The sequence below is a fragment of the Acomys minous genome, assembly GCF_964271855.1.
Source record: "Acomys minous genome assembly, chromosome: 3".
NCBI classification, from domain to species: domain Eukaryota; kingdom Metazoa; phylum Chordata; class Mammalia; order Rodentia; family Muridae; genus Acomys; species Acomys minous.
This window is the reverse complement of record NC_140485.1, coordinates 56354088-56493468: the sequence shown is the minus strand read 5'-3', so window position 1 is coordinate 56493468 and position 139381 is coordinate 56354088. Positions and strand designations below refer to the sequence as shown.

The 139381-nt window shown below is 48.2% G+C and overlaps 5 protein-coding genes and 2 long non-coding RNA genes across 20 annotated transcripts; 4 read left to right on the top strand and 3 right to left on the bottom strand.

Annotated features, from left to right (window-relative positions):
• Positions 1 to 23699: 23699 nt before the first annotated feature.
• Positions 23700 to 87528, top strand: MYT1 (myelin transcription factor 1). Of its 5 annotated transcripts, none has more exons than XM_084774360.1 (23): positions 23700 to 23910; positions 40512 to 40612; positions 50111 to 50165; positions 51160 to 51190; positions 54951 to 55013; positions 55711 to 55958; positions 57189 to 58100; positions 60584 to 60718; positions 61191 to 61281; positions 62724 to 62837; positions 64525 to 64739; positions 66283 to 66407; positions 67117 to 67386; positions 69076 to 69230; positions 69997 to 70059; positions 70217 to 70285; positions 73950 to 74012; positions 74435 to 74518; positions 79806 to 80027; positions 81699 to 81790; positions 82524 to 82627; positions 85199 to 85342; positions 85707 to 87528. In XM_084774360.1, exons 3-23 carry the CDS (start codon positions 50111 to 50113, stop codon positions 85845 to 85847), a joined length of 3396 nt encoding a protein of 1131 aa, XP_084630486.1. In that variant the 5' UTR covers positions 23700 to 23910; positions 40512 to 40612; the 3' UTR covers positions 85848 to 87528. The 5 variants fall into 5 exon arrangements, with proteins under 5 accessions (XP_084630486.1, XP_084630489.1, XP_084630488.1 ...); XM_084774361.1 differs by lacking the exon at positions 23700 to 23910 and adding an exon at positions 24106 to 24374; XM_084774363.1 differs by lacking the exon at positions 60584 to 60718.
• An 8092-nt stretch (positions 87529 to 95620) lies between these two features.
• PCMTD2 (protein-L-isoaspartate (D-aspartate) O-methyltransferase domain containing 2) lies at positions 95621 to 112149 on the top strand. Of its 5 annotated transcripts, XM_084774996.1 has the most exons (9): positions 95641 to 95757; positions 96206 to 96353; positions 97743 to 97821; positions 99138 to 99324; positions 100410 to 100724; positions 102636 to 102738; positions 104207 to 104378; positions 107944 to 108067; positions 109606 to 112149. In XM_084774996.1, exons 5-9 carry the CDS (start codon positions 100418 to 100420, stop codon positions 109974 to 109976), a joined length of 1077 nt encoding a protein of 358 aa, XP_084631122.1. In that variant the 5' UTR covers positions 95641 to 95757; positions 96206 to 96353; positions 97743 to 97821; positions 99138 to 99324; positions 100410 to 100417; the 3' UTR covers positions 109977 to 112149. The 5 variants fall into 5 exon arrangements, with proteins under 5 accessions (XP_084631120.1, XP_084631124.1, XP_084631122.1 ...); XM_084774995.1 differs by lacking the exon at positions 96206 to 96353; XM_084774997.1 differs by lacking the exon at positions 97743 to 97821.
• On the bottom strand, positions 111247 to 121394 carry LOC311593637. Its single transcript, XR_014777792.1, has 2 exons — positions 121048 to 121394; positions 111247 to 113162 (listed from the first exon to the last, which is right to left on the bottom strand). It is a non-coding gene; the product is annotated as an uncharacterized lncRNA (long non-coding RNA).
• A 376-nt stretch (positions 121395 to 121770) lies between these two features.
• On the top strand, positions 121771 to 127596 carry LOC311593636 (DNA-directed RNA polymerase III subunit RPC10). 3 transcript variants are annotated; one of them, XM_084775001.1, is made up of 4 exons: positions 121771 to 122504; positions 123371 to 123458; positions 125438 to 125596; positions 127476 to 127596. In XM_084775001.1, the coding sequence occupies exons 1-3, from the start codon at positions 122394 to 122396 to the stop codon at positions 125563 to 125565; spliced, it is 327 nt and encodes a 108-aa protein (XP_084631127.1). In that variant the 5' UTR covers positions 121771 to 122393; the 3' UTR covers positions 125566 to 125596; positions 127476 to 127596. The 3 variants fall into 3 exon arrangements, with proteins under 3 accessions (XP_084631127.1, XP_084631126.1, XP_084631125.1); XM_084775000.1 differs by having other exon boundaries at positions 121772 to 122504; positions 127434 to 127596; XM_084774999.1 differs by having other exon boundaries at positions 121774 to 122504; positions 125438 to 127596.
• Positions 127597 to 128636: 1040 nt separating this feature from the next.
• On the bottom strand, positions 128637 to 129546 carry LOC311595204. Its single transcript, XR_014778360.1, has 2 exons — positions 129408 to 129546; positions 128637 to 129096 (listed from the first exon to the last, which is right to left on the bottom strand). It is a non-coding gene; the product is annotated as an uncharacterized lncRNA (long non-coding RNA).
• Positions 129547 to 129783: 237 nt separating this feature from the next.
• On the top strand, positions 129784 to 133142 carry GTPBP6 (GTP binding protein 6 (putative)). The gene is made up of 10 exons (XM_084777670.1): positions 129784 to 130255; positions 130945 to 131082; positions 131239 to 131309; positions 131391 to 131521; positions 131598 to 131659; positions 131759 to 131917; positions 131997 to 132205; positions 132292 to 132440; positions 132511 to 132663; positions 132749 to 133142. The coding sequence occupies exons 1-10, from the start codon at positions 129919 to 129921 to the stop codon at positions 132870 to 132872; spliced, it is 1533 nt and encodes a 510-aa protein (XP_084633796.1). The 5' UTR covers positions 129784 to 129918; the 3' UTR covers positions 132873 to 133142.
• PLCXD1 (phosphatidylinositol specific phospholipase C X domain containing 1) lies at positions 133077 to 136284 on the bottom strand. Of its 4 annotated transcripts, none has more exons than XM_084777673.1 (7): positions 135956 to 136284; positions 135291 to 135698; positions 134989 to 135125; positions 134210 to 134338; positions 133958 to 134113; positions 133618 to 133804; positions 133077 to 133436 (listed from the first exon to the last, which is right to left on the bottom strand). In XM_084777673.1, the coding sequence occupies exons 2-7, from the start codon at positions 135370 to 135372 to the stop codon at positions 133195 to 133197; spliced, it is 933 nt and encodes a 310-aa protein (XP_084633799.1). In that variant the 5' UTR covers positions 135373 to 135698; positions 135956 to 136284; the 3' UTR covers positions 133077 to 133194. The 4 variants fall into 4 exon arrangements, with proteins under 4 accessions (XP_084633799.1, XP_084633800.1, XP_084633797.1 ...); XM_084777674.1 differs by having other exon boundaries at positions 135291 to 135422; XM_084777671.1 differs by having other exon boundaries at positions 135291 to 135376; positions 135956 to 136283.
• Positions 136285 to 139381: the final 3097 nt, after the last annotated feature.

The following is a 139381-nucleotide window of genomic DNA, read 5'->3' as shown; positions in this document are numbered from 1 at the left end:
CAACGGACACAGAAAAAGACACTTAACTCATACGTCAGAGATGCTTCTTAAGTAAGCAACATCAGAGACTGCTCAGTCATAGAGAAACCATTTCCTCTGGCTCAACCAGTTCACAATAAACACAGTTAAACTTTTATTTATGGAACAGCTGCTAATTGCACTGCAAACATTTTTCATCAGGCAATTGCTGTTTACTAGTTTGCCAATCAGCTCATTACCCAGCTACCTCTCCTGTTCCCGCTTTCCTGCTGTGTTGATCCCCGCCCCCCTGCAGCTGTCCTCCAGGCTTAGCCCAGGATATCCTGCCCCACCCCCGCAGCTGTCCTCCAGGCTTAGCCCAGGATACCCTGCCCCCCACCCCCTGCAGCTGTCCTCCAGGCTTAGCCCAGGATACCCTGCCCCCTCCCCTGCAGCTGTCCTCCAGGCTTAGCCCAGGATACCCTGCCCCCCTGCAGCTGTCCTCCAGGCTTAGCCCAGGATACCCTGCCCCCTCCCCTGCAGCTGTCCTCCAGGCTTAGCCCAGGATACCCTGCCCCCCTGCAGCTGTCCTCCAGGCTTAGCCCAGGATACCCTGCCCCCCCCCCGCAGCTGTCCTCCAGGCTTAGCCCAGGATACCCCGCCCCCCTGCAGCTGTCCTCCAGGCTTAGCCCAGGATACCCTGCCCCCCCCGCAGCTGTCCTCCAGGCTTAGCCCAGGATACCCTGCTCCCCCCCGCAGCTGTCCTCCAGGCTTAGCCCAGGATACCCTGCCCCAACCCCTGCAGCTGTCCTCCAGGCTTAGCCCAGGATACACTGCCCCCCCCCCCCCGCAGCTGTCCTCCAGGCTTAGCCCAGGATGCCCTGCCCCCCCCCCCTGCAGCTGTCCTCCAGGCTTAGCCCAGGATACCCTGCTGGGCTCTCCTGACCATGGCAGTCAAGCCGGTAGAGCCCTGGGTAACCCTGCCTCCTTTCTCCTGCACTTCCTGTCCTAAGCCCCACCCCCACCCCACCCCCAGTTTGTTTGTTGTTTCCCACCCATTGCTGCTCTACAAGAAGGAGATGTCATGAAAGAAGCCTGTGACCTTCACACCTTTGCTCACTGTGCACTTCCCTGCAGCAGACTGGCTTCAGGGAATGCTGCTGGTCACCGTTTTTTTGTGGAGCTTCCTCAGGTTTCTTTCTTTTTTTTTTTTTTTTTTCGAGACAAGGTTTCTCTGTGTAGCCTTGGCTGTCCTGGACTCCCTTTGTAGACCAGGCTGGCCTGGAACTCACAGCGATCCATCTGCCTCTGCCTCCCGAGTGCTGGGATTAAAGGCGTGCGCCACCACGCCCAGCTAAACTTTTATTTATTTATTGTATATGAATGCTCTAGCTGCAGAAGAGGGCATCAGATCACATTATAGATGGTTGGGAGCCACCATGTGGTTGCTGGGGATTGAACTCATGACCTTTGGAAGAGCAGGCGGCGCTCTTAACCACTGAGCCATCTCTCCAGCCCCCTCGGGTTTCTTAAAGAATGATAATTGCTGGAACTAGAGTGATTTGCTTTCTAGAAATAAAGTAGCTCATTTTAAAAATATCCTTGCCTTCCTGCCCTCCTGACTCCCAGGAACAGCTCATCATGAAAGGTGCTTAGTCATCACCTGCTGGTCTTTCAGTCACTGTTCATCTTATTTCCCTAATCACCTCTAACAAAAAAAATCAGTTTCCTTCCAGTTCCCTCTCTCTGTAATCTAACTACCCAACCTGTACGCAGACAGCGAGGGTCTTCCCTCCAGAGGTCCTTCCTCTAATAAAGCCTGTTCTCACGGCATCACTTCTTCTTTTGTCTTTCCTTTTCATTTGATCTTATATCTGCTCCTGTGAAACAACAATCTTTAGGTAGGCAGTGTTTAAATTAGTACACATGTGTGTGCATGCGTGAGTTCAGGTTAGTGTACAGGCACACTCATGTGTATTAGCAGTGAATGTATGTATGTATGCATGCAAATAAATGGTACCCAAAGATATGAACAGGCAGAACATGTATTAGTATGTGTTTATTCGTGTACCCATGTGCATGTGCATTGAACAGTGTTACATTCATGTGTGTATATGCACTCATGGAGATAAGTTATATATATGCACACATGTATACTAAAGCTATACTTGTACATTAATTGTGCACAGGTATGCATGAGTGGTGTGCTTTGTTCACCTACATGTGTGTATATGTATGATATGTTTGCATGTATAAATGCATACATGCAAATTTTTACAAAATGTTATTTATTTATTATTTATACAGTATTCTGCCCCCATGTGTGTCTGTGTGCCAGAAGAGGACACAAGATCTCATTACAGATGGTTGTGAGCTACCATGTGGTTGCTGGGAATTGAACTCAGGACCTTTGGGAGAACAGACAGTGCTCTTAATCTCTGAGCCATCTCTCCAGCCCTCATCCATGCAAATTTACACACATGCAGACCTGATTGTATGTTGTGGTGGTGGTTTGAGAAGGAATGGCTCCCATAGATTCACGTGTTTGAATGCTTGACCCTAGGGAGTGGCACTATTAGGAGGTGTGGCCTTGCTGGAGGAAGTGTGTCACTGTGGGGGTGGCCTTTGAGGTCTCCGCACAGTATGACACACAATCTCCTCATGCTGCCTTTGGATCAAAATATGGCACTCTCAGCTCCTTCTCCAGCACCGTGTCTACCTGCATGCTGCCATGTTTCCCACCATGAAAATAATGGACTAAAGCTCTGAACTGTAAGCCAGCTCCAATGAAATGTTTTCCTTTATAATGGTCATTGTGTCTTTTTATAGCAATAAAACCCAAACTAAGACATATGTGAGCATATACATGTGCCTACAAATATTTGAATGTCTATATGTAGGTGTGTTTGGGAGTGGTAATCTACATGCATGCATACATTTATGCATATATATATATATATATATATATATATATATATATATATTTGTCTGTACATTTGTATGATATGTTAGTGGAATAGATGTGCATGTGATACGTGTACCATGAGTATGTGCATACAATAGATATGCACAGATTGTGTCCTGGGATTTTCCTGCTACCTCTGGTGGAGGGCTGCTGGGAGACATATTGAGAGCCTGCTGCCTGAGGCTTCCCTTCAGGTGAAAGGGTTAGCCTGGTGTGAGCTTTGGTCATATAACTGGACGCGTGACTTGGAGAGACATTGGGTTGTAGTTGGCTACGTATGTTTATGTATGTGTGTGCCGATGCATATATGTACATGCACTGAATATGTGCAGCCTGCTCTGTGGGTGATTGTGGGCAGTGGTTTGGGGGTATATTTGGGTGTTAAGACAATAGAGCATTGAAGTATTGGTGACAAAGCAAGTGGCCAGGAGACTGTTTTTTATTTGTGAGGAAGGGAAGGTAAGAACCATTCTGTGTCCTGTAGGTCCCTTAGGGATGATGAAGGCCCTGGACCTTGGCTCCTGAGCTCTCACGACTATGTAGTTCTCTAGAGTTTTGTATAGATATCCTTAGCACTTGCTGTAGGCAGAGTCTCTCAAAATATTTCCTGGAGGCTGAGAATCCAGCCACATTGCAGTGTGAGCTTGGGTAGGGGATGGCCCCCCTATTACCTCCTCACCTTTAAAGTCGTGTGTTTGTTAGATCCGTTCTGATAGACTGAAACTGTCCCACATCATGCCTGGGGGCTTGTGGGTGGGTTTCAGGGAATTAATGCAAAAAGCCCCAAATCTTTGGACCTATGGCAGATTGGAGCTGATCAGTTCTGTTTCCTGAGGCCCTGGGGCAGCCTAAAGGTCCTGAGAGCAACGGTGCTCATCATAGGACTGTGGAAGGCCAGTGTCCAAAGGTCCTGAGAGCAACGGTGCTCAGCATAGGACTGTGGAAGGCCAGTGTCCAAAGGTCCTGAGAGCAACGGTGCTTAGCATAGGACTGTGGAAGGCCAGTGTCCAAAGGTCCTGAGAGCAACGGTGCTTAGCATAGGACTGTGGAAGGCCGGTGTCCAGCACAGACCCTATGTTGGTGGTGGCTCACCAGGAGCTGGCTCCTGTGGACTATGTAAGCAGGTTGGACTGTCTTAGTGTTCTGGACAATTGGCATGTGGAAGAGAAGGGGACCCCACAGGATCTATATTAAGAGAGGGTTTGGAGGTTTGTCTACTGAATGGACGGCCAAAGCTCCAAGACACACTCCTGTGTGCAGCTGACTCATACCTGTCCCTTCTCACAAGGTCCAGGGGGAGGATCTGGCCTCGGCCTCCTTTGTAGATCTCCTGGTTGTGGGAAACAGACAAGTTTTAATTACACTGAAATCTGCCAGGTCTACAAGGACTGTGGCATCTGTATTACTTCTTGATCCCTGGGTCTGGTACAACGGGCTGAGTTTGTAGGAGGATGTATTTGAGACCAGAACACTGGCAGCTTGTAGCCAAAGAGCCCAGTGAGGGGACGTGCAGGGCCTGGTGTGAACTCCATTTGTGCAAGAGAGGCTGAGGGTACCGTCCCACACCACGCGTAAGTTTTATGGTGTCTCAGCCTGTGTTTGGATACACCATGCTTCTAGTCTCGTTGTGCCCTTTTTCTGTGTCCATCAGCAGCCTCGATCCTAACCCGGCGGGGCCAGGGCTGGCTCAGGGTCAGGGCATAGCTACTCAAGCTGAGTCCTAGGTGGCTGAGAGATTCCACTCTGCTTTGCTTTCTGATTGGGCTGGCAAGGGCAGCTGAAATCCTCCCTTCCTGTCATTCAGTTCAACTTATATGATTTTTTTTAAAGCAATTAAAGAGGCCAGGACACTCATGTCCCCTCCTCCTCACGTCTATCTCTCCCAGGCTGGGTTCCCCTCCTCAGTCCTGGAATCTGCTGTGGGGGATTTCTCACGTGTGCAGCCCATTTCTCACTTTGTTCTCCGCCCTTCAGGTACTTCCAAGGCCTCATCTTCTCTAAGGGTTTGTCATAGTCCAGGTTTTATTGCTGTGAAGAGAAGACACCATGACCAAGGCAACTCTTATGAAGGAAAACATTTAGTTGGGGCTGGCTTACAGCTTCATAGGTTTAGTCCATTATCATCATGGTGGGGAACATGGCGGCATCCAGGCAGACACGGTGCTGGAGAAGGAGCTGAGAGTTTTGCATCTGGATCCATAGGCACCAAGATGGAGACCGCCTGTGTTTCACATCGAATGTTTAAGACCTCAAAGGCCACAAGGCCACACCTCCTCCAACAAGGCCACACCTCCTCCGACAAGGCCACACCTCCTCCAACAAGGCCACACCTCCTCCAACAAGGCCACACCTCCTCCAATAAGGCCGCACCTCCTCCAACAAGGCCACACCTCCTCCAACAAGGCCACTCCCTATGGCCAGTCAACCAAACACACAAACCAATGGTGGCCAGACCTATTCAAAGCACCACATTTCACTCCTGGCCCTCCATAGGCTTGTAGACATAACATAACGCAAAAATGCATTTAGTCCAACTTCAAAAGTCCCCATAGCCTATCACAGTCTCAACAATGTTTAAAAGTCCAAAGTTCAACGTCTTCGCTGAGATTCATTCATGCAATCTCTTAATTGTTATCCCCTATAATATCAAAATAAAAAACAGATCACACACTTCCAACATATCATGGCACAAGATATACATTGTCCTTCCAAAATATTGGGAGTACGGTGAGGAACTACTGGACCAAAGCAAGACCAAAAACTTGTAGGCATAGCGGGGCATGGTGGCGCGCGCCTTTAATCCCAGCACTTGGGAGGCAGAGGCAGGCGGATTGCTGTGAGTTCGAGGCCAAACTGGTCTACAAAGGGAGTCCAGGACAGCCAAGGCTACACAGAGAAACCCCGTCTCAAAAAACCAAAAAAACAAGACAAAAACAAAAACCTTGTAGGCATAAGGTTATTGTATAATTTAAATGCTGATTTCTGTATACCCCCCCATATCTGGCTGCAATCTGAGAAATCTCCGGTTTCAATGTTGTGTAAACACTGCTTCCCAATTGACCCCTGATATGCCAATAAAACAGTTTACAGCCAATCGCTGAGCAGGTAGAGAATAGGGCTGGACTTCCTGCCTGCCAGTGGAGGAGGAGTTAGAGGAGGAAGAGGGAATTCAGCTTTGGGGGCGATCGAAGAGGAGGAGGAGCTGGAACAGGAAAGCTCGGCAGTGCAAGTATCTCTGAGATGTATGCTGGGAGGAAACCAAATTAGCTTAGAAGGGTTAAGAATACAGTAATAACGGCTCAATTATTGTGCTGTGAAACTTGTTAAAACAATTTAATAGCGTCTCAGTTATTTATGTGATAGCCAAGTTAAGAGAGAAAATGAAAAACAGACACAGTTACATAAAAATAACATTAACATTTTAGTACCCAACATGGGGCTGAACTTACACAGAAAGTAAAACTACAGAGCAGTTTCTTAGTTCTGCTCGTTAAGAGACCAACCGCACTTCCTAAGGCTGGAGCTCGCTGCCTCCTGATTAGACCCCTTGCAGAGCAGCAAGGCCTCCAGCCGGCTGCCGAAAAAACAAAACTGATACAAACCCTAGAGAGACAGTTCTTTAGGAAGCCCGCTCTGAGGGAAAAAAAAAAAAAAAAAGAAATGGCTCTTTAACACAAGCAAGCTTCTCAAAGCCAGACTTTCCTAGCCAAGGCAGGAAGTTAAATCTCTTTAAGAAGAGGCTCTTGCAGGTCTGAGGAGCAAACACTTGTGGACCCAGTAACTTAACAGAATAGGGGAGGGGTCAGGATCCCATGAGGGAGGCAGACGACAGAGACGGAGAAGCCTGAAGCGTCTGAACTGGTGAAGTCTTAGAAGGGACGCTGGGTCTAAGAAAGTAAAGTCCTTAGTGAGCGGTGTTGAGATTAAAGAAGGTGATTATTTTCTGTGTTGAAAATGGAGGAAGAGACAGTGACACGGTGCTTCTAGATTCCATTTGCTTCTCGGCATACAAATATTTTTTTATTTCAGTTTTGTGTATCTTCCTTGGGAGAGATCAGACTAAGACATAATTTGGAGAACGAAGAGACGGAGAAAGTAAATGCTAAATTAAAGGCCGTAGAACAGAGGTTGGAGGGATCTTTGAATCAAAATAGGGAACCTTCAGGGAAATCCAATATGGAACTTCCACCACCACCAAAAGAGCTAGTTCCAGATGAGGAAATCCACAAAGGCTTGAGAAAATTGCAGTGTGGCATCCCATTGAGATGCTGGATGGAAAGGCTTCAGCTCTAGCCAACATGGTCAGACTGGATATTGTGTGTGTGTTGTCAGGGTTCAGTTACTAAATGAAGGTCTATATGCTATACTAGAAATGAGATTCTATTTGGTGTTGCCTTCGAACAAGGTCATACAATGGCTTATATGATCCGTTTTGCAGAGTTTAGAGAGCTGAAATGTATGCACCATGCCATAGGTTCATATTCAGAATCCCAATGGACTTTTGCCTTTAATTCTGGACAGCATGACTCTAAAGTTACCCATTTGTTAGTGATGGGGACTATCTTGGAGATGCCTTTGCAAACGGGCTGATGGTGCTTCAGCGTGTGTATCCATTGGGATACAACAGTTTTTAGACATTGTGACATAAAACCTGCACAGGTATAGCTTACAGTCCTGCAGGTCAAACAATTATGAATAGGTCTAACAATTTTTAAAAGGTGGTCATGAAGCAGAAAAGAAATATAATATATCACCAGAGTAGATTAAATAATGACTTATTGATTTCAAAATTATTAAATGAGGCAAGTAGCACCCCTGCTAAGATACACTGGATTTTAGAAAGGACTGCTGAGTTAGATCAGCATACAAAGGCCCTAATCCCCAAATGAAAGCCAGGGAATGTGTTAGGGGGGAGAAAATGCTCTTGTCTCAACAGGAAACAAGAGGCTATGTATTCCACCCAAACTGATGGAAATCAGATTTGATGGGGCATGGGGGAGACCTCCTGAAGATCTTGGCTCCAGACAGAAGGAAAGAAATCAAGAGGCCCAAACAAGACAGGTAACTTAATTTTCTGATCCTTCCACATGGGAACAGCTCTGAGACTGACTGTGACATGAAAATGTCAGCCAGGGATGAACTATGGATGGCCAATAAATCTTGGGCTACAAATTCCTCAGGACTTACCATGTCACTCTTTTAAATGACATAGGTAAGATTTTATTTTAAAGTTTGGTTATACAGTCTAAACTAACGTACATGGAAAAACAGATTCCTTACCTGCTCAAACAGAGAGTCATCTTTAACTGAACTATGCTCAGTACACAGTCCTTACATATATTAATAGACAAATGTATAATACCTTTGAAAAGTAATGTTTTGCAGAACAAGAGGACCAGACACTAAAAAAGAAAAGTATCCTAGGTGATCCAACCTCACAGACTACTACCTCAATAACTGTTTTCTCAGGAATCTGCATCTGGGACAGTTTCAAAATGGCTAGCTGGATTGTTCATATATTGTTCCAGTCAGGACTTAGTTAAGCTCTGAACTTTCTCAGCATTCAGAGACAGCAAAAGTTACAACTACCTTTCTTGTTTGTTTGTTTGGTTTTTTGGTTTTTTGAGACAGAGTTTCTCTATGTAATCAATTGCCCTGGCTGTCCTGGACTCGCTTTGTAGACCAGGCTGGCCTTGAACTCAGAGATCCGCCTGTCTCTGCTTCCCAAGTGCTGGGATTAAAAGCGTGTGCCACCACGCCCGGCTACAACTAGCTTTCTTAAGACTGGACAATATCCCAATTTTCTTGTCCCCCCACCACCAAAAAAAACCCACCAAAAAACAAAGCACCACCACACTACCAACAAAAACTTCAACCCAAATCAGCAGGAAGAAATTAAAAAAAAAAAAAAATCAAAACACTACATCCTATTTCCAAGAGACGGTGGATGGTTTTTGATCATCCTATGGATGATAGATATTTATTGTTTTAAAAGGGTTGCTTATAAAATTGGTAAGTAAAATAATAGATTATTGAATCTACTTTTAGACCAAAGAATATAAATAAGCTAAAAATCTTACATTGGCTTATATTTTGCTACCACATGCTAAGATACCTAAATAATTATTAAAACCACGGTGTTAAATTTTATTCCTTTTGAAAGCTACTATTGCCAACTGTTTAAGATCATTAAGAAATACATATTAGTCGTCAGATAAGCAAACTCATAGCCATGTTAGATACTAGTTTAGTTATTTACAAAAATGTTTCCTATGTTGACAGATTAAAAAAAATAGCTAAAAACAAGTAATTCAGATAAGATAGATAGTTTTCAAAACCCCTAGAGATCTACAGGTTATGAAATTTAAGGATTTTATTAACTTAAGGCTTTTTTTTTTTTTTGACCATGAGGCAGGTCTGATCCTGGCAGCATCCCATTCTACTTCAAAGGTCATCAAAGGTGTCATATGTGGCTTCTCAGTGAGTGAGAAAATGCCCTTGCATCAATTATAGACTGAATGCTATCCGAAACTGGACAGACTGGATGCAGAAAAGTCAACTGCTGAGCTTTGCAAAGACAAGGTAGGCAAGTCCTTTATAATTTCTGCTTCACAGAAAACATGTCCAATATTCTGAGCCAAAAGGCTAAGGATGATGCTCCAAGGTTGTAGAAGAGTTTTGGAGGACTGTCCAGGCAGGAAAATACCTCTGTCATTTCTATACTTTTGGAAGCTGCTTGCCTGCACTTCCTATATGTTTGGGTAATATTTATTCCTTCTTAAGTCTTTGGTGGGGTTGAAGACTAGATAGTTATAATCTCACAGTTAAATTTAAACTGTTTATTTTTATTTTTTTAAATATTTATTTATTATGTATATAGTATTCTGCCTGCATGTGTGTTTGCACTCTGGAAGAAGGCACCAGGTCTCATTATAGATGGATGCGAGCCACCATGTGGTTGTTGGGAATTGAACTCAGGACCTTTGGAGGACTAGCCAGTGCTCATAACTTCTGAGCCATCTCTCCAGCCCAAATTTAAACTGTTTAGTATGATAAAAATTAATAGATAGTGGAATACTTTATCCAAGGGTACAAAATATACAAATGTAAATTTTATGTAATAATTTTCGTAATTGTTATTATTATATATCATTATTATAATAAAAAGAACTTTTTATTAGACTAAAAGCAGGAGATGTAGGCATGAGCTTATTTTATAATTCAAATGCTGATTTCTGTATCCCCCATATATAGTTGCAGTCCTTGTTCTGAGAATCTGTCTCAATGTTGTGTAAACACTGATTCCCAATTGTCCCCTAGTATGCCAATAAAACACCTTACAGCCAATTGCTGAGCAGGGAGAGAGTAGGGCTGGACTTCCTGCCTGCCAGTGGAAGAGGAGTTAGAGGAGGAAGAGGGAATTCAGCCATGGGGGTGATCCAAGAGACATCAGGAGAAGGAGCTGAAACAGGAAAGCTCCACAGTGCACATATCTCTGGGATGTATGCTGGGAGGAAACCAAATTAGCTTAGAAGGCTAAGAATACAGTAATAACTGCTCAGTTATTGTGCTGTGAAGCTTGTTAAAACAATATAATAGCGTCTCAGTTATTTATGTGATAGCTGGGTCAAGAGAGAAAATGGAAAAAAAACAGACAGTTATATAACATTAACAAAAACCAGCTGGGCAAACTCCAAATTCTGCATCTCTATGCCTGATGTCAAAATGCTGTTCAGATCTCCAACTCCTTTCAGCTTTGTTGACTGCAACACATTTCTTTCTCTTGGGCAGGTTCCACTCCCAGTCATTAGCTTCCTTGACAGGTAACCCATGACTCTGGCATCTCCAGCATCTTGGGGTCTCCAGGGCAATCCAGCTTCTAACGTAGCAGCTTCACACAATAATCTTTCACAGCTTTACACAATGGCCTCTCTGAGCCTCCATGCAGGGATACCCCTGCCACATGCCTGGGCTCAGCACCTTTCCTTAGTTGGGGAGGGAGATTCCATCTTTTGTCCTTGACTTTAAATCCTGAAATAATGTGGCTGAAGCTTTCAAGTTCCGCAGCTTGCCGGGCCTGCAACATGGCCCCCTTGTTCAATGACATCTTTACCAGCTTTCTGTTTTGACTGCCTCAGCTTGTCTGTTCTGCACCTTGCCCTCTAGAGCAGGCTAGTCTTGAACTCATAGATCTGCATGCCTCTGTTTCCTGAGTTCTTGGGTTAAAGGCATGTACCGTTACATCTGGACCTAAGCTTTTCTTGAATTATTTTTCATTATTGATCTTTATAGGCATGGACGCTATGCCTCAAGATCTGGATCAAAAGCCTGTGTCTTCCAGGCTCAAGATCTGGATCAGGTGTGCCCTCCATTTCAAGGCTGTGGTTCCTTCTAGATACAGCCAAATTGAAAACCAAGAACAGCCATCACAATCCACCCCTTGTCAACTTGACACACAATTTCTTCTTATGTGCAATGAAAATAATAACCAGGTCATAATCACGCCTCACGTGATGTAACTATCCCTCATGCAGCCACAGACTTGCACATTTAGGATGGATGGCCGTGCTGCTTGGAGAGCATCCTTTTTAAAAGGTGGAAGCTTAGCTGGGCGGCGTCTTGTCCCGAGGTCACCACCCCCTTAATTCCATTTAATATCTTTAATCTGTTTATCTCTTGGAACACTTGCGGGATTTACCTCCTCCATTCCACTTCCCTGGTGCCCCTTTAATGCCCAAACCGTCAACAAGAGGGTACCACTTGATGTTCTTCTTAGTCTCCTCCCACAAGCACAGGTCCCTGGGAGCTCCTGAAACACTTGCTGGATGAGCGCAGCGTGGCCTGCTGTCTCCTAACACCAAATCTCAGGCTAGTCTATCTTGCCCGCAGGGCCTTGACTTCACACTCTCCAGAGCCTGACACCCAGTCTGCTCTCCTCCGTGTACTCCAGACCGCGGCTCCGTTCTTCAATCTTTTCCACAAATCAGACCCACAGCAGCGTGTGGGTCTGCCTCACAATGAGACAGAGGCCCCTCCTTCCGTGGAGTTCTCACTCATGTTTGTTATGTGAGTCCCTGGCATCCCAGTGCCGTTGGAAAGGACACACACGATGAAACACAGGGTCCCCCTCACTCTTTGTTGATGCTGTGAACTATGGAAAGAGGGCTGGGTCTGATGGCCCAGGAACAAGTGGAACTTGGAACAGGTCAATGAGAGCCCCACCTTGTCTGTGGGAGTGTCACGTGACTGGTCAGATGTGGCTGATGGCAGCTGGCCTGGCAGAGCGTGACGGATTGTGAGGTGGAGAAAAGAGTCTTGTCCTGCTCTTCATCTTCCTAACTCCAGCCGGAGGTACTGAAATTTCAATCTGAAAGCTCAGACCATAGGTAGCAGAGTGCTAGAGGTTTGTAAACTACTTCCTTAATTTGGAGCCCACTGCAGCTTCTGGCCTGGCTTGTGATTTAGAAGCAAGGCAGGTTATCCCTTGAGTTTCCGTCTGGATCGTGTAGGCTGGAGGAAGCTCAGAGCAAGAGCCTGGCCATAGGCGTGTACAGCTCAGGTCCTGCTGTCTGACCTGGGGGCTGTATGGCTTCAGGCCTGTATGTGTAACTGGTGTGCCACGGTATCCTATGGGTCTGTGCCCGGGTTCTACTGGAGGCTTGGGCCGTTGTGTGCTTGGTGTAAAGGTTCAGGACATTAGTTGTCTTTGATCCTGAGGTGTGCCTTGGCTGAGGTGGAGCAAAGCCTGGGGCTTTATGCACCAGTGAGAGGTCTCCAGTGGGACCTGATTCTGGTAATGACTCAGTCATATGACCAGGAGGTCTCAGAAAGCCCGCTCACCTGACTCCATACACCAGATCAAGTCACCACACTGAAACACACTGATGATTTGTTGGGACACTGGCTGGTTACTGCCTGCTAGCGGCTAGGAAATAGCCAAAGCACTTCATTTTGCCACTATACTACTGCGTGTCACACTGCTTCCTGCAAACCCGCAGGCAACGACCTGTTTCTGAGTAGACATTGCATCTGTGTGGACGCAGGGTTGGTCAAGAGCTCCATGGTGGTTTGGGGGCCCCACTTCACGTCCACATTCAGGGCATTCTGTTTTCTGAAAGCAGAAGTTCCTTCCTTAGAGTAAGGAGTTCCTTCCTTAGAGTAAGGAGTTTTGAGATGTCTGGTGATAGGACGGAGTCATTACTAGAAGGTTGAGAGGAAGTTTGCCCATCCTTTCTTCCGTGGTCCTGTGTGTTCCCTCTGTTGTCTTCTTGAAGTTATAGTTTTGGACCTTTTCTTTAGCAACCTCCTCTGCTCTGCTCAGCCCTGCACTAGTGGGATTTGCATGGAGGGGCTGGTGGGGCCAGCTGCCCACTCCTGTGATGACCAGCAGTTTAGTTGAGGAGTCACAGACGGTAAAACAGTGGATCCTCCAAATGTGGACGTCACGACATACTACCTCTTTGAGGCTTCTGCTTAACTTCCGCACCAGTGACAGAACATGGGTGGTAATGTTGGAGTCTCTCTTTTGCTGTCACCTCAGTCCTCAGTTTAGTCACTGCCTGAGCCTTCCTGCTTGTAACTAGGGCTCTGGAAGAGGAACCAAGGCCCTGAATAGACCAGTAGATGGACAGAGTAGGAAACCTCTGGGAGTCTGTTGATGTGGGGCACCAAGCAGGTCTTCACCTCAGGGGAGAAGCCCTAGGCCCAGCCTCTGTGGGCTACCTCCGAGCGGCGTGTGCAGAGACAGGCAGTATGTGAAGTTTACGAGGGTACCACCCGACTACACCAGTAGTCACCAACAGACTCTGGAGACTACCATGGTTTTATTAACCTGGCAGCTGTCTAACGAGTACCCAGCCATACACTGTGGTTCTCTTCTTCCCTGGGGCCGGGGAGTGGGGTGGGGGAGGGGGAGGGAGGGCTGATGGCCATCAGCCCACTGAGGCAGGAGAAGCAGAAGATGGGACGCAGAGCATGGCAGGCCCGGGGCACAGCGGAGATCGGAGATTGAACACTCCGGGAACCATTTCAGGAGATAGTTCAAATGTAATCAGGGAGAACAAAGGCTATATAGCCCTTGGGGAGTGGGTGGGAGGGGCTTCCAGGATAAGCATTCAAATTCATTGGACCAGGCACTTTGAGGATGCTTGTTTTACATTTGGCAGCACGCTCCTATCATATGAGCGGGAACAAGGTGGGGGGGGGGGAGCTAGCAGGGAGCTGTGCCAAGGACCGTGTCAAGGGCCGTAGATGAAGTGTGGTTAGGGGCATCTATGTCTAAACACACTCTCCAGATGGAGTCAGGCAGAGAGGCAGAGGACCTGCTGGGGAGAGGCAGTCCTGCACTTAACGCTGAGCTCAGATTGGCTATATGGGAGGACTGTGACCTCAAACAGCAGGGTCCTTCCAGCAACAGTACACAGTTTAAATGTCAAGTGGTCTTTGTGGAGCAGATTTACCACTACTGTTTTGAGGGCTCAGATCCTGGGTGAAGCCTCCTGGTGATCCCTCACGGTCAACTCTAGACCTTTTAGCAGCTTCTCCCAGTCTGTTCTGGGGCTGGGGTGGCCCTGCTTGCTCAATGTTGCCTCTAGACTCAGAGAGGCTCTGTGTGTGTGTGTGTGGTGGGACCTGGGAGTAAACACTACTCAGGGCTCTGGGTGTATGAGTGGTGCAGTCAGGTAGTGAGGGTCACACAGGATTCTTGGCTTGAAGATGGTAATGATCCGCATTCCATCATGGCTCCTTCAGTTAGCCTCCAGCATATCTAATGTACTGTTTTATTACTGTATGCACTTGTCAGGCTCAGCCTCCTGTAGCAAGCCCTGGGCTCTGGTGTGTGTGTGTGTGTGTGTATGTGTGTGTGTTTTTGGACATGACCATTACTGTCTTGATCCATAGCAATTGAGATCACCCACATGAGACCCTCACAGGGATCGTCAATGATGTAGCTGTCTTTGAGTCACTCCATAAACTGTGGAGTTTACTATAAGTAAACCCCCCATAGACTCATTGCTTCGCCAGGTTGGACTGGTATGGAGCCATTTCTTTGGTCTGTTAGTAACCTCTCCCGTTTGGGGTGAATAAATGTTTCCTTGTTTCCCCAGGAAAACTAATGATGTGTAGATATGTATATATGTTTATTATGTATATGCATGTGTTTATATCATATATGTGTATATATGACATGTATATGCACATGGATATACTTATGTGGGTGTGTATATGTATGCAAGAATATTTATGTCTATGTTGAGTATGTAGTATGCGTGTGTGGTGGTTTGAGTAAAAATGGTCCCCATGCACAGAGGTGATGCCCTATGCCCCCTTGCCCCTCACCACCTGAGGACTTACAAGAGCCAGTGAGCTGGCCCTGCCCTTTGCCTGCTGCAGCACTTGGGACCTGCACCTCACCTGGGCAGCACAGTGGAGCTGGCCCTGGTGGAGGGGGCAAGGGTGAGCTGGCCCAAGGGCGTGAGAGCCAGAGAGTTGACCCTCTCCGATGTCATCATTGGGTGGCCTGGCCAGAGCAGTGCAGTGCTAGAGAGCTCGCCCTGGTGGTGGGGACAAGGGAGCAGCAGTGGGCTGTCCAGCTCAGCCACCACCCAGGCCCAGATCCAGGGCTTTGAGTTGACTTACCCCCAAATCTACACCATTTGTGAACTGTTGGGACATGTGAAAGGGCCGGTCTTGCTGATCCAAAGCTGCAGGGTCTCCACGACACAGGGCAACCACAGGTTAACCAGGAGTAAGGAGTCCTGATGAGGATCCAATATGGATGGTGTCACAGAAGCCAGAGACCTTGAACCAGGCTGGTGACTCACTGCAATGAACATTTGCAAGTGAAGATGTGTGGACAGATATACCGTGAGACACGCACGGTGTGACGTAAGACAGCTCCCATGATGAGATGCTTTCTAAGCTTCTGTTTTGTTTATTTTTTGTTTGTGTGTATTTTTTTATTTTGGGGGGGAGGTTGCAAGGGCAGATAGGAGGAGATGAGAAGATGAGTGAGACCGAGGCGCATGATGAGAAACTCACAAAGAATCAATAAAAAGTCAGGGAAAACCAAGCGTGACCCCCATATACTCAAATATATTTGAATGTTTGGTCACCAGGGAGTGGCCTCAGTCGCACTATGTAGTTGAGGATGAACTTGAATTTCTGATCCTTCGGCTTCTACCCCCCTAGTTCTTGGGTTACAAGTGTGTCCCACCACACCCAGTTTTATGAGATGGCTGAGAATCGAACCCAAAAGTGTGTGCTCGTTAGGCCGGTACTTTGCCAGCTGAGCTGCACCCCAGCCCGTCTCCTGACATGGCCAGGGTGCTTGCTGCTGCTCTTCTACCTTAAGAGCCTGCCACTGCCAAGATCTCAGACTTCAGGGCTATTGAGGTACTCCTCTGCTTCTTGGCCTCCATTTGTCTTTCCTTCTACGGGACTCACTCACTCTCCGCTAACAAGGAGACTTAGCCAGCCCCAGCTTGCCATGGCAACCGCCCACAGCTTGCTCTCTGTCCGGCTGCCTGGCTGCTTTATCTCTGAGGCCATCTGTTCTGGCAACACAATTCCAAAGCCACTTAAACAGAGCCTGGAGCAGGGCAGCTCTAAGCTCACATGAGTGTGCACGCACAAGCACGGGCACATAGATGCGGTGTGACCCCCCTGCAGGGCGGAAGGTAGTGTCAGTGGGGATCCCAGCAGCTGCTCACTTTTCTTGCCTGTTCTTGAGTAGGTTTCTGACACGTCCTTATGAATGCACGGCAGTCTACACGTCTGCTTCAGGGCTTCACCCCGTCTTCCCTGTCTTTATATGAGTCCACCTAGTTCTGACCTTTGACCCAGGTCGTCTTCTGCCCTTCCTTCCTTTGTCCTTGTCGTCTGTTTGCTCATTCCTTTCGCAGCCTTGCCTGCGACTCTGGCTCTCTTGTCTCCGCTCACCTCTCATCTTTCCGGCGATTTCAGCTGCTCTTTGCTTTTTATTCTCCTTATGCCCTGGTAAGGTGGGACTTAAGGGGCTGCTTCCGGGACAAGGAGTCACGGGGCTGTCCCTTAATGCTCCGTAGTATAATTTTGAGTGTATCAGTCTCTTTCTCTTCAGTCTCAGTGTGGTTAGTCGTGAGGATTTAAAGAGCACTGTTTGGCTTCCTTGAGTCTGCTTATACCCAGGTCGGGTCTTCTTAGCTCATACCTAGGCACGCTCCCCGCCCCCCCCCTCCGACTCTCTGGGTTTAATTAATAAATATCCCTCCCTTCCCCTAGGACAATGTGGATAAGCACAGTATCCCAGCTGCCTGAAATCAGCTGAACTGGACACCTTGCTAAGTTGCATCTACCTGCAGGTCACTCTGAGCTCTGGGACACCCTGTTCTTGCTTGGCACATAGGCCATAGACAGCAAGGAAGTCTCTCTCTGAAACTGATTCCAGTCCTTCCTGAGGTGTGACTTAGACAGTTCATGCGACCAGGAAGTGCTTTCTCCCTGCTGTGGCATCAAGGGTAGCTCCTCTCCCCGCCCTCCCAGCGTGCTTCCTACTGGCAAGCCGGAGGCCTGCGCTGCTATAAAAGCTGCTGCTAGTTGCTCATAGGGGACCCTGAATTTGGGTTCCTTGGAAGCTGAGAGCTACTGAGTGGCATCTGCACCACAGACCAATATGCTCAGAGCCCTGGCTGGCAGCCTCTCAGCTGACCTTCCTTGCCTCTGTCAGTCCTGCGGGCTAGCTTTCCTCAGGCCCTCTATTCTGCCTGTGTCAGAGCGGCAGGCCAGCTGGCTTGTGGATGGAGTTCTGGCTCTGGAAGACTGAGACCTTAGGCAGATCAAGCAGACATCCTGGCTCCTGGGCCATGGCTCTGTAGAGGATCTGGGAGCCCTAAGGTTCTGGATCATGGTGATGAGTCCAGGGGACAGAGCAGAGGGACTCTGGAGTATGTGCTCAGGGTACCTCATTAGAGACTCTTAGAACACTTTCAGAGCTTGGGATAGGCCAGCAGAGACAGTGGGTGATGCTGCATGCTAGTCAGACACAGCTATTACAGGTGATATGAGGGACCTCTCCGTTGGTCAATTGCAGCTCCTTAGTATGGTTGAGAGTCCAGGGAAGGCTGACAGTGCAGCCGGCCAGAGCCCAGAATAAAACTGGGTTAACAGCTGTTGTCAACAGCTAGAGCTGTGTTTTAAACATAGGGCTGTGACCTGAACAAATACACAACTCCCAAACTCTCCCAGGCACACACATGCTGTCTAGTGGGATCTGACGCGGTGTTGGCAAGTAATGCTTGCCTTCAGCACCCAGCTGCTGGGGCTCAAGAGCCTCCTAAGTCAGCCACCTTTCAGAGTTAGGGTCGATTTGTCTTGCCAATTCAAAATGCACCCCAGTTTTCAGCCTGGGGGGGTCTATTAAAGGGGAGGGGTGGAACTCCAGAAGCATTTCCCCAATTTCTACTAATGTCCTTCAGGGTGGGTGCTCCAGTCAGGTGCAACAAATGGGCCTCGGTTACTCAGGCGTGGGGGGATCATGGTGCAGCAGGGGTGTGGGGGGGCTCTTGGGTTAGGGAAGGGGGAGGGGAAGGGACCGTGGCTGTTGGCAATGAAGCACTGCCAACAGGCTCTGGCCCTGTATGGTGCTCCTGGGCCTTCCTTTGATTCCTGAGGGAACAGAGCCACAGAGACATTGGTGACCTGTTCAAGATCGCTTCCTCTAAGAAGATACACAGCCACAGTTAGGGACCGAGAGAATGAGGAGACGCCTGCAGCTATCTGTTCCCACTTTCTCTACTCTCGCAGTTTCACTTCTGCTCCGGTTCCTTACTGTCCCCCAGTTTACCTTTGCTCTCCACTTCCCCCTCCACTTTCACTCTTTTTCCTACTTTTTATCGCCCCCTGTTTCACCTCAGCTCTCAGTTTTCTCTGTTCTCCCTGGCCCTGCCCCCACGGTTCCCAACCCTCACGTTTCTCTCTTGCTCGCATACCCATTACCTCAATTTTCTTCCTCCTCCCCCCCTCTGCTCACCTCGTCCCCCATTTCTTCCCTGCCCTCTCTTTCTCCATGCTCTCTCTCCTGGCACATCAACACTCCCCCTCACTCACTCTGTTTTCTGAGTGACTCCAGAGTCACCCTTGCAGCCCAGGCCTATGTTGGCATCATCCTTCTGTGACTAACAGGCATCCAGACGGCCATAGAAAGCCATAGATTTCTGCCATGTCTAACTTATGGCGCCACTCAGAAACCCTAGGATCCCCCGTGGGCCCTCTCTTAAACTTAGTGCCCTAGATCACCTGTCAGCCTGGCCCTTCCCTTAGAGCATTTGCCACCTTGAGTGAGATCATCACCTCCTGCCTCCCTGGACCACCCCTGATTGTCCACTGCCTGCCCATTTCCCCTCACTTTGAATGTGGGCATTAAGTCTGCTAGTGGTGCCAGGATGTGAGGGGCAGGCTCAGTCTGCGTATGCTTCCTCCAGAGCTATGAATACCTTGCTGGTCTCTGTTATTACAGACACTGTCCCTGAATTGAAGGCACCAGATTGGTCTTAGCTGTCAGCTGGGAGAGAAAAGTTTAGGGGTGTCACCCTGGTATCTATCGGATTGTTGCTTCCTCAGTATTGGAGAGCCTAGATAGTACCTGTTGAATCCAAGTTGATTATTCCAAAGGGCCTCAGAGAGGTACCCTGTACATAAGAGGACTCATCCGTGAAAAGGTCTGTTCCCCCTCCCACTTGCCGACCTGTTCCCACCAGGCTGCAGGCTTGATCTAGCCTGACAGCCCAGTTCTAGCCTCGTCTCCTTTACTGTTGGTCTGTAGGGTAGGGAGGGGCTGCCTTTGCCTCGCCTACTCCCCTGCTCTGGCCCTGCAGGCGGGGGCCCATTGTCTGTGCCCGAGACCATTGTGTGTGGAAGGGCGCCTCATTGGCAGGCAGCCGGCATCAATTTGTGATTATGTGTTCTCTGTCGTGATTGGCTGGTTGTGGTCTGTGCTCCCGGGGTCCTGGGACATAGAAGTTTGTACAGCAACTTTTTTTTCCAGCATGAAGTGACTTGTATCCAGGCTCCAGAGAAGAGGTTCATCCATCTGGCCAGGATGACGCTCTGCGGGAGCTTCCTGGGTGCGTACCATCCCCAGTCCCTTGCACCCCCTTCCCAGGCTGTTCAGAGTTCTGCCAGGATGCCCTGTCAGTGCTCAGTGCTCTTTCCTGGGCAGCTGAGAAAGTGATAGACATGCACTCCTCTTGAATGCCAGCCAGGGACCCTGGGGACATCTTGGGTCCCTTTCGGCAGAAGTGCTGACAGCACAGAACCCTGTGAAAGCCATACGGTTTACCCACTGTTGGAAATGGGCTGGATGGTAGTAGCGGGTCTGCTGGTGTTTTGGTTTCTCTTTAGGTCTCCTGGCTGGTCAAATGAGGGATGGATTTTAGCAGCCCCTGACCCAGGAGGCTGGGAAAGTGGTGGTGAACTGTGACTTCTCACGTCTTTGTGTGAGTGGGGACGTCTATATCCGTCTTCTTGTGTCTTCTTCTGTTACATACGTCCTAATCATACTCACAGTTGCAGGACATGAGTGTGCGTGTGTGTGTGTGTGTGTGTGTGTGTGTGTGTGAGAGAGAGTGTCATAAACTAGTTGCCAAATGTTTGTGAGTGTGAGACAAGCACACAAAGTCAGCCTGGAGTGTGGGTAAAGTGGCTCCTGGTTTTGTTTGCTCCATCTGCCAGGGCCTGCCTGGGGCAGCACCCCCCAGCCCTCAGCTGTTCTATACAATATTAATGCTGACCATCTCCGCTGCGCACACAACGCCCTAATTGTCGCCGGCAGCATTAAGGCAGGCGCCCATCTGCGGGAAGCTTTCAGAAGGAAACAAGAAAACCTCACCCCCAGCTGGTCACTGGAGAAGGTGGTGCCAATTACAGATGCAGAAAGTTTAGAACAAAATTACTTGAAAGAGTTTTTATGAAGCAAATGAACTGACACTTGGAATGCCTGTGTGTGGATTTGCACAAGTAATTACACCTTATTTGAAATGATCCTACCAGTTAAGCAACAATTAAGTCTGCTCTCCCAGTGCACAACAAAGCACTTTCCGAGGGAGCCGGCAGCAGTCACAGTTTTAGCTTTTCAAATCTCTCCTTCCCTCCCAGGAGAAGTCTGTGGACCCACCAACCCAACAGAAATTTGTTTACCTGTAGAACTTCCCAAACTTAAAATGGCACGTGAAACCTGCCTTCAGATTTTTACGAAATAAAGCTTAAAGGAACAGTGTACTGTTGGGGGGGGGGGAAGTCTGATTCTTTAAAATACTGACAAAATTTTATCTCATGTAAGGGGGAAAAAAAGGTTTTAGGTTTGTACCTTGCTGTTGTCACAAGCAGGGGTTTTTGAGTTGGCAGTACACTTTTGGGATTGCTTTGCTTTGCTAGGATTACTGCCGACTGAGGACCTAGTGCTTACGGGAGGCTTTGGTGAGCGGAGAACAAAGGCCAGCTACGTGGGTTGGGGGGAGGGGAGGCGCTGTCCAGAGTGCTGATCAGCCTGCGGCGCGCCTCCACTCTCGCTCGGCTCCTTTCAGGGCCGAAGGGAGGTTGATGAAACCCAAGACTTGCTGGAGAAATTCTCCACTCTGCTTCTTTTTCTGGGGACTCCTGCTTTGTTCTCCCAACATTGTCAGACAAAGATCTTGAACCTTTACTCCTGAAGTCAACTTGAAAACCCTCGACGCCTCTTAACTTACCAATTTGGGCTGCCAGTCCTGGGCTCTGCCTGGCTGCTGATTTGCGAGTTCCTTGCATATTCAAAGTGCAGCCCCAGGCAGGGTCTGGAGCATAGTCTAGTCCACCGAGCTAAAACTCCTTGAAGCCTATGGCTGCTTAAAGGGATAGGAGATGCTGACAAACTGGGGTTTGTGCAAAGACACTTTCCATTCCCTCAGAAAATAATGACGGCCCACAAGGACTTTTTGGTCGCACAAATTGGCTTCTCCTTTTTGTCTTCTCTGTTTTGTGTTATTTCTTGAGTTTGATTATCATGTATCTGGATAAAATGGCTTTGCCGGCGCCTGAATACTCCTGGGTAGGAGGGTTAATTCAACACAGGCTTTCCCTTGTACCCCACCTTCTTATTGTAACAATGGCACACAGTGCCGTCCTGCGCCTGCATTCTGCCGATAAGACTTTAATAGAATTTCTGAATGCCAAAGATTTGGGGTGTAAAATATCCAGCCCAGGCAGCTTGTTCAGAGGAGATAGAGGTGGATTTTCAGGAGTGCTCTCAGCTGAATGTGTCCTTTTATGCTAATGGATATGAGTTCATGAAAGAATAGGAAAATGGTGGGCAATCACTGTAGGAGTCTCAAATGTTCTCCCTGGGCTAATTAATATTTCATCTTATTTGACCACTGCAGGCTTGCATTTGTGTCATTTCTGCTTGATCTAAATAAATGAATGCCCTGTATGCATTTTGTATTTCACTTGTATGTGTAAGAAATGGCATACCTACTTGCTTATTGGGACAAGGCTTCTTGGTTTATGTATAATAAATAGAGAACGAACTGTGTTTTAGAAATAATTGCTCATGAAAGAGAGGCTTCTGCTAACATTCCCCAAGGTCCTTTACAACCGTCTTTCCTTGAAGAAGCTAACACACCCCGCTCCATCTTGTCCAGACTTCTGGTGGCCCAAGCCTATCTCTGATAACTGTGCAGGGCATTGTGATAAACCTGAAGTCACTTTTGAGCTGTGCACGTCCTGTTTCCTAGCTGTGGCAGTGCTGTCTTCTCAGGGTCTTGATTCCGTTTTCACTTTTGTGTTTCCCAGTGAAATGTCCAATTCCAATTCGTCAGTGTGAGGAATAGTTTTGGGGAACAGACAAGAGCACCCTGGTTTCTCTTGAGGTTGTTCCTATGTTCAGCCCTGTAAATGCGAGAAAAATCAAGAATTGGCAGGTTAGGATGTTTACGGGATGTTTATTCCAGAGACTTCTCTTCTTGGTGTTTTTGGGATAGCTCCTTGCAGACAGTGAATTTATGTTTTTAGGGTTAGGATAACAGTACTTAAGGTTTTCTTAGTACTCTTTAGGAGACCTTTCGCACTGAAACAGTAAAACAAAAATGGAAAGTCTAACAATAGAAAAATATCTTTCCTGCTCTGTTCCTTGTGAGTATACTTTACTGTTTTAATCTTTGGCCTTAAGTATCATTCATGAAAAAAAAAATCCACCTAAATTCCTGGTACTTCCATATGCAGATGAACGCATCTAACACTCTAAGTTCATTTGAGAAATAAATTCTGCAGTCTGTTCTTTATGATGGGAGGTTGTATTCCTAACCACCAATAAATATTGTAAAGCACTTTCGCCAGAGCCATGCTAACCCAGGGCATCTGTCATTCCGGTAGCCGCTATTAGGAATTATTGGACTGAACCACTGGCAGGGAACGAAGAGGGGAGTAAGCGTGGCTGGCATAATGCTTCTTGCTCTTTTGTGTGTTTCACATTTGAGGAAGCCCAACGATGCTGTATATTGATTGTAGCTCTATTTAGGCAGATATGGGCACGTTCTGTTGCGGAGGCTAAAAACAGTAAACAGGAAATCTACTGGTCTGGGGCACCTCTCACCTTCAGTTTGGCAGATCCATCTTTCTGATGTTATACTGTAAATTTATTTCACCTCAGAGAGTAAACAGATATATTGGAGCCCCAAGGGTTCATGGGTAGCGTATTTACAAAGGAGCCTCCTCCGCCAGCCCCGTGCCACCGCTGCTAATGAGAGCGGTCATTAAGTAAATGAGACATCGCCTTTAGCTGGCTTAGGAGTTCGCACACTGAGGGGAGAAGATATTTAATTGAAACCCACACACAGGCTTCCCCACACGTGACTGCAGTGAGGGAGGCAGCTGCCTTCCCCTCCCCCGTCCTCCCCCCCATACCCCCCCCATGTAAATTTCATGATTGCTTTCCGTGATGTCATTTTGAAAGAGGACAGACAATAGCTGTGGGAAAGGTAAGTCAATGTTATGTTCTTTTGCTGACAAAGGCAGATACCCAGGGCTTAGCTTTTCCCCTTGGACAGAGAGGGAAGGGCTAGAGCAGAGAGGATTTCTAAGAAGGCTCTCTTTGCAGAAAAAGCAGGTTGGGGGGGGGGTGTCTTTTTAAACTGTTCTGAAGGACAAGGGCTTTCTTCTCCCCGTCTGCCTGGGCTCCGTGTTCCTCCTCTTTCTCTGCCCTTCCCGTATTTCTGAGATTCTCATGGGCATGTTGTGCGTCAGACAGCAAAGGCGTTAGGGGAGAAGGAGACTGTGGATTAAGGCAAGAAACTTTATCTGTATTCCTGGAAAAGGAACACAGATGTGCCTGGGCCACGGGACTCAGAAGCTCTGTGTCCAGGAAGGATGCTGACCCTATAAGCAGATCTATCTGGAGCAGGGACTTGGAGCTCCGCTGTTTCTTGTGGGACACACACCCCAGGTACCCAGCAGAGACGATCTAGGAGTATTTTGTCTTCCTGTCACATACTTCTCCCAAACTTCAGGAGCAGTACCCAGGGTGCATGTGCCTATGGGTTCCATGGGTAGCATATGGTGTGGCTGTTTTCAGTTCCTCCTTGTGTGCGTTTGTGTGGTTGTTTGTGGTGCCAGTGTAACTGGATTTTTATCTTTAAAACCATGAAGTCAGTTTGAGCTTTGGACGCCGTGATGCCATTGCACACAAGTGTGCTCTGGAGGACTTTGGCTCTCTGTTCATGGAGACTTATATATTTTTTTAATAAATCAGGAAAATAAACAAGTATAGAGAAGTTTGCATGTCAGTGCTATAGCTGCTCCTTGCCTGCTCCTTTGAGTGACTGAGGCTTTCTTGTCTCGATATCACCTTTGAATCAATGGACGTCATTGGCTGGTAAAGTTGGTTGTTTAATTTCTGAAATAAAGCTTCTAAGAAGTGGCTTGAAGATTACGTGCATTTGGTTTTAAGGCATCAGACTGTGTAGCTGTAATGATGATAATAATAATAATAATAATAATAATAATAATAATAATAATAATAATAATAATAATAATAATGCTGTGACTGTTTAAATTGTTCTTTTGGGAGAGAAAGAGGATGAATTTTATCCCAATGGACTAAAAAAAAAAATCTTAGTCCTGAGGATATCTCTAAGGCTAATGGCCAAGTGAACAAAAATTGGACGGTGCTGAGGCAAACTTGGGAGGGGAGCATCTACTTGGCAGTTAAGGATGTGTTAGTTTCTGAGGTGACAACAGTGGGGGGTGTTGGGCTCCTACCTGGCAAATTGTGGGGTTCCCTTCAGCCCTAGGCTCTTGGCCGCCGGGACTCCTTACCTCAGTCCATATGGTTATGTTAGCTAACAAGAAACAAAAGAGTGGGAAGCAAAGTTAGTCTTATGTACCCAGTGGGATGCTTTTGTCAACTGAGGCATGGTCCTACCCCTCCCTAAGTCGTGTCCCTTGTACAGAAGAAGGCAGCTGAGTCAGTTTACTTTCAGAAAGAAAGAAGCAGCTTCGCGGGCTCTTTTGTAGGAAGGGCACCTGACTTCCAGATACTTTGGTGATGCTGGACTTCAAGGGATTTGCTGAGCAATAAAAGCCTTCAGGAGTTCAAGGCTCCGTAAGCTTTTCCATTCTGAATCAACCTGCTTTTCATGCCCTTTGGAGTGTAGAGCCCAGATATAGTCCTGGGAGTTCCTCCAGCTTCTGTCTGAAGAGCGGCTGAGGGTGTTGCCTGCAGGCCTGGGCAACCCCCAGATGTACAGATCCTGCATTATTGCCTTAAAACCCTCAGGGCTTAGATGATGGAAGCCTGTTTTGAGAAGACCTTTCTCACTTTTGGAACTGCAAAGTTGTTCTGTGCTGGTGTTCTAGAAGTTTCTGCTTAAATACTTGTGAGTGTTCAGAGATGTCAGGAAGGATTGTCAGGGTGTGCTGGCATGAAAGTCCAGGCTTGACTGCTGTGAGCCACTGACTTCCACACATGACTTCCACAGGCTTGAGCTCTCACTGCCTTTCTTCGGTCCTCTCTTGGTCCTGACTATCAAGTGTGCAGGTGATGATATGGGTGATATTGTGTGTGAGCATGGGGCACGGAGTGGAGGAAGCCAGTGCTAGCCATGTAGAAAGACGGGCTCAGACCCTGCAGGCCGCCTCTGCGTGGCTAGGCCCAGCAGTAGCTGGACTGTTTGGAATGCTGGTTTGCATGACCCAGCCCTGGGTGATCACAATAGGCAAGGAGCCTGCAGACTGACAGAGTGCCAAGAACCGATTAGGCCTCCGATAGCTGCTCCCTGGGAGCAAGCACATTGTTAAGGACTGAGCCTTTCCTAGATAAGCCCGTGTGAAGGGCACTTCTGCTTTGGAAAAAGAGGTTCTGCGGGGCAGAATGATACTACTGCCTGGGCTGGAGGTATAGGTGGGTTCGGGAGCAGTCAGAATACCTTGGTCAGCACTGGGTCCAGAGTGTCATGAGACAGGGCGTAGAGAGATGGCAGAGGAGGCTGCTTCTGGTGGTCCTGGCTCACGGGTATTCTGAGAATGGGACGCACTCAGGTCCCTTGTGCTCTGCTATCCTAACCCTAGAAAACCAGTGTAGGGCTAGGGTTCATTGGCTTTTCTCTATGGGGCCCTGAGCAGATAGATGCTCTTTCCTTCCCTCTAGCCCTGGAAGCCTTCCTGTCTTAGGACTGGCTTTCTGCTTTTCTTGTGAACTTATTCATGAGTCATTAAAAAGTTCATTGGTTACAGATGTAGTTTTAACTAGAAATTTGAGGTCTGAGTTTATAGGGGAAAAAAATCTGGGGATGGACAGCATTAAAAGGTTTTTGAGGGGGAAGATGAAGCTCAGTGGAAGAGCCCTTGCCTAGCAAGCACGATGTCCTGGGTTTGGTGCCCAGCTCAGGGGCTGAGGGAAAGCTAGGACTCTGGAGGGCTATGGGTGTGGCTCGATTGTCAGAATGCCTGCCTAGCATGAATGAAGGCCGCGGTTGATCCTCGGTACTGCGTAAGCTGGGTATGGGGCCATGCACCTGTAACCCCAGCCCTTGGGAACCAGAGACAGGATGATTGAAAGTTCGCCATCATCCTTGACTATATAGTAAATTTGCGTATAGGATATACGAAACACAAGAAAAAGAAAAATGCTACCTTTCTCTGAAAGGAAGAGAGTAGCCGCTGTTGCTGTGCCCTTGGACTTCCTGCCTTCTGAAGACGCCACAGATTGTCCACTGATTAGCTGAGAGCAAGTTCTAGAGACCCAGGTGGACGGTGCTCTCAACAGTCGTTTTAGGTTCATGCATATTCTGTGTTCTCTATAGACGCCCAATTTCCCCAAATGCCACTTAAAAACAAAAGCAAAACTGTGTGAGAGGTGTTTTCACTTGCATTAAAATGTTTGGTGTAAAAAAATAAATAAATAAAATGTTTGGTGTTCTTAGAACCCATCCAGTGCGGTTTCACTTACCTCTCCTCATGGTTAATGCCTTTGGGAGTGGGTGCGCTTTTCTCGTAAGAAGACTAACTTCATTTATTGCTTAATCTTTTTTGTTTAATTTCCAAAAGACTCAATGCTATTTTAATAAGAAGTAATGACTGTAGCTCGCAAGACATTTTATTATTATTTTTTGAATGCTGTTTTATGTGTGTGGGTGTTTTGCGTAGACCACATGTAGAGGCCGTAAGAAGGCATCAGATCATCTTGCCTTGAAGCTACAGACAGGTGCGAACTGCCAGGTGGATGCTGGGAACCAAACCCCTGTCCTGTGGAAGAGCAGCACATGCTCTTAACTGCTGAGCTATCTCTCCACCTCCTTGTTTTTGCCTTTGTGAGACATGGTCTTTCTGTGTAGCCCTAGCTGACCTGGATATTGCCATGTAGACCAGGGTAGCCTTGAACTCACTGAGATATGTCTACCTCTGTCTCCTAAGTGCTGGTATTAAAGGCATGTGCCACCATGCCTGGCTCCAAAGACATTTTAATTTGCTCAGCCAGAACATCTGTTTGGCCCACCTTTAGAAGGAGGACAGTTTGTCAGATACAGTGTTGGGGTTTTATGACACCCCTCGCCTTTGCCTCGTCTTCAGGAGTATGGTTTTTGTGTACAGGCGGTGACGGACTGAGTTTGGGTTTGTATAGATGTATTTAGGGAGAGTTGGGTCTGTATGGGACTGTGGCCTGGAAACATTGCCTGTGCCAGGAGAGTGCAGGTAGACAGATTTTTGGAGGGCTAGTGTGCATATGCAGAGGCCACCTGGGGTCACGCTGAACAAGATGGCTGGCCAAAGTGGGAATTATGTCCTATGACCCAAATGTGAGGAGGAGGAGAGGGAGAAGCAGGAGGAGGAGGAGGAGGAAGAGGAGGAGGAGGAGAAGTTGGAATGGGGGTACTTTGTGATCTAAGCTATTGGCAGGTGCTCTATGTGCCCAGCCTCAACCTGGTGACAGTCAGTAAGTACTATGTGGAATGAGTGTGAATCCAAGTTGGCATGGATCAAGAGTTAGAGCTCAACTTTTCCTACAGAACCCCTGAAGGCTCTGTGAGCTGTGAGTTAGTGCAGGGGGCTGTGCTCTGGGGACCTGCTAGACTCACTGCTAACCCCTCACGCCGGACGCCCTTTTCTTTGTCAGCCAGTCACTCACGAAACAAGGTTTGGCACATTCGTGTCTTCTCTCCAAAACCTTCTGTTGGCACCTGCAGTGAGTACTGTGTATCCATTTTGGAAGAGTTCACACCCGCTTTCCATAGTGCTAAGTCTGAAAGTCTGCAGTGGGCTGTTGCTGAGCAGAGGCGTCGCTTTAGAGCACGGTGGTAAGGCGGTAGGCAGGATGCAGCTGCCTGGGCTTGCTCTTATTTAGCCAAATTTGATTTTGAGCGGGGTGTGTGTGTGTGTGTGTGTGTGTGTGTGTGTGTGTGTGTGTGTGTATCTTAGAATTAGAGGAAAATGGAGCTATTTTTAAAACTAGCACCTCTGAGTTGTCAAGGAAGGAGGAAAAAGAGAGGGCCTGCTCCTGTCTGAGATACACTACTTGGCCAGGACAGTTTCTGGTACTTGTGGGTGAGAGCACCAGTCTAGATACAGCTGCCTTATTTGGTCTTAGAGCTAGGCTGTCTGAGTAATTCCCAGACTACAATGGGTAGTTCTGAACTCAGCGTGCCTCTTACGCCCTGAGGAGAAGAGCAGAGCCTGTGTTGGCCTTGGCGAGTCATTCTGTGCTTGGTCTAAGCCTGACTCGGTAAGGCCAGATATCAGCCTGGCCACCTCCTGCCTGCTTTCCTAGCCCAGCCAGCTCTCCAGGGGAAGCTGCAGGGGAAGCTGCAGGCTGGCCTAATCAAGGTGTCAGTCAGGAACAAGCCCTACCGTGTCCCTGAACAGGCTGATTGCGTCTGTTTCTTCCTCTGAGCTGTTTCCTTGGCACACTTCCCGCTGCCCTAAGTGGCTTTTGGAGCCTCTTCTGTATAGAGTGTCCACCTTTTACTGTTCTGCGTGGGTTTTGCATGGTGACTCTTGAGGCTCCAAGAGCATCTTGCGTTCTCTCCAGCCCAGTGCAGGTCAGGGCTGCACGTCGTAGAGCTCTGCTTGGGCCAGAGTGGGTGGGTCAGAGTGGTCCTACTGGTGTCTGGGCACTTTGTCGGGGCTGAGACCTGGCCCCATGGCAGCGCCTCTATCACAGGCACTGCTGGGCAGAAGCAGTGTAAACGCTGTCTACTGGGGTCACCGCTGCCTGGCTTGGACATCCTCCTCCTCTGCTGGCAGCCTCCAGTGACAGTCCTGTGATTTGGTTTGAAAAGTCATTATTACTGCGGAGCAGTTTAGCTGTTGTTTTTGCGGCACTGGTAAGGTTAAAAGGAATAATGATAATAATATAAGAAAGACTCAGCCGTGGTAACTGCCTGCAACATGCTATTTGCATTTTTAAGGAAACATTTCTTTGAGACAGCCTGGGTGAAAGGTCACTATTTGCATATAAATGAAAAAGAAAGTGTGTGATGTTGGAAGTTACATGTGTGTTATTTTCTCAGCGGTGAGCTGCTGTTGGCGAGATTAGGGGACATGGCTTGCTTGCATTTGGCTTTTACTGAATAGAGAAAAGTACTAGCGAGGCTGATTTAGAAGCAAAATAATGAGAGAAATGTGCAAAGCTATAGAATTCTTGACTCCCCTGCCTCCAGCTCTCTTCTCTCCTCTCATTTTCACCTAAACTCAGCAAAAGCAGGTCCGTCTGCTCCACTCAGCAAGTATCCTGCTCTTTGGATCCAGCTTTATTTATTTTTATTTATTTATTTTTGTGTGTGTGATTTTTTTCAAGACAGGGTTTCTTCTCTGTGTAGCCTTTGCTGTAGACCAGGCTGGCCTCGAACTCACAGCGATTCACCTGCCTCTGCCTCCTGAGTGCTGGAATTAAAGGTGTGAGCCACCCCCCCCCCCACCCCACCAGCGCTCCATCACCCTAGCCCCCACCCCTGCTTGAAACCCTTTTTTTTTTTTAAGACAGGGTTTCTCTGTGTAGCCTTGGATGTCCTAGACTCACTTTGTAGACCAGGTTGGCCTTGAACTCACAGCGATCCACCTGCCTCCCGAGTGCTGGGACTAAAGATGTACACCACCACACCTGGCCCAGTTTTATTTAAAAAAAAAAAAAGACAGGAAAAGCCGGGCGTGGTGGTGCACGCCTTTAATCCCAGCACTCGGGAGGCAGAGGCAGGTGGATAGCTGTGAGTTCGAGGCCAGCCTGGACTACAAAAGCGAGTCTAGGTCATTCAAGGCTACACAGAGAAACCCTGTCTCGAAAAACAAAACAAAACAAAAAAAGACAGGAAAGAAAAAGAGTAGCAAAACTTGCCCCTGGTCTCCCTTTCAGCCCTGTTTGTTTCCTGCTAAAAGCTATTTTGTCCCTGGAATTGTCTACGCCTACCCACCAAGGCCAGGGCCAGAACCAGCTAGTGCAACTGTATTCTTCCAAGACTGGCATGGTTGGGGCAGAAGGGGGTTGCAGTTTGGGAGCTTCAAGGACTCCAGAAGGCAGAGCAAGAAGGCAAGGGTGCAAAAGAGTTCTGTGTGGGTGGAGGCAGCCACGCCATCTCCACCAAACCTTCAGTGTCTGTCTTCCTCTTATATGTCCAGGCTGCCAGACTTTCTGGTCTAGAGGTGATTTCTGGCTTTTTACTAGGCCAGAAGCAAAGTTCCAAGTAGCAGTTCAGAAAGGATGAGAGGGGCTGGGCCTGTGCAGAAGAGTTGTGATTTGGAGGCGCAGAGGGCCCCCCACAGAGGGCAGGCACTTAGGCTGCCGTGCCTGACCCTCCCCTCTTGTCCTGCTGCAAGCTTGCTTCTTCACAGAGAGCTCTCTACTGATCACTGATAACTTAAATTATTTTCCTGACCTGTGCTGTTTACAATTTTGACAATTTCAAACTCACAGAAATATTTCAAGTATAGAACAAAACCATTTCTTCTGAACCCAGTGAGATTGTGATGCTGGGGTCCTGGCAGGCATATCTCGCAGGGAAGAACCTTTCTTGCCTTTGCTAGCTTAGACCATCGGTGTGTGTGTGTGTGTGTGTGTGTGTGTGTGTGTGCGCGCGCGCGCGCGTGCTGGATCCTGGCGTCTTACCTTGGCCAATTTGAAGTAGGAATGACTTCCATGATACGTCTGTCACGATGGTGAGCCGTTTGAAGAGCGCTGGAACAGTGCCCTTCAGTTTGGGTTTGTCTGACGTTGCCTGGGATTGAACTTAGGTTATACATAGAAACACCCAAGTGACATTCCTCTCTCCTTGCCTGAGCCCATGTCCTTGCTAACTTTACACTCATTCAGATGGGCCATCCCAGTATGTCCCCAAGGCCAATCTTTTCCATCTGCAATTAATTAGAATTTAGAAGGAAACATTTAGACACCGTGGAGGCATCCTCTTCCCTTAGACTCTCAGCTCGTTCATTTTTGTTGTTGTTGTTTTGTTTTTAAAGACTTATTTATTTATGTGTTTTACGCATGGGGGTGTTTTATATGCATGTACATCTGCATCAGATCCCCTGGGGATACAGTTATAGACAATTGTGAACCACCATCCGGGGTGCTGGGAATTGAACTCAGGACTTGTGGACGAGCAGCCAGTGCTCTTAGCCACTAATCCATCTCTTCAGCCGTCTGTCCAGATCCCTTGGTTTGTTAAGTTTTAAGGACATCTGTGTAGTCTCATGATCTAGTATTTTGACCAATGAGTCACCAGCCTTACTTTGATGCACAGATCATTCCTGATTGGCCAGTGAAGGCGCCTTACCTTCCCACAGATTTCCTTGTTCTGTCTTCTTCCTCTGTGCCCAGTGTATTGTACTGGAGAACAGACGGTAGCCCATGGCCCCAGTGCTGGGTTCATTTAGTAAAATGTCAGGGTTAGGTCATTGTCTCTCAGGACCCTCTAGGGGGTAGCATCCCAAAGTCTACAGCAAGCTGTGGCTGGCTTTGTGGCCTTTATGTTATTTATTATTTTGCTTGACTTTTCCTTCTTGACTTTCTCAGCTTTGCCTCAAACCTGGACAGTAGCAAGGAAAGGAAGATGAGGGACTGAGATAAAAAGGAAGGAAATTTTACCTTTGGAGCTGCACAGCCTTGCTCTGCAGAGCAACCGCATAGGCAGCTACAGGGAGGCTGTTGTGTGGCTGTTGGTCATCAGGCAGGACCGTCCAACCTTATGCTCAGATGCAGATTAACCACTGATGTACCCTGACACTGCTCTGGCATAAGCAGAAGAGCATCTGTAACTATCTGGGTCATGGGACTTCCTGGCTTGCAGACACAGCTGTCTCCTTTGGCTCACGTTGCTTGCATGGAGCTATAACTGTCCCTGGGCAAGGAACAGGATAGGCAGGTCTTACCTGCTCTCTGTGGTGAGCAGGTTTTGTGGAATCATCTTTCTCCTGCATCCCTAGTCCAGCGTTCCCTGGGCCATTACGGACTAAGCTGAATGTGGGCATCAGTTCTGAGGCCTGGGATAGGAAAAAAACAAAGGTGGCATGCTGGGACTTGTGCACTGTACAACAGTCCCCAGAGGTAGCCCACAAATTGTTGTCATGTTTTAAAGACCTGAGACTCACATACTTATTGGAGGAAGTTTATCTCTTCTGGGAAGTTCTTATGGTCACAATGTTATTTTTTTTTTAATTAATTAAATTTTATGTTATGTGTACACTTGTATGTGTGTGCCTCATGTGTATGCCTGCTGCCTGTAGATGCTGGAAGAGGATTTTGGATCCACACGGAACAGGGTTAGGGATGATTATGAGCAGCCATGTGTGCGTTGGGAACTGAGCCTAGGTCCTTTGCAAGAGCATCAAGTTATCTTAACCACTGAACTCTCTCTCTCTCCAGCACCCACAATATTATTTTTTTTTAATGTAAACACTCACTTGATAATTCTCTTGAAGCAAATCTACAATCTTCTCCTTAGCCAGCCTCATACTGAAAATTGAATCCTTGCCTTTATCTTTTTGGTTCACTATGTAAGACATGAGTTCCTTTTATATCTTTTATTCTCAGGGGTCTGAGGCACATAAGGCCTTGTGACAGGTGTCTTCCTTTCCTGACCAGATGTGTTTATGAGCCTCTCCCCTGTTGTGGGACTACCTCTGGGACCGTACATATGTGTGCAAGTCCTGCATGGAACACTTGTATGCACCATTGGCTTTTTTAAAAAGCAGATTTATTGAAATACATTTTTTTTTTTTGGAGGAAGGGTTTATCTGTGTAGCCCTAGCTGTCCTGAACTCACTCTGTAGATGAGGCTAGGCTTGAAGTTAGAGATCTGCCTCCCTCTGCCTCCTGAGTGCTGGGATTAAAGGCATGCACCACCACTGTCTGGCTTGGAATATAATTTTTATGTAACTTCAGTTCACTTACCAGACCTATTCAAGTGAGTAATATTAGCATATTTACGGAGTTGTGGCTCATCGCCACAGTATAATTTTAGGACACTTATTATCCCAAAGAGAAACCCTTTACCCTGAGTCATTCCCACCTGCCCCTCTCCTCTTAATCCAGGCAGCCACGGGCCTATTTCTGAGTCTATGGGCTTGCCTGTTCTGATCATATGGGTTTTTGTATCTGACTTATTTTACTGGTCATGTTTTTAAGATTTGCCCACATGTAGACTACTTGAGCACAGGATTCTGTTTTACTGAAGAGTGTCGTGCGATCGTATTTTGCTGGGTTTTTGTATCTGACTTATTTTACTGGTCATGTTTTTAAGATTTGCCCACATGTAGACTACTTGAGCACAGGATTCTGTTTTACTGAAGAATGCCGTGCGATCGTATTTTGCATTATTCATTTCTCTTGGGTAGATATTTGTCTTAGTCACTGTTCCACTGCTGTGAAGAGACCATGACCAAGGCAACTCTTATGAAAGAAAGCATTAATTGGGGGGGGGGGATTGCTTACAGTTAAGCCCATTATTATTTTGGCAAGGAGCATGGTGACATGCAGGCAGGCACTAGTGCAGTAGCTGAGAGCTACATCCTGATCTGTGGGCAGAGAAGGAGGGAGCCTAGGTCTGGCATGGGCTTCTCAAATCTCAACCCTCACCCCCAGCGACATTATTTCCTTCAGCAAAGTTATATGTTTTAACTCTTCTAATCCTTTCAAATTGACTGAGCCAGTCCCTGGTGACTGAGCCAGTCCCTGGTGACGGAGCCACTCCCTAGTGACTAAGCATTCAAATATATGAGCCTATGTGGTTCTTATTCAAACCACCACAGATATCTAGGCATAGGATTGTTGGGCCAGATAGTAACTGTATTTACATCTTGAGAACTGGGGCGTGGAGAGGTGGCTCAGTGATTTAGAGCACTTGTTGCTCTTGCAAAGGACCTGGGTTAGGTTTCCAGAACCCACATGGTAACTCAAGTTCTGGGGGTTTGGTGCCCTCTTCTGAACTCTGTGGGTACCAGGCTTGCACATGGTGCACAGATACACAAGCAGGCAAGGCACTTGTACACATAAAATAAAATAGATAAACAAATAAAAATAAATCTTAAAACAAAAAACACCTTGAGAATTCCAAGAATGTTTTTCAAAGTGACTGCTGTTTTACATGTCTATCAACAATGGAACTCAGACTTGTCTGGTTTAATTTTCTTGTAACCATCTTAGTGAGAGTTGAGTGATATCCTCACAGTTGATTTACATTTAACTCATGACTAGATATTGAGGTCTTTTTATGTGTATATTATCCATTTATATATTGTCTTTGGAGAAATGTCTTTTCAAGTTCTTTGACTTTTTTTTTTTAAAGTGGTTCATTTGTCTTATTAAGGAGTTATAAGAGTTTTTTTTTTTCAACAAAAATCCTTTATCAAATATGTGATTTGCAAACATCTAGGAGAATTTTATTGATGGTATTATTTGAAGACAAATGTGTTTTGCTTTTGCTTTTGAGACAGGGCTTCTCTGTGTAGCTCTGGATGTCCTAGAACTCTCACTGTAAACCAGGCTGGCCTTGAACTGCCTCCCAAGTACTGGCAATGAAGGTGTGCGCCAACACTGCCTGGCACCCGCAGGCCAGTCTTATGGAGGGGTCTTCTCAATTGCAGTTTCCTCCTCTCAGATAACTCTAGCTTGTCTCAAGGAGACAAAAAGCTAACCAGGACCAAGTCCAATATATAGCAATTAAAAACATTTATTTGTTTTTATTTTATATATGTGAGTGTTTGGTCCTCATGTGCTTACGCAGCCGGGGCATGCAGTGCCTGCAGAAGCCAGAAGAGGACACTGGGTCCTCTAGAACTGAGATTACACGTGGTTGTTAGCTGTCATGTTGATGCTGCAAACGGAACCCAGGTACTTTGCAAAAACAGCAGGTGATCTTAACCACTGAGTTATCTCTCCAGACCTATGTAATTTTTTTTGTTGTTATCTTGAGACTCAGTTTTTCTATGTAGCCCAGGATGGCCTTGAACTTGTAATCCTCCTGCCTCAGTCTTCACAGTGTTGGGATATAAGCATGTGTTACCACACATGGTTTTGGTTTATGGCTAGTATTTTCGGTGTTGTAGATAACAAATAACCCACTGCCTAATCCAGAGTCAATAGGGTTTTCTTTCAGGGTTTCTAAAAATTTTAGTTTTGTAGATAGATCTGTGATATACTGTGAGTTGCATTATTTTTTTTTTTTACACTGTGTGAGGTCTATTTCCATTCTTTTGGATGCTAGTCATTTCAGCATATTTGTTAAAAATATTATTCTCCCAGTAAATCATTCAAGTGCCATTGTTGAATATCTACTGATAAGTTTACCTTTGTACCTTTATCTGCACGTTCATCCTGTGGGGATACAATATTATCTTGGTAACTCTAGTCTTATGGTAAGTTTGAAACAGGGAGGTGAGTTCTTTGAAAATTTATTTTGGGGCCCTGGAGAGATGGCTCAGAAGTTAAGAGCACTGGCTGCTCTTCCCAAGGTCCTAAGTTCAATTCCCAGCAACCACATGGTGGCTCACAACCATCTATGATGAGACCTGGTGCCTTCTTCTGGAGTGCAGTGGCATCCAGAAAGCTTTGGGTACATGAGCAGCAGTAGATTCGGAGAGAGGGGCATAGAACAGGGCTTCTGAAGTCTGCCTGGGAGACCAGGAGAGGCTGACCAGGCAGGAGCTACCTACGTCCTTGGGAGCACACGGCCCGTGTTTGGGAAGGCTGTGACAGGGAGAGGCATGAGGTCCAGACCAACTGTGCTTTACATATTCATCTACCTCAGCGTGATGAAGAGTGCGGAGAAAGGTTCGATGCTGTAGAGGAGTGGGTGGCACTGATACTCCTGGGATCCCTTAGCCAACAGCCAGATGGACTGATGTACACACAGCTGGGAGTTGAGGCCTGCAATAGGGGATGGGAGGGTCAAAGGGGCTTCCTTAAAGAGAATGTTCCCTTAGTAGGTCCCCCAAGTCAATCTCTTGTGCTCCCTAGAGGCACAAGCTCCCCAGGTAGCTTGGCTTGAGTCAAAGTGATGGAAAAACCAAATTGAAATCTTGGGGAACAATCATGGACGTCTTATCTTCGATGAGGTTGTACATTGGGGTACCAGGGTGTCCTAGACCTGAGACAGGGACCAGCAGGTCAGTTCTTGTGCTCTTCCTGGGAATGCTGCTCCCAGGCCTGGGTCTACAAGACAGCTGAGAGGACGGATGTAGGTCCCGTCGTCTGAGGACAACTGAGCTGTCTTTGTGTTCTGACCTTCTCCTATTTTGCATGGGAGGTCTTAGTCTTATAAAGGATGGCTGCCTTCCATGTGGCTCAGGCTGAGCAGTCCCTGGTTACTTTGCTGAGTTTTGTTTTTTTAATCCTACAGAGTCCTGTAACTGTGGATCAAGGACCCCTGTGGGACAAACACAGAGGAAGGCTTATGGTCCCCAAAAAAGATTACAATGAACGTTCCACCCTGGCCGCAGGGTGCTGTTTCTGAGCAGCATTGTTCTGTGATATGAAGTCTGTTCACATAGAGGAATAGGATTCAGATAAGCTCATCAGAGACCCTAGAATCCCCAAAATCGTCTTGCTTGATCAAAACCTCTTCCTCAGTCAACTTATGGTGGTAAAGGTGGTGACGTGACAACACCACTCTCTCAAGCATCACTGAGGGCTTTTTTTTTTCAAATGCTTCTCAATCTCCAAGTAGTTACTCTCATAGAGATCACGGTGACCCTAGGGCCAGGTCAGCATAAACTAGGGCTACTTGGTGGTGCCAGTGTGAGTCTGTGGAAAGCATTACCTGCTGCTCTCCACACTCCTGGTAGGGCTGTCCTCGTATTGCTTGGGTCTACATGCTGGTGGGCTTAGTGTGTGGCCAGGGCTTTGGACATTGTAGTCTGGACAGTAAACTAAGGTTATAGCATGCATAGTCCACAAGGCAGGACATGGCCGTATTTAGGTCCCAGTGTAGAATAAAGGGACCGTAGGAGAACCTCACACTACGGACTCCTTGTAATGACGCTTATTGTTTCAAGAAACTTCCGGGACGAAGGAAGTTAAGTTGTGTCATTATAGTTTCAGGTCCTTTTATACAAAGTTCTGACCTGGGTGTCAGCACTTTGCTGAACTGTACGCCCTGGGTCCAGGGGGTGTGAGGAAAGGCCTGTGGTTTGCTCTTGTTCTGACATGCTCATTTGCTTTGGTACTACTGATAGATAGGAGGAGCCGCCCCTTAGGGAGGTCTTGGTGCTTTGCAGATGTGGTGTCTCAGGCTGAGTTAAAACAGTAGTTCTCGAGCTAAATGTGGAGGGCTGATTCCCAAGTTCTTAGGGATGGTGAGGTCGTACAAGTGCTGTACACTGCTGATCTCCCGTCATGCAGAACATTGGAGGCCCTTTTCAGATGATATATAGGTTATGCTAAGAAGCAGCAGAGACCTACAGGAGAAGTGTGAGGTCAGGTAGCTTCTGGGTGACCTTTCATAATACAGACTTTAAGTACTTCCCTCCAATGGTCATTGAGCCATGTCCCAGTTTGTGTATGTCACCCTAGCAAATAATTCTGATTGAGTCTCGTGAACCAGCCAGTGCCCAGGCTTCTATATCATCTTCCCTGGCACAGATTTTCAGAATCAAAACCCTGAGCTCTTCCGGGTCTGCTCGTCTCCCAGTTGCTTAATGGTGCAGTGGAGACACATGATAACCCTTATATGGCAATTCCCATAAAGAGTTAATGGCCGGCACAATTCTTGGCTGTTCACTTATGAAACCAATGCTGCAAGGGCTCCATTCTTAGACACCTTATGTTTTTGGTGGCAGTTGCCTAATGGTGCTGTCAGTGCCCAAGTGCTAGGTTACTATTCTTGCTACAAGGATGTGTGTGTGTGTGTGTGTGTGTGTGTGTCTGTATGTCTCTGTGTGTGTGTGTATCTGTGTGTGTGTGTCTGTGTGTGTGTCTCTATGTGTGTGTCTCTGTGTGTCTGTGTGTGTGTGTGTGTGTCTGTCAGTCTGTGTGTGTGTCTCTGTGTGTGTGTGTGTGTGTGTGTCTGTGTGTGTGTGTGTGTATCTGATACCTTCTCCTTGATGATGGCCATTGATTTCCCTCTATAGATGGGACTCAGAAACCTTGAATTGTGAGAAAGATCCTGCAACTCCCTCCTTTATGGTCAGCTGAAGCCTGTCCTCAGCATTTCCATGTAGGGAACTCAGGGTTCAAAGAGAGGAAGGCATATAGTAGATACATTTAGGATGTGCCAAGTCCTGTAGACTCATTGTTTCTTTAAAGACTTTCTACCTTTGGCAGCTACATCTAATCTTGTCTTTATCTTGGCTCACGAAGGACTCTGAGGCCCTTTAGGGAGATGGAGATATTTTCAAGGAACAAGAGGATGCTCTGGTCAAGATCCAGGGTTACTGAGGCCAGGAGTGGTAGAATTCTGGATGAAAACAGCTTTGGGGATGCACCCCGTTAAAAATATGGGGTAATGGTGGGGAAGATGGTGTTTATGATAATATGTACTCGATGGGTCTTTAGCTAAATCTAAACGTGTTTCCGAGGAGAAGAAGACAGAATGTAGAAATATTCATTTCCTGTTTTTATTGTTGGTTACTAATGACCTTCCTTTGAAACCCTGCAGGGTAAAAAGCAGGTTGTCATGGAGACAGGGAATGACGTTCAGGGAACAGGTACACAATGAATTTCTTTGTCGTGTCCAGCTGATGTACTCAGTCTCTGCTTAGATGTGGGAATTTATGTGGATTATGAGAATTAAATATTAACTGTAGGCATTGCTCTGGAGAGAAATAGTAACCAGGAGGAGAAAACACACTGAAAACAGCAATGAGTGCTGCTGGGCACAGGGTTCCTTGTGGGAGCCGGTGTTATCAGAGCTGATCAGGCCCACGGGATGGGCTTTCTCAGTCAGGGGCTCATGAGAAGCTGGATGATGTCACACATTGTAAAATCAGATGGAACTGAATTGTACACTTTCTTTTTTCCTGCCTTCCTTATTTCCTTCCTTCCTTCCTTTCGTTCTTTCCTCTTTCTTTCTTTCTTTCTTTCTTTCTTCTGTTTTTTTGTGACATGGTTTCTCTGTATGGCCTTGGCTGTCCTGGACTCACTTTGTAGTCTAGGCTGGCCTTGAACTCACAGAGATCTGTCTGCTTCTGCCTCCCAAGTGCTGGGATTAAAGGTGTGCCAAGCCTGAATTTTGGATTCATTTGAGATAATAAAACATGCAGTTATGATGGAGCAATTATTTATTCATTGGTCAGTTAATTTAAAAAATTCCTCAATGCCAGCTTTTCCCCCAAGGTGGGTCTTATATAATTCACACTAGTGCCCTTGGTTAGAATAGCCATGTTCATGGATGTCTACACCTTGTGACACATGTACAAAGTAGCCATCAGAAATGAGACCATGGTCTAGAACCTCTGCTTCCAAAGAGAAGGTTTCTTTCCTTTTCTTTTTCTGGAAGAAGCATGAGCAGTGAATTTGTTTGGCTTTCTGATGAATTCCAGAGATTGTATAATTGCTACACTGAAAAGTCTCCTGCATTTTCCTCTTTCTCTTCTTGAGTCTGCTTGGCTGATATTTATTAGAGCTCCCCTTTTCTGAACCCCTGTTCTTTTAACCCCTCAGAAAATGAGTTCCGGGGCAAACTTCTAACCCAGAGGTGGACACAGGAAGACAAGACCACCAGCTGCAGAACTGAGAGACATTTCCTGTGTAGATACAGCAAGGTAAGGGCTTGGTCATGGGTTCTTCAGGGTCTAGATGAGGGTCAAGGTCCCCTGCCCAGGAGGCCATAGACGTGATGCAGGGTCTTGCTTCCCAGGGATACCCCTGCTCTCGGGCATAGTGCTTATGTCTGTGGCCGCGACTTTGGCCACCAACCTTCTAATTCTACCACTTCCCACTGACTTGCTCTGTCTGAGACCAGCTCTCCAGAACAGTTGACATTAGAGCTCGGAGTCAAGGAACAGAGAAGCACGGGACATCCGTACCTAGAAGTCAGATGCCAACATCTTTAAAAATATTTGAGATTCTCTTATTTTATGCCTGTGGATGTCTCGGCTGTACGTATGCTTGTGTGCCATGTGTGTGCCTGGTACTTGCAGAGGTCAGAAGAGGGCATTGGATCGTCTGGGACTAGAGTTACAGATGGTTGTGTGCCGCTAAGTGAGTGCTGGAAACCGAACCTGGGTCCTCTGAAAGAGCAACAGGTGCTGTTAACCACTGAGCCATCTTGCTGGTGTCCATGTGTCAACTCATTATCTGACATGTTGAAGCTTTGCGTTGAGTGTCTCATCCAACACCTAGGCATGGCTGCCAGGACAGAGCCGTCCAAATACAGATAGAAAAGACCATGTAGTCCAAGACAGGACAGACATCTCAGAGTGCTTGCATTTTACTATTAGAATACACTGTTTTTTCCTTTGTGTCTGGTGGTGGAAATGTACGTTTAACAGGTCTGTTGTGGTCACTTTGCTAAGCACCCCCACTCATTTTGGCTCTGTTATCAGTGTGCTGAAGATTATCAGCACAGTGGCCTAAATATGGTAAGATATTATTTATCTCCATCACTGAATTTTTGCCCTCTCTCACTTCAGCCTACCCAAGCCCAGAGGATTCCCCAAGAGGCATGGGTGTCGTGGTCATGTGACCATGAAAGTGGCTTGACCTCGGCTCTGAGCAAAGTAGTTCCTGTGGTTGCCTGGTACCCTGTCAGACTGGTAGCAGAGCTCAGGTTCCCCAGCAGTTCAAACACAACATACACAGAGGGTTTGAGCCCACCATGAGCTATGTGTGACTGTTCAGATGCAGGTGCAGGTAATCAGCTTGCAGTGGACACTTGGACCCTCTTAGCAGGACCACAGCTTCGTATCTGGGTCATCTGTGAGGAGTCTCCTTTGCTTTGGACAAATCTCTGTGAGTTTAAGGCCAGCCAAGTGGAACTACATAGTGAGTTCCAAGACAGCCATTACATGGTGGGACTCAAAAAGAAAGGAAGGAAGGAAGGAAGAAAGAAGAAAGAAAGAAAGAAAGAAAGAAAGAAAGAAAGAAAGAAAGAAAGAAAGACACACAAAAAAGATGAGGAGCTGGGCGTGGTGGCGCACACCTTTAATCCCAGTACTCGGGAGGCAGAGGCAGGCGGATTGTTGTGAGTTCGAGGCCAGCCTGGTGTACAAAGTGAGTCCAGGACAGCCAAGGCTACACAGAGAAACCCTGTCTCAAAAAACAAACAAATAAACACACAAACAAACAAACAAACTAACTAAGATGAGGAACAGGCCAGTAGAGGAGAAGGAACGCATGTGAATAGCTTGCTGGGGGGAAGTGAGGGTGGCAAGGTGACATCTTTTGACAGAGGAGACTAACAGAAGTGGCATGGGCTAGCGACCTAGACGGCACGTGAGGAAGATGAGGAGCCAGCTTGGAGGACCACGGAATGGCCCACCCGAGAAGGCCAGTGGTGTGATCCTCACCCTTGGAATTCAGCACAGGTCAGGTAGTTGGGTAGCTCAGGACCAGGCAGGCCTGTCTGGAAAGCCTGTGCTGGTGTGTTAGGCACAGATGGGACCCTTGGACCCTCTTCTGAGCCTGAAAGAACAAAATCTTTGGTCCCAAAGCATTCAGTACTTAGTGAACAATTGGTTATGGAAAAGAGTCTCTGACAAGGACAGTTAATTGAAAAGTACCTTCAGAGAGGGAGGTGACTCCCCTTTCTAGCTGTCTGACTTGACATTGTTTGGTTTTTACCCTGGAGAGACACAAATTCCATTTATAACTAGGTACACTTGTAATCCCAGCACTTGGGCCAATAGTTCAAGTCTAGTATAGGCTATGTGGCAAAACCATGTCTCAAAGAAGAAACAAAGAGAAACTTCTCTTGTGAAGTTTGAAACAGATATGGCTGCTTTACAAGGCAGCCTAATTGTGGTTATAATTTTTTACTTGGGGCTTGGAGTGAGCTAAGATTCCATGCTTAGAGTTGACAGCCCCCCCCCCCAAGCATTTCCTGAATAGTGCCCCATGGGTGATGTATTCTCTGTTCCGCACATTTCTAGGCTGGTCTACCTACCTGTAAGTAGATTGCATAATTGATGGAAGGACTGTGAAAGCAATGTCAAATGCACAGTAGGATTTCCCTCAGAGGGGACTAGATCTGACACTGCAATGACCCAGGAAGTACTATGGTGACTCCCAGAGAGCTACAGAGGCATGGCCACATGGCTTAGTCACATAGGTTCGGATAATAGAAAGTAGAATGTATATTAGACCTCCAAGGAAAATTTTTTGCCTTTTTCTGTGCCTATGAACCGACCTGGATGGAGGCTTTGAACTCATATACAAAAGCAAAGGCGACCATAATGGTGATCAGTAAACGGGATGAGGACTCTGAGGGTCCCTGTTAAGAGTTTTTATGAAGAAGAAAGTAAGTCTGGTGCTTGAAGGTTGCTCGTGAATTCTAAGTGGAGGGCCCCCTTCCTTATCCCAGTGGTGGACATGGACTTGGGCCTGCGTGGGTTAACACTACTGTCAGGGTACCAGACAGTCAGTATTCCTTTTGACTGCTACAAGGAGAGCCCAAACCAAGGCACAGCATTGTATTTTATTTTACTCTCAGCGGAGCAGGTAAGATACTGCCACGTGAAGCAGGGTGTGTAATGGCCACTCTGTGTCTACTCCAGCCCCTCCCTCTAGGTGGGGGGTGGGGAGGGTGCAGCAGATAGCCTCTCCAGGTCTCCAGAGGAAGTATGTTGTACAAAAACCTCTGTAATCCACATGCTCCTATGGATTTATATTTTTCCTAAATCTATTCTAATTTTTCAGCATTTCTGGTTATTAGAGCACATTTTCCCCCCCTTGATGTAGGGTCTCACTAAGTATCCTTAGCTCTCCTGACCTGGAACTTGCTATGTAGATCAGACTAGCTTTGAACTCACAGAGACGTGTGTGCTTCTGCCTCTCTTGAATCCTGCTGGGATTAAGGGTGTGCGTCACCACTCCTTGCTAGAGTACATTTTAAGTAAAATACAACACCAAAGTCTCTCCTTCCAGGGCAGGGCTAGAATGAATGGTCCATGGTGCTAAGAGGCTCAGAATCTCCAAGCAAGGCTCTGCAGCTCCCTGCTCAGCCCCTCTGATGTACACCTTCTCCGCCAGCACTGGCTTCTGAGATAGTTTTGGCTGCTCCACACGCACACTCTTTCCACCATCTGCTCTTCGCGCGTGACGCGTCCTGATCAGCTCTCTGCAGGAGGCGGTGCATGACCTCACATTTGTGGAAGTGGGGGCTCTCCTCAGCACGACACAGGGATCTTTCAGGAAACAAGCCGGTTGGGAACAGTCAGATGTGGTCAGAGGGGTGGCAGGGGCCTGACCATTGAGTCTGAGTTGGCCTCTGGGGATAACTCACCCCGATGCTGAGGTGTGTCTCGTGGGCAGTCGTGGGCACTCTCTTATCAGCTCACTGTCTCAGCTCTCAGGTCTCAGAAGCGTCTTTATCTTTGTGTTCATTCCTGAACAGCCTTTTCCAGAAAGATGTGCAAACCTCCTAAGGCTTGCTCTTGTTTCTTGGCTCGAGTTTCAACATAGGTTCTGTCCTTGGGTAGTCCTTGGCCATCAGTGCAGAAAGGCAAGATGTGGAGGGTGTGGGCACTTGGCTTCAGATGTCAAAGTCAGGGTCAACAAAAACTAACTGACCTAAGGAATCCCTGGACCTCTAGAAAACCAAACTCATGGCTATTATTTCTTCTCCCCCCTCTCCTCCCCCACTTCTTCTTTTCTGAGGCAAAGTTCCAGAATATAGCTCTTGAGTGGCCTGGAATCTAGACCAGGCTGGCCTTGGACACAGAGCTCTGCCTGCCTCGCCCTCCCCAGTGCTGGGATTAAAGGTGTGTGCCACCACACCTGGCCCCACGCTTTCTTCTTAAAGGCAGCTGTTTGTTGTTTTGGCTGTGTCGAGTTCTGAGTTTATTCCTCAGAGTCAAAACAGAGCCAGGAGTAATCTGCAGGTTTAGAGGCTGCTTGCTGCATTTGCAAAAGTTCAGCACAGGGAGCTCAGCTTGGCAAGTGAGTGTGAAAAGGGGCTGGTCGTTGTGTTTAAAAAGAGCCTGCACAGAAATCTGTTTAAATCTAGAGTATGATCTCACAGGCCAAATTAGCTTGAGATAGTCTGGTGGAGGCCTATGACACAGAGTGTTCATCAAGCACTTGGTGGTGCCTTTATTAGGCTTGGAGTAGAGTAGGCTAAGTTTGAAACTGCACCCCCACAAGGCACAAGAACCTTTGAAGGGTGTGACATGACTATAACAGATTTTTGTTTGTATAATTGTTATTTTAATTACCTCCTAAAAACTTACGTCTGAGAGGGCATGCACAAATCATATATATTTTGTTTTTGTTTTTTCTCTTTTTAATATTTTTTAGTTTTACATATACATTTATATTATCACACACATATACAATAAACTACTTATAGCAAGAAGCAAGAAGAACTGTGACACAATCAGGAAATATATAAATGTTACATTCTTAGCATTTTGGCTATTTGTGTTTGGCATCCTTGAAAAAAACATTTTTCCTATCTTGGTGAGTCTAAAATTTTTTTATAATCTTTTTAAAAAATTATTTTATTTTTGTACACACACACACACACACACACACACACACACACACTAGATTACCTATGGCAAGAACAACCGTGACACAATCAGGAATTATATAAATGTTACATTCTTAGTGTTTTGACTATTTGTATTTGACAGCCTTGAAGAAGGTATCTTCCCTGTCTTGGTGCACCTAAATTTCTGAATGTAAATCAAGCTCTATCGCATCTTGTCATTATTAACTTAAAACATCTATCTAGGCCTAAAAACATCTTAACCCCTAAACAATTAAGTTTCATTGTAAAACTAAGCTACCTGGTCTTCAACTCCCTCAGAGACTTGAGAAGGAGTAAACTTGATTATTTGAGTATGCCGGGAGTGCAGGTTATCTCTTAAATCTTGGTATCAAGACTTTTTCAAATAAATGTATTCAGATTATGGAAATAACCAACTTTCTCTGAAACTAGTGCTTTTAGTATTAACTGCAAAATGGTTAAAATATTTTACCTGTATTAACTTTCTGGAACAGAACTTTTTGCACTTCCAACATTCATTGCAAACATTTCAAAAATCCTCTAATTTTAAAGAAACTTCTTATGAAATTATCCTGATCTGAAATTAAGAGTTTTATTAACAGTATTGTTTCCTAAGTAGATCAATTTTCAACATTTTGTGTGCATGTTTGTGTGTGGGGATCTGAATAAGGATAATATATGTGCTTACGAAGGTGTCTTGCTGTGTTTGTTTGAGCGAAAAACAGGTATCAACATATGGAAAATGCATAGAATTGTTAAATCTTTTTATATACCCTAAAATAGTAAAACTTATGTGTGATGCAGGATAACTGAGCATCTAAGTCAAAACAAGCTGTGTGTATGTGTGTGTGCGTGTGCATGCATGTGTGTGCGCATGTGTGCACGTGTGCATGTGTGCGTGTTCATGCATGCGTGTGTGTATATGTGCGTGTGTGTCTTCATTTTAGTTTTTTTGTATTCCCCACAATTGAGAGCAAAACGTAAGTAAAAATTGAAACAGTAATGGAATAGTAACTCTGTAAAATTTAGCATATTTTAGGACAGTAAAGGCTGCTGAACCCTATTTGTCCTGTCTTAAGGACAAAGGGGTGTATTTTAGTAGAGAAAAATGTTCATAAAGATTATTGATTGAAAATGATACACTGTCAATATAACAGTAGATCAGAAACTTGTCTTAGTAGATACTCTGTGAAATTGTTTGTTTTTTTTTTAACATTAAAGGAACCTGTTTCCCTTTTTCAGAGAAGGTGGGGGTGAAATAGTTAATTAAAATATGTTGATGCTTCTATATCCATAGTGTGTTCATTTCTCTGTATATAAAAGTGACTTGGTCATGAATGCATTGTTCTATATTCACTTAAAAGGAAACTTTGCCCCAGCTTGGCAGCTGAATAAACCAACAGCTGTGTGCATGCAAAAAAAAAAAAAAAAAAAAAAAAAGGAGCCTGCAGGACTGGTCTTGCTTTTACTAAAGCAATGCATAAACAGTTCAAAACAAAAAACACCCTCCAGTGAGACCCGTTTTCAGTATAGTATCGAGAAATCAAGTTTAGCGCTTGGAAGGAGACAGTTCTCTCAGGCTAATGTACTAGCTATAGCTGAACACAAAATGTTTTCATTTGGAACTTATTTTCTCCAATTCTCATACAAGGTAAAACTGATAAAATGTCAGAACTAAAGATGTGCCGTATCAGCAGTATGAAACTGATGGTAGAGCCACAGAGCAGATGTTGCTCCTGAGAAAGATCCCTGATCTCACAGTGGGGCAAGATCGTCTGTCTCAACAATGGGACCCTTTCACCCTCAAGGCAAGAGGCCATTTCGTCGTGTGTGGGTTGTGCAAAAACAGGTCCTACTTGTGCTTGAAAGAAGTAAACGGTTAAAAAAAAAAATCAAGGGAAAAATCAAGAAGCACATCACTGCCTTTGCATCAGTGAGGTTGCCCCGAAGGCAGGGAGGGACCAGTCCTGTATGGAGTAGGCAGGAAGTCTTGGGATCTGCTGCCAGACAAATTAGTCCGTGCGTCTGGGCCGTGCTAGGCACAGTGCTTCTCTGGGCACGATGGCCTAATGGGTTCACTACCTCCAGGTAAGACGTTTGTAGACACCTTCTGCAGTGCTTCGCCCAGTAAAGCATATGAATCGCCCACATATTCTCCCAGATGCCTCTACAGCAGCTACCACTGCCAGTTCCAAAAGTGAGAGGAAAACCCGCCCCTCGGCATTGAATTCACAGGTCATCCAGGTCCTATAAACATACTCTCATCCTATTAAAAAGTCTGGCTCCTCTCCCACAACGTCAGGAGTTTTCACTCTTAAAGCTATGCACACTGAAGAGAACTCTTGTACATTGAATATTTGATGCAAGCAGATCGCAGAGAGAAGGTGCTCAGGACAATGAATGCCACAGCTGTTGGCTCCGTCAATGGGGCCTCACAGTGTGCAAGCAATGCCCATCACACATCCCTGTAACCCTCTCTAGTCTCTGCCTTTTGAATAATTTATCCGCAGGAAATCCAAATTGCCAAGGCATACTTTAATCTAGCAGAATGCCTGCCAATTTCCTTGGGAAAATTGACACAAAAAAGCTATAGATTACATTTCAGCTGACACAGGCATGGGGCAATCAGATGCGTTGTGCGCCCTGCCTCAGAAAGAGGTGTGTGCTGGCTCAGTGCAGTCGATGTAATGACGTCCCTTTGACACCTGCTCCTCTCTTTACTTTAAATGTGAGCCATTGGCCCACGGGGAGCCTCTGCTTTAAAAATAGAAATTATAGCAATTGTCTCTGTTCTGTGGGAAGGCTGTAATAAACACATGGCTTACAGCACTATGCTCCACAGCCTGGAGCCGACAGGTTGCATAAATTACCCTGTTTTTGATTTTTTTCTTCTTTAACAAATTACATAAATCGTTGTGTGCTTAACTGCTTCATGAGAGAGTTCGCTCGTGAATTTCATCTGCCAACTGAAGAATTAATTCTGTTTTCTTTCTTCCTAGTTGGCAAGGTAGAGGTTTTGTCTCTAGCTAGCTACTCCCTCCTTCTGCAGTACATGCCATTCCCTTGCTCCCTCCCCCTCCCGCTCCCCACCCCCTCCCCCCTCCCCCTCTCCCCTCCTCCCTTTCTCCAAACCACTTACACAGAACTTTGTTGTCCTGGTGGAATCTATGGCTTGGGACAGACGTCGGTTTGCCTCCTGTCTTTCCTGACAGTGGAGACAGGCAGTGACGTCTGGACTGGCCACTCCTCTGCTTGGGCGCACACCTGCCCTTCCTGGTCATGCTGTCTGTAAGAGGAGTGTTTCCTGCGTCACAGAGTGTGCCAGTATTTTATCTGTTCCTTCATTTTTGCCATGGTGACTCAAGATACGGATCCACCCACCTGGGGAGTCACCTCATCCTCAGGTGTTGGGGTTGGGGATCCACTTGTTGTTGTTAATTTATCAGTACGACCTAATAATGTGTATTATTAGGCCTATACTTATTATTACAGCAGTATTTTCTAACCCGCTAGCAACCAATCGAGACACAGACACTTCTTATATTTTAAAATAGCCTTAGTTAACCTGGGGCAGGGCAGATATCAATCCCTTAAACTATTTCTCATAGTGGGGTAGATATGGGAAAACTGTCCCAATCCCATGCCAGCTACTTCTAACAGTCTTTATCAAGCTGTCGCTCATTTGTAATCCCAAGTACTTGCTAATGTCCATCTGGGCCAAATCCTCCATCCACGCCGGCCATGTGCTTCTCTTCCATCTAACCCATGGCAGCCTTCCCAAGATCCTCTCTGTCTCCCCCAGCCTGGGAACCTTCGCCACGCCTATCCCATCTGCCCTGACCATGTGTGATGGCTTTTATTAATTAGCATCAAAACACATCAGACCAAGCCCCAACACTCAGGTGTGCCCTATCTGTGGCTGCCACCTTCACAGTAGCTCTTCCCTGGTTTTCTCAAAGGACCATGGTGAGGGCAGCAGCTGTCTGGAGGCTTCTCTAGGTGCGTGAGGATTCTAATGGACTTGGCAGCCTTTTATAGGCCAGAGGACACGTGGGCCAGTGTTGCTCAGGCCACCAGTTTCTATCGACATGACACTAGCATCTTAGGAACATTAAAACCTGTGTGGAGTAGGAAGGAGATGTCCATGAGAGGCAGGCCCTGGACTGTGTTAAGGGCCGGTTCCATCTCCAGCAGTTGCATCTGTATTAGCAACATGCCCTGTGCCTCATGCGTGACTGGTAAGATAAACAGTGGGTGTTGCTCTTTGTGCCAGGAGCCCCTTGAATCATGGGATACCTATGCACACGAGGCTGTGGCTTTTGTGGGCAGACGGGAACTGGAGCAGTGGGGGGGGGGGCACTGTGAGGCACTAGGAGGTATGGAGGAGATGTTGTTAAGCCTGGTGGTCTCTGCCCGGCAGAACCCCCAATACTCTCCTAGCTTGGTTCTCTTGGCCCCGTTCTTGTCGTTGACAGATACTCTTCCTGCCATTAGCGAAACTTAAGTCAAAAGATGACCAGGTGTCCCTGATGGACATGGCAGATACCTGCCTTGGGTGGCTTCTTAACACCTTGTTTGATTTTCTTTGCAGATGAGCTTAGAAAGTGATGACAAGCGAGCCCGCACACGGTCCAAGACCCTCCGAGGTGAGTGCCAACACAGTCTGGCCTGGTCCCCATCCTTGGCAGCTGCCCTCTCTGAAACTGTCGACATCATGAGATGCTCAGCCTCCTGGTAGCCTTTGGTCCATCCTAGGCTCCTGGAACTTCAGGGCTCTTCAACTGTTCCTCAGTGCACTATTTAAGGGTTTCCTGAAGTCCTTTTCGGCTCATACCGACTTCCCTCAGGCAGAAATGTGGGAACCAGCGCAGGAATAGGAATAGCAAAGCCCAGTCAGGAGGCTGCCTAACTTGGAAAGGAGAGGTACCAGTCCTTTGGCCACTCCTGGCCTTTGGTTAGTGTCCCCTTTCTTCCCAGACATCACCATGGGTGCTGCTGGGTATTTTGGAGGCTGTTGAGCGGACTTGACAGTGGGTGCAGGGGAGGGGCTAGGCTCTGTTTATTAAAACTGAGCCTTACTTGCTTGGCCACTCCCACTGCCCCCCCACCCCACCCCAACTCTTTCACTTGGAGCTTCCTGTTGGGCTTCACAGAGTATCCAAGAGTTTTGAAAATATGTGAGAGCTGCCTAGTGTGGTTGGACTCCTGCGTATCTTGTAGCTAGTGCCCGTCATTGTGACAGGCCACGTCTCCGTTGGTCCTGGTCTTTGTCCAACTTGGTCCGGTAGGTAGTATCTCCTGCCAAAAGCTGACATCTATCTGCGATTAGAGAGAGATGATACCCTGAGCCTGAGGGTGGAGAGACTATCAGGTCTTCTCTGAAAACTCTGGTGTGTGTGTGTGTGTGTGTGTGTGTGTGTGTGTGTGTGTGTGTGTGTAGGGGTCCTAGAGCAAGCTGGAAGCGGGGTTGCTCTCTCTACTAACCTCAGGGGAGGCCCTTGTAGGTCAGGAAAGGGTGGCATCTTGTCCTTGGAAAGATCTCAGCTGTCTTAATCATTAGGTTTATAGTTTTCGGGAAACATTCTTCTGAAAGTCTAAGTGCTATGTGTGTGTATTTGTTTCTCTCTTTATCTTGCCCAGGACCCTCAGAGACCGCAGCTGCAGACCTCAGGTAAGAGAGTAACCCTGTGTGCATGAGCACCGCTCACCATCTCCTTGCCTGTAACCTTGGAGTTGTTATAAAATTTCCCACAAACTCTTGTTTTCTACAAGGAAACAACTTTCCCCTGTGCCATATCTTGCTGTGTGCAATCCACCTATGCTCTTCCTTAGCTCTAGATTGTCCCTACCACAGGTGACCCTCATATTGTTCCCCACTGAAATCTGGCCTTTCCCCACGGTCCTCAAACCACAAGTTTCCATTGGGGAATTTTTGCAGACAGTGCCATTGGCTGGTGAACGGTGAAGCATGTAGTGTGACATTGTGTGTTTTCTGTCCACAGAGCCATGTGGCGGATGATCTATGGTATGCATAGCTCACTTTGGCTGATTGTACATGGGCTATGGTGGGGCCATCTCTGTTTTTTGAGACAGAGTCTCATTGTGTGTTCTGGATGGCCTGGAGCTTCCTATATAGACCATAATGGCCCCCAAATCACAGAGATCCACTTGTCCCTGCTTCCCAAGGGCCGTGATTAACTGTGCGTGACGCCATGTCTGGATGTGCTATTATCTGTTTCTCACTGGCACATGCCCTTTTTCTTCTCCAAGGGACTCTTTACCAGGACAGTGTTGCTCTGATCTGATAAGCAAGCAAGACGTCTGTCTGTTTGGGTGGGGCTCACACTGTAGGGTGCCAGAACTGAGACCTTGACTCACAAAGGGCTTGGGAGAAGAATATTATATGTATGTGCAAATCATGATGTTAGGTAAACTCATTTGAGTGCAGGGACCCTGCTTGTGGGACTCTTCCTGGCTGATGGCTACTCTCTTGCAGGACACTCAGCCTTGGGCTACCCCATAGCTTAGGCAGAGCTCTGGAAATGATATTTGTTCTTCTGGGAGGCTGAAGGGTGATTGTTACAAGATTAGCTGAGGAGCTCAGGCTGGAACAAGAAAGACCTAGTGAGGCCTCTTGGCCCTCTGTAAATTTTCCTGTGTCCTGAATTTAACCCTAGCTCCTAGGAGAAGAAATAGATTTAATGGTTTTTCTTTAGCATCCTTGGAGGAACTGACACACACGCCAGTTTGTATTTTGGTGGAGTTCAACATCCATTACAGAGAGTTTCTGCTGAGGCAGGAGCTGGGATCAATATCTTAGAGCCACATCAGTAGGCTGGTGAGGGTTGCCCTAAGTGTGCCCTGCAGCTCACCTTTCTTCATCTGGGGTCCTTCCTCTTTGAGCCATAGCCAGCTTCTTCCCAGAGGCCAGGTGAGTACAAGACCCCTATCACCCACCGCAGTGGAAGGGAGTCAATCCCTTTAAAAGGGGAGTAGTCAGAATGTGGTGCTCTGACCTGGGATTTGGACTCTCCCCAAAATTGGGGTCCTAGATGCTGCCTGTGGCTTGTGTTTGGACCCTTCAGAGCCACATCCAAGATGCCTATTGAGAGGAGGCCAGCAGCCATCCCTTGGCTTTTTAGCTCCTCTATCTCCACTGTGTCTCTGATCCTGGCTTCAGTTACGTGGGATCCAAGAGCAGACTGAGTGATCCAGGGACTTTGCTTTTGAGTGTTTATGAGCACACACAGGTATCTGTTTGCCTAGCGACTCCTGTAAATGCCTAAGAGCACACATGAACACCTACAACCTTATTAGCACACATGGCATCAAGTGTTAGAGGAAGGATCACTCTGGCTTTGGCTTTACTCCTACTATGTAGAGCAGACTCAGGAGGCCTGGCGTCCTTGTCAGTCACCCACTTATGTCCAACCCTAGGAGTTTGGAGGCATTACCAGATAATGCACACGAATCCTCAGTGAGCTGTAAGTACTCCTGTGTGCTCAAACCTGCAGAGATCCAGCTGCCTCTGCCTGCGAGTGAACCTGCAAGCACGCACTACCGTGCCCAGCTATTCACATGTTCTTTTTGTTTTTTGTTTTTTTTGTTTTTTTTGTTTTTTTTCGAGACAGGGTCTCTCTGTGTAGTCTTGGCTGTCCTGGACTCACTTTGTAGACCAGGCTGGCCTCGAACTCACAGCGATCCGCCGGCCTCTGCCTCCCGAGTGCTGGGATTAAAGGTGTGCACCACCACGCCCGGCTCTATTCACATGTTCTTATAAGCAGGGTTTCATGCTAGTGTGCACTCCTGGGTGCTCCTGGGTGCTCACAGATTACCCTGGGAGGCTCGACAGTGATGTCTGCTCCCATTACAGTATCTGGAGGCCCTGGCTGGATCTCATGTCACTTTGCTCGATGTTACCTGTCCCTGTGTCTAAGGAGTTTCTAATTTCTGACCAGATGGCCTTGCTAGTTTCATGCACTTAGGCTCAGAGCTGGGTGGTGCAGACTTACCTGGCTAGTGACAGTTTCTGTACTTTACTGAGCAGGGAGGCAGAGTTACCTGGTACAGTGACACGGGGACAGTGCCAGTCCCCCACAGGCCTCCACAGCAGCTGTGGCCTAATTGCCTGATGAACTAAGTGATTAATTGACTAGTTGCGACCTCAGCTTCAAATCCCAGTAACAAGGAACTGTTTGTGAAAAGTCTCCAAGCTACTTCCTGAGGGAGTGAAAGCAATTGTGAACCTGGATTTTACAATAGGCTGTCCATGGGTAGAAAGGATTTCCCATTTGAAGAAGAAATTTGATAAAACACCTTCCTACTATTTCCTTCTGGAAACTATCCAGGGTATCTGGACAGAGGTGGGGTGGCCTTTCCTTAGGTCAAAGAGCCACTCCCCATCTGCCTTGCTTTGCAGACTTTGAGAAGATGGGACATATTTTAGGAGAACCAGTACTGATCCTAGACAGACACTCAGGTCTACGATACCAGTTCTGCTAGAAATGGGTTCTTTTGTCTTTGCTTTCTGGCAGGTTTGGTTCCCCGACAAGGGGCTGAGGTCTGATGTCCCCTTTCACAGGCCATCACTGGTCCACAGTACCATGAATTAGTGGCAGCTTCTTGCACCCACAGAGCTCTGAGCAGTGATGGACCCTCGCGTGCCCCTACAGCTGTTCTAACCTGAGTATTCCTATAGACAGACCCCTTGGCTGGGCTGTGTGGTCAGAGCTAGTGCTCATGTTTGGAAGTTTTCACCGGTTTGTTAATGTTGACAGCTGAAGGTGATGTACTTTTGAGAGTCTCACATCCATCCTCTTGAACTTAACCAGTTGTTGGATGGGCCAGGGACTAACCTCAGCATATCCAACACGTTTTGTACCAGGCAGGACGGGTGCCTCTTAGTGCATTCTTCCAGCTGCTTCCTTTCCCGTGTGGAAGTGGAGACCTACACCAGGCTATGGGTACCAGAACAGGGTCCCTCCCACAAGCTGTGGCTCTGACTTGGGCTGCACAGATCCCTTCCTGGTTGCAGCCCAATCTTTATAGAAAGAGAGGGCAGACTATAGATAGCCCCAGATGCTGAGGCATCACAACACCAGTGATGGACATGGAGAAATCCAATCTCTGTGCTCTGGACTTGCATCAGGCAAGCCATGAGGCCCCTGTAGAGAGGATAATTGCATCCCAAGCCCCATGAAAGCCTGGTGGAAGCTAGTAGAATGTCTGCTGTGGGAAAAATTAACCCACCCAGTAGATGCTTTAATCTTGTGTGTACAGATCTTTAATTAAACATATTCATAAAGTTATAACTAGATAGTTTAAATGGGCTGAGTTATTTCACTAATTTTTAAGCAAACTGCCAGTGTCCATCTTAAGATGAACCATTTGGTTCTGATGCCCAAGGTGACCTCTTCTGTTTTTTCCTCCAGCTGTCCTACCCCAGGATGTACTGGCTCAGGACACGTCCGGGGCAAGTACTCTAGACATAGAAGGTAAGATGCCTGCCAGTGAATAACATCAAAGGCTCCCAGGAAGGAGGTTTGGGGTTCTCTTCCCAGATAGGGGTTCTTTTGTGGATTAAAAACTTTGCTTTGTCTGCGACCCTTCTAAGCCCTAATGTCCTCCCACTGGGTTGTGTTCCTCTGGTGTCTTCACCAAGGTGAGCCTGGCCAGGAGCCTGCCCTGAGCAGGGGTGCTAGGCTCCCTGTCCTCGGCACCTTTGTTTTTCCAGAGCAACTATTTTTGGGTCTTAGGTATATCTGTATGGCAGAGCTTAAAGCAGGCTTTGTGCTCATGAGAATGTAAGCTACAGTTGTCAGAACAGTCATTCCCTATGGTCAGCTAAGTTTCCCAGGGGGCTGTAGCGTCACATTCCTGGATGGGTATAGGTGTGGAGAAGCAAAGGGCCCAGGAGATGGGCTGAAACAATCTTGGGGTACATGTGGGATGGGGTTTCGGTCTGAGGAGTGGCCTAGAGGGTAACAGTCTGGGCTTGGAGCACGGTAATGCAATTTAAAACACAATCGGGAACTTTTAGAAGTGTGTCATTAGATGTAAAAATTTAAATACATTAGCATTTGAGGCTTCCAGCTGAGAATGGCTGCAGAAGGAAGGACTCTGAGAATGGCCTCCTCCTGGGTGTCTCAGGGAGCTGGCCTGGCTGTTGGCATCATCTGTCCTCCCTTTCAGCTTGCAGAGTTGCCCTCTGGCCAAGAAGAGAAAGCTGGAGGATGCTGAGGCTGAACACCTGGTATCCAAGAGGAAGTCACACCCTTTGAGGCTGGCTCTGGATGAGGGCTACCGCATGGACAGCGATGGCAGCGAGGATGCTGAAGTGAAGGAGGCCTCTGTTTCAGATGAATCAGAAGGAACCCTGGAGGAGGCTGAGGCTGAGATGTCAGGACAGGAGGAGATTCATCACCCGCAGACAGCTGAAGGTACTATGTTGCTCTTTTCTTTTGAATACAGGCTGCTTAGTGTGGCCCTGGAGAATTGCAGCCTGGGAGGGGGATGGGGCGGGGGAAGCTCAGCTCAGTGTGGAAAGCTGACTTGAAAACAAGGAATGTCTTGTCCTGACATGTGCAGCTTCCTTGAAAAGGGGCCTGCCCACGATGGGGGCGGGAGTGAGGCACTGTAGTGTGTGTGAACACTGTGTGCAGGGGAGAAATGGGAAAGTGGGATCTGTACATGGACCTTGCACTTTCATGCGCTCTCAGAAGTTTGATTTGGAGGCATGTCTACATGTGCATGAGAAACAAAGACAGCTGATGTGCCTCTGTCTGTGAGAGGCTCTTAGATAGAGCCCCATCCTGCCTGGCTCTTGAGAGTTGACAGTGCTGGATCTACTTTTTTTCTCAGACACCAAAGGCTGGTACTGAGGAAATACCTCACCTTAGGATGAATCAGCCCTCTGAAGGGAGGCTGCTCATAGAAGCCAGGAGAGGAAGAAGGCAGCTCAGAGTCTGCTGACTTCCCAGCCTTCTGGGATCAGCTGACTTTGAACACTTGAGATAGTTTTACCATATATTTGAAACAATCTGTGCTGAGCCCTCACTGGTTTCCTTCTTGGGACTCAAGTGAGCACATGGCCCATGGAATACAGTGAGCTTGTGTTCCATGTAGAAAAGACCCCCACTGACGTGCCTCTTGGGGTGCTATGTGGCAGGGTTAGCTCCTGCTGGTGCTGAGAACACTGGTTTATGAGTTCCACGGGACCAGCATGTAGTGAAAAGATCTGTTGCTGTGTTTAAAAGACTTAAATTCGTGTCCTTTCAAAATGTAAGAGCTTTTCAATTATGAGATGGCTTTTCATCGGATTTTTTTCTTTAAGTCCCATCATATAAAATGCAGATATATCTGACTTGAGAAAATAAATGACGAAAGATGAGCATGGATAGAAAACCATCAAAGTAATCCAGCTAGAGTAGATTCTCCATGTTTCCTGGATCTAGGTGGAAGGCTGACAGGATAGCTTGTGCTTCATCCCCATGTTTCCTGGGCTGTAGTGTTGAGGGTGGGCAGATGGTGCTAGGTGGAGGGCTGGCTACTGTTGAGAGCAGAGGCTTGGAGACATCGCCCCACCCCCACCCCCGTACTCCCCCCCCCTGTGCCCCCTCCCCCCCCCCGTGTTCTCTTCTAGCCCCCACGATGATTTTTGTTTTATGCAGGAAAAAGCCTCCTCAAGCCCCATTTTGGATCCAACCCCACCATAAGCCCTTCTGGCTTCTCCAAGGGCGGCTACAGCAGCTACCAGGGTATCATTGCCACGTCCCTCCTAAATCTGGGCCAGATTGCTGAGGAGAGCCTTGTGCAGGAAGACTCGGTCTCAGTAGCTAAGTTGGGCTCCACTGTTGTTCATCAGCTTCAGGGTGAAGCTGCGGTGAGGGCCACCAGTGATGAGGGTGAAAAGGAGGACCTCTTTCTGCAGCCAGAGGATGTCGAGGAGGTCGTTGAAGTCACCAGCGAACGTTCCCAGGAGCCATGCCCCGAGTCTCTGGAGGATATGGTTAGTGAACAGTCGAGTAAGCAGAAAGGGGCACTAGGTCGTGAGGAGGAGGGAGAGGACGATGATGAAGAAGAAGAGGAAGAGGAGGAGGAGGAAGAGGGAGAAGAGGTAGAGGAGGAGGAGGAAGAGGAAGAAGAGGAGGAGGAGGAGGAAGAGGAAGAAGAGGAGGAGGAAGAGGAGGAAGAGGAAGAAGAGGAAGCAGCTCCAAATATGATCTTTGGGGAAGACACCTCCCATACCTCTGCCCAGAAGGCTTCCTCTGAGTTCCGAGGCCCAGAGCTGTCTGGTTCCAAGCCTGAGTACTCAGTCATTGTGGAGGTGCGTTCTGATGATGACAAGGATGAGGATGCACACTCCCAGAAGTCAGCAGTCACCGACGAATCAGAGATGTATGACGTGATGACCCGTGGGAACCTGGGCCTTCTAGAGCAGGCCATCGCCCTGAAGGCCGAGCAGGTGCGAGCTGTCTGTGAGCCTGGCTGCCCATCTGCCGAGCAGGGCCACGTGGGCCCAGGAGAGCCAGGGAAGGTGGCAAAGCCCTTGGACGTGGTGAGGAAGAGCTGCTATAGTAAAGGTAGGCTAAAGTGGCCTGCTCTGATCACCCACCCTGTTGTCCCATTACCCTTCCTGAGGGTGCAGATGGAGGCTGGGGAGAAACATAGGCTTCGGGATGAGCCTGCAGCAAGGGCCACCAGTGACGAGGACCTCTTTATACAGCCAGAGGATGTCGAGAAGGTCACTGAAGTCATCAGTGAACGGTCCCAGGAAGCCATAGCTTATAACCTTTTATAGGTTGGGGTGGAAAGAAAATTGGAAGCAATCTAGGACAGATAACCTCAGAGCTCGGGTCGAGGACAGAGGACATGGGCTCATACTGTCTCAGGTAGGGTGCTCTGTAGAGACACGTGGAGCTGAGGTGTGTGTGTGAATGGGCCGGGTAGGAGAGGAAAAGAAAGACAGGAAGGCTGATAACTGCTGTGCCACTTAGTCACCATCCTGCCACTCTGGCCTAAACCTGCAGCAGGGATTGTCCAGTGACAGAACCTTTGAGAGCTGTTTTTGAGGCCATTTTTGGTCAGCCTCAGCATTTCTCTATGGAGTTGGGACTGTCAAGCTGAGTTGAGTCATCTCTCCCTTGCTCCCCTGAAGGTCACAGCCTGTTGCTGGCTCTACGTTCTACTTGGATTTGTCACTAAAGTCTGGACTTAGGGACAGAACCACATGGCTTCACTGAGGAGCTGATGTCTAGAAGAGGGCGGTCAGGCTGGGCTAGTTTTTGGTCTGGGCTGCTAATAGTGGAGAAGGCTGGAAACTGGAAGCCAGAGCTAAGGGTGGACTCTGAGCAAATGGTATAGCCATAATGCTGACGTGGGCGCTAAATCTGCAGGGCAGGCTGGCCATGTGCCGCTTGCAATCTGCTCATCTCAAGTGTCTCCTTGGCTCAGAACAGGTGCATGGAGCTTCTTCCCAGAGAGTCAGCCTCACAGTGATAGAAGGTCAGGCCTTGGGTAGGCCAGGTTTGAGCTACCCTAGCTTTCTCTAGGCCTGATGCCTCTACTCTAAGATCAGGCAGCGGTCCTGACTTCAGCCTCTTCTTTCCCTGTCCCAGGAAAACTTTCTTCTGTGGATCAAACTCTGGGCCCTTCCACAGCCTGCTTCCAAGAAGGGTTATCTGCTAGGAAGGGGGCAGAGAGAGAGAGAGAGAGAGAGAGAGAGAGACAGACAGACAGACAGACAGACAGACAGAGACACAGAGACACAGAGACACAGAGACACAGAGACACAGAGACACAGAGACACAGAGACACAGACAGAGACAGAGACAGATAGACAGAGAAGAAACAGAGAAGCAGAGAGACAGAGAGACAAAGCAAGGGTAGGGTGAGTAGGGCAAATCAGACACTGGAGTCAGGAGCCAAGAAGGCATAGGACATATACGTAGGGAGCTCTGGGAGGTACACTTGGGTCATGGGAAGACAGACCACAGTAAGAAAATTACAGGAGTGAGAATTCACCAGAGATTTGTTGGAGACACGAGAACACACTTTCTGAGACTACTCGTGTGTGAGGTAAGATAAGAGAACAGATTGGTTGGGAACATGTTTTCTGGGTGAAGTAGACATGGAGGGTGGCCCTTAAGGGTGAGTCAGATTAGGGTAGCCACCTGAAGGGGCAGAGTTAAGTCAGTATCTCCAAGTTTGGGCCTTGAGGCCAATGGTACCTAGAATGTATAGGTTGAAGGTGAGACAGATTCAGAATAGGTATGGGGGCTTGAGCTTGTCAGACCTTGGGTCCTTAGAAAAGACGAGGCTTTGGTGGGGCACTGATGCCTGCTATCACCAAGGACCTTTCACCTTTGGGTAAACATTAGGGGCCAGGTGCAACTCAGGGTTAGATGTACAGGACACTAGACAGTGCCTTTAGGTTATGGGACCATACGCATGTTAACACACAGAGGGACAGACAGCAGGACTGTTGGGGCCGAGGCAGGTGTTGGGCGTAGGGTTGAGTCCCCTAGGATATCACTACTTGCCTGGATTGTAGAAATCTGGCTTCCTACACTTAGCCCGGAAAGGTGGGGCAGGCCTTCTTTCTGCTGGATTTCTGGCTCCACCATGGCCTCTCAAAAATAGATTTCCCTGAGGCATCATGAAGGCCCTCCATTTCCTTCTGATCGCCACGCTTACTAGCCAACTCGGGCCTGCCAAGATGAGGTTGGCAACTGAAGTTTGGCGTTTAAATTTCTGCTCAGGTGTTTAATAGCAATACAGCTTTAGCTATGTCACGTGGCCTGTGTCTCCTTCACTTTGTCAAGTCTCAAGGATGCCTTTTCTCAGGGGGTATTGATAGATACTTTTCTTGCAAGGCTCCAGCTAGTGTCCCATCCTGCTGTGTGGGGTGGAAGGGACATTCCCTGGGCTCTGGAGCAGCTTTTCTAGAGCTGCCTCACTGCCAGCCTCTGCCTTTCTTGGATCACTAAAAGTGGAGCCAGGAACTGTTCCTACCTCCCCCTTCCCAGTCTCCTGGCTTTGCATAATATGTCCCTATGTGTTTTAGATCCTTCCAGGGTGGAGAAGCGTGAAATCAAGTGTCCGACACCTGGCTGTGATGGCACTGGCCATGTCACTGGGTTGTACCCTCATCACCGCAGCCTGTCTGGCTGTCCCCACAAGGATAGAATCCCTCCAGAGAGTGAGTAGCTCCATGCAGGGTTAGCCCAAAGGCTAAAGTTCAGAGTTCTATGGTGTAAGGCAGGGGACAGTCTGCTCAAGTGTCCACCTATAGGCACCAGCCTGCGTTGGAAGACTATAAACAAATACAGACTGTGGGAGGGGGTGTCTGTCGTCACTGAGCTGGGCAAGTGGAGGCCTTCCCACAGTTGCCTCTTTGTTCGAAAAGCTTAGGACGTGGATGGATGTCTGTCCTTAGTCTTAGCTAGAAGCAGAAACTATGAAAATTAAGTTTAGAGTCGTGAGTCAGAAAGAAAGGAGAGTCTAGTTTCTTCTCTGGGAGGCAGGGTCCAAGTGGGAAGGACACGCCTGACTGAGTTTCCTTAGGCTCAGAGTGCCGTGGCACTCCGCTTGCACAGCTGCAGCCTTTACGCAGGACCCCTGCACCTCTCTCGGGCCGCCCTCATTATGTGTTGTCCCCGGTTCTCTTACAGTCTTGGCCATGCATGAAAATGTGCTGAAGTGCCCCACTCCCGGATGTACCGGCCAAGGCCACGTGAACAGCAACCGCAACACCCACAGAAGGTAGCGCACTGAGCTGGGACATGGTAGGAAATTAGGGCTGGCTGGTAGAGTGTGTCCTTGCCTGGGCCATGAGCCCTTATTTGACATGGGATCTGAACATACATACAGCTCCATGCTTTGGCAGGTAGCAGCTGAGTGGGGTGTGTGTGTGTGTGTGTGTGTGTGTGTGTGTGTGGCATTCTCTGGTGTTGCTTCAAGTACCGTGTGAACTTACGTGATCACGTGAGAAGTCTGATACAGCTGTGATGAGAGAAAGTGGAGGCTTTGTGTCTTGCCTGTTTTCAGAAAGCCTCTATACTAGCTCTGTTTGTTTGTTTGTTTGTTTTTTGTTTTTGAGACAGGTTTCTCTGTGTAGACCAGGCCGGCCTTGAACTCACAGAGATCTATCTGCCTCTGCCTCTGAAGTGCTGGGATTAAAGGCGTGTGCCACCACGCCTGTCCTTGCATACCAGCTCTTGCTCACAGACGGAAGGACAACCGTGGACATGAACAAGGATGCCTAGAGTTACTCTGAGGGGGTGCTGAGATCAGGTGGACATGGGATTTCAGGCTATTGTACAGATTTATTTGTTGGCTCATCTTCTTATCCAAGAGGGGATCATACCCCACCAAGCGTGTTACAGGCGTGACGGGTTCTGTCTAGGCTGCAGTGGTTACTTAACTGGGAGGAATACATAAGCTTTAGAGGGCATTTTGTTGGAAAAGAGGCCGAGTTCCCTAGAGATGTGCTGGCCCGGGAGCTGGTACTGAGCTCACAGTGGATCCTGAGAAGGGCTAGTGTGCTTCAGGGACAGTAACCAGGTTGTGGTCTTAATATAGCCTCTGGTTTCCCTGAGTTATTCTACAGAACACGATGTAGACATGGTTCTAGAATCCAGCCCAGGCACTGGAGAGGAGGGAGAGGAGGGAGGAGAGAGAGAGAGAGAGAGAGAGAGAGAGAGAGAGAGAGGGAGGGAGGGAGGGAGGGAGGGAGGGAGGGAGGGAGGGAGAGGGAGGGAGGGAGGGAGGGAGGGAGGGAGAGAGAGAGAGGGAGGGAGGGAGGGAGGGAGGGAGGGAGAGGGAGGGAGGGAGGGAGGGAGAGAGAGAGAGAGAGAGAGAGGGAGAGAAGGAGGAAGGAGGGCTGAGTCTGGCACCTATCCATGTGGAAGGACCCTTTGCTCACAGTTTGCAGAACTTTAGGGTATATTTCTCCATCTGTGAATTATCCCAAATAGAAATGGCCTGAGAAGTTTGTCCTCTGTGGGTTGAGAACAGCGCTGGAGGGGCGATGTGAACTGTAGAAATGACGTGTGTGTTACTTGCCCGGGCTTTAGGCACCTAGAGCTCTTGCGTCTGAATGATGTCGTTCCCAGGACCACATAGTTGGCAACCTGGGACAGACACGTCCTGGGGAGAAAAAAAAAAAAAAAAGGCTCAAATGCCTCTCCTTTTCCTTCCTCTAGTTTGTCCGGATGTCCCATAGCTGCAGCCGAAAAACTAGCCAAATCCCATGAGAAGCAGCAACTGCAGACAGGAGATCCTCCCAAAAATAACTCCAATTCAGATCGGATCCTCAGGTGGGTGAGATGAGCAGCAAGGCCGAAGGGCTGCCTCCTAAGCGTCTGCAGGGACGTCCGCGTTGGGGCTGTGTGGTATACACGTGCCTCTTGGCACACAGGATGCTTCTCTCACACTCAAAGAGCCTCGTCTGAGGTGCAGACAGCTGCCTAGCCTTAGCCACAGTGTGCTCTGCCTTTCTTTCTCCTAAGGCATCTGATATGGTCAGTGAAATTATTCAGGCTTAGTGTGTGGAGCTGGTGTGGCAGACTGCACCAGTTGAGGCCTTCACTCTACAAGGAGCACCTGGTTGTCCTTAGATTTCCCCCACCCCAGTGTAGATCCTGTCCTGTGGCAGAGGAAAGGAGGGCACAGGCCTTGCTTCCATGACTGCTGCTGCTTGTGGGTATGAGGCATCTGAGACAGCAGCATGCCTGCCTGTGCCTGCCTTTTATATGTGCACACCCATATGAGTAAGTTTACAAATGTGTTCTAATGCATGTGTGTGCATGCTATCATTGAGATGCCTTCTGACGGAACAAAGATGCATTTGAAGTCAACTACAGTCCCCTTCCGGGGCTGGGGGTCCATTTGAGTCATCGCCTGAGAGTACGCTGCCACCTTTGGTCTTCACTCCGTTTCCCTGAGAATATAGAACTCACAGCCCCTTCTCCCTAGTCTTTGGACTCCTGTTCCATGTTTTTCTTCGCACATGCAGTGTGGGAGACAGGACCACGTACTCAGCAAAGCCCGTCACTGGCTGACACGGCACTATGGCCTCTTGGCAGGACCCCTGACCACTGTGTTCCTTCTCGGCTGCTATCCTTGGAAGTGGCATGCCCTGGTCATTCCCTGGCCTACTCCAAGGGGTCCCTTAGTAGGTTTGTCACCACAGACCACAGCCTAGGGGTCTGGCAACTTATTTTTCTGCTCTGTGCAGTGCTGTGTCCCATTCGTGGACATTGTTGTCCATCTTATTTGTTACTCCTTCCAGCTTCTTGTCAGTTGATCCTTTCACCAATGATCGGCACCAACGTAGAAGTCAAATTAAACAAATCCTTGTTGGTATCAGACGATCTTGCTCTTGTGACTTCTCCAGAAGTTGCTGAGCGAGTGTCCAGACTAGATTTTTCCAGGGCAGGTCACATCCCACCACCGCTGTTATGTGATCTTTACAGGACCTTAAGAGGTCCTCACTGAGAGTCAGTCGTTGCCAAGTACCGCTGATCACTGAGGTCATTGCTTATTCCAGACAGGAGCAAGGCAGGCTGGGGCATTTACTGGCTCTCTCTTCCCTTTTCTGTGTCCTCTCCACCTCAGAGGCATCCTGCTCAGAAACTCACTGGTTGTGTAGTTAAAGCTCTTGGAAATTTGCTCTCTTACATTGTGGAGGAAGTTCAGGCTAGCTACTTTGACATACTACTAGCGTGAGAACACATTATAATTTCTTTCAGGTCTATTGTTTCTTCCTTATAGGCAATTATTTATACTGATTATAGGCCTATCCCAGGGTCTTTACTCCTGGGAGGCAGAATTCTGACCCAACGTTAGGGGCAGGCTTTTGGGTATGTGTGTATCTCCCTGGGCTTTTCCTTATCACCTGGCTGTATCAAGTCCAGGCTTGGGCCTTTGGAGGGCGGGAGAGAGGTAGCATGGGATCTTTGGGTCCCACCCTCACAGGCTCTGCACCTCTGTCTCACACCCCAGGCCCATGTGCTTTGTGAAGCAACTTGAGGTTCCTCCTTACGGGAGCTACCGACCCAATGTGGCTCCAACCACGCCCAGGGCCAACTTGGCCAAGGAACTGGAGAAGTTCTCCAAAGTCACCTTCGACTACGCAAGTTTTGATGCTCAGGTGTTTGGCAAACGTATGCTTGCCCCAAAGATTCAGACCAGCGAAACCTCACCCAAAGCCTTCCAATGTAAGTTGGGGAGAATCGTTTAATGTCCCTTTTCTCACGTTGCTCCTGAGAGGGGCAGTGGGAGAGGGATTCTCTTGGGAGCTAGGAGGGATAGTGTGTGGGGCTGAGCCCTCACACTCTCTTCAGCTGCCCCAGTGGGACAGTTGTGGCATCCTTAGGGCTCGTATCTTACCTGCTTTGAGCCTTTATGTGCTTCCTAATTATTTGTGAAGAAAAGTCCTGGGTCTGTTAATGGTGTTTATGTCCAGTGCCTTAAGAATCACTTCACTAATGTGGTTTGTCCTGGGGTGTCCACTTCCAGCATTACCTTTAAGGAGGGTACAACAGGACAGGATGGTACCGTGGCAGGAAGCTTCTCAGTTTCCTGAATGGGGACCATCTTACTGGAAATGGTATTTTCTGTGACATTAGCAGCACATTTTAAGGGCAGTTACACTGATGAAAGTAATTCTTGGAAATGTTCTAGAATAATCAACCCTGCCTCTTCTTGCCACTTACTGAACTTCTTTGCGGTCAGCCTTGGAAATGCATGCCAGATAGAAAATTACCAGAGATCTTCCAGCTGATCTTGCCAGCTCTACAGATGGCAAGGACAAGTTTCTAGCTTGTTAGGATTACAGGTCTGAGGGTTAGTAGCCCCTGGGATGAGTCTTTTTTGAGCTCCAGCAGACTCTGCTGGTCATCCTCAAATGTCTCCCAAGCACACACACCTGCTTAGAAGCTGTGATGGCTGAGAAGGGCCTTGAAAGGAGTTTTTCACTTGTCTGGATCTTTCTGGAAATACCAGTGGTTTCTTCACAATATCACTTCTGAGAGTGATTTTATTTTGTTATTTTATTTTTTGGTTTTTCAAGACAGGGTTTTTCTGTGTAGCCTTGGCTATCCTGGACTCACTTTGTAGACCAGGCTGGCCTTGAACTCACAGCGATCCACTTGCCTCTGCCTCCCAAGTGCTGAGATTAAAGGTGTGCGCCACCATGCCTGGCTGAGAGTGATTTTAAAGCTGCAGCATAATCACTAAAGAATAGCATTAAGCCTGAAGCTATGGTACCTTACTTACGGCCATGCTGCTTTGTTAAGGAAGCAATAATTACTGAGGGCACAACATCAGCAAAAACACAGCCTATCTTTCGATACGATGACACAATTTTTTCTGTGTGTGTGTAGCATTGCAAATATATATCCTATTTACAGAATTATTTGTTGATGGACAAAGTTTCCTTCCCCCCCCCCCCCCCCCCCCCCCCGTTATTTGCTAGTTTGGAATGACCAAGTTTGTTAAGGGTATATTTCATAGAGTTTTGTTATTTCTGCCAAATGTTGGTCAGGTCAGAAATGGGATGCCTTTTCAGTGCTGGAGGAGTGTGTGATAATGTGGGGGTGCTGTGCCCTGACCCCTAGCTCTCTCTCCCCATCTGTCTAAGTCTATATTAGTCTGGGTTGTTCCCTCTTAGCATCCAGCTTTTACCAAAGTCACCTCCTCCGGGTACAGTCAGTCCCACCTTCCAGTGGTTTTATAACAACAGTGCTTTGTCTTCTGTAGGCTTCGACTACTCTCATGATGCCGAGGCTGCACACATGGCTGCGACAGCCATCTTGAACCTCTCCACTCGATGCTGGGAGATGCCAGAGAACCTCAGCACAAAGCCACAGGACCTTCCTAGCAAGGTGAGTGTGCCCTCCTTTGGGTTGAGAAGAATGGGGTACCGCCTATACCGAGAAATTTGCAGTAAGGCTATGGCTGGTGCCAAGAGGAACTGGGAGCTAATTGATGTTTATTTGAAAATATCTGTGTTTTATTTATTTATGCCAGAGCACCTGCACCTGGGGTTATAGGCTGTAGTGAGATGTTTGATGTTGGTGCTGGGAACTGAGTTAAACCTGGCCCTCTGCAAGAGTAGTCCATGACCACGGAGACATCTCTCTAGCACTTAGCTGATCATGTTTTGTTACATTTTGACCCTTTAGTAATGGCTCAGATAATCCAAAATGGAAGGTACGTGGCAATGAAAAGAGTTGATATGCTGTGCGGATCAAGGCCAGGCTCCTATTGTGCCCCTGTATGCTTCTCTGGGGGTTAGTAGTGACTGACATGTCTTATGGGGGTCAAGGACCTGTTCTCACTAAAGCTTGCCATGGTCTCAAGGGGCCGGCCTCCTAGTCTGTAGAGGAGAGGTGTGAGGTCAGGGTGAGGCACTGGTTCTCTCCTCTCAGTGAGAGTGAGTGTTCTGATCAGAAGACATTCTCAAGGAACGGGCCGGGTCCTCTGACCAGTATTCTTTTTCATTATTTTTATTTTTATTTATTTACTTTTTAAAATTATTTATTTATTTATTTATTTACTTCTGACGAGTATTCTTAATCCTCACGTTTGCAGGCTGTGGACATTGAGGTTGATGAAAACGGAACTCTGGACCTGAGCATGCATAAACACCGCAAGCGGGAAAACGCTTTCCCCAGCAGTAGCAGCTGCAGCAGCAGCCCGGGTGTCAAGTCTCCTGATGTCTCTCAGCGCCAGAGCAGTGCCAGTGCCCCCAGCAGCTCCATGACCTCGCCCCAGTCCAGCCAGGCCTCCCGCCAGGATGAGTGGGCCCGTCCCCTAGACTACACCAAACCTAGTCGGCTTCGAGAAGAAGAGCCTGAGGAGGTGGGTGCCAGGGCCCTGTGTGTAGCCTGAATACGTAAGCTTTCGGGGCCTGCGGATACTGCTTACTTCTTAAATGTCTGTTCCCTGAGAAGTTCATATAGGGCCTCTATATAGAATCCTTCTCACACAGGATTCTTAAACTCAGGCCACAGCCTCCAGCAAGGGTTTCTCCTGCGTTGATGTGCGCAGTCTTGTCCCATAAAGAGGTCTCTTCACCTTAGCAGAGTTTAGTGGGTAGCAACAGTGTAGATTTTTCCAAAGAGGAGAGGGATATGTCTATCTTCTGGGGGATGATTTGGAGAAAGCTCGCTTTCTTGTTTTAGCGAGCCTTTTGTCAATGGCTTCCCAGGCTGCCTCGCTCCCTCCCCCCACCCCAACATATTTCAACAAACACAGTGGTTTTGATGCCTGGTCCCCTGGAGCAGGGCTGAGGAACTCTTGAAACAAGGGCCTTGGACATGGGATCCTGGTGGTGGGCGGTGACCTGGGTCCCCAAGACCACATCTGACCGGGGAGAGAGGCAGTACGTTGACATCAGAGTCTGAGTTGGAGCAGTCCCTTTCCTGTTGGTCTACACACCTGCGTGTAAAATGTGTGAGGTCATCCTGCCGAGGCATGCCCCGTACTCTGCCTGCAGATTGTAGAGCCAATTGTCCCCAAATCCTTCCTCTCCTCAGCCTTCCTAGTCATGTTTCATCCCCAAAGCTCTAGATCAGGCCTTTACCATCCTCCCCGCCCCCCCCCACGCCTCTCTGCACTGGGTTACTCACACCCTCCCATCAGTCCTGCCCAGTGGCTTACCAATTTTGACAGCAACTGCCTTGATATCACGGGTACCCTGAGCCCCTTTTGTCCAGGGCCTCTACTTTCTGGTTTCACTGACCCTGAAGAATTCTCTCAAGTGTGTTCTTCTGAGGACCTGTGTCCAATTGTTTAGGCAGACAGATCACTATCCTGGAGCCTTGGGCCTTGTTTACTGACAGGAACCATCACAGCCACCGCAGGCTGGCTCGCCAGAGCTGCCCTGTGGGATGCAGGGTCACAGGTTTCTCTTCCTGAAGGGCTGCATCTTTTCAGATGCAGCGTCCGAACAGCCTGTTGAAGCCCATTAACAAGCTGGCACATCTCTGGAATGTAAAATCTCATGGACTTATTTTGCTAGAAGCTATTATTCTAAGGCTGTGGGACCCCCTCCTCACCCCCACCCTTTGGCCTTCAATGGAAGAACTGTTGCTCCTCACTCCCTGTACCACACCCCTGAGGCTGTGGGTAGTGAGAAAATACTCCCAGGCCCTGGACTCAGTTAGTGGTGCTTATTAAGGGTCTGATCCGATCAAGGCATCCTGCTGTGGACCGGGGTCTCATTAAGCTACTAGTGTGTTAAGTCAGCTCATCTTTGAGATAACCTCAAAGCAACCGTCTTTAGTACCTGCTGATAGGTGAGCCCTAAGGAACACTGCACCCAGCTGTTCACTCTGTGGTAGTCTGGTGGAGATGAGCCAAGGCCCAGTGTCCTGACCCTCACAGTGGTCTTCTGTCTCGGGGTAGCTAGGTCTTCCTCCTTCATAAGGTAAAACCTCTGTGGATACTATTGAAGGATCCCTCTGTGTTTCCCACGAGGTTGGACAATCTGGCGTTGTTAAAGCATTCTCTGTTCTGTTTTTGTTTTTGTTTTCGTTTTCCCTTCAGTCAGAGCCAGCAGCACACTCCTTTGCTTCCTCTGAGGCAGATGATCAGGAGGTATTAGAAGAGAATTTCGAGGAGCGGAAATACCCAGGGGAGGTCACCCTGACCAACTTTAAGCTGAAGTTTCTCGCCAAGGACATAAAGAGGGAGCTTCTCACGTAAGTGACGTCTGAGAAGTCTGGCTCCCCAGGAGTCCTGGGGAAGCAGCCCTGCCCCAGTACTCAGCAACTGCCTACATCCAGGCAGTTCACAGGGGTGGTTTTCTCTCAGCTCTGCACTGAGCTGGCTATAAACACAACTCTCTGAAAGCGACTGAGGACCAGGAAGCTCCTCGGGTGCAGCCCACAGTCAACAGAACAAGGCAAGATGGTTACTGTAGTCATGGGCAGAGAGGCTCACAGACACCAACTCTTCAATGGCTGGCCCTCAGAGTGGAACAGGCAGAGCCTGTCATCAACCTCTGGCAGCTGGCACATGCTCCTGAAAGGCTATCAACGTCATGCACAGCACCTTTTCTGCTGTTGATCTAACCCTTATCTGTGCTCAGAGGACACACGGCCCCTCTTTTCCTTATACTGTATCCCACTAGTTTCTTCCTTCTGCACTACCGGGCCCTTCCAGGGTGACTGGGCGAATGTTCTCACTCTGTTTTAGGAGCTGGAGAAGGGAGGAGTACCCTACCCACACGTTCATGAGCACACATGTGTAACACACACGTGCACACTCAGCACCCATGCTTCAGAGGCACCTTCAAGGTTCTTTTCCTTCTTGAGTTAAGTTGTGTAGGAGAAATTTCCAGTCCCAGAGGCGAGAGCTGTGATCTGAGGATGGCCCCCCACCTCCGCCCTTGGGTGACTTGTTCTGGGGGAAGGGCCTGCAGGTGCACACGACCCTCTGTTCTGATGCTCTTTTTCCTTTGTCCAGCTGCCCCACCCCCGGCTGTGACGGCAGTGGCCATATCACCGGGAACTATGCCTCCCACCGCAGGTTTGTGCCCTGCTCCTCTGGTCTGGCTCCAGTGCTGTGTGTGCTTGCGTGTGTGTGCACACGTGTGTGCGCTTGTATGTTGCTGGGGGGTGTGGTTTCCTCCTCATCTCCTCCGCTCTCCTCTGGCTCACCCCATAACCCATCTCTTCTCTTTCAGCCTCTCTGGTTGCCCTCTTGCTGACAAGAGCCTAAGAAACCTCATGGCTGCCCACTCTGCTGACCTCAAGTATGTTTGCGCTCACTGACCGCCCCCCCCCCCGTCCTGCCCCCACTGCCTGTCTCTCGGGCAGCCCCCTGGCTTTGCTCTCTCCTGTCAACTCAGCCTTCTCTCAGGTACCATCCCAGGCTGGCTCTGCTTTCCTGGGATGGGGGAAGAGGAGCAAGGCTTGAAAGGACTCTGACTCTGCTTGGCTGGGCTGTCCTTGCACCTGTGACTCCAGCTTTGAGCAATCTGACCTCTGAGCACGACTGTCTCACTTGTTGGATCAGAGCTCCTGTATCGCTCCAGCTCTTTCCCCAGACTGGTGACGGGGCTGCCTGGCCTGCTCTTCCTGCTAGCCCTAGATACTGTATCTCTCTCTCTAGACACTGAGAAAAGCCAGAACTTGGCTGTGGCCTAGTGGCTACAGGGGCCATGGGGCTCTTGTCAAATGAACCAGCACTAACAATACCAGAGAATGTTCCTTGCTACCCCCACCCCCACCCACCACATGCGCCTTGGCTGCTTTGTTTCCTCCCTGGTGGCTTCCCAGTCCTCCTCAGTACTCTCGCCTCCTCTTTGCCGGATCTCTCCTTGCTTCTGTACCTCTCTGCCTTCACACAGGGCCAGGGCAGGCTCTGTGGGCACCCACAACTGTCGGTTCGCCTGACAGTCCTCAGAAGTGAGGAGCGCTTCTTCCAGGCATTTGTTTTCTTGGCATTGGAGCTGGAGCCTCCATGGTCTCTGGCTTTCGTTTTCTTGGTCGACCTGTGACGTCATAGCCTCCATGACCCTGAGGTGTGGTGACCTTCTACAGGTGACCAGAGCTGAGTAGAGACCTTGGAAGAAGGTTCAGTTCCTCACAGCAGGGCCAGGGTTCCCCCAGAGGGGCTCTGAATTCAGGTCAAGGCTCCCTGGATCTGTTTTGGGACCAGACAGGTGCTCGTTTGGACAAGCAGCTATAGAATTCTGAAGGGACTTGAGCCGCTTTAGGCCAGGACAGAAATCCACGGGTGTTCAGTTCCCACTCCGTGTTCCTCTCTAACCAGCCCCATTCCTTCTGGTAGTGAGAATCAGGTTCACACTTTGTACGCCCATAATAATTACTCATGCACTCACTAACACTGTAGACTTGTCCTGAAGCTCAGAGTTGGAGAACTCAGTACTGAAGCCTCAGGTAACTACTTCCCTGTAACCCCCTCCTCCCTCCCTCCCCCCCCCCCACACTTTCTCTCATCTTTCTTGTATTCTTTCCTACACTCACGCCTATTTTTCCTTTTCCAAGTATGATTAGGGCTCACAGGTTTTGAACCCAGAACCTAGAAAACTCTCTGTGTCAGGGTATAACTATACATTCTGGGGCCCTAAAACAGACTATTCAGGTCCAACAGGAGGAAATCTGGCTGACCAGTCAGGAGATAGCCCCTGGGAGGGTCTGGACTCTAAGCCTGTAAAATACTCTAACACAAAACTTCTGTGGGCACAGCCGAGGAAAGTGTCCTTGCACGGGTATATGTCTCAGGTGTCTCCACTGCCTCCAAAGCTCCTCTTGTCCCGGAGCTCCTTCTGGGCGCATTGCCTCTCTGATCCAGACTCCACAGCGGTCGGAGGGGAAGGTGACCGTGACCTCTTTTCCACACTTCCTGATCCCCCAGTCCTTCTGGGATTCTTGTTCTGTCCGAGTAGGCATCAGACTGGCCAACGTAGTGGAAACGGAGTTCTTTCTGTGGCCTCTTTAAAAATGGCAAACTGCAGACACCAGCATGCTCTCTGTTTTTAAGCTAGTGCTGGGGGGCATTTTCTCTCTTTCTGTGTGTGATCAGGGGCTGCCTCGAGCTGCTCAGTTCACCACGGTGTGCGAGTGGTGGTGGTTGTGAGTACGTTCTCTGTACAGAGGAGGCGTGTCAGGTCACAAGGAGGGCGGGCAGCACTTCCGCAGCACAGGAGTGAGGCACGGAGGGAGATCTGGGGGTACCACCAAGGCAGAGTCATCATTTACATCTGAAGTCTTCCTTCTCTCCAGGCAAGGCACCTAGAATCAGATGATAGGCAGGGTGGAGGCAGCTCTGGCTGTTGTGGCTTCTCCATAAGGAGTATATCAGAGATACTCAGCCCTCTTACTATGTGGACATTGTCCTCTTTGAGTGTGACTTGCCGGAAAGTCATCAAGTAACACTTTAGTAAGGAATACACAGCATGAGCTCCCCCTGCGTGCTAGGCACCTGCTTGCTCTCTGGGAGCCACAAACCCTCCCAAGCCTCACGGGTGCTGCTGAGTGTATCTGCATCTGGGAGCGCAGAGGCCTGGGTGGCTTTGTGGCCACTGAGCTACCACCCTTTGCTGCCCTGAACCTCTGCTGGATGCTTCCTTGACATGAGGACAAGGAGCAGGGGCCCTGGGCTGTGGACTGAGCTTCTGCCCACGGAATGGAACTATTTTCAGTTCCTTCTTCTACAGTCTCTGTACTTGGACTTCTGTGCAGTAGGGCCACCATGGTGCTAATGTAGTGCCACACCCTCTACACAGCCTTATGAAGACTAGAGAAAGATTTGTCGGGTCAACTGTCTGAGAGACAAAGAAGTATCCAGAATGTGACACTTTGAGAAACCTGAGGAGTCTGGGATGATACTCCCCCTCAAAAGCTCTTGGGGGGCATAAAGAAAGTCAAAAGAAGTGATGCCGGCTATGCCATCCTCTGGGGCCCCAGACTCCCAGCTTCTGTTCTTCATATAAGGAGACCTACATTCCATAGGTCAGATGCTGCTTGTATGCAGGAAGTCAGAGGCTTCCCAGGGCCAGGGGGCCGGGGAGCAGCACTTGGGATAACCAACCAAATGCTTACTGCTTCCCATAGGATGGCAGATCTGAAGAGATGGGTCTACCTCCAAGTCAGCCTCATTCAGCCAACACCTGCTGTGCTTTTCCATTTTAGGGGGGAGAGAGAGAGAGAGAGAGAGAGAGAGAGAGAGAGAGAGAGAGAGAGAGAGAGAGAGAGAGAGAGAGAACCTCAAGAAAAGTCTGTATACTTTCTACCACTGTGTAGTATATATTCATGAGACATTTTTGGACGTATAAGGCTTAAATTTTGTATTTTGGGTTTCTTATTTTACCCTTGCTGGGTCTATCTGCTCATAAAAGCCATTGGCTGAGTTCTACAGAGCAGGTACTCATGGGCACCTTTCTGAGTTCTCACAACTAAACCTAAGGCTTAGGTGTGTTCTGGATAACCAGATGTGAGTGGAACTCAACACAAGGCTAAGCTGGGAATGTGCACTCTCCTTTGCATGCACTGAACACAGTAGGCTGGACCCAGCGGCGTCCGGAGTAAAGCTAGGCTCATTCACCTCTTTTCTTGGTGTCTGGGAGTGGCAGGGGTGAGAACACACATACTGTGTCCCCGTATGGTCTTATTGCGGACCTGTTGCTGACAGTGGCAGGCTAAGGTATGTGACAATGGCAGGCTAAGGTATGTGACAGTGGCAGGCTAAGGTATGTGACAATGGCAGGCTAAAGTATGTGACAGTGGCAGGCTAAGGTATGTGATGCTCCTTTGAAAAGAAGTCCCTAGTTGGGGGAGCGGTTGTCTGAGGGGCCTAGGGCTGAAGATTATGAAGATTATTATCACGTGAGAGCTGAGTGCCAAGGGGAAATGTCTTCATGGGCTCTGGCCTCATCTTCTGTTCCTCTGCAGGTGCCCCACACCTGGCTGTGATGGCTCTGGCCACATAACAGGGAACTATGCTTCACACCGAAGGTGAGTGGGGCGAGGGGCAGTGGCGAACGTCCTAACTAGACGAAGTTCTAGTGTTCTGAATAAGGTACTAAAGTTGCCACCAACTAGAGCCCGTCTGTATCTCTTTTGACTTGTTGGTGTTTCCCCGCATGGCTCAGGCAGCCAGCCCTATGCGGTAAAACAAAAGGCGAGGTATCAGATCAGAGGCTCCTGGAGACGGTCCCCCTTAGGGTGGTTCAGTTGCCCTGTTTGAAGGCCCTTGTGGAGCCAGCTCTGTTCCACATGGAAGCCTAACTAATGAGTCAGCTGACTGATTGATCCTTTCTTCCCTCCTCCCCGCCCCCGCAGGGGGCCACAGAACTTGAGGGAGTTAGCATGAGGCAGACAGTGAGGGGGCTGCTGTTCTGGGACTGAGCTGGCATATTTTCCTCTTTCAAAACCAGCTTGTCAGGCTGCCCACGTGCCAAGAAGAGTGGACTCAAGGTGGCGCCCACCAAGGAGGACAAAGAGGACCCCGAGCTGATGAAGTACGTTGTTGAGTCACGATGGCTCCTTCGTTGTTTTGAAAATTTGAGATTTTCTTTTTATTAATATGCTATAACTGAGCAACAACAAATCAAAACAATGCCTTCTGAAAACAAATTCGGAATCCCAGAAGTTGGGAGGATCGTTGAGTGTAAGCCTGTCTGAGCTTCTTAATGAGAGCCCGTCTCAAAAACAAAGCAAAAATGAAACAATTTTAGACTTTCCCTTGCGTCTGGCCACTAAACTGATTGAACGCCAATCTTCATTTGTACAGAAATACTGACACCTGACACATTGATTCCTGGATGTTGAATCCAGAGTATGTTCTCTGGGCTCAGGTCAAAGATGTTTGCATGAGGCTTTGGGAAGCTAAGTACCCTACTGCCCCAAAGTGGTTCTGGGATCCTCATAGGCCTTGTAGTCTGTATTTTTTTTTTCTGGCAAGAGGGCTCAGGTATGAAGTTTTGGAGGGCAGTTCATTAGGAAGATGCTGTGTCTTTGACTATCAACACATCTGTCTGTCTATATCTGGTGAAGGAGGGGAAACTGTAAGAGCAGGAAGTGGAGACTGGACCCAATGTTGGACGAGAGAGGCTCGCCTAGGTCTTTCTTGTCTCTGTTTTACAAATTGTTTTCTTCTTATGGTTACCAGTTACATACAGAGTATAAACTCCCTAGCTTAACAGTGAAGCACCATCTCATGAAGTAAACACACACATTTTGGTTTTAGCTTGTTCGTGCACACAGCTGAGTCAGTTCCAAGGTGTGGCCTATCAGATGCAAGGGTAATTTTAAAAACTGATTGGAGTTTTGCCTGCGTGTGTGTTTGTGAGAGGGTGCCGGATCCTCTGGAACTGGAATGAGGACAGCTGTGAGCTGCCATGTCAGTACCAGGAATCGAACTCAGGACCTCTGGAAGAGCAGCCAGTGCCCTTAATCACTGAGCCATCTCTCCAGCCCATCTAGGGTAATTTTTTTTAAAGGGTAGTTTTTACAAACTGGGCATGGTGGGGGCATGCCTTTAGTCTCCGCACTCTTGAAGCAGAGACGGGCAGATCTTTGTGATTTGGAGGCCAGCCTGGCCTAGTCTACATAGAAAAGTTCAGGACAAAAACGGCTACATGGGCAAACTTGTATAGATCCATAACTTTATCTTGACACTGAAGTCATCATACATAAAGGGCAAAGTCAGGGCTTTTATATTTGTGTTTATGCTTCACTTAACTTTGAAAACACTATATAGTTGGATAATAAAAACAGTAGCAAGTAGCTGATCGTCCTCATAGGCTTTCTCTGTTACAATGGTGCCGTCTTTCCTGACTTAGGTAAAAGTCCACCAACTTTACCAGGTGCATTTGGTCAGTTTCTTCCATGTCCTTCCTCTCAGGAAGGGGCTTTTCTGCCAAGAGAGTTCATCAAGGGAGAGGAAGGATATTTTCTGGAACTTGAAGATTAGTCATCCCTTTTTTAATAGTTGAATAAATTGGCATGTCTCCATCTATAACACATCAGGCATCTCTGTACTTGATAATTTGACCGTCATGAGAGGTGATAGATATAATTTGGTTGTTAGGAGTAGATGCTGGCTTTCGGAAGGCACACAGTGCACACAATGCTGGATGCTCATACACATGGAAAAAAACATCTTACTGAGTAAAAGCAGTATGGTCCTTCTGACCTAAGACAGTGATAATACCTCTTGGCTTCAAATTGGTTCTTGTTTTCCTTCACCATAGAATGTTATTTTCTGGCTATCTTTCATGCCTCGTCAATATAATCCCTAAAATATTCTGTCAAACTCCCTTCTTCCTGTTCCAGCTCTGGCGTCTACCCTTGGGAGTGGCCTGCCCTCTGTGGCCCTGGCACCAGTGAACACAGGCGCAGTCTGTGGAACCGCTCCGTGCTATCTGGGAATCTTGATTTGCATTCTAGTAACTCCTGTCTTTACCGTTTTGGCCTCAGCGTCTTTTACAAAACATTTTTGCAGCCTTTTCTTCTTCCCCCTCACCATTCTATATAAATCTGTAAGCTTGGAGATTTTTGTTTAAATATTTTTTCCATTTGGTATCGGGATGGAACTTCAAGAGCTGTCTCCTATAATCCCTTTTTCAAATTTTCTTGGGGAAATTGGGATTGACCACCAAATGTGTGCTCTGCAGAGGGTTCTTTCATCATTTGCCATAGCCAGTGCGTGGGCTAGAATTTCAGGGGGAGACAGAAAAGAACTCAGAGCAACACACCATTGCCCACCAAGGGTTCCAGAAAGTTCCCACATCCTTTGTGGATCTGAAGTGACACAAGCCTCTGAAGCAAAAATACAGTTGACTGCTTCCATTTTTCTGGGACAAGGTGGGAGTGATATGTCTTGTAGGGGCTCACGGGCAAACCTTTACCACATGGGATGCAGTCAGTACTTGCGTCGTTGTAGGACTATTCTTCCCATAGAGAGCTGGTTTCCTGCAACACTCTTTTGCAAGTGGGACATGCCATGTCACAGGCTCAGATAGGGATGAGCCACTAACCAATTTAGCCAGGGACATAGGAGTTTCAGAGCTGACCTTCGTAAAGTGGCAGAGTGTTCCTCCAGCAGGCACACAGAACAGATGTCTCTGGTTTGAGGTTTCATCAGGACTTAGGTTGCTTGTTAGCGCAGGGCCCAGTGGGCTTTCAAGAAGCAGGCCTTCCCTGACTATGTTGTTTACTAGGCTAACAGCACCCAGACACTCAGCAGAAAAACAAGTTGGCCTGGGATGACTCTTATTCTCATAGCTTGTCCCAGCTGTGGCCAAAATCTAGTTGGCCACAGAGGAGAGGCCTAACCAGTATTGCGTCATTCAGAACGGGTTGCCACCACCAACTGTTTATTCAGTCTAATAAAATCTTTATAACAAAACTGGTAGTGGGTGCTAAAATTAACAGTGCAAAAAACGTGCTGGTTAAATCTTAGCTTGAAAAAATATTTTTCTTCTTAAGAATCCAGGAATTTAGCTGGGCTTGGTGGCGCATGCCTTTAATCCCAGCACTCAGGAGGCAGGCGGATCGCTGTGAGTTTGAAGCCAGCCTGGTCTACAAAGTGAGTCCAGGACAGCCAGGGCTACACAGAGAAATCCTGTCTTGAAAAATAAAACAAAACAAAAATAAAAACAAACAAACAAAAGAAGAAGAAGAAGAAGAAGAAGAAGAAGAAGAAGAAGAAGAAGAAGAATCATCATCATCATCATCATCATCATCATCATCATCATCATCATCCAGGAATTTGTCTGGATGCAAAGCATTTATCAAGCATATCAGAAAGGACTCCGCTGGCTGTAAGACTGTTGGTGAATTACGCTGCATTTGCAAATAATTTATGTCAAAATTGGTATTTTTCAAATTAGCTGAGAAAATAGTTTTCCTCTTTCTAAAACACTGACAACTTTGCTTTTTAAAAATCAAAACTTCTGCAACTAGGAGGGAACTGAAATCTTTAAATATCATGCAGCGCTTGCGTGAAGAATTCCCTGATGTCTTACGGCAAGAGTGGGGTGCCTGTAGGTGTTTCCATTCCACAGAGCCTCCCTTTGCTCATAATGTACTTATAATTGACCTGCATCTTTAAACAAGTACAGACCAAAGCAGAGACTTGGATATAGCAAGTCCTGTGGAAGGGTGGGATCTGGTTAGCGGGTGTGAACTGTAGTTGTGCAAGGGTTGTGGCAGAGCGCTCACTCTCAGTGTTTCATATAAGCACTGTTTGAGGCTGAGCCATGTCAACACTTGGAGGTCATAGAAGTCAACAGAGATTCCAGCGTAGAGATCAGGTGCCGGTGCTCCCCTGTGCTTGTCACCACTCCTGGAGGTCCATGTTGTCCCAGCCACCCTGTGTAACAGCTATTCCTCTGTCCTCTGCTGTCCTGGACCCATGTCTCATGCTATTTCATACATGGCTTCTGTGCCCCCACTGTCATTCTGGGAAAGATGAACATCCAAGGAGCATGGCAGCCTGCTGTCTCATGCCACAGTCATGTCTCAATATAATACCGAAACTGATGATTTTGAAGAGAAGGGAATTGCTCCTAAATATTGTGTATATAGGCGACTCCAGTGAATAGCAGCAGCCCCTCTTTGCAAAGAGGTTAGGAGCTTTTCAAGGGGTTGGAAGAATTCAGCTGTCTGGAGTGACTGAAGAGCACGCTTTAGCTGGCAATATCAACTTACGATATTGGGGACTCAGTAGGCCTCTCATATAAACCCTCAGGTATCCCAGACCTCATGGTGGTAGGGTGTCCACTAGACACTGAATGTAAGCCATCCAAAGCCCCTATGGGGGTACTCTTGGTGTGACCTTTTTAATGGCTTCAGGCTGAGAGGACCTTGTAGACATTCTATGTTGTCCGAGGCCTATGTGATCTAGAGGAACAAGAAAGGAAGGGAAGGGAAGAAAGGGGCTGTTCAGATCTAGGAATCAGGGCCTTGGGAAAGGTGGATAGGAGATGCTCTCCAAGGGTTTCCTGGAGATGAGATGAGGCAGCACCTTGCTGTTGTCACCTTGCTCTTCTCCGGCTGGGAATTACACACCCCGTGTCCCAGGAGCAGGATACAGCAGGAGACTGTCTGGCAGAAGGAGACTGCTTCTGGCCCTCTGTTTTCCTGAAGATGCCCTGCCCTGATTTTTTTGTATCCACAGAGAGCCCTGTAAAGTACGCAGCACTATCCTTGTGTCCTCTGTATTTGCCTGGTTCTTAGCACATAGTGAGCGTGTGATGAATGGTGACTTCATTGAGTCGCATTTGTTGGGGAAGACTACAGGTTTTCAGATCCAGGATCTTGTTCTGGGGCATGGGGGGCTGGGCCCCGTACTGGTCCTACCAAGTTCTCATATTTGTGTCTGTATTATAGCCATAGCGTTTCTGTCTCTGTCTTCAGACCTGGAACAAAGGAAGCACTGCTCCTGGCAACCCTCCAGCAGGGTGGTTACAGGTAGCCAAAGCCAAGATTTTCCTGTCTGAGCTCTGTGTTCTTCAGACACCCATGGGTACCCTAAGTTGTAGCTCTGAAGCCATGATCTGCCTGGCCTAGGGTGCCCTCACCACCATCCTGGTTTGCAGGCCCTGCTATTCAAGAGCCAAGGGGAAGGAGGGACAGGGACAGCACCTCCATCTAGAAAGCCAGCTACGAGACTCAGCTAGCGTCTCACCTCACTGAAAAGTGCAAAGTACAGAATGCTATGTTTCCAGAGCCTGGCTTTGCAGGGTTTCCAGATCTTCCTACCCAAGGTCCCTGTGATCACCTCAGTCTTTCTGTGTCTAGGTGCCCGGTTCCAGGCTGTGTGGGGCTTGGCCACATCAGCGGCAAATATGCCTCTCACAGGAGTGCTTCTGGGTGCCCGCTGGCCGCTCGGAGGCAGAAAGAGGGTGCTCTCAACGGTTCGTCTTTCTCCTGGAAGTCACTCAAGAATGAGGGCCCGACTTGCCCCACGCCAGGTTGCGACGGCTCTGGCCATGCCAATGGCAGTTTCCTCACCCACCGAAGGTAACTGACCCACGTGTCTGGGACATTAGCCCCTGGGAGAGGGAGCAAGCCAGTGCTTAATGGGAACAACAGTTCTGCAAGGGAAAGAAAGACCCAGGTAGGGAGCTGAATACAAGAAATCACGGAGGCTGTTGGTACCTGATAGTGTTGGTGTTGCTTTTACCATGTGTTTGTTCACGTGAGTGTCCCTCTGTGCCCTGGTCTTATCGTCTCTATGAGCAGTGTTATGTTAAAGATGCCCGAGCAGATTCCTTTCTCTACACATACTTGACTTCTCAGAAAAAGTTTGTTTCGTATACCTTGTGCCCTGCCTCTTACGTTGGGCCAGTTTTTATTTATTTATTTATTTATTTATTTATTTATTTATTTATTTTTGGCAGAGGTTCTTGCTTGATTTGCAAGGGACCTGGGAACTAGACCTCTTCTTGTCTAGGCAGTTAGGCAGTACTTATTTGATCACCTTCCCACAATAGCTGCCATAGGGCTGAGATGGCCTCGCTTCACCAGGTCCCTTTCCAGTCTGTTCTAAGCAGCCACTGGTCTTGTGCAGTGACTTCTATTTGAAGTGAAAGCAATGCCTGTCCTCTTCTTTCTCCCCCGCCTTCCTTTCTTCCCCCCTCGCCGTTATTTCCTCTTCTACCCACAAAGTTCATGCATTCATTCAATAAAAACTTTTACAGAGAGCCCAGCTAGCATTAAGGAGTGGAGACAGCAGAGAGCAAAAGGACAACCAGCCATTGCCATCCTGACTGTGTGTTGGGCAAGGGCGGGGAGGGACTGATAGAGTAAACAAATGAGAGCTCTGGTGACCAGTGATCAGGGATCAGGGGACACAGCAGAGTAGTGGGCAAAGAGTACTCTGGAGAAAAATCCAGAAGCTTTCCCTGAGATGTGTGGAGGGCAAGCCCTCATATACCTGGAGCTAGGGAGGAAGGACCTGGCATACCTACAAGGTGATGCGATGCCTCCCTCCTTAAAGGAGGCAGAACTGTGTGAGCAAATATCTAGCCAATTGCTTCTGAGGGTGAGGGACCTAGTAGGGAACACAGGGGGAAAAAATGGTGTCTCATTTGGGCAGCTGAGATGACCACAAGATACATGCTGCAAAGGTAACGCCAAGAAGACCAGAGAAAAGACTGCAGGAGCCTGGGCCAGGTTGGCAGGGTAGTCGAATTCTGCACTTCTAAAGTACATTTCAGTTACTGGTGTGGGCGAAATCATTGTGCAAACATGAAATAGTGTGTGGCAATCCACCTGTGAATGCTGGTACATCCATATCCTGAAGGATCTCTCGGGTGGGCTTAGCTCTGAGGACCTCTCTCAGAGTTCAGTGCTTCAGAATGCCAGCAGGTGGTGGGTGCAGGCCTCAACCCCTGCCCAAAGGAATAACACCTGGAGGCAGCAATGCCCTGCTTCCTTTAGGACCTGTGACCAGCCATGACTGTGCCAAACAGGGAAGGCTCTGAGGGGGCACCTGCCTGGGTCCCTTTCCTGGAGTGTAGCCTTGCTCACTAAGCAGGGCAGCTGAGGCAAAGCAGTGCCACAGCAGGGAGGCACGTAGGGTCGTCTGAGTGAGATGGAAGAGGACTGATGTGGTCCTGATGTGGGATCCTGGCCCTGCCTGTACACTGTGCCCTGAACTGGTCAGTGATGTGCAACTTCTGCTTCTAGTTTGTCTGGCTGTCCCAGAGCAACGTTTGCCGGAAAGAAAGGAAAACTCTCAGGGGATGAGATTCTCAGCCCAAAATTCAAGACAAGCGATGGTGAGATGCCGTTCTGCCGTGTCCTTTCTTATCTTTCTCTCTGTACTGTGGGAACCAGGATGGGGAAGCTGAGCTCCCTGAGAACTATCCATGGGAATTCTTGCCTTGAGCTAATTGTCCTAGTAAACTTAGCCCTGAAGTTCTCGATGCCTGGGTCCGGGACCCCTGGCTTCACTTGCTAGTCGTGTTGGCTCTGACTTTGAGTTTGGTGACTATATGGATCAGAGTCTGATGGGAGGGAGAGTGTAGCCTCTCTCGTCCAGGCGAGGAGACTCTCTTTGAACACATCTCCCTTTGATCATAGCAGGTAATGTCTCTGAAGAGACCTGTGCATCCTACAAAGGTCAGGGCAGGAGGAAAATAATACTGTTCTCAATTTACAAGATTTCCAAGTATCCATTTGGAGGAGCTTAGGGCTTGGCAAGATGCTAAGCAAGAGGCTCAACTCAGCATAAAGATCTCTTTTCTGTCTCCAAAGCAGTCAGACAGAATGGCAGCTGGTTTTCTTCCTTTGTTTCCTCCGTTCCTTCCTTCCTTCCTTCCTTCCTTCCTTCCTTCTTCCTTCCTTCCTTCGTTCCTTCCTTCCTTCCTCCCTTCCTCCCTCTTTCCCTTTCCTCCTTCCTTCTCTCTTTCCCCTCCCTTGCTCCCTCTCTCCCTTCTTTCTTTTCCTCCCTCCCTCCTTCCTTCCTTCCTTCCTTTTTTCTTACTTCCTTCCTCTTTTGTTTTCCGGCAGTGCTGGAGAGTGATGAGGAGATCAAGCAGCTAAATCAGGAGATACGAGACTTGAATGAGTCCAATTCGGAGATGGAGGCTGCCATGGTGCAGCTGCAGTCTCAGGTGGGTGGCACTGCTCTACCTGGCTCCTCCCTGCCACCCAGAGCCGGGCTGTGGCTTGCTCCTTCCATCAGTGTCACCGGTATTGAACTAAATGGAAGAAAAGAACAGAGCACAGAGCGCCCTGTGCAGTGGTTAGCTGTCCACTCAGTGCACTGCCTGGGAGTCTTCTAGTCCCTGGGTCTGGCTAGTAGTGGTCAACCTCTTGGATTGTTCCATTGGCAAGAGCAGTTTGCTAGTGTTCCGGCTCTGTTAGCACTGGGTGTCCAATTCACGTTTCCAGTCTCAGTAGCACTCATCTGCTCTGCTCCTGCCTGGACCAGCAGAGCTATCCACCAGTGGCAGGCCTTGCCCTTCCCTGCCTAAAGAGCTTGCTTTCCTCAGTAAAATGTGGGTTACATGGAAACCTTTCTACTCCCTTGTTCAGGGCTCGCTCTTGGAGGAAAGCCTTTTTAGTGTTGAGTGCTGGTGAGCAGTGCCGTTGCTTGGCAACAGGGCCACTGCCCTGCCTTCTGGCTGCTCGCTGGGTCTAGAGCAGAGCTGGTGTTCTGTGAGTGCCCCTAATGGCTGGAGAGACAAAAAGATAAGAAATGTACACAGAACCCATCAAGGGCAGAGAGGCCAAGCAGGAAAACAGCAGGCCCCTTCCTGGAGGCAGCAGTTCCGTTCCACGTGCCTTGATGACCTAGTTTCTTTGTGGGCTGAGGCCATTTCAAGAGACTGTGTGTGTATAGCACCAATCATGACATCAGGAAGAGCTTGTACATGCTGGTGTGTTGTCCTCCAGGACCACTGGAAGTGACAACAGGAGGGACAGTCTTTTAGCTGGGACCATCAGTGTTCTCTACCTGTGTCTCTGGATGAGACACAGTGGAGTCCAGGTCACCTCTCAGGGTTCCCAGTGCCTCCATCCTGTGATTAGCACTTTTCATTTCTCTGCTTGCCAAACCCACATTTTAGGGACTTATTTGTTTCTGTTAGGGGTTTCATTTTTGCTTCTAATTACATGTATTTGTACGTGTCTGCGTATGGGTTTGTACACATTTGTACATTGCTCATGGAAGCCAGAAGAACACTGAATCCCCTGAAGCTGCAGTTACATGAGATTATGAACTGCCTGATGTGGGTGCTGGGAACTGGACCTGGATCCTCTTTTTTAGGGGGGAAGGTGTTCAAGACAGGGTCTCCCTGTGTAGCCTTGGCTGTCCCAGACTCACTCTGTAGACCAGGCTGGCCTCAAACTCACAGCGACCCGCCTGCCTCTGCCTCCCAAGTGCTGGGATTAAAGGTGTGTGTACCACCACACCTGGCTTTGAACCTGGATCCTATTTAAGAACAGTACATGCTCTTAACTTCTGAGTCATTTCTCCAGATCTTTAAATTTGTTTATTATTTGTTGTGCATGTGTGAGTGCACACACGCATGTGCAAGCACACGCATGTGCAAGTGCCTATGGACGATAGAGATCTCCGTGCGGTCAGCCACAGGCAGCAGTGAGTCACCTGATAGAGGTTCTGGGGTCTAGACTTGGGTCCTCCGAGAGAGCAGTAGCATGCCTTAACTACTTAGCCATCTCACTAGCCTCGGAACTCATTTTTAAATAAAGAACCTGGTGTGGTGGTACTCAGCTATTCAGGAGGCTGAGGCAGGAGGACCACTGTGTGAGCTTATGGGTTTAAGAGTAGCCTGGGCAGTACAGAGAGATGACACGAAGCCTATCTGTAAAAGACTGATTGCTTTGTCTTACTGGACCTAACCATTGCTCTGAGGGCATTCCGTGCCAGCTGTGGGAAAGCTGAAGGAAAAGGAATGCCGGTCTCTAGAACTCCTTTAGTCACCACTGGGAGAGCAGGACAGTCAGCCTCACCTGCAGCTTCCAAAGGGATCTCACAGCCCTTGTTTCATGTCACATGTTGTTTTCCTGTGAGTTGAGTCTGTCGCTCCTTGGAGACATACAGTCAAGCCAGGGGAATCCCAGAAACAGCATAATCCTATGTAGGCTTATTGTCAGAGTGTGGAAGATGGAGAAATTTGTCTGTATTTGCTCAGGAGAAGATGTGCCGGGAGCCTGGGCTCTCAGCTTGCTGGTCTTTTATGGGAGGAAAAGACTCAGGGCAAGGGGCGACCTAATACTCACTAGTTTCATGCAATTATTCCCATCCTATAGAAAGGAACAGGAAGCCTGGCAAAGTGAGAACACAGTTGGAGTGAGCCGATATTGAAACCATGGCCTTGGAGTCTGTGGTTTCACCCCAGTCCCTAGTAGAGACAAGGCAGAGAGAGAAAGGCGCATTGTAGCCTCAAGGACTTGACATACCAGCTGCTACTTTCTTTGGGTAGAGGAAGCTTCCAGAAGACCTTTGCCCTCTGCAGTCGGGGACCAGGGCTCTGGCATCTCTTCCCCTGGGAAGGGGCTACCCCACGGGGGCGTGGGGTGGGGGTGCAGGGGCAGGACCAAGTGGCTTTCCCATGAACGAGCGCTGTGGGTCCCTAGAACGTGGTGAGGCGCGGCCCAGGGCTTTCACGAGGAGCCATGGCGGAGGGAAGGCAGCGTGTTTCGTGTCTCTGCCACAGATCTCTTCCATGGAGAAGAACCTGAAAAACATCGAGGAGGAGAATAAGCTCATTGAGGAGCAGAACGAGGCCCTGTTTCTGGAACTGTCGGGGCTGAGCCAGGCCCTTATCCAAAGTCTTGCCAATATCCGCCTTCCACACATGGTAGGTAGCAAAAATCCTGTGGGTACTGCAGCGGAGCTGGCCGCCGCCCCAGGGACAGTCCCGGGGTCGGGACAGTGGGTGGACCTCACGGCTCTGTTTCTGAGTCCTAAGGGAAGGGCTCCGTACCTTTAGCAGTGTTCTCAGCGCTCTGGCCGGGTAGCTGTTGGCAATGGGTCTAGTCTTGAGTAGCTCATGAATTGGGCATATAATGGGGTTCCAGTGAGTCTTGTTGCCATGGTTTTCAGTTTTGGTAGGGGTGGCTGCTATCGCTGCCCCGTTGGCCCCGGGGGTGAAGGCTTTTCCCCCGCTGCTTTCTACTATACGGGGGTCCACCGTAGCCTGCTAACATGGTTCTGTTCTCCAGGAGCCAATATGTGAACAGAATTTTGACGCCTATGTGAACACCCTCACTGACATGTACTCCAATCAGGACTGCTACCAGAACCCGGAGAACAAAGGCCTTCTGGAAACGATCAAGCAAGCCGTGAGGGGCATTCAGGTCTAGACTGCACTGCGCAGAGGAGTCCCTTGCTCTGCTGCTCCCAGTGTGGACCCCTGACTTATAGCTACTTGTAATTGGCAGCCTGGGAGCAGCCTTGGGCAGCTTACCCAAAGGGGAGCCTGGCAATCAGTGTCTCCTGTGACGTCCTCGTTAGGCCCAGGCATGAAGATCTCTCTATGTGAGTGCCTGTGGGGTACTGAAGTATTACAAAGTGACTTATTTTTTGCTTTTTTGAAAGAAGTCTGAAGAGCAGCTCAAAGTCTCCAGTGGAAGCTCATGGACAAGGTTCTCAGGGAAGTTTTGGAGTTTGCAGCCACAGTATTCCATTGTCTGTCAAGGTTGGGAGGGCAGCCATGGACACGGTGGGTGTTCGTCTCAGTGGGAGGGCGCCTCGAGGCTTCTGGCTACGCTCACTGAGGCCCACGTGGCAAGTGCGTTTTGTGTTTTCATTTAATTCAACTTTGTGTTAAAGGTGCACAACACTTTTTGCTTCAGAGGTGAATCTAGGACCAGGCCTCCCCATTCGGCAGTCTACACAGCAGGCGAGCATCATAGAAAGTCAGATGAAGGCATTTTTTTCACTTAGAGGCCCTGAAAATCAGCCACTTGCCTGGGTAACAGATGCCTGTAGGCTGTACAGGTCTGCTTCCTCCTGTCTCCAGTCTTGAAGCTCCCGGCCTGGGCTCTGAGTCCAGGACCACTGGGCCACGCCTCTGGTGCTAGACCCATCCTTGTTATCTCTTCCTTTGTATCCAAGGTGACTGAGATGAGGATAGTGAGGTCAGAGGTAAATTGTCAGTGGGAGATCACCAAGATTTCACTTCTTTATAGACTCATTTAAGATGTGAAAAGGGTAAATTTTAATTTAATGTGTTAAAAACACAATGTTCTTACTGTGTAAATAGAGTCCAAGTCAATTGTGACTGCAATTCCAAATTAGTATTTAAAAGTAGAGAAATTGCACTTCCTGGAAGACACTGAAAGTAGTTAGTTTATTCTGTAAAGTATTTAATTTTGTCATGATATAAGTATTTATATTCATACCCTCTTATGTTAATGTTTTCTATTTATTATTTTTATTTATTAATTTTATACTATTTCAACTAGACTACACACTAGGGCACCATAAGAGTTAAATAAGTTAAATCAAAACAAAAACATTTATTTGACTATAAGATAGGCCACAAAGAATCTTGATATAACTCCTAGTTATAATTTTGATGCAACCGAGTTATTTTTTATATATTTTGTTATTTATTCTTTTAATAATGGAATTTTTAAAAAAGTATTTTGTAACTGAGGAATTTTGATAATTTGGGTTTTCTCCCATTGGTCCACCAGAGAGAAAGGTGTTTTGGTTTTCTTTTTCCCTTTGGGTTCCTTTTGTCAAGCCAATAACAGCAAATGGAATTCTGTATTTATTATTATTTAAGTGTAGTGCAGATGTGTGTGCTCTGGTGTTTCTTGTGTTGCATTTGTGGAGGTTCTTATGGATGATTCATGTTGCTGTGAGGGAGCGCTGGCCACGGTCAGTTCTAGGCAGTTGCCTGAACTTCCTGGCCAAGCTGCCCAGGATCTCGATGCCCCAATACTGTGACCCTCTTTCCTCAGGAAACACGTTGGACTCACAGTACTTCGTGGTGTGTTTGGAGGGTGATTTCTAATAAAAGTCTCACTGTGCGTAGGTGCGATGGTCTGTGAGGAGGCTGCTCCTCTGCTCCTTGTGCTTCTGGGGAGTGTTGTGTTGTAGGGGGGCTGGTCATGGTAAGAGAGCTCTTCCATCTAGATCTTTCTCTGGCACCAGTGTGGCTCAGCCAACACTTCTGTTTGACCTGACTTCCCCCAAGGATGGCTTTTCAAGGTTGAAGTCAGTGCACTCCACTTTTCCCCATGAGCCAAGCATGTCCAAGTCATGTTTCCCCCCACCCCCACCCCCCATCCATCAAGAATTTTTCTCTTCAAGTCAGGAAGAAACAGCTGTCCATGTTGGGTTGCTATATTAGAGTTATGCAGTGTGCCTGTGCTTCATACCGTCTTCCTCAGCTATGGACGAGTGAGAGCTCAGCGTTCTGGAGGAAGGCAGAGCTAAGAACTGAGTTGGAAGGCAGAGGAAGAGAGAGCCCTCTGGTGACCACAGAGTTATTAGATCTGACTAGCCCTGAAGGCAGTCTCCACTCTTGGCCTTCCCACATGTGAGGCAATGGGTTCATTTTTTAGCTCATGTGCCTTGGCTTTTGTGCCTTTCAGAGATAACTTTTCCACTGTTACACTTTTATGACCGGTGGATTTCTAGTTTTCCCAAGTTCAGATTTACCTTTAAGGCAAGTCACACCCAACTTGATGTCTCCAGGGATGTTGCCTGTGGGCAGATGTGGAGTTCTTCTTATATAGAGACTGAACCACTTTTCCCTGAGAAATTCTTAGCAACTCCGGGCTTTGTTTCCAGCATCTGTCCCAGGAAGGCAAGGCCCTAGGTGATAGGGCCATACGCCAATGGGCCATGAGAATATTCATAACTATGAGGAAGAGCCCCTGGGCATTTCCCTTGCCAAGGTTAGACCACAGATAGTAGTTAGCAGTCTGCGGTTGAACCCTTCACATTGGCATAGATGCTGTAACATGGGCCAGGGTGTGGGTAAGCAGAGCGCCTCTGCTGTGAACTGAGCTTGTCCTAGGCCATGAGAACTGGGCATAGAGGTAAGGACTGTGATGCCCTTGATGGAGTGAAAGAGAAGAGGGTGTTTCCAGGGCCCCAGTGTGGCTGCCCACAGAGGTAAGCAGCTGAGACTAGGACTGTGGAAGAAAGAGATGCTGTGGGAAGGAATGCCCACATCTGCTCTCACGTGAGAATAGCAGCCTTGTTTTTGGATTATTAGCCCTATTCCATCACTCCCCATAGTCTTCTTCCTTGAAATACTGCATGTCAGGGGAGCTGCCCATCCTAGTGTCAAACCTAGAGCCTCTTTATAACATACACAACATGAGTAAATGGTCCAGGAAACACAAATGGCTTTACTTAAAGGGCTTCCAAATAATCCCAAAGAACTGTAGTACTACCAGAAGTCATCAAGGTGTGTGAAAACAATCTGTGAAGGGCAGGAGCCACATGGCTCCCAAATGTTAAATCCACTGTGCTCAGCAGGCCTAGGCCTGGACATGGTTCTATGGAGCAAGTAGTTCTTCCAGCTTCAGGAAGATGAGACCATGGCTATTTCCAAGGTATTAGAGGCACCGCCCCACAGTTGGCAATGGCGTAAGAGGCTCAACACTGTGAAGGAGGCGCTGCCTCTCGCTCTGAGGGGCTAGACAGTCCAGCAGTCAGCTGGGTGCTGGGAATAGAGTTGCAGATGTATTCTAGGATTCATTTTGGTGACATTCTCTCCATAGTGAGGCCTTGTCTCCCAGCTTGTAAGTGCTCTCTTACTCTTTGGGGAGAATAAAGTTCTAGTTTCTCTGTGGGGGAGGATCATTCTCCAGTCATGGTTGGGACCTAGAGGGGCTGCAGCTTCTAAAAACATTTGCCAACACCATCTTTGTTTGAACACTTGCACATGGCCAGCGGAACCTAGTGCTGCCAGTTCTTGGTGGAGGTGTGGTGGGTGCGGGGGGGGGGGGGTGAGGTGGTGGTGGGGGTGAAGGGGTGTGTGTGAAGGGGGGTGCGGGGGGGGGTGAGGTGGTGGTGGCGGTGGTGGGTGGCGGTGGTGGGGGTGGGGGTGGCAGTGATGGGGGTGGCACAGGGACGTATTTAAAGTCCATATTGTGTTGCTTCTGAGCTTTCTATACGCTGGCTAGAGTTCAGTATTTTGTGTTTCCTAGGCCATTTGTCTCCCACTTCTTAAGAGTTTTCTGGCCTCTGAATATATTATTGCCTCATCTCCCACCTCCCCATCCCTATAATTTGTGCCCGAAAAGCTGTCATCTAGATGAATTTTGAGAGGGGGTGAAAACAGGTTCACATGAACATCTGCACACTCCCGGGCCGCGTCAACTGGATTCTCTGCCCTGCAGGTGACCACTCCCTATACTGAGAGGATCATCTCAACATGGGATCAGAACATCCAACGACTGAGTGGAGCCTCAGGCTTAGGAAGGACTTGCCCAGTAACTCCTTATGAGTGCCTCACGGGGGCTGGCGTAGCACGGGTGTGAAGGGATTCCTACGGATTAGTTGACTGTGGGCCTTATAATGAAGACGGGGTGTATTTCCCAGGGGTTGCAGCCCCTTTGCCATGCCTAACAGGAGGTAGACTTTGCACTTTGTCAATAACAGCTTCAGAATAAGTTAGGAAAAGATAGTAGAACCACAGAACTCACTCCTTATTCGTGCTTGTGTGTCAGCCAGTCCTAGGATGCTGACTTGACAGAACAGTGTCCCAGGCTGTCCCTCCCGGAGGATTCTGTGTCCCTTCTTCAGTTGCTTTCCCATCAGTGACTGCAATATGCAGATAAGCCAGAGTGTGAGAGATCTGAACCCTGACTGCTTTGTCTTCCTGTTATTTTCCCCCCACACCCACACCCTAGTTGCCCTTTAGTGCTGCTCCTTGGGTATTCCCCCAGCCCACATTTGGGGGCTTCTCCTTATCCCCGAGGCTGATTCCGCAATGAGTGGAGAGCCCCACACATCCCCCAAGGCTGCCTGTCTCAGCTCTGACACCTTCCCCAGGAGCCCCACTTGGTTACTTCACATCCCCACTGGCTGCTCCAAGTCTGGATGTCCCTGGACTCAACAAGTCGCCAGTGTCCATCAGCTTTAACTGCCCCCCACTCCCCCGACTCATTAAACAAGATCCCATGACCACACCAGAGCCGCCAAAGTGGATCACTGCTGTGTCTCCTTGAAATATCTACCCAGTAATATTGCTATCTGGATTGCCAACCATTGAATGGTCCCAAAGAGGGCAAGTGTACCAAGGGGTGGGGATCGGGGTTGGGGTGGGGGACAATGGATGGTTATTTGTGCCCTTAGGAAGGCAACATATAAACATGGTTACTAGGGTATCGGCTGTGCCCTCCCTATGTGATGGACTCAGAGTCTCCTGAACTCCAGGGTACCGCCCTCACTGGAACAGATTTGACAGTTGCTCAGGGTATCTATTTGTGCTGGTTTGGGCTTCTGAAGACTGGCTATACCTTGTAGCCTCACAAGCCAGTGCTGGTCTCAAAGGATACACCCGGAACCCACAAAGTTGGAGCAGACAGTACAACTTCACTCGCTATGGAGTCACTCCAGAGCACCCACTAACACCAAGATGAGAGGCCTCTCAGTGCAGAGAGCCAAGGGCAGCACCACCACATCCCCAGCACCTGCAAGTGAGTGTCCCTCATTGTACCCACTCATCTCTGCCCCAGGAGTACCTTCTGCCAATTGGACACGCTATTACTTGTTTCTTTTATACCCGGTCAAGTATGTTTTTCTTATCTTTAGCTCTGTCATAGCTCTTTATAGAAGTCCAAACAGAAGACGACAATATGACAATGCTTAGGGCTGAAGATGGTGAGGAGAGAGAGAGAGGGAGATAAAGACCAAGCAGAAGTTCTGGGAAGTTCCATGTGAGACCTTCAGCCCCACTGCTTTGGAACCCTAAACCCTCTCAGGCACCAAACCTCAGTCCTGAGCAGGATGGAGAAACCTCCACGGGCTCCTGCTATCTCTCAACTATTGTGATACAGGCAGTGAGACTGTCCCATTTACAGAGAGGGGAGCTGAGGCCCAGGACACTTTTCTGAGCTGTATAGATAAGAGACTGGTTGTGTTGACAAGACTTACCTGTAGGCCTTTCACTCTGGGCCTGGTGCCTTAGGTGGTGATAGACTCTAGGGACCATTTGTTGAAGAGGGCGGTCCTACCCAATCAGCTGGATCGTCACAAAGTAGACAAACACAGTGGGTGTCCAAGAGGCCAGAGGTAAAGTTGTTACCATGGTTCCCAGGTCGGTAGATGATGAGGGAGGGGAGAGAGAGAGAGAGAGAGAGAGAGAGAGAGAGAGAGAGAGAGAGAGAGAGAGAGAGAGAGAGAGAGAGAGAGGAGAGAGAGATTATTGGTCCTTTTCTGCGGATTCAGGAAAGCTGTGCACTATCTAGTGTGCTTCAGATGCTATAGAAGTGGACAGGCTGATGTACTGTTTCCCGGGTCCAGATTAGCATTATAGACAAATAGCACACAGTAGTAAGTGAATGGAGGGAGAGGGCACTTAAGGGGCTTCAGTGCCAGCCTTGAGTCACTGGTGATACCCGGGTGGGTGCTGGGACAGCGTAGGGAGTGTGTACGTGGCGACTGGTCACACAAATGCTAGCCCGGGCTTGCCTATGGGGAGCCAACTTGGAGCTGGCCTCTGGAGACCTGGCATCTGGGAATCTCTCCCTGTGTCTGGCGTCCCTGCCTTTCGCAGTCAGTGGCCGCAGGTCCCTCATCACATCTGACACCAAAAGGGCATCACCACCTCTGCGCTTCCCACCTAGGCTAGCTACCGTGCTCGACTGAAGTCCACCCTGTTGTTTGTGGTCACCAGATACACGTGGCCACAGCTGCCACAGTCCACATACGTGGGCCTGCAAGCACCACACAAGGGTCCTCCCATTCATACCTAAAGACCTGGCTAATTCCCACAGGTATCCATTGCGCTGAATCATCTGTGGCTGCCATCTTCTCCTAGCTGGGCTAGGGCTAACACCGGCTGCAGTTTCCGGAACAGGCGCCTCCTCTTGAGCTTTCCCTCTCTTAGTTTGGTGAGGAGTTAACAGTGAGACCTAAAAGCATCTTTGTAGATGGCCTTTTTAAGGACCCTATGTCAGCAGGATTTCACAGATGGACATAGCGTCCTTATGCAGGCCCAGATAAGGTGACGTGTAATTGATACTTGGAGACGTTTCCTAGGATCTATGTAAGACTAATTCTTCTTAAAAATATATAGTTTTAAGAGCTGGAGAGATGGCTCAGTGGTTAAGAGCTCTGCCTGCTCTTCCAGAGGTCCTGAGTTCAAGTCCCAGCAACCACATGGTGGCTCACAACCATCTATAATGCGATCTGATACCCTCTTCTGCAGATAAAGCACTCATATGCAATAAATAAAATAAATAAATCTTTAAAAAATAGTTTTAAGATCGAAAACTAACTTGAAGACCCGCCCCGCTTCTCAACTAATCCACACATGTATTTCTAGATCTGCATCTTCTTGTGGTAGCTTTTTAGTGAATAACATAGGGACTTTGCTACTTGTCTGAAGGCTGTTAATTCCATTCTAAAAAGTCTTAAAACGAGGAAGAAATTCCTTCCTTCTTCCCTCAAATATAACCTATTTAGGTTGGGTCCTGGTGGTCACACCTTTAATCCCAGCACTCAGGAGGCAGAGGCAGAAGGATCTCTGAGTTCAAGGCCAGCCTGGTCTACATAGTGAGTTCCAAGGCCACACGGTCTTGAAAAGCAAAGGCTTCTTCTTCCAATTCAACTGCACAATGGTGACACCTTGTGGCAGATTTTATTCTGGCCATTTTTCCAGTCCCAGCTGCCCAACATTGACCTTCCCTAGTAAGTAAGGTTCTTTCTTGGGATTCTGTGCCCGCCTCCAGGGCGGCCCTGATAAAGCCAAACAGCTTTCAATATGTGTGGAGGACAGAGCACTGAGCCTAAGGCAAAAGCACCCGGAGCACAGAGCACTGGGCCTAAGGCGAAAGCACCCGGAGCACAGAGCACTGGGCCTAAGGCAAAAGCACCCGGAGGACAGAGCACTGAGCCTAAGGCGAAAGTAACCAGAAGAGCAGTCAGAAGGGTTAGATAGGGAAGGGGCTGAGGACAAGGATGGAACAGTAGGAAGCACACCGACACTTGGCTTTCCTGTATCACACTGAAACAGCCTTCCCCTTGCTAAGTCCCAAGCGGGGTAAAGCCATACAGGCTGCTGTCTGCCCTCCAGACACACAGTGCCTCAAGAGCAGGGTTTAGGCTGTGAAACTTCCATTGTGTCAAAATATTTTTTTTCTTTTTACCAATATTGCAATTCCTAAGGCAATACTTGGCCATTATAAAAACAACCACACCAGAGATAAATAAGGGAAAAGGTGGTACCCTTAGCTAGTGCTGAGACGCATGCAAATGTCAGCCACAGAAAAAAAATTTAAAACAGCAATTAAGCATGTAAGGTTGCTACATGTCTTTTCACAGCTCAGTAGCTCGCTTAAGAAACATGGGTTAAAATTGTTGTGTGGATAGACCAGTCATTTGTCACTCATCTGTTTAATGATTACAAATGAGGCTGATAGACTACCTCTGGGCTGGGTTTGTGTGTGTGTGTGTGTGCGCGTGCGTGTGTGTGCGTGTGTGTGTGTGTGTGTGTGTGTGTGTGTGGTAAAGATCTAGGAACGCAAACGCTGATTTTTTTTTTGAACAGTCTTATGCAGGCTTGAATAGTCTTATGTAGCCCTGACTAGCCTTGAACTTACTACACAGCCAGGATGTGACCCTTGAAGCCCTGATCCTTCTTCCTCTACCACCAAGTGCGGGGACTACCGTTGTTTGCCGTCACATCTTAGAGGATTTTGTTTAGTTCTGTGAGAAACTGCCAAATGATTTTTCGAAGTAGCCTTATCATCGTTCATTCCCACCAGCAATAAAGGAGATGTGCTGCCTCTCTCCATCGTCACAGCATTGGGTGAATTATAAATAATTTTGGCTATTCTAATAGGTATGTATTAATATCTCAGTGTTTTATAAATCTGCAATTACTTAAGCGACAAATGGTGTTGAACATCTATTCATATGCCCATTTGACATATGTGTGTTTTCTTTGCTGAGGCATCTGTACATATTTTTTTACTCATTTCTATTTGTGCTGTTTGTTTTCTTGTAGAGTTTTAAGGATTTTTAAAAAAATATGTTTTGAGAATATTGTTTTTCGGTCTGTGTCTTACCTCTTTATTATATATTTTACATAGAAACGATGCCAGTTCTTAAAAGATTTTATTTTACTTATGTGTGAGCATGTGTGTGTGCATGTGTGTGTGCAGGTTTCTGCAGAGGCCAGATGCATCAGACCCCTCTGGAGGTGGTGTTACAAGAGGACTTGGGTTCTGGGGATCAAATTTTGGTTAGGCCTATCTCTCTTATTTTTTACCTGTGGATGTGTAATTATTCCAGCATCTTTGATTGAAAAGACCATCCTTCCTCCACTGAACTGTGTTTGTCCTTTTATCAAAGGCGAGTTTACTGTATCTGTATGGGTCTAACCTGGGCTTTATATTTGATACTGTGAATGTGTTTCCCCCATTGGCCACTTGGTTCCTGTAATTTTAATAGTAAGTCATGAAATCAGAGGGTGTCAGGCCTATACTTTTGTTCTCGTCCATCATTACTGTGTTATCTATTTTGGGTCTTTTGCCATTCTACACAAACTTTAAAAAAATAGTGTCATCATTTATTTTCCACCCATACCACAAGCCACAGCAGGCTGAGTGACTCCCTTACAGATATCGTCTCAGGGCCTTGACCTCGTCAACAGTGTGTAGAGGAGGTAGGTGTCCAATCACAACGATACAGAATAGATTGCGGCTTCTCACTCAGAACGGGAGGGTCAAAACTCAGGACAATCGACAGGTAGCTCTAAAGGTCCCTTAGTCTGAGGTCTATTTTGTAGGCTTTCCTGAAGGGTTGCAAGGTTCGAGTGTGCAGATGGCCATGCCCTGGGCCCCTTAGTCTGGCAAGTGGACTCCTGAAGAGGCGGACACCATTTTTCTGCCGTGGAGGCTGTGTCGCCCCCTTTAAGAGAATCCCCAGCCGCACATGCTCAGTTCAGCCACGGTGCGCGCAGGCGCAGAGGCAGCAGCGGATGTTTACAGCGGCGGAGGTCGACGCGAAGCGACAGAAGCGTCCGAAGAGCTGCCGTCGGGGTCTAAGCCAGAGGGCCGCTGAGCGCCCGCCGAGGTAGAGCCGTCTCTGCCCCTCGGACCTTTCTCCGTATCCCCTCTCCAGCTCTGGCTCTCCATCCCCCAGCGTCGTTGTCTCTTAGCATCTCCGAGAGTTCGAACCCCAGAGCCTGCGCCTCTCCCCCCCTTCTCCCTCCCCTCCCGTCCCCCCCAACTTCCCCCCCCCCCACCGTCTCCCTGCCTAGCACCCTCCACACCTCCCCTCCAGCGTGTCCCCCCACCCCCACCCCGTCCAGCTGCCTGTTGCTTACACTGTTTGCCTGTTTGTGATTAAGTAGGAAATGTTGGCAATTAGCGTGAGGGCAAGTCGGACAAGGTTTGAAGCAAAGTCCACCTTGGGTGGTTATTTGGAAAAAGGCAGAGTACCCAGCAGAGGGCTGGGGAAAGGGCTAAAGTAGCTGGAGAGAACTTGGATGGGCCTGGACCCTTTGTTCGGTTTTTATTAGGCCTGGGGCTCTGCCATCGACACAGGCATCTGAGGATCTTCCCCGCTGCTCCCTTGGGCCCGCACACTTGTTCTCCGTTCTTGTCATGGAAGACGTGGCTCAAGTGGGCCCGGGCCTGCTGTTTGGTAGCCTGTCTTCCTAGAACGAGGTAATTAAGAGGCTCAGCACTGGTTATGTGCAGAGGGAGTTGAAATGGGCCCTCTGAGGTGGTGGGTTCTGGCTTCTTTCTTGGCCCTTGCTGGCAGAGTTATGGGAAGAAATTCCTTTTTCTTTCTTTTTTTTCCAATTCTGGTAGTCCCCAAAGCTTTTGTATGCACAAAACAAGAGGCCTTGTCCGCAGGCAGCATATACTATGTGTCAGATGTAGACTGCAAACGGTGTGCACTTGGTGCACACCCTCCAAAAGTCCTGGCTTCCAAGGCAAGAAGCCTCCGATGTTTCCATCGTACTGCTTGCAGGATGATGGTTTGTGGGGGGGCCCATTTTCCCAGCAAGAGGTCCCCTTACGAAGTGGCACCCGTGCCTGCTTCTTGTGCGACTTTCCCAAATGCAGCGTAGGTTTAAGCAGGGCTCCTTCAGGCCGGCTTCAGTTGGATTGTCGCTGGCCATTTTGAGTCCTTCCGTGCTACCTCTGCTCAGTGTTTCCTGTGCCCTCCTGTTCTGTTGTCCCGTGCTGATCGCCTCTGAGTAGGAACTGTAGCAAGCGTTGCAGCAAGCAGTAAAGTGTGTAGTATAGTGAAGGAAGGGCAGCCTCCTAAAAATGATGCTTTGCCTTCGTTCGGAATCTACAGCATTACATTATTGGGTTTGGAGAGAGTGTTTTCAAACGTGTTGTCCGTCGTTTTGTTGTTGTTGTTGTTGACATGGTAGCCGATCCTGTGTGACGCTCCCATGCCAGTCAGCATTAGATTGTCAGACAAAGCTAATAGTAAGCCTCAGACGCTGTCCTTCACCCACTCCCCACCAACAGCAATGGCCGGGGCCACCTTGGTGGTCTGTGTGGTCTAGAGAGTGATCTGCCATGTGTGGCGTGGCCTGCAATAGCCATCGATTTCAAATGAGTGAGTTTATTAAGTATACATAGCAAGAAAAAGTAAAAAGAACTAGTGGACAGTGACAGAAGTAGTAGATAGCGAACCCGTCGTCAAGGTGAGTGCCCGCATCTAGTGGGGATTTAGCCCCGTTGAGAGAGGAAACCAAGAGTAACAGCAGGAGTCATCTGAGAAAGTCCCACCTGAGAGCCCCAGGGGAGGCCTCCAAGGTCCTTAGACGCAGATAGCATCATCAGGCTGGGCACGCAGAGCCCTCTCGTGGAAAGCGACTGGAGAAGGGGAGGCGGTCAGCCGGAGTTGCCAGCAGTACTTCCTGTCCGTGCATGAGATTCCCATGGCTGGATTTCCGGCTTCCTGTTCCTACCAAGGCGTTTTTATACCATGCGTAAGCACTGCTTCTGTCAAAGGCTAACGTTTTAGCTCTTCTCAAGGTCACCGCATTTTACTCTTTGGGCTGTTTTGCTCCTCATTTCTCCCCATCATAGGATTAGGTACCCGCCAGACCCAGGAAAAGGTACCTTGGAGAACATTTGGCGACGACTGGAAGCAAGCATACCAGAGTTGGTACGAGAAGGTCCTTGCTCTCACCAGCTGCTTTCAACAGACTTACACAGCACATGACAATAGACCGATAAAATGCACATTATACTTGATTAACAAAGTATTAACAAGAAGTTAAGAAAGAATGCCTTGTTGTTGATTTGTGTGTCTGTAGCACCTGTACCCATGCTGTGCACAAAACAAGCCTTTGGCTATGCAGTGCTGGCTTTCACCTCAGCTTTCGCTGCCTGACTGTGAACGGTTTAGTAAGTAGGCCAGCTTGCCTCACCTTGTGATGTTTAATGTCTTGTTGACTGGTGACTGGTAACTATGAAAGATTGTTTCTGTTTTTACTGTAGCCTTGACTGTCCTGAACTTGCTTTGTAGACCAGGCTGGCCTCGAACTCATAGCAACCTGCTTGCCTCTGCCTTCCAAGTGCTGGGATTAGAGGTGTGCACCACCACGCCCAGCCTGAAATTCTGTTCTTTAGTAGAGTAATATTTCACATGAGGAAAAGTTCAGTAACAAATACCTAGAACAAAATGAAATACATGTAACGTGATAGCTGCTAAAGATTGTTAGTTGGTGGAACTGAGACACAGACAGAATACATGCACGGTGACGAGGATGACAGTCTGGATTGAGTGGGATATGTGATCTTCAAAGGTCCTTTCCTAAATTGGCCTGTAAGCAATCCATCACTCTATTTTCAACTGGTGTCCCAAATTTGAACATGACCGTGTAAGGTCAGGAGCGTAGCAGTAACTAAGTGGCTTATCCAAGATTAAGCCCGACCTTATTAGCACTAGGGAATCTTTAAAGCCAGGACAAGGGCTCTGAATTCACTTTAAAAGTAGGTTAAAGTTTAGTAATTGAACCATGATTTGAAAAATTATTCTTTGGTCCACAAAGCGAGTTCCAGGACAGCCAGGGCTACACAGAGAAATCCTCTCTCAACCCCCGCCTCCGGAATCTGTTATTTGTATTGATTATTTCATCAAAATGGAAAAGAAATTGTATCAAGACATAGTTTTTACCTGTTGTAAGGTGCCAGAGTGGTAGTTGATTTTCACTCAAAGGCTTAGCTCTCCTACTCTGACCAGTTGTGCACATGGGTGTGTATAGGGCCTGTCTCCAGTGTGCACATGGGTGTGTTTAGGGCCTGTCTCCAGTGTGCACATGGGTGTGTATAGGGCCTGTCTCCAGTGTGCACATGGGTGTGTTTATGGCCTGTCTCCAGTGTGCACATGGGTGTGTATAGGGCCTGTCTCCAGTGTGCCAGAGAGAAAACTAAGGGAAGATGGACCATAACAGTTTTTTGTTGTATTGTTTGAGACAGGTTCTTACATAGTCCATGCTGGCGGCCTGGAACTCACTGAAGATGACCTTGAACTCCTGAACAGGAGCTGCTTTGAGTCAGAACGCCTGCTGTCCTCCTGTGGTTCGATAGTGCTCTCCTCAGCAGTTTATATCAGCGTCACTGTCTTGCAAGAAGTAAAGCTATTAGTTTGAAAAAGTCACCTGAGGTCAGTATAAAACCGGAGAGGATATTTTTCCTTTTCTAAGAGGAAAAAGCCCTCTCCAGGGTAAAGGATAGTCCCTGTTCGCTGGGACCCATTTTAGTCGCTGGGCCGTCACTGAGACAGGGAAGATGAGAAGTGAACTTCTAAGAGAGCAGGGGAAACCGCAGGGAAGTGGGGCGCAAAGTGCTGGCAGCGACCCCTTCTGCTGCCTCGAGAGGGATTTTGTATTTGTTTTTGTATTTGTCACAATGTGTAGTTTTGTGGTTATTTTTACCTGAAAATTAAACATCAGAGTAACCAAACCAGTAGGTTGGATGGACTACTTCTTGTGAGTGAATTCATGTGTATGGTGAGAAATAGGGCTAAGTTAATTCTGGGATACCATTTAAATTTGAATTTCTGGGTGGCTCAGCAGGTAAAGGTATCTGCAACCCAGCCCAAAGATCTTAGTTTCATCCGGAGGATCCCTAGGGGTCACTCTTGCAAATTGTGGCACTTATGGGCCAGCGTACAAACCTCCCAAATAAAATAATAAATGTAAATTTGGTTTTTTTTTTTTTTGAGACAGGGTTTCTCTGTGTAGCTTTGGCTGTCCTAGACTCACTTTGTAGTCTAAATGTAAATTTTTTAAAAAATTGAATTTCAGTCAAACATCAAATGGCTTATTTGTGGTTACCTTAAATTTCCAGTGGAGCTTTTTTTTTCTCCTAATTAAAAAATTGTGTTGTGTGTGGGCTCACACATGCCATTGTGTGCATGGTGTGGTGTGTAGGCTCACATACGGTGTGTGTGGGCTCACATGTGCCACTGTGTGCATAGTGAGATCAGAGGGCAACTTCCTAGGTTCTGGGGAGTGAGCGCAGGTCATGGGCTTTGTGTGGCAAGTGCTTTACCACTGACCTTTCCCTCTGGCCCTGTAATCCCTGCACCCAGTCCTAGCATCTTTGGTGGGTGAAGTAGTTATCGACAAAAGATGCTCCCGTCTTTATTACATTCGGAACTCAGAATGTAGGGAGAGCATGTGTTTAGAGCTCTTGTTGGTTTGCTCCTGCCCTTAATGTAAATAGTTATTAAAACTTTAACTGCAGTCTTGAACATGGGTGGCGCTGTGAGTGCAGGCGAGGACAACGATGAACTCATTGACAATCTGAAGGAAGCCCAGTACATCCGGACAGACTTGGTAGAGCAGGCTTTCCGAGCCATTGACCGAGCAGATTATTATCTTGAAGAATTTAAAGAAAATGCATACAAAGATTTGGCATGGAAACACGGCAACATTCATCTCTCGGCGCCGTGCATCTACTCGGAGGTGATGGAGGCGCTGGACCTGCAGCCGGGCCTCTCCTTCCTGAACTTGGGCAGCGGCACTGGCTACCTCAGCTCCATGGTGGGCCTCATTTTAGGTGAGCAGTGTGGATACAGTCACTTTAGGTAGAAGATCCTACAGGCTGGCTGCGTGCCCTGGTGGAGGCTGTGAGCGTCCCATCAGTTGTCTAGAGCCGATGACCGGGTAATACCCCTTGTAGGCTGGGGGAGGGGCGGCTTTTCTGTGAGTGATGGAGACCAGCAGCGCTATGCAAATCATCACCGTTTATGTGATTTCTTGATTTAATCTAATCACTCTTTTGCTCTTTTTTTCCACTGAATGTCATTAAAATCCTTTGGTAGTTGAAGTTCTTTTTAACAATTTCTTTCTTTCTTTCTTTTTTCTTTTTCTTTTTTTCTACTAAAAGAGTAATAAGTTTATGTATTTTTAAGGACTTTTCAGAGATGGAAGTGATTTATTGTGTTGCCGTATGTGGAGGCATTTAGGCTGTTTTCTCTACAAGTTGTAAGAATGGACTTAGGAGTATGGCCCCTTCTGATACTGTGATCAGGGTATCAGCCGGAGAGCTATTGAGTTCCTGCTGTGTGGGAAATGTTAGAGTGGGGCAGAGACTTCAGGTGTTGCTTTTCTTCTTAATTGAAATGATTTTTAATCTTAATTTGTCTTTGATTGGCTAAGCCCATGGTTTTGACTAGGGGAAATAGATAGTAAAACTGCCTGTTAAAAATACTATTGAAAGGCTAAAGAGATGGTTCAGTGGTTAAGAGCACTGGCTGCTCTTCCAGAGGACCTGGGTTCAGTGTCCAGCACACAGATGGCAGCTCAAAACTGTCTGTAACTCCAATACCAGAGGATCCAACACCCAGGACGTACATGCAGGCCAAACCCTATGCAGGCAAAGTTAATTAAATAGATTTTTAAAGTGCTATTGAAAAGAGCTGCCGGGCATGGTGGCACTTGCCTTTAATCCCAGCACTCAGGAGGCAGAGGCAGGAGTGTTGATGTGAGTTTGAGGCCAGCCAGGTCTACAAAGCGAGTCCAGGACAGTCAAGGCTACACAGCGAAACCCTGTCTTGAAAAATCAAAGAAAGAAAAGAGCCTAAGAAGCTGAGGAGATGGCTCAGATGTGTAAATATTATAAAGCATAAAGACCTGAGTTCAAACACCCAGAACACGTGTTTAAAAAAAATAAAAGGCCAGGTGCCGCAGCATCTGTAACCTCAGAGCTGGCAAAAAGAGATAGGATTCTAGGGTTGCCTGGCCAGTTTAGGTGAGTTGGTGTCCTCAGGGTTCAGTGGGACCCTGTTTAAAAAGTAACATGGGGAGTGGGAGGTACCTGACATTCACTTCTGTCATGAACACTCATGGATGTGTGCATCTAGGCACAAGTGTGTGACACACACACACACACACACACACACACACACACACACACACACCTACCTACACCTTAATGCCTAGGAAAAGAGTCAGCCTGGAGACACTGGCACTTAGTGTGCATCTAGGCACAAGTGTGACACACACACACCTCTTAATCCCTAAGAAAAGAGTCAGCCTGGAGACACTGGCACTTAGTACGCCAGCAGTGATGATGTGCTGTGAAAGACAGATAAATCCATTTGCCAGTTTCATTAGTAAATACGGGTTTCCTAAGTTTGTCAGTAGAAGCTACTACTCTTGGCTTCCCCCCTTCAATTTGCAAATATTCTTTTAATGTTTGAGAGCTTTTGGGGACGCCCAGGCATCAAAAAAAAAAAAAAAGAAAACAAACAAAAGACCTGTTTTAATGGCTGGAAACTATACTACTCATTGGGAGACTCCCTTGGGTAGCTTAGAGCCACGAATGTGTTGAGACCACAAAACCGTGTGAGTTCCTGTAATTACACATTTGAAGAATTATCTATGTTGTAATTAAGAAAGTACAGAAAACAAACGAGCAAGAGTTCTTTTCCTCTTCTGAGAGCTCTGTTATTCTCAACCCTTTCAGGTCCCTTCGGTGTGAACCATGGGGTGGAGCTTCATTCCGATGTGACTGAGTATGCAAAGCAGAAGCTGGACGTGTTCATCAGAACAAGTGACAGCTTTGACAAGTGCGGCCAGATGCTGCCCGTCGGGTCAAAGTGTTTGATGCAGTCACTAGTTACAGATAGTGTTAGTCTTGGGTAGACAAAGCCAGTTTATATTAGCATGCAGATGCCAGCAGACAGTTAAAGCGTGGTTGCATGAGCCCAGGTTACATGCGCACCTACCCTAGCTACTGTTTTAACATTCTCTCGTATTAATAGCTTTATGGGTTTTTCCCCCCTGTTATTTTTTGGTTCTTTGTGACAAGGTCTCTTCATACAGCCCTGGCTGTCCTGGACTCACTATGTAGACCTGGCTGGCCTCAAACTCAGAGATCCACCTGCCTCTGTCTTCTGAGTGCTGGAATTAAAAGCATGTGACACCACGCCTGGACAGCTCTTTATAATTTATAATACTTTTATAATTTTATAATTTATGATACTTAACATCAATTTTCCATTAGTATAATAAGGCAAAAAAATTCATTTTGTTCAGTTTTCATGTTCCAGTATAGAAAATGTTTGTCACCTAATTGTTTTAAAAAGATGGTTATGGGTTTTTGAACAGTTTATGTAAGAAGCTCTTTGTGTTTAAAATGTGCCACTAAAGTTCTTAAAGAAAGGGCGTTTAAAGCCGGGCGTGGTGGTGCACGCCTTTAATCCCAGCACTCAGGAGACAGAGGCAGGCAGATCACTGTGAGTTCCAGGCCAGCCTGGTCTACAAAGTGAGTCCAGGATAGCCAGGGCTACACAGAGAGACCCTGTCTCGAAAAACTAAACAACCAAAACCAAAACCAAAACAAAACAAAACAAAAAAGGGAATTTCAGAGAATAAAAAGTGGGTTTTGTTTTGTTTTGTTTTTTGCTGGTGGAGAAACAGGCAAATCTTTGTGAGTTTGAGCAGTTCAGTCTTCATAGCAAGTCCCAGGCTAACAAGGAGAGAGAGCCTGTTTTTTTTTTTAAAAAGTGCTTTTTAAAAGCCTGTTGGGGCTGACAACATGGCTTGGGAGGTAAAGGCACTTGTTGCCCAGAGTGATGACTTGAGTTTGATCTCTGGGACCCACCTGGTAAAAGAACTGATTCCCACAAGTGTCCTCTGAAATCTTCATGCATTCTGTGGCACACTGATGCATGCGCGTGCGCACGCTTGCACACACACACACACACACACACACACACACACACGCGCATGCACACAAAATCTAATAAAATCGCTAGTTGTTGATCATTGTAAAAATAGTGAAAAGTAATAGCTGAAGTTGCTTCGTATTTGGATCCCGTTGGAACATTCACTTTCATTCTCTTCTGTGTGTAATGTATACGGTTCTATTTATATAGTAAAATTCTATTTGGCAGTGGAGCTTCCAGCTCCTGTGTCTGCAGTTCCTTGATCTGTGATGCTCTAGTTAAACTGCAGCCTGGGGCAAGCATACACTTGTTTTATGTACTCGTTGCAGCGCTACATGTAGTCACAGAAACCTTCTTTCCCTTGCAGGTTTGACTTCTGTGAACCTTCCTTTGTCACAGGCAATTGCCTGGAGATTGCCCCAGACTGCTGCCAGTACGACCGTGTGTACTGTGGGGCTGGAGTGCAGAAAGAGCATGAGGACTACATGAAGAACCTTCTCAAAGTTGGAGGGATCCTCGTCATGCCCTTGGAGGAGAAGGTCAGGCTCTCCACACAGCCGGCGCTGTGTACAGCCTCTCTCAGGGTCAGTGTGTGTGTCTACACAGCTGACACTGTGTAAAGTCTCCCTCAGGGTCAGTGTGTGTGTCTACACAGCTGACACTGTGTAAAGTCTCCCTCAGGGTCAGTGTGTGTGTCTACACAGCTAACACTGTGTAAGGTCTCCCACAGGGTCAGTGTGTGTGTCTACACAGTGTCAGCTGTGTATGGCCTCCCTCAGGGTCAGTGTGTGTGTCTACACAGCTGACACTGTGTAAGGTCTCCCTCAGGGTCAGTGTGTGTGTCTACACAGCTGACACTGTGTAAGGTCTCCCTCAGGGTCAGTGTGTGTGTCTACACAGCTGACACTGTGTAAGGTCTCCCTCAGGGTCAGTGTGTGTGTCTACACAGTTAACACTCTGTAAGGTCTCCCTCAGGGTCAGTGTGTGTGTCTACACAGCTAACACTGTGTAAGGTCTCCCTCAGGGTCAGTGTGTGTGTCTACACAGCTAACACTGTGTAAGGTCTCCCTCAGGGTCAGTGTGTGTGTCTACACAGCTAACACTGTGTAAGGCCTCCCTCAGGGTCAGTGTGTGTGTTACTCTTAATGTGGCCGCTGCCATTTTATTAACAAGCACAGGCATGCCTATTCCTGGAGCTTGCGTACTCTCTGCACCATGTGTGAACCTTCTCTTACCGACTGCCTTTTTCTCTCACACTTGTTTTTCTTTGTTTTCTTCTTTCCTTCTCCCTACTTTTTCCTTTTTTCCTTCTCTTTCTTCTTCCTTCTCTTCACCTTTCTTTTGATTTTTATGGGTCTTATCAGTGGTGGGGATGAAGCCGGCTGAGGCTTGTCCTGCAAGCCAAGTCACACAGAGCAGAGAAGACTGTTGTAGGTTCTGCGGTGGGGAGGCTAGGCTGAGTTTTTCCAGCCTCCAGGAGCCTCTGTGGATCTCCTGTCTCCACCTTCTGAGTGTTGGGGCTGCAGGTGGACCATACCTCTTGGCCATACCCCGGGTTCTGGGGATGGGAACTCTGGTCTTTTGTGTGTGCATGGCAAGCACTTTACCAACTAGACCATCTTCCTAGCCCTTGTGATTTTTTAATCTATGTTTTTCTTTTTATATTTTCTTTGCAACTGGTTTGGGAACTAGGGTTTTGGTCTCATGGTGTTTCTATACTCTGGAATTTGCAGTCCATAGATCTAGGTGGTGGTCAATTGCGTGTTGTTCTATGCTTTGTATTTTCTACCTATTGGTAGTTAGATCTAGAGGCTTGGCAGAGTTTGCATTTGTCATATTTTGATGGAGAACAAAAGAATATAAGCCACGTATTAAAAACCACACAGTATGTTAGTGGCATAGAACCTACACGTACCCTCCTTTGTGCTAATATCTGAAAGGGAGTCAGGGCTGTGCACATAGTTTTTCTTGCCTGCTTAGGGCATAATGACCAGCAGAACATCCCTGCATGTTCAGTGATGCACACCTGACTTTTGATATTTTTGAAACAGTCGCTTGTCTATCCAGGACAGGCTCCACTTGAATAGGTAGGCACAAGCAGCTTTTCTGGTTACTCATCTTTGTAGAATGATTGTAGCCTAATCCATTGTTTTATTAAGGACTGTAGAATAATAGATTTAAATTCCGTATTTGTTTCTGTATTTAGTTGCTGGCTAACTCTGATAAAGAGAAACCCACTTATTGGTGATTTGGTTCCTGTAGAGAATACTTTTGGGATACATTTTGGTTATTAGTGTTCGTTTATTAATTTTCTAAGTAATGGCTTTTTGTCAAAGGGAGGTGACTAATAAGACTTTGGTTTTTTTACTTTCACTACAGAATTTTGATTGAGATCATTTTAGCTCTAGATTAATTTAAAGAGGGTAGGCTTCCTCGTACTATTTCCATTTGCTTATCAAGATTATGAATGAAATACAGCTTTATAGGGTTTTTTTTTTTCATTTTATGGGTTTTTTTGTTTTGTTTTGTTTTTTGTTTTTGTTTTTGTTTTTGTTTTTTTTTTTTGAGACAGAGTTTCTCTGTGTAGCCTTGGCTGTCCTAGACTCGATTTTGTAGACCAAGCTGGTCTCGAACTCAAAGCGATCCGCCTGCCTCTGCCTCCCAAGTGCTGGGATTAAAGGCATGTGCCACCACGCCCGGCTCAGCTTTATAGTTTTATTTAACGTCTCACATATAATTTATGTATCATATTTAAATATTTGATGTTCGTTATAGCTAGAAACTCTACCCTTAAAAAGTTTCTGGGGGACTGAGGGATGGCTCAGAGCTTAAGAGCACTGACTGCTCTTCCAGAGGTCCTGAGTTCAAATCCCAGCAACCACATGGTGGCTCACAACCATCTATAATGTGATCTTATGTCCTCTTCTGGCCTTCAGGTATACACATAATAAATAAATATTTTTAAAAAGTTTCTGGATGATAAAAGAGATGGCTCAGCAGTTAAGTGCACACTGTTGTTACAGAGGACTTGAGTTCAGGCAGCTCACAGAGGTCTGTAACTCCTGATTTAGGGCATCTGGTGCCTCTATTGGACTGTGAGAGTACCGGCACTCACATGTGCACACATATTTAAACACACACACACACACACACACACACACACACACACACACACACACATATGCACATAATTTAAAAAATAAATCTTCAAAAATTTCTGGAAAATGTTTTTGCTGTTATCTCTGAACATGATTAATCTTTAGTAATTGTGGTACTTAACCCTCTTAGATAATCTTAGTTTTCGATGATTTTCTGGGTTAGGTGTTTTTAGAAAAGATAATCATATAATCTTAACAGTTCTGTGACCTATTAAGGCCATTGTAGACTGTCCTAGTCACATTGAACACACAGAGGCTGTGTTGTTTAATTGGATTCTTTGGTGCTAATCCTCTAATATGAAGTGCTTTGCCAACCTACGCTGCTGTGATTGAGCCAGCATGTGCCACTCTACACCCAAGTGCCATCCCTGAGAGTGAGGACAAGTTCTCAGGCATCTAGAGGGACACATTTATATTGAGGAAAGTCACAGCAGCCAGGTTGTAGTCTCTGGCACTTGGGTCTCTCCTGCTCCCTAGCTGCTGCAGGTGCAGATAGCGTGCACTTTAGATGTTTTGTGTCTCAGATGCTACTGCAGGTAACCCTGAGAACAGCGCACAAAATTCAGGGTGACTGGTGAGCTACTGTAGCTGCTGTGTATCTTTGGTTAGTTTTCCTGAGGACACGTCCTTCCTAACCTTCCTCCAGCCACAGTTTCGAATAATCCTAGAAAGTTATTTGGTATGAATTTTATCTTCTTATCTCATTATTTTTTCTTGTAGTCTTTTAACTGACTTATCATTTGTTGTAAATAGAAGGTAGGTCAAGGAGCTTGAATATGTTCAGGTTAGGCATTTGCATAAGAATATTCATGTTACTCAAAGGTCATATCACATTAGGTGATACATACATGGGCTGTTTCATATTTTAGATTTGATATATAGAAATGATTATACTTAAATAAATATAAGTTGTCCAGTAGCCAACATTGTTTTGTCTTTGAGATAGTTGACCAAGATAACACGCACAGGCCCTTCTGCTTGGGAGACAAAAAAGATTCTGGCTGTTTCCTTCGCCCCTCTGGTCCAGCCCTGCCGCTCGGAGTCAGGACAGCCCAGGCTTGTCCAGCTACGTGAGTATAAACCGTCTACCTGTCGCTTATCGCTGACTAAAACTAGAATAGAAACAAAACGTACAAGAAACCTTTTGGTATTAAAGAGTGTTTACCTCCCCTATTGCACCCCCAAATTATACAAGATTTTAGACATTTAAAAAGTGTCTCTGTTTACCCCATCTTAGATGATTTTAATCTTCTTTTAAATATATAAGGTATTTGTTGCTGGCAGTGCTTTGAAAGTAGCAGTTTGAGACACACACACACACACACACACACACACACACACACACACACACACGAGCTAACCTTAGGAGCCTCAGGCAGTTTGCCTGCTGGGACTGTGTAGTGGGACCCGAACACAGCCCTCTCTTCCTCACAGAACCTGTCTCACACTGCTTTAAGCAAATGCGCTGAACTGTGAGTTCTGCTGTGTGACAGGGACGTTTTGTGTCGTCTCCCATCCTTGGCTCCTTTGTGTTGACATCTCCGTGCAGATGCTGCGTGGAGCTGATGTAGGGTGACATTCATCCTGCTCTTTCATATTGTAAACAGAAATAGGATTTCCAGATGACGAGTGCTCAACATGCTTGCCGATCACTTTTGGAAACATTTGGGAAGTTTCTTGCAAAACTACACTTCAATTTGTAGATACTCATTTAACAAATCGTCATGTAACATAGACAAGGCCTTGAAATTTGCTAACTAGCAACAGTGAAACATACAGAGGAGCTTAGATGACTCGGGAAGGTGTGTAGAGGATGGTGTTATGTTGTGCTTGGCTGTGCTCGGAGTGCGAAGGAATTCCCTTAAGAGAGGAAGAGTAGAAAGGAAAAGTAGAATCAGGGCAAAGTAAGAGGCGCACTCCAGGTGTGGGCCTGTGGGAGAGCTGACTGGTATGTAGGTTCAGATGTTACTGAAGATGCTGCACATCTATCTGTATTGAGATGACCCTATCAGTCATGTGATGGTGAATTTGTCAGACTAGTGCTCTGAAATTTTGTTCTCTAAACAAATGTGGCCCATGATAAGGAAGTGCACCATCCTCTGGCACAGTGTCTGCTTTGGAAGACAAGGATTCATGAGAACATTTGGAAGGCTCTGAAGGTCTGTCTTACAATGAATGTCACTGTGTGAGGGCTTGTCAGGCCTGGGTAGGAACCCTGGGCACGTGCTGCCTCCTGAAATGCTCACTGTGAATGTTGAGTGTCAATATTTGTGTGATTTGGTTGAATTACTAAAGTGATTAGTTGGGTAGGGTATTTGCAGTTTTTACCTTCCCAGATTTTATGTCATTGAGCAGAGTAAGTAGAGTTGTGAACTCTGCTGCAAGAAGAAACCCCGAAGTTCCAAATTTTACCACAGACTGAGGAATTTCTTTCCTTTTCAGAGTTAAGAGCTAGTGTATTTGCAAATGTCTTTTGAGAGACACATGTGGTGCAGAGTAGACCACTGGTTGCTATCTGGTTAGAGTGCTCCCCTTTTTTGAAGCCCTTCCAGCAAGTTAGGTGTGGGTCGGCCCCGCCCACGCCCACAGGCTCTGCCCCTGTCCACAGCACCGCCAGCCGTGCGCAGCCTGCAGGACCTGGCCCGGCTTGCCATCCGCGGCAGCATCAAGAGGGCTATGCGCCAGGAAGCCACCAGAGGAGGTGGGCTGAAGAGCACACCTGTGTTTAAAAGGAGGCGGGTCCGTCGCAGGCGAATGGAGACCATTGTCTTTTTGGACAAAGAGGTTTTTGCCAGTCGAATTTCTAACCCCTCGGATGACACCAGCTGTGAGGATGCTGAGGAGGATCGGCCAGTACCAGAGAGGACCTTACGGGAGGCCAAGCCTGAGCCACCAGTGAACTTCCTTCGTCAGAGGGTCCTGCGCCTCCCTTTGCCTGACCCCCTGAAGTACTACCTGCTGTATTACAGGGAAAAGTGAGCAGCAGGGGCGGCCCGGGTACCCAGAGGGAACTGCTGGCCAGATGCATACATCTATCCCCTTCTTGGTCCCTGTCTATCCTCTATAATTTTTCATGCAATGGTGTGATTTATTTAAGCACAATCCAACAAGAAACCACATAGAATTGTCTTCCTTGGGGGTGGGGCGAGGTGCACATCCTGTTGGGCGCCTTGGGAACTGCATGATGTCTGCTCCTTATGCAGGCAAACTTAAGGCCTTGAGCTGACTGGATCCTGTGTGACGCAGGGGGCGAGTCTGTGAAGGTGTACTCTCTTCTTTGGGTGACAAACCACCACTCAGCTTGAATTTTATGTGATGGCTCGATTGCTGGCACCGAGCTCTTCTGAACCTCTCTTGCGATTTTCTAGGTTGGAAAATATTGAAAATCCTCCCCAATCAAATCTTACGTGAAATGTCAACTGTAATTATTAAAAAGAAACTAAAATGAGATGCAGGAGGAGGAATAAGGTAAAAGCTGCCAGATGTCTCTCTCACGTTTCCAAAGGCTTCCAAGCAGTTGCTCTGTCTCCCCACTCCCCAGACCTTCTGTCACTTTATAGGACTCACCATCAAGTGATCTCTTACAGAATTTTCTGAAAGATAAAGGTTCTAGTCCTTAAAAAAAAAGAAATGTGTGAGTGGTAAGCTTTCCTTGGACCATAGGAATGATTCATGAGTCACTGAATGCAAGACCAGAACACTTTGTCAGGTATTGACAGCGCAGGTGGAGAGGCTGCAGGGTATCACGGCCAGCCGTGCTTCTCAGTTTGTGGTCTTTCTTTGATCATATTAGAGTACCTGTTCATAGATTTTTATCTTTTATAATTCTGGGAAAAATTGTTAGTTTTGTAAATTTTCTTAAGAACGGATATATGTATTTTACTAGCTCCATTGCATTAGAGCAGTTTAACTCAGTGACTTGTGAAATCTATTATCTCCAGGCCATTAGCATTGAGAACTATCAAGTTTAAAAAAAAAAAAAAATTTTTTTTTTAAGCAACCTTTCTGGCTGTCAGAGGGCAAGACTTGAATTTATATTGCTGATTCCAAAAAGCTGTCTCTTTAAAAGGAAAAAAAATTTTTTTTTAGCCCAAAGAAAAAAATAGTGTAAATTGTTAATAATAAACCCAAATTAGAGTGTTAATTTTGGATTAAGTACTGAGATTTTATGATTTACTTTTAGCTTAGCTTCATGTGACTTGCAGGAAGAAGTTTGATAGCTCCGTGATTTCTCTAGCTTAAATGAGTATTTTTTTAAAAGTGAGTTGAATCATTTTTACTACACAGTATAGCCTGCATGTATAGCTGGGAAGACATATAATGCCCTGTATTAGAAATATAATATACACTTAACATTACTTTAAATATAAGCTATTTAAAGAAATTCCATAGTTGTTTTTTACTTGCCTTTTAACTCCACTGTGGGCTTCTTTTCTGTCAGATGGAGATGCATGCTCTGACTTGACTTGCAAGTGTTTGTAGTTTGCAGATATTTGCTGAGGTTAACTCTAATTGTTAGCTAGACTTTTATGTTACCTGGAAATTTTGGGGCATAAAATTAAATAAATGGTATCTGTGAAGTCTGTTACATTAGGTGGTTTGACTGAATATTTTTTCCTGTCATTGAATATGGGCTACATTTTAAAAAGCCACATTTGCCTTTATGCTGGATTTAAAAAATTACAATGCATAAGACACTTTCCCTTTATATGTTGACCTTTGTGATTTTAAACCATAGTTCAGTTAAATATAGTTGCAACAAGTGAGAAGTAGATTGGCCTTTATATTATAAAACCAGAAGAAAATTGGAATTTTCTTACTTTGCTGCTAGAATTCATAAGTATATACCAGTGTTACATACAATAATATACCACATTCTGTTTTCAGACTAATAAATCTTAATATATTCAAATGTTGTCTTCAGGATCTATATTGTAAACAACAATGAAAACTGCTGTGTTTTAAGGAGTAGGTATTTTTAAATATGTGATTTCTGTTGTAATGTAGGAATCAAAGGTGTACATAAAAATAGATTTGCCAATGTGGAGCTTAAAGTTGGAAATCCAAGAAATAAGAAACACTGATTTTTTTTTTTTAATGAGGTAAAATATATGGGTAAACACAAATGAATCAATAAAAAGGTGTTACGATATTTCATTCTCAGCATTGTTTCTATGTCAAGTATGGGGTTCTTTTTGTTTGTTTGTTGTTGTTGTTGTTGTTTTGAGACAGGGTTTCTCTGTGTAGCCCTGGCTGTCCTGGACTCACTTTGTAGACCAGGCTGGCCTTGAACTCACAGCGATCCGCCTGCCTCTGCCTCCCGAGTGCTGGGATTACAGGTGTGAGCCACCTTGCCCGGCTAAGTACGGAATTCTTGATTACATTCTTTTTAAAACTTGATAATGGGGTAGAGGGAACGGGGCTCACGCGGAACACTCGGGCTTGGTTCCCAGCACCTACACGGCAGCTCACAGCCAGCTGCAGCTCCAGTTCCACGGGATCCAAATCCCTGTTCTGAAATCCTGTGAACACCAGGCACAGGTGTGGTGACATGCATCCGTGCAGGCAAAACACCCATCACGTGAAATAAATCTTTAGACACATTTTACTAATACACCTCTTTTTCCTCATTAAATTTTCTTTCACTAGATATTTGTATTGTTTAATCTATAATAGTTACGTAAGATGGAAGGACCGTTGCCCACTGTTCATAAATAAAAGTGTGAATTGGAGTAGACAGATTGAAAAGAACCGTGAATGAAGAGCATCTTCATTTGCTATTTTAACTCAGTTGCTCATATTTTGAGAATGTTAAAGAGAAAGCAATACATTCGGTATTGACTTTAATTAGTATGGTTCTTATGTAGATTCATATTCGTATATAAATGTTTAACCATATATAGAAGCTATATGCCAATATGAATTCTTGTTTTAGAGACCTAACTGAAAACTGAACATGAGGAATTAGTGTGAAGCAAATGGGTTGAAGGACTTGTGCTACTGGTGGGAACAGGAAGGTAGTGACGTCATGGCGACAGACAGGCTGAAGCATCAGGAGCCCTGAGGCCGTCTGGGGCGGTGGCACACGTCTGTACTCCCAGCACTTCGGTGGTAAAGGCATTTGGATTGTGAGCTCACGGCCAGTCTGGCCTACGTAGGGGGATACTATTTCAAACAACAAGAAAAGCAGTTATTAGAAATCAATTCTCTTGTTCACTTAGGGTGTTGTGAGTGCCCGCATGTCAGAAACATAGATGAATACATTTGTGTCTTTATTTTTACACAAGGTTTCTGTTTTTTGCCTTGGTTGTCCTGGAACTCACTCTGTAGACCAGGCTGGCCACAAACTCACAGAGATCTGCCTACCTTAAAGGTGGGTGCCACCACCCACCCCCCCAGCACGTTTGTGTCTTTCAACAGTGTTAGGACTTACTGTATAATAATACATTTGCAAGGTTTGATGATTTCAAAGAGGGATTGAGGCATATCCATTTAACATGGCTGCTTTAGCAGACAAAAGGTAAACTCAAGGCTTTACAAAAAGCAGGTCCTGAGCTGGCCTTGGTGGCGCACGCCTTTGGGCCCAGCACTCAGGAGGCGGAGGCAGGTGGATCTCTGTGAGTTCGAGGCCAGCCTGGTCTACAAAGAGAGTCCAGGACAGCCAAGGCTACACAGAGAGACCCTGTCTCGAAAAACAAAACAAAACAACAATAGAGGAAAAGCAGGTCTCTTTGATAGTCTGAGGAGGCAACTTGACTAGAAGGAATTAACAGGCTCTGTGGTTGCCTGAGGACACATGACCTCTGACTTTCAATTTTATTTTCTGCATAGTCCTGTGGGGGATCTTGTTGAAATTCCATTCTGGCCAGTAGGACTGTAGTTTGCATACTTTTCGAATGCTAATTTTTATTTTTGCATTGTGTGTGTGTTCCACTCCTGGGAACACCCTCGTGTTGGCTTATGCAAACACTTGTAGAAGTGAATGTTCTGGCTTCAAGAGCAGCCACACTGACCTCTTAAACACCAGACGTTTATTGAATACTGAACAAAAGCTGACTGGTCAGGGACATAATCTGGGCTTGGGAGCCAGGCTATGATGCTGGTCTGTTTCTAAGGCAAGATTTTTATACAAAAAACAAACAAACAAAAAAACCCCAAACAAACCAAAAACAAAACCACAAAACAGCAACAACAACAACACATACAAACCAGGTACCCAGGTGTAGGAAGTGAGAAGTGGGTAACATTTCATCATTTTGAGCAGCTAAACAATTGATTATGTTCCAAGTGTATTGTGTTTAGGTAGCTAGACAAAGCGTTTCAAGCTGATTGGCTAGGAACTTTCCAGTTCCCCACCGCTCCAGGAGGAAGAAACATAGCAGGATGTTGCGGCCTTAGCTCTAGTAGAACATACATGTATCTTTCATTCAAGCAGAACATGCATTTAGCATATCTAACGTTTTATTCTAAGCAGCAAGTATTAAGCTGTCTCGGTGTCAGGCATGTAGGGCCTGAGAACTTAACTTCACCTTGTGATCAAAATGGAAGCTTGGAGGCAAAATAGCTTCTGATAGGCTAAAAGCAGGCGTTAACAGAGGAGCTACTTTCTGAGGAAGTTCGGGGAGAAAGGCAGAAAGCTGAGATGCGAGGCTAAGCTACCAACAACGAAAGGGAAGGAGGAGCTGAACTCTGCCCCATACAGTTGATAGCGGCTGGAATTCAGAGCTCCTTAGCGCTTTCTGCAAAGGGTCCACCTACTCGAGTTAGTAATAACTAAATTCCAAGAAATGATGGACAGGCCTTTGCTTACTGAAGCCTAAATTGGCACAACTGACCCAAGGCTTAGGATTTTTTTTTTGTTAACTCGCTTGATTTTTGCTTGAGATTTCTGGAAGATTTTGACTGGAGTTGAGATGAAATATTTGTGCAGGGCAGTGGTGGCACACACCCTTAATCCTAACACGAAAGTCTATATCTGTGAGTTCTAACCCAGCCTGGTCTCCACAGTAAGTCAGGACGTGACCCCTTGCTGATAAGTTACTTGCAGAGACAGCCTAGGATTTAAAATGACAATTTTTAAAAATTACATTTACTATGTAAGTTCCTCTTTTTTTTTTTTTTCCTGAGACAATTTCTCTGTGTAGCCTTGCCTGTCCTAGACTCACTTTGTAGACCAGGCTGGCCTTGAACTCACAGTGATTGCATGCCTTTGCCTCCCAAGTGCTGAGATTAAAGGCATGCACCACCACACCTGGTTTGTAAATTCCTTTTTCTTTCTTTCTTTTTTTTTTTTTTTAAAGATTTATTATTATATATTCAATGTTCTCCCTGTTGTGTTCCTACACAACCAGATCTCATTACAGATGGTTGTGAGCCACCATGTGGTTGCTGGGAACTGAACTCAGGACCTCTGGAAGAGCAACCAGTGCTCTTAACCTCTGAGCCATCTCCCCAGCCCAAATTCCTTTTTCTTAATGGATTATATGTTCTTACTGATCTAAAGGATGGCTACACATAAATTTCAGGTTTATGTAAGGAAAAATTATGTCACTGCTCTAAAAAGGCCAGCCAATCTCCTTAAAAGTGGAGCTTCCACACCAGCTTCCACTGATGCCAAAGGGTAACTGGCCCAAGAGATATGTCTGTTGGTCAGTGTAAGGACCAGGGTGGGCAGAGAGACACACATGCAAGCTGCATGCCTCCCGCCTCAAAAAGCTTTTGTATACTGACTGAGTTGAAGTGTCACTGCTCTGGCAGCCGGCTTATCTCTCTAACCATGAACCACTTTCACAGGGGACAGGTGGCAGGCATGCCTGAGGCAAAGAGACAGAGGACTTACAGGTGACAAAGTACACGGCAGCCTCGTTAGGTCCCAGAAACTAAAAGGCTACATACAGTTCATATGCCTTTTGGTGAGCCGGGTGTGGTGGCGCACGCCTTTAATCCCAGCACTCAGGAGGCAGAGGCAGGTGGATGGCTGTGAATTCAAGCCCAGTCTGGTCTACAAAGTGAGTCTAGGACAGCCAAGGCTACACGGAGAAACCCTGTCTTGAAAAACCAAACACCAAAACAAAACAAAACAACCCAAAAAAACCCCAAAAAGGTGGAAGCGTCCATCCCTTATGGAGAGAACGGGTGATAATACAAAAACACCCGCAACAAGTGTAAAAACCCAGGGAAAAGATGCATAGGGTATGCATAAGTTTATTTAAAAATTAATGCCTTTTCTTTTGCTCAGGGCAACAAGTTTGTTTCTAAAAGTGGTGCTTTTGGGAAACAGCGGCTTGGCCTATCCGTCAGGCGCCATAGAGCCTAGAGAAGGACGTTTAGACCTATCCAGTCTTGTTCTGATTTCAGTGAGATAGTGATTGTGTGTTCTTTGGTAATGGTAATCTCATACTTCCTCTTTGAAAGAGGTCAAAATGAAACAGACCTGGATGAAAGGGAGACTGCTAACCTAAGTCAGTCTATACTTACATGAATTCAGTCTACAGAACAAGTAGGTAACCTGTATTGCTCATCTCATTAAATGGGAATATTCCTGAGACTGGCTGAGACATGAATGTCTGTGCAGAACCAAAGCTGCTTGTTGGTTACAGAATCCCCTTGATTTATTAGGTGTCATCCTTGTATGGCATGAATGGAGATTTACAGTCTTTCTTTTCCTTTCTTTTCTTTTATTTTTTTATTTTTTTATTTTTGAGACAGGGTTTCTTTTGTAGTCCTGGCTATCCTGGACTTGCTTTGTAGACCAGGCTGGCCTCAAACTCACAGAGATCCACCTGCCTCTGCCTCCTGATTGCTGAGCTCAAAGGCATGCGCCACCACGCCTGGCTTACAGATGTCTTTCTTCTGCTCATACAAAAAGCAGAGAACCAGCCTGGATTGTTCTGTGCATCCTGCACACCTCGTGCATTTATAGTTTTGGGACTGTATAATGCTTGTGAGAAATTATATGTTTTCAGAACAAAAGAAGTGGACACTGACGCTGGATCAGACCTGACAGGATCCATTCCTCCAGCATGCTGAGACACTGACATACTGCATCCTTCACGTTCCAGCCACAGGTGCTTAATTTGTTGTTCCTGATCAGAACAGAACAGCTCCCAGGAAAGCTTTGAAGAAAGCTCCTGATTCCTATGGGCCCAGCATTTCAGACTGTACCACACAGGACTTCCATTAAGCCTGGAATTTCTCAACGTTTAGAGACTAGACCACAAATGCTAACCCTAGCTTGTTCAACCATTTCTCCAATTTTTGTCTTTTCTCTTTCTTTCTTTCTTCCTTCCTTCCTTCCTTCCTTTCTTTCTTTCTTTCTTTCTTTCTTTCTTTCTTTCTTTCTCTTTTTCGAGACAGAGTCTCCCTGTATTAGCCTTGGTTGTCCTGGACTCCCTTTGTAGACCAGGCTGGCCTCGAACTCACAGCAATCCGCCTGCCTCTGCCTCCTGAGTGCTGGGATTAAAGGTGTGCGCCACCATGCCCAGCTTCCAATTTTTGTTTGTTTGTTTTGTTTTGTTTTTTCCTGAGATAAGGTTTCTCTGTGTAGCCTTGGCTGTCCTGGACTTACTCTGTAGACCAGGCTGGCCTTGAACTCCACCTGCCTCTGCCTCCCGAGTGCTGGGATTATAGGCATGCCACCCCACCCAGCCCATTTCCCCAATTTTATTTGTGCCCCTACAAAGGTATTATTCATTCCAGATCAGCCAGAAGATGCCTACAAGAGAGTGATGCCACATTTACCTTAAGGGGGGTCGGGTAAGGTTTTCTTGGGCTATGGATATTTATTTTCATTGGGAGTTGGTTTCAGGGATGTCTCCTCTTTTTCTTTCTTAGGTATGGAAGTAGGGGTCTAAAAGAAGGAAGGGGAAATATAGAAATATGTAGGGATGATAGGACAAAAAGTCTATTAGTGAATCGACTCAACTTAAGGCCTTAATTGTTACAAGGTTATTTTTAATTCATTGGTATAGAATTTTGTATAAATTTGAGGTAAATTAAGTTTAATTTTGGTACATTAGTATAGAATCCAAATTTAAGATTATTCTTCACACACATTATACATATTTCTACCCTAATATGAGGTATTGTACCTATACAACTCAATTATGATACAGGATGTATTTTGAAAATGCTGCTGTAGGCTGTTTAGGATATAGTAATACAAGTTAATTTTAAGCCGGGTGTGGTGGCGCACGCACTCGGGAGGCAGAAGCAGGCGGATCGCTGTGAGTTCGAGGCCAGCCTGGTCTACAAAGTGAGTCCAGGATGGCCAAGGCTACACAGAGAAACCTTGTCTCGAAAAAAAAAAAAAGGAAAAAAAATATAAGTTAAGTTTTAGTTGATCAACTCATGATCATGTCAATTACTATTCTATTTTTATCACAAGAATATACATCCTAGGTTTAACAGACAAAATTGTATAGATAGATAAGGTAAAATAGTTAGGTAAGGTCTTAAAAAACCTCAGAGATCTACAGAATATGGCATTAAAGATATATTTAGGCCGGGCGTGGTGGCGCACGCCTTTAATCCCAGCACTTGGGAGGCAGAGGCGGGCGGATCGCTGTGAGTTCGAGGCCAGCCTGGTCTACAAAGTGAGTCCAGGACAGCCCAAGCTACAGAGAGACCCTGTCTCGAAAAAAAAAAACAAACAAACAAACAAAAAAAAGATATATTTATTGGTTTGAGGATTCTTTGACAATGAGACAGGGCAACACCCAGCCTACCCCAAAGAAGGTGATGAGCATCAGTGAACCTCCTTATGGAGACGGCTTCAAACATGGCAAACCAGCCACTGGGCAAAGATGTCCTCATTTTCTGCCACAGACAATTCTGCCTGAAATGGGCAGCTTGGATGCAGGTGGAGCTGATGGCCAAGCTCTGCCAAGACAGGTAAGCAAGTCCTCAATAGTTCCTGCTTCCCACATATGTCTGTCAGATACACTGGGCCAGAAGGCTGAAGATGATGCTCCGTGTGTGTGTGTGTGTGTGTGTGTGTGTGTGTGTGTGTGTGTGTGTGAGAGAGAGAGAGAGAGAGAGAGAGAGTGTGTGTGTGTGTGAGAGTGTGTGTTTTGGGTAACTGTTCAAGCAGCAAACTGTCATTTTTTCATTTTGGAAGCTGCTAACCTGCACTTTGTTTACTCAGGTGATTAATTTTATTCCTTCTCAAGTCTCTGATGGGGTTGAAGACCAGATAACTTAGTTTACAATTATGCTTAGTTGTTCAGGAGTTTGTATGCTTTTAGGTTGATATAAAAGGAGGGCTTTTTATTAGACTAAAAGGGAATTGTGGAGAAAGGCCTTGATTGGACGTAGCAGTTGTCAATAAAGGGCTGCTTGACCAATCAGCTGGGCAGAAGGACAGGAAGTGGAAGGCAGGGCTTCTTAGCAGTGATTGGAAGAGCAGGAAGAGCTGGATAGTTAACAGTTGGGTAAGAAGCCACCCCAGGAGTCATCAGATTGGCAAGGTATTGGTATGCATGTAGGTTTTGAGGCTATAGGTTAAGAGTAGTTTACATTCTGCCCAGTGTAGTGGTTGCAGCTTTAAAATACACTATAATCTCACTGTGTCAGTTATTTGTGCCCTAGGCCATACTGATAAATTATTTGCAACACTACTCTAGAATTTTAAAAAAACTTTAATTTTTTTTTCCGAGACAGGGTCTCTCTGTGTAGCCTTGGCTGTCCTGGACTCACTTTGTAGACCAGGCTGGCCTTGAACTCACAGAGATCCACCTGCCTCTGCCTCCCGAGTGCTGGGATTACAAGCATGTGCCACCATGCCAGGCTTCATATCTTCTTATATGGATGCTTGTTGCTGTCACTGGCTTCAGAGGAACCTTAACCACTGTTGTGGTGACCCTCCCAAAGCACCTTAGCTGGCTATGTGCCCACACACCCAAAAAGATTCCTTCTCTAGCCTGTTTTCACACTCCTGTCAAGAACCCTTGCATGAGATAAGTCTCCCACCTGAAGGGTGCGGTTTCTCCGTTCCTAGTGAAATAAGGAACAGGAAGTGATGTCACTAGAGGGAGGGGTCCAGCTGGCACTACAGCTTTGTTCTGGACCCTGACCTGGCAAGTTGACGGAACAGCAGGGTATTTGACTTCCAAACTGTTACCAGGCCCAAGCCAGGTATCCACTGTGACCTCAGCTTAGCCTAGTTTTCCACATGTAGATTTGATCAGAATCCCTAAGTTCATCACACCGCCGCGGATCCCTCAAAGAAACAGGCGTAGTCTCTCTAGAGCTGACCAGCAGCTCTGCTCTTCAGCCTCTTCGCTGCCAATACAAGGAGGCACACAAAGTGACCAGGAAAACTGCAGGTGCTGAGCAGGCCTCCGGTATCTACCTGGTAGACCTCACCTGCTGCTGCCGCCCAGGCTGTCACTGTGTCTGGACCTCTGCCACCCAGCTGTATTTTAGGTCAGCTCTTCTGAACTAAGGTTGGAAGCTTCTGAACTAAGGTGGAGCTTCTGGTTCATGACAGCTCCCCACTCCTTCATGAAAAGCCATCATGCCACATCAGTTCCCAGCCTGTCAAGCTGAGGGGCGTGTGTATGTGTGTGTGTGTGTGTGTGTGTGGTGTGGTTATGTGTGTGGTTGTGTGTGTATGGGGTGTGTGCGCATGTGGTTGTGTATGTGTGGTGTGTGGTTATGTGTATGTGTGTGTATGGTGTATGTGTGGTGTGTGGTTATGTGTGGTGTGTGTATGGTGTGTGGTTGTGTGTGAATGGTGTGTGTGTGTGGTTGTGTGTGTATGGTGTATTGTGCGTGTGTGGTTATGTGTGGTGTGTGTATGGTGTGTGGTTGTGTGTGAATGGTGTGTGTGTGTGGTTGTGTGTGTATGGTGTATTGTGCGTGTGTGTGGTGTGTGTATGGTGTGTGTGGTTGTGTGTGTGTGGTGTGTGTATGGTGTGTGTGGTTGTGTGTGTGTGGTTATGTGTGTGGTATGTGGTTGTGTGTGTGTATGGTCTATTGTGTGTGTGGTTGTGTGTATGTGGTGTGTGTGGCGTATGGTGTGTGTGTGAGAGAATGCCGTGCCGCTTACCATTGGGCTGATGAGGGAACATACGCAGCCCTGTCTAGTGAAGAATCACTCCCCAGCTCCAACATGCATGAAAATGGATGCACTCCACATGATGTTAGGAGCAGGCACAGACACTGACCATTTTCTCCTACATTCAGATTTATCCTTATTAAAATAATAAATTAGGGGATTTGAGGTATGGCTCAGTGATGAAGAGCGCTGCCTGGGGGCTGGAGAGATGGCTCAGAGGTTAAGAGCACTGGCTGCCCTTCCAAAGGTCCTGAGTTCAATCACCAGCAACCACATGGTGGCTCCCAAGTGTCCATTATGAGATCTGGTGCCCTCTTCTGGCCAGCGGGCAGAATACTGTATACATAATAAATAAATAAATCTTTAAAAAGATTTTCCAGAGGACCTAGGTTCTATTCCAGCACCCGCAGGGTAGCTCATAGCTGTCACTTCAGCCCCAGGGTGTCTGATGCCTGGTCTGTCCTCTGCAGCCGTGACATGCACATGCTGCAGACACACATGCAGGCAAAATAAAGCCTCAAGTAATTTAGTAGTTATAAAAACTAGCCTTTTTATTGTATGTATTTAAGACTATATTTCATACACAATAAAGTGATTGTTAGAGTTGACATGAGTGCGTTACGTCAGAAACATACACATATTTGTGTCTTCACAGTGTGTCAGAAATTTTCTTTTCTTTCTTTCTTTCTTTTTTTCGAGACAGGGTTTCTCTGCGCAGTCTTGGCTGACCTGGACTCACTTCGTCACTTTGTAGACCAGGCTGGCCTCTAACTCACAGCGATCCGCCTTCCTCTGTCTCCTGAGTGCCAGGATTAAAGGCGTGCAGCACCCCGCCCCGGCTCATCCTGCTTTCCAACGCCACCCAGGACCACCGGCTTAGTGGTGGCACCACCAACAATGGCCCGGGCCCTCTATCAATTTACACTTAAAAAAAAAAAAGCAACTTACTGGTCAATTTATTTATAGACACATTTTCTCAACTGGGTTCCTCTCTTCAGTGAACTAAACTAGTGTGTGTATAGTCAACAACAAACAACAAACAAACAAACAACAACAACCCGCCCAGGCCTCACCCCACCCGCCTCCCATGTAGGTTAGCACCCCAACCCCTCCAACAGATCCAAAGCTCGTCGCCGGGTAACCCCGCCGAGGGCCGACCGCAGCGGCTTGCTATTGGTGGACGCGCTGACCAACGGCAGGCGCGAGGCTGCCGGCCGCAGTGCTTGCTGGGAACGGGCTGCCCGTCGGCCGCAGTGCTTGCTGGGAACTCGCTGCCTGTCAGTCCGCGGCGGCGTTTGCTGGCCGACAGCAGGAGCAGCTTTGTCCAGGCTGCAGCGATGCTGCTTTTCTGCCCGGGCTGCGGGAACGGACTGATTGTGGAGGAGGGGCAGCGCTGCCATCGCTTCGCCTGCAACACCTGCCCCTACGTGCACAACATCACACGCAAGGTGAGTCCTGGGGCGGCGCCCGCCCCGCTCGACCCTCCTGGTCGCCTCCGGCTCGCTCTCCGTTGCCCGCTTTGCGAGAATTTCGGTTCATACCTCTCGCTGAGCCAAACTCTTCAGCTCACGGAGCTCTCGTGCCATCCCGTTCTTTCAGTATCTCTCCGGCTCCCAGCCCTGTCACTATTCTGAAGGATCTTCACGGTGCGCGCAGAACTGTTAGGTCCTTCGCTGAATAACCACTCATCACAGGCCTTGATATCTTATCTTTTTTTTTTAGGGCGGGGGGGGGGGGGTTCGAGACAGGGTTTCTCTGTGTAGTCCTGGCTGTCCAGGACTCGCTTTGTAGACCAGGCTGGACTTGAACTCAGAAATCCACCTGCCTCTGCCTCCCGAGGGCTGGGATTAAAGGCGTGGGCCACCACGCCTGATAGCTCATTCTTAAAGTGCACATTAGAGTCTGTATTTGTGGTAGGGTGAACTGTTGACATACTTTTGAAATTTGAAGTATGCCTGATAAATTTAGGAAAGCAACCAAATGCGCCGTGGGAGATACTGTATACCCAGCTAAACGATGGTGGATGGCTTCGTATTAGGTGACTTAGCGGTATGAGATCAGCTGGTTTTTTTCTTCCTGTTCTGTCTGGTGTTTCCTCTAGTCTCTAGAGGACTCTGACGTCAAACCTTATGCTGTTTTGGGGACACCCCAGTCACAAACCCCTGCATTTCAGTGGCTCGTGCTGCATTCTGAAGAAGATAAACTTGGTTTTCATTTGTTCACCCAGGAGAGGGAATGCTGGAGGAAAGCTGTAGTTTGGTAGCCCGTGTGTAAAATTGTGATCACTTGAAACCTCATGGCTTGTTTTTGTTAGGTAACCAACAGAAAGTATCCAAAGCTAAAAGAAGTGGACGATGTGCTTGGTGGGGCAGCTGCCTGGGAGAATGTGGACTCCACTGCAGGTGAGAAGTGCGGCCAGTGCCTCGACCCTGCTTATTATTGCTATGCTTAATGAATTTATTATTATAATGCAACCATGTTTATTATCAGGGCCAGTGAGATGGCTCAGCAGGTAAAAGCCGCACCTGTTAACCTGAGTCTGATTCTTGGAGCCCAGATAGTAGGAGAGAGCTGACTCATGAAAAGTTGTTTTCTGACTCCCCCACAACACACACACACACACACACACACACACACACACACACACACAGGCAAAATGTAAAAGAATTCAAGAAAATATAAACAATAAAGTAATGACAAATAGCTGTGTTTGCCAATGCAGGAAATATTTTGGTGATACATTTTAGTTGCAGTATAGTCACTCTTTAAAGCAAGGTATTAATATTCTTTTGCTGTTATCGTTTGATTTTATTTTCTGAGACCTTGCTGTTGCTCTGTATGTTATAAATGTTATAAACTATGCTGGCCTTGAACTCAGAGACCTGTCTGCCTCCTACATGCTGGACTGAAAGTGTGCAGCTGCCACCTGGCTGAAGTTAAAAAAAAAAATCCGATTCTTTCAAGGGTTAAATATACTGACAGTTACCATGCTGTCACCTACGAAGGTCAGATATGGACAAGTTTAATTAAAAATAGATCTGGTACATATTCTCTTTTTGAAGCAAAAATTGAGTTCATTTTTAAAAAGTTTCAATATTGATTTAAACATGGTTGTTTAGAGGGGGAGAGAGGCCCGTGCTCTAGTGGGTGCAGGCTTCTCAGGAGAGTTATGTTGTGGACATTCAAATACCAATGCTGAAAAAATGATGAGATGCGATCTTTTTTATTATTATTCTATATGGATTTAAAAAATGTATAACTCAGCCGGGTGTAGTGGCGCATGCTTTTAATCCCAGCACTCTGAGAGGCAGAGGCAGGCGGATCTCCATGAGTTCAAAGCCAGCCTGGTCTACAAAGCGAGTCCAGGACAGCCAAAGCCACACAGAGAAATTCTTGTCTTGAAACAGAAAGAAAATTTATAACTGGGGTGAAGCATGATGGTTTAAGCTTATAATCCCCAGGCTCTCAGAGTGGGAGACGGAAAGCTCGGTGCTCATCTGGGCTTCATGAGGCACTGTCTCAGTCCATCTGTCAACCGATAAACAGCTGTGGGGCTGGAGAGATGGCTGAGCTGTGACAGCATCGGCTGCTCTTCCCAGCGCTCACATGCAGCTCCGACCTCAGTGTCCTCCATGGCATCCAAGGGCACGCAGGCACATGGTGCACAGAGCACTGGGGCAAAACGAACACATAAAATGATTTAAGAACATTATCTTTAAGGGAATAGTTGCAACTGGGGGCATTAAAAATTAAATGTGTTAAGTCTTGATTTATGTTTGATTGTCTTAAATGTAATAATGGAATGAAAGAAGATGGCCTTCAGTGTTAGAAAGAAGACCACATGTGTGACTGGCAGTCTTTTCCCCTCTAGAGGAACATACAGGTCTCCTAGGTGCTGTACAACTTGAGGGATGGAGACAGGAGAACCAGGAGCTCAGGGTCATCTTAGCTACACAGTGACTGAGGCTGTCCTCAAGAACTTGTTTTATAAAAGCAACAAAAGCCCTGAAAGTTGAAAAGGAGCAGAGGCTTAAAGTTTTGTTCCTTTGGTTTTGCTTATTTTTGTGGTAGAATCCTGCTATGTAGCCCAGGCTGGCCTTGTAGCAAGCCTCTTGCTTTGTCTCTCAAGTGCTAGAGTGTAGCTGTGTGGTATTTTAGCCATTCTTCAACCAAATTTGAGAAGGTCAGTGGGATCCAGAGAGTGAAGTATTTTAAAAAAAGCTTTAAGCCGCTGCTTTTGTTGCCTCTGGTCTCCTTATTAGTGATGCGCTCTGGGAAGGGTGTTGCCATTGACACACTTAGCGTTAGCAGCATGGGGGAGGGATGCTTACCCACCTAACAGTGCTTGTGTAATGTGGAGAACTTCTTTTTCTCTTGTCAGAGCCATGTCCGAAATGTGAGCATCCCCGTGCCTACTTCATGCAGCTTCAGACCCGTTCCGCCGACGAGCCAATGACCACCTTCTACAAGTGCTGCAACGCTCAGTGCGGGCATCGATGGAGGGACTGAGGGCCTGAGGGCTTAGCTGTGTGATCGGAAGGTAGAGAACCAGGCTGAACATAGCCCGCCTGCCGGTCAGCAGGCGCGTGGGAGGTACACACAAGGATGCTCACCTGGATTCAAGTCAAGGTTAGGGTTCCTTACTTCCATTAGAACTAGGAACTCACTGTGGACCAGGCTGGCCTTGAACTAAGGGATATGCCTGCCTTCGCTGCCGGGTAGCTGGGACCAAGGGTGTGTGCTACCACTGCCAAGGATAATCTCGAGTCTGCTAATCTTCCTGCTTCCCATCTCACAAGTGTCTGGGTCACAGGCGGGCGAACCATGGTCGTTTTGTGCAGTGCTGAGCCTCACACACGTTAGATAAGTGCTGTACCAATTGAGCCGGATCTCCTGTCCTTGTTCTTATTTGCTCTCTCTAAATTTTACAAATACTTACAAAAACCCTGAAAATAGCTTTAAAATTCTAGACTGGCATGGTTCATCTTATATGATTAATAACTGTTCTGTGAGTGGGGTTTCCTGAGTGATTTTGATAGAAATTTAAAAGTAGCCAGAACATTTTATATTTCCAGCTAGAGAGAAAGGTCCACAGGAGAGCCTGTGCCTAGCACTTGAACTTTAGAAAAGTTACATATTTGTTGAAACCACTAATGATATTAATCTGTAAGGTGGACATATTTATATGTGGGAAGTTCGGGTCCCTTCCACACAACTGGACAGTTGTACACAGGATAAAGAATGCAGAAAGAAGAACTGAAATAATAGTACCCTCCCGAGAATATAGCATATCTGATACCTTCAAAATACCTAAATAGTGGTATAGATGCATAATTCAAAAACCAAAGCTGACTTTGAAGTCTTAATCTATGGTTGCTTTCAAGCCTTTGGACCTTTGCTGATTATTTCTGTTCAGTAACTCTGTTAGGAAGGAGAGGTGCACAGTCCTCTTGCAGTGAGGGTGTATTTGAATATTAGAGCACTTGCCTAGCGTAGGACAAGTTCTGGGCTTAGTTCTTGGTCCTGCACGGCAGAGGTGGAGGGGAGAAGGCGGGTGCTCAGTGTTGGGAAGTGCTGGAACATTCTCACATGGCTGGTGGGAGGAGAAGTTGGTGCAGTAGTTCTTGGGCAATAGTGCAATCTATTGGTATTTAAGATACACTCAGGTGCATGGTGGCGCACGCCTGTAATCCCAGCACTCGGGAGGCAGAGGCAGGCGGATCGCTGTGAGTTCCAGGCCAGCCTGGTCTACAAAGCGAGTCCAGGACAGCCAGGGCTACACAGACAAACTGTCTCGAAAAACAAAACAAAACAAAAGATGCTCAGGCGTGGCACAGACGTCGGTGTTACCACTTGGGAGGAGGCCGGAGCGGGGGCACGAGGAGGTCCAGCTTGGGCTGTCAGTGGCAGAGCAGCTGGAAGGGAAGACACAGTGCCAAGCTTCCGCCTGCCTCAGCCTGCTTTCTTTCAGTGAACTTTCCTCTGTGAAGCTGGTATTTTGGACTAGCCACAGAAAAGAATTTCAGGGTAGTTAGTTACGAAGACACTAGTTGAGTGTCTGAGCAACAGCCAAACTCAGGATTTGGGCGGCCTCCTAAGGGGAGTGTTCAGCAAGCTTTCATCACCATCTTCTTTTGTGGTCCCAGAGCCTGTGGGGCTAGAAAGCCATGTGACTGAGGAGCCAGTCTAGGGCACGGGTGAGGTGGAGATGTGTTCAAACCCTGAAGGTCTCATCCTGAGAAGGCATAGGACTGCTTCCTCCCTGCACTGGGCCCGCACGTCTGAGCGTGATAAGCCTTGTGACTCTCACCTCACACCCTAGAGGCAGTCACGCAGCCTGGTGGCCAGGTTACAGTGTCAGCGTCCTCTCTTCCTAGAAGGACATGTCCACCAAGCGCCTGGAATTTCTCTTCATACAGACGGAAGCGTTCCCAGCACCTCGGCCTCAGCCAGTGATGTACATTCACCCTGGAAACTGCCCACTGCCCAAGGGTTACATAGTCCTCCGTCTCCCTCAATAAAGAACTGTTTCACTGAAAACTGTTTCTGGAGAAGCCTGTGTCTCCCACACTCATGCTGAGCGAAGCTTCCCCGCCAGCCTGTCATTCAGTGTCTGGGGGGTGGGGGGCTGGGGCGGGGTGGCCTGAGTTCCAGGTCTGGCAGGTTGGTCCAACAACAGATGGACCTTAAGATGAAAGGGCTTGTTTCTCTCAGAAACAGCTAGAGCACTTTAGGGCAAGGCCCTTGCACTAGGCCTTGGTATGGAAAGAGTTTTCCACAGACGTGGAGGAGTGTCTTTAAGTGTATCTAACAACTGTCAATAAAGTGCCGTTTAGCCAATCAGCTGGGCAGAAGGGCCAGGAGTGGAGGCAGGACTTCCTGGAGAGGGGAGGAGCCAAGAGTTGATGGTTGGCGGGAAAAGGAGGAAGTCTCCGAGGACCAGATTGGCATGTGCTTGGGATATATGTATATTATGAGGTTTAGAGTAGTTTATTTTATTTTACGAGTAGATTTGATCAGTTTAGAATCTGCCCAGCATAGTGCTTGCAGCTTTAAAGTATGTTTCATACTGTGTCAGTTATTGGCTTCCTAGGCTGAATAGATAGTATTCTAACAGTATTACAATTTAGATCTTTTTAAAGATTTATTTATTATGTACAGTGTTCTGCCAGCATGTACACCTGCAGGCTAGAAGAGGGCACCAGATCTTAGTATAGATGGTTGTGAGCCATCATGTTGTTGCTGGGAATTGAACTCAGGACCTTTGGAAGAACAGCCACTTTTAACCTCTGAGCCATCTCTCCAGACCACAAATTAGATCTTTAAGAATAAAATTGCTGGTATCAGACAGCTGTGGAAACTCTGGCGTGCCAAGGCCTGTGATAATACCTAAGTGTTACTGCTCTTGGTTAAGCTGCTGTGCTAAGCACGACAGGGATGTGGGCAGCCGCTGTGGGAGGCAGGTCTGGAGAGACACAGCCCCAGTGCGTGCTTCACTGGCACCGCTGCCTTGACTGACAGTTGAGCCCTGGGTGTCCAGTGGCGATTCTTCCCCAGGATAAATGCTGAGGCTCAGATGGTCATGGAGTGAGAGGGCAAGCTAGCCAAGCTTTATTTTCATGAATCATTGATGTATAAAGCTTGGGCAGTGAGGGGAGGTTTGAGGGTTAATGTGTCTGATTCCCTGGGGCTAGGGTGCCAGGGTTCCTGACTCACACGCAGTAAGCATACAGTACTTAAATATCCTCTGTTTAGGGGAAGAACTTCCAGGTTCAGTTGAAGGCTGTGTGCTGAAGGCTAAGATGGGCGTAGGTAGGGGAGGTATCTGCCGGAGTTCTTGTGGCTCCTGCTCTTGGTTCCGCGTGTGGGAGGGGCACATCACGTTTGTACTTTGCAATAGTTTTCGTAGGTTTTCATCCTGAGGGCATTTGCGGTGACTTCAGCACAAGGCAGGTTCCACGTGTGATGGGCTGTGCACACCATGATGTCACACCCACATGACTTGGGCTCCTTCCTCCAGTCACGAGTCTCAGGGCTTCCCTGAAATGCAGGACACTGACAGGCTTCTGGTATGCTGGATTCAGGGTTTATGGGTGATGGGTTTGTCAGGTGTATGACAGGTTTACTAAGGAACACACGGGGGCAGGGAAAACCCCTATAGGCACAGGCGATTAAGCCGCGGACACGCCCACTACAGGAGGGGCTACCTCCTGTCAATCAGGGACCATTCCTGGGCGCCCCATCTACATGGAGTCCTGGAGCACAGAGGCCACTGTCCTCCTCGGAGTAACTCGCTCCTGGGTGTCCGACAAACACTTGCTGGAAATAGCGTTCATAGCCACTGGAATTACCATTTGCTGTAGCCGCCAGCACTACTCGTGTCCCCGGGCCCGCCGCCTCCGCTTGCTGTGTCTCCGTGTGAACACAGCTGCGCTCCTCCCTGAAACGGCACATGCAGCAACGGGGAACATCACTCTATGACCGCCTCTTTTATTCCGGTCCCCGCTCGGCCGCAGGTTGGGCCTCCGCCTCCATCGTATTCGCCGATGCTTCCAACCACCGTAGACCCCACTAGCAGCCGCCGGATACGCAAGTCCGGGCTCCGCCCTTTTCCCATGCTGCTCCTGCGCTCTGCTCCCTTGTTCCTTCCGAGTCTGTGGCTATGTGTTCCCCATGTTCTCCCCGGAAACACTCCAAGGCACCGGAAACACCATTAGTAGCCCCCGGAAAACCGATGCCTAACCCCATACCCTCCCATGCCGTGGCCACCACTGTCCGCTCCGGTCTTGCCCGGAAACACGCCGGGCAGCCGCTGGGAACCCGACTCCTGTATCCACCCACACTTCCGGCCTGTCCCCTCCCATGCTGTCCATGCGGGCCGCCATCCTCTCGGGGCTCCGGATCCTGCGTGCTTCCCGCGTCATCCACGCCCGCGCGCGGCCGCCATGTCCGGCCCGTAACGTCAGCGCGGGACCCCGCGGCAGCGGCAGCGGCAGCGCGTGGGCGGGGGGCGCGCGAGGAAGCTGGGAGGAGCGGCGGGGCAAGGAGTCAGGCGAGGAGGACGAGGATGAGCGGCGGCTGCGGGAGGAAGAGGAGGAACTCCTGAGCGATGAGCCGCTACTTCCGGTGGCAGCGCAGCGCGTTTGCGTCCTGCACCCTGACGTCAGAGGCCCGGCCGGAAGGACGCCACGACCTACAGGTAACCGGGGGCTGGGGCGGGACGTGGGGTTAAGTGTGCAGTATTCTTTCCCTAAAGGAACGGGAGGGAGCCCATCGGAGCGGGGTGGCCGGAAGGGGCGGGAAATGATGGCGGAAGTGACAACAGAAGGGGCGGAGCCACAGGAATCAAAGTAGACGGGCTGGCGGTGGTGCCCAGGGAGAAATACGAATGACAACCCAGCCCAGAAGCGGCATGTGTTAGGACCTGGATGATGGTGGGCGGGGCCTGGGTGCTCGGTCGGGATTAGGGCGATGGGCGTGGCCTGGGTCATTTGAGGCGTAGTTGTAAGCGCGTAGGAAGAGCAGGCGTGTGTAGGCGGGGCCTGTGTGTGATAGACGCGCCAGGTTGCTGTGGGGCGGAGCCAGAGCTTGCTGGGGGCGGGATTTTAAGCGTGACAGACAGGCGCGGGTGGGAGGAGCCTGTGTGCGGAAGGAACCTGGAGGTGTGAGGGCGGAGCTTGGGGAGTCTTGGGGTGGGGCCTGGGTCATTAGAGTGACAGGTTAGTCTATTCATAGTAGGCGGAGTCTGGTGGTGGGGGTGGGGCTTAGGCAGCAGCTGGGTTTCCTGGGGGCTCTGGCACCTTGCTTTGGGTCCCTGCCGGACAGTGACGTCATGTGCCAAGCCCCTTATCCCGCCCCCTTGATCCTCCTTGCTCCCCCCCCCCCCAGCCGAGAGCGAGGTGGAAGAGGCGTCGTCTGTAGTGCAGGCGCTGCCTGGGTGGTCGGTGACCCGGACCCTGGTCGTGCCCACGCGGGTCCCTGACAGCAAGATGGTGTTCGGAAAGGGCACTTTCCGAGACATAACAGGTGAGCGGGGTCCGCCCCTTCCACTGTGCGTGCCTTGTGACGTCATGGGTGACCGGGCTCTGCCCCTTTCTGTGTGCATGAGCCTGTGCCCTTGACAAATTTCGGCCCCGCCCTTCCGGGTGTGGCACCATGTAACATCACTGCTTCACCCATCAGAGAAGATCCGTGGGAGTCGCGACATCACTTCTGTCTTCCTGAACGTGGAGAGGATGTCCGCCCCAACCAAGGTGGGCTAGAGCCCTGTGTCGTTACGCTCCCCCCTCGCCGTGTCCCTCCCCTGTCCGTGTCACCTGACTCCCTCCCGACAGGCCGCCCTGGAGACTGCTTGGGGCATGCCCGTGTTCGACAGGCTGTCCGTGGTCCTGCACATCTTCCGCTGTCATGCGCGCACGCGGGAGGCTCGGCTGCAGCTGGCGTTGGCAGAGGTGCAGCTGCTCAGGTGACGCTATGGTGGGCCTCAGGCTCCCATGATGCCCCGCGACCCCCAGGACCATGACGTCCCTGTTCTCCCCCAGGTCCAGTCCAGGCAGCCACCGTGACCAGGCGGGGTGGGGCTCGAGGTACATGCTGGGGTCAGGTGAGGGTCACCAGTGGGTCACAAGAGGGTGACGCCAAGGAGGGCTAGGGTTCACAGGGTCATGTGTGATGACATCACTACGGATCCCCCCCCACACAGGCGAGTCCCCCACGGAGCTGCATCACCGTGCGCTGCGAGAGCGCGAGTGCAAGATCCGCCAGGCGCTAGTGCGTCTGCGCGAGCGGCGGGGGCTGCTGCGCAGGGAGCGTGTGCGGAAGGGTCTGCCCGTTGTGGCCGTGGTGGGGTACACCAACAGCGGTGCGTGCGTGTTGCGGTGCGTGGGCGGGCGCGGGTGGGGAGGGTATGTCCGTGAGTGTGTAACACGACCACGACGCAGGCAAAACCTCGCTGATCAAGGCCCTGACCCGCGACCCTGACCTGCACCCGTGTGACCGGCCCTTCGCGACCCTGGAGGTCACGGCCCACGCGGGGTGGCTGCCTTCACGCCTGCGCGTGCTCTACGTGGACACCGTGGGCTTCCTGTCTCGGCTGCCACACGGGCTCGTGGGGGCCTTCGCAGCTACCCTGGAGGATGCGGGGCATGCGGTGGGTCCTGAGCCGTGGGGGCACCAGGGTGGGATGCTTGCGTCCTGATCCCCGGTCCCCATACCTGACCCTGCTTCAACCCCCAGGACGTGATTCTGCACGTTCGCGACGCGAGCTCCCCGGACTCGGAGCAGCGGAAGGCCACGGTGCTGTCCACGCTGCGGGGCCTACGCCTGCCAGAGGCCAAGATGGCCGCGGTGCTGGAGGTGCACACCAAGGCTGACCTGGTGTCGGGGTGAGTGTGTGACTTGAGCCCCCGCCTCCCCATGTCCCTCGTCCGCTGACCCCGCCCACTCCGCACGCAGGTTCTGTCCCCCCACACCGGGCGCCATCGCCGTGTCCGCGCTCTCAGGCCTCGGGCTGGACGAGCTGAAGGCAGCGCTGGAGGACGCGGTGCTGCGGGCCACGGGCCTGCGCGTGACCACGCTGCAGCTGCCCCCGGGTGGGCGCGAGCTCAGGTGGGTCCCGCGCGGGTACGTGCACCCGTCATTCCCAGCATGCCCCGCTGCCCTTGACCTCCGGTCATAGCCGCTCTCCCCGCAGCTGGCTGTACCGCGAGGCCACGGTGCAGCAGGTCCAGGAGCTGCCGGACGCTGTCCACGCGACTGTCCTCATCAGCCAGGCCGCCCTGGGCCGGTTTCGGAAGCTGTTCCCGGGGATCCCCTGAGTGACATCACTGGACTGGATATGGCGTTGCAAATGGCGATGGGAGCCTGGCCGGAGTCCCGCTCCACTGACTGCGCAGTGTAGGCCTTTCTCACCCCAGGGATGAGGACAAGCGCATCCCATAATACACTGGGGTGCTCGTCTCCCTGGGTCCAGCCTGGGCTACAGGAGCCGCAAATGCACGCACGCACATCCGCACACGGGGTTATCCGCAGGGTCTTTTAATTAGTGGCCGGAAGTGACCGAAAATAAAGTAACTGTGGGGGATTGACAGCTGCCTCCGCCGTGGGTCCTGTGGTGCCAGAAGTGACTGGCAGGCGACGTCATGGCGGCGGCAGCAGTAGCTTCTGGTTGAGGGCGATGATGTCACGTGCAAAGCTGGGGCCCATGAAGTCGCAGGCGATGATGTTGGTACAGCCGGGCTCCGGTCCAGGGCGCTGTGTGCGCACCCACGCAGTCAGCGCTGGGAGACCCTGCAGCGCCATCTTCTCCCGAGACCCGGCTGGGTGCGCAAGCACGTACCAGGAGTCCGGGGTTAGGGCTGCGTCCGCAACGAACAAGCCGCCTGCGGGACCGGGAGTGTTTGCGGGGTTGGGGGTGGGCAGGGGAAACGTGAAAACATGACCTCACCGGTGGGATGACGTTACATCCGCTCCCGGCCATGTCCCCATAACTGACAGTCTGTGGCCCCACCCACCACCCCATGACGCTCCTGATCCCGCACACATCCCAGTTCACCACACTACCTGGGCGGCCTTGGCCCTTCATGTCCTCCAGGTATCCCAGCAGCCCCTGCGTGTTGGCCGCGAAGGTCTCCCAGTGAGGGGCCCCGGGCCACAGCATCGCATGACGTTGCACAGCGGCTTCTTCCGCATACGTTACGATCACCTGCTGCGCGCTAGCCCACAGCTGCCGCAGTGTAGGGGCCTCCTCCTTAATTGAGGGAAATTGAGGGGTGTGGCCTAAGAGGGTGGGCGCTGGGAAGGGGCGGGGGCGGGGCCAGGAGAAGGGCGAGGCCTGTGCAGTGGGCAGGGCCTAGTGGAAGGGGCGGGGCAGGCTGAGTAGGTTGAGCCACTCCCAGCTCACCCCGCGCGGGCAGATCGCGCCTTCGAAGATGGTGGCCAAGGCCCCCACCAAGTGGTCGTGAAGCGCGCGCGTCATCCCCGCGAAGCCCCGGAAATCAAGGATGACGACCTCGCGGGGGTGGGACTCCAGCCACTCCGCGACCTCCGTCAGTGTGTCCTGTGGGGCGAGAGGGGTTGTGTGTGTGTGTGTGTGTGGGTCACCTTAGGGACTCACTTCCTGAATCACAGATGACGTCACCCTCACTTGACGCACCTCCACCAGTGCCGTGCTGTATGTCACGTGCTCGAAGCGCAGGTTCTGATCGGAGCCGCCTGGCGCGAGGGCGACGCATAGGTCTAGGTAGCGCGCGCCAGCATCCAGCTGCTGTGTGACGTCACGGGTCTGCGGGTTGGGGCGGGCAGGGTATGTGTGGCTATGGACCAGTGACGGTGACATCATCCCGTCCCTTATCACAGTTAGCTTGCCCCGTCCCCCGGGTCTCACGTCACGGGGTCACACTACCACACCCATGGGCACACCTGCGTGACCCCCACTTCCTCTGCACACGCCTGCGTGACCCCACCTCCCCCTGCACACACCTGCGTGACCCCACCTCCCACTGCACACACCTGCGTGACCCCCACTTCCTCTGCACACGCCTGCGTGACCCCACCTCCCCCTGCACACACCTGCGTGACCCCACCTCCCCCTGCACACACCTGCGTGACTCCTCTTCCTCTGCACATGCTTGCGTGACCCCCCTTCCTCTGCACACACCTGCGTGACCCCACCTCCCCCTGCACACACCTGCGTGACCGCACCTCCCCCTGCACACACCTGCATGACCCTACCTCCCCCTGCACACACCTGCATGACCCTACCTCCCCCTGCACACACCTGCGTGACCTTCACCTTCCCCCTGCACACACCTGCGTGACTCCCACCTTCCCCTGCACACACCTGCGTGACTCCCACCTCCCCCTGTACACACCTGTGTGGCCCCATCTCCTCCTGCACAGAGCTACGTAACCCCATCTCTCCCCTGCACACACCTGCGTGACTCCCCATCGCAGCACCGCGGGCCCAGTGACACATGGTGCGACCTGGCTGAGCAGGCGTAGCAGACGTGAGCGCTCACGGGAGATCTGGGACTTCTGGGTCAGGCTGTAGGTCATCGTGCTGTGGCTGCCTGCAGGGTCACAGGGTCACACACAAGGACCAGCCTTGCCTTCCTCGGTTTCCCCACCAGGCCCATGAGGGTCTCAGGGCTCCTTGTGATTGACAGGCTGGGTGTGGGCGGGTCTTTCCCACTCCGGTTACTGACAGCTCCCACAGGCCCCGCCCACCCACTCACCGGGGATGGACAGCAGGTGCAGGGGGACGTCCCACAGGCGTGGACTCAGCTGCGACATCCAGTCGGTGAGGTCGTCTTCCATGGCGCTGAAGGGGGCGACACTTCCCTACCTCAGTTTCCCTCCGTGATAGGCTGAGGGGGGCGACACTTCCTTGCCTCAGTTTCCCTCTGTAATAGGCTGAGGGGGTCAACACTTCCCTGCCTCAGTTTCCCTCTGTAATAGGTTGAGGGGGCCGACACTTCCCTGCCTCAGTTTCCCTCTATGATAGGCTGAGGGCGCCGACACTTCCCTAACTCAGTTTCCCTCTATGATAGGCTGAGGGCGCCGACACTTCCCTGCCTCAGTTTCCCTCTGTGATAGGCTGAGGGCGCCGACACTTCCCTAACTCAGTTTCCCTCTATGATAGGCTGAGGAGGCCGATACTTCCCTGCCTCAGTTTCCCTCTGTAATAGGTTGAGGGGGCTGACACTTCCCTAACTCAGTTTCCCTCTATGATAGGCTGAGGGAGTTGACACTTCCCTGTCTCAATTTCCCTCAGAGATAGGCTGATGGGACCAACACTTCCTTGCCTCAGTTTCCCCCTGTGACCCCTGCCACGTGATCTCGGTCCCACACGACCCGCTCTCTCCTTCCTCTCCCTCTCCCCTTCTCCCCACTCACTGACCTGCTAGCCTGTCCCTGTCCATCCGTCCTTCTGTCCCGCGCATCTGTCCTCACTGCGAGCTCCTTCCCGGGTGACCCGCCCTGACTCCGTGGCGTGACGTCACGCACAGTCAGGACATAGCCGCGTGGACGATGGTTGTGTCACTGTGCAGGTACGCGCAGGGTGGGGGTGACGTCACCGCCCAAGTCCTCACGCCCTCCCCACTTTTGTCATTTCCTTCTCTGGTCTCAGGGTGACCGTGGATGCTAATGAGCCTGGTTGATGTATGTGTATATGCTAATTCCAGGTTAATGTATGCGGGCATGCTAATAAGCCCGGTGCCTACCCAGAACACCTCGTGCTGATGTCACCGCGCCGAGTCCCCCCGCCCCCAATGCTCCTCCCCGGGCCCTGCCCCTTGCTGTAGGCTTCTCGCTCTGTCACAGGCGGTCCCTGGACTCACAGCCATCCCTCTGCCTCTGCCTCCCGCCGGGTACCGGGGTCACACGGTGCACACACAGCCTAGCTTGGCTGCTGGTAAGTCAGCTGGCCCGACCCTGGAGCTGCCGCCATTCGCAGAGTGTCCGCGTGGCTCTCAGCTGCTCTGCCCTCTGCTCCCCAAGCAGCCGTCCTCTTTGCCCGACGAACCCGGGCTCCAGCCTCTGCTCCGCGAGTTCAGGGCTCCGAGCCTCCACAGCCGGCTGCTCACCGAGCGGGCTGAGCCCTCGCTGCTGCCCGGCGGGTTCAGGGCCCTGAGCTGCTTTGACACTGAGGGTTAAGAACAGACTTAACTGCCCAAGATTGTGTGTGAAGCGTAATTTTAAACAAATATAAAAGAATCTCAATTATTTGTGTCATATCGAGGTTAAGAGAGAAGCTAAGAGAAACAAAAACAGTTTTATAAAAATAACAACAAAGAATGGTTTATTAAAGCGACTGATTTAAAATCCTACTTTTTGCAATCCCATTATACGAACAAGACAGAGAAATATATGTTCACGGTGCCCGTTTAACTGCCCTATGCCAACCACAACACACCATTGGAGAGTCTGGCAACAAGGAAGGTCAAATAGTCCCACCTCTTGCCGGTATTTTGTACAGCAACCATTGGGAATGACTCATGAGCAGTTTCCTCAGTTCAACAATTACCATTCTATGGATGATTCAAATAGAGATTCCACAGGAAAAAATGCTGACTAAGTAAAGAGAATTTTGCCTTGTTGAGGATTACAAATTGCTTCTGAAAAAAATACAAAGAGGAGATTCTATTAATTATCTAGGATATAATCTAGGTCTCCAAAAGATTCAACCATAGAAAGCACAGACAGGCCAGATGATTTCAAAAAGTGATGGAAGACATTAATTAGCTAAGAGCCACAGTGGATTAACTATTCAAGAACTAAGTAATTTATTTAAAATGCTATGAGGTGATAAAGACTTAAATACCCAAGCAAATTATCAGCTGAGGCTGAAAAAGAGATTACAGGATGTATATATGTATGTATGGTCTTGATCCAAAGAAGGTTTATATTTTAGTTATTTTGCCTTCTATTTTTCTCCCGTGTTAGAATGTATATATTTATCACACAGAGTGAAAAATTAAAGACCTATATGGAAAAGTTTTCTGAATTGATTGTGAAATGAAAAATGAGACTTTGTCAATTAGCAGTATAGATCCTGTTGGAGGTTGGTCTGATGTATTTTGGTGCTAATTACTGCTTGCTGTCTCTGGGCCCCACCTTGTTCCTTGCCTAAGAGCCTAACCTGTTTGACCAATAATACCCAGGCAGGGCAAATAGGATGAGCAGGGCAATGGGATGGGCGTGGCTAAGGTTCCAGGGCTTGGGGAGACAGAAGCTTGGGAGAGAGAAGAGACTGGGGAAGAGAGGAAGAGGAGAGCTGTGCCATGGGTTAGAGGGAGGAGAAGCACATTGCTGGCATGGATGCTGTGGGGTTGGCCCAGATGACGATAATTAGCAAGTATATGGGATTATGGATGGGAGGTAGCGTGATAGAAATTATTAGAAAGAGATGGCATGGGTGTGGGGCAGGTTTTATATTTAATAATTAAAGCAATGATGGACAGAAGGTACCAGGCAGCAGATATTATGTTATATGGAGTTTATTAAATGAGCATGGGAGGAGAAGGAAGAGTGGGAGGAGTATCTCAGAGAGAGAGAGAAAGTAGAGAAAGAGGAAGTAAAGAGAGGGGGGAGGGAGAGAGAGAAGAGAGAGAGAGAGAGCCACGGGGAGGATCTGTCTTTTATATGGCCCTGGGTAAAGCCACGCCCCCGTGGCAGGTAAGTGATGACATCATAAGTAGGCGGACTGAAGCAGAATCCTAACACTCCTACCTTTTCCTATACTTAAAAGATGAGGAACGCTGGATTGTTTTTATATAAGTCAAGTTAGAGTATATAAATGTAGGTTAGGGAGAAGAGAGAGAGAGAGAGAGAAAAAAAAAAAGCAATAGCAACAAAATGTTCAAATTATATGGTGAAGAGGAAGGAAAAGTTCTGCCCTGAAAGTTCAAGGTGGAGAGCAGGCTATGTCAGCCATGTGCTGCAGCAGATAGGGGCCGAGGAGTGCTGGGGAAACCAGGAGTTGTCTGTCCCGGGCCTGGAGCACACCATTTCAGCCTTTTGCAAATGGATAAGGGAGGAAGTAATCGTCTTAGCTACTTCCTGCTGACAGTAGGGCGGTGATAGGAGGTTAAAAGGCTGAAATGTTGGCCAGGTTCTGGAAGAACAGGCTGTTGCATTTGCTGTCCAGGGTCTGAGAACATCTGCAGCTGGGAAGGGCAATGCAGGTCCAGCTGGCACGATTTCTGAGGTTGGACAGGAGCATTTGTGGGTAGCTGCTTTGATGATGTACCAGATGTAGGAAGTCTGGCAGGACACTGGAACATATATGTGGGCAGAAGACAAAGTTAGTAGGTTAGGGAGAAAATCCCTTTAGGTGTACATTTGAAACTCTTGGGAGAGCAAAGAGAAAAGGCTTGAGACAATTCGTGAGAATTTTGGGAGAGCAAAGAAAAAGTCTGGGTATGGGAGCTTCCTTCCATTTTATCCAATTGCTGGCAATAATTAGGAGAGCTTAGTTTTGGAATTGTCCAAGTATGGTTGCAGAGGCATGTAAGCTTAGAAGCCCTTAATGTGGCCGTAGGGATTTGAGATTCTCAGATTCTTAGGAGGAACAGACGGCTGGATGTTTCCCACGGGAAGGTGAGGTCATACGCCTTTAGGGTGGCCCCGAAAACAAACCTCAGCCAATACAACCAGGACCCGTGGCCGTTCCATCCTTTTCAGTCTTTACTCCTCACGTGGCCGGGGCTGTTCACAGGGCTTATGTCACTCATCTGTTTGTTCCTCCTAGCACTTTGCATCCTCCACTTTCTCCACGAACAGATTTGCAAAGTTTCCCAGGTAACCACCAAACCATTGCTAC

Coding starts and splice junctions, on each gene's coding strand:
- MYT1 (XM_084774360.1), top strand. CDS start 50,111: ATGAGCTTAGAAAGTGATGACAAGCGAGCCCGCACACGGTCCAAGACC. Junction 67,387..69,075: donor GAGAAGAAGAGCCTGAGGAG/GTGGGTGCCAGG, acceptor TTTTCCCTTCAG/TCAGAGCCAGCAGCACACTC. Junction 81,791..82,523: donor AAAATTCAAGACAAGCGATG/GTGAGATGCCGT, acceptor GTTTTCCGGCAG/TGCTGGAGAGTGATGAGGAG.
- PCMTD2 (XM_084774994.1), top strand. CDS start 100,418: ATGGGTGGCGCTGTGAGTGCAGGCGAGGACAACGATGAACTCATTGAC. Junction 100,725..102,635: donor CATGGTGGGCCTCATTTTAG/GTGAGCAGTGTG, acceptor CAACCCTTTCAG/GTCCCTTCGGTGTGAACCAT. Junction 102,739..104,206: donor ACAAGTGACAGCTTTGACAA/GTGCGGCCAGAT, acceptor TTTCCCTTGCAG/GTTTGACTTCTGTGAACCTT.
- LOC311593636 (XM_084775001.1), top strand. CDS start 122,394: ATGCTGCTTTTCTGCCCGGGCTGCGGGAACGGACTGATTGTGGAGGAG. Junction 122,505..123,370: donor TGCACAACATCACACGCAAG/GTGAGTCCTGGG, acceptor TGTTTTTGTTAG/GTAACCAACAGAAAGTATCC. Junction 123,459..125,437: donor GAATGTGGACTCCACTGCAG/GTGAGAAGTGCG, acceptor TTCTCTTGTCAG/AGCCATGTCCGAAATGTGAG.
- GTPBP6 (XM_084777670.1), top strand. CDS start 129,919: ATGCTGTCCATGCGGGCCGCCATCCTCTCGGGGCTCCGGATCCTGCGT. Junction 131,083..131,238: donor CACTTTCCGAGACATAACAG/GTGAGCGGGGTC, acceptor TTCACCCATCAG/AGAAGATCCGTGGGAGTCGC. Junction 132,206..132,291: donor TGGAGGATGCGGGGCATGCG/GTGGGTCCTGAG, acceptor TTCAACCCCCAG/GACGTGATTCTGCACGTTCG.
- PLCXD1 (XM_084777673.1), bottom strand. CDS start 135,372: ATGGAAGACGACCTCACCGACTGGATGTCGCAGCTGAGTCCACGCCTG. Junction 134,339..134,988: donor TGCGATGGGGAGTCACGCAG/GTGTGTGCAGGG, acceptor CCCAACCCGCAG/ACCCGTGACGTCACACAGCA. Junction 133,437..133,617: donor GAAGGGCCAAGGCCGCCCAG/GTAGTGTGGTGA, acceptor CCGGTCCCGCAG/GCGGCTTGTTCGTTGCGGAC.